This window comes from Diadema antillarum, unplaced genomic scaffold (genome assembly GCF_040938485.1).
Source record: "Diadema antillarum isolate AM-2024a unplaced genomic scaffold, OU_Dant_1.0 seq00001730_RagTag, whole genome shotgun sequence".
Lineage (NCBI taxonomy): Eukaryota > Metazoa > Echinodermata > Echinoidea > Diadematoida > Diadematidae > Diadema > Diadema antillarum.
In genome coordinates this window covers 563,925-708,103 of record NW_027272416.1, presented here as the reverse complement: position 1 = coordinate 708,103, position 144,179 = coordinate 563,925, and the positions used below count along the sequence as shown (strand labels likewise).

General features: G+C 37.9%; 5 protein-coding genes across 5 annotated transcripts in view; 3 read left to right on the top strand and 2 right to left on the bottom strand.

Moving 5' to 3' along the window:
- The first annotated feature begins 12,965 nt into the window (after window positions 1-12,965).
- Window positions 12,966-22,998, top strand: LOC139711925 (uncharacterized). Its single transcript, XM_071623770.1, has 4 exons — window positions 12,966-13,390; window positions 13,611-13,879; window positions 14,186-14,314; window positions 22,723-22,998. Exons 1-4 carry the CDS (start codon window positions 13,129-13,131, stop codon window positions 22,996-22,998), a joined length of 936 nt encoding a protein of 311 aa, XP_071479871.1. The 5' UTR covers window positions 12,966-13,128.
- A 31,078-nt stretch (window positions 22,999-54,076) lies between these two features.
- LOC139711921 (uncharacterized) lies at window positions 54,077-59,316 on the top strand. The gene is made up of 4 exons (XM_071623767.1): window positions 54,077-54,359; window positions 54,956-55,767; window positions 56,552-56,804; window positions 57,773-59,316. Exons 1-4 carry the CDS (start codon window positions 54,083-54,085, stop codon window positions 59,314-59,316), a joined length of 2,886 nt encoding a protein of 961 aa, XP_071479868.1. The 5' UTR covers window positions 54,077-54,082.
- A 14,569-nt stretch (window positions 59,317-73,885) lies between these two features.
- Window positions 73,886-128,460, bottom strand: LOC139711924 (ubiquitin-associated and SH3 domain-containing protein B-like). The gene is made up of 12 exons (XM_071623769.1): window positions 128,342-128,460; window positions 103,149-103,202; window positions 89,561-89,747; window positions 86,882-87,080; window positions 85,789-85,958; window positions 83,678-83,886; window positions 83,092-83,263; window positions 80,445-80,589; window positions 79,313-79,435; window positions 78,391-78,483; window positions 77,716-77,964; window positions 73,886-75,829 (listed from the first exon to the last, which is right to left on the bottom strand). The coding sequence occupies exons 1-12, from the start codon at window positions 128,452-128,454 to the stop codon at window positions 75,591-75,593; spliced, it is 1,953 nt and encodes a 650-aa protein (XP_071479870.1). The 5' UTR covers window positions 128,455-128,460; the 3' UTR covers window positions 73,886-75,590.
- A 4,401-nt stretch (window positions 128,461-132,861) lies between these two features.
- Window positions 132,862-133,949, top strand: LOC139711913 (histone H2A-like). The gene has a single exon (XM_071623758.1). It carries the CDS (start codon window positions 133,177-133,179, stop codon window positions 133,588-133,590), a length of 414 nt encoding a protein of 137 aa, XP_071479859.1. The 5' UTR covers window positions 132,862-133,176; the 3' UTR covers window positions 133,591-133,949.
- An 8,141-nt stretch (window positions 133,950-142,090) lies between these two features.
- Window positions 142,091-144,179, bottom strand: part of LOC139711928 (serine/threonine-protein kinase Chk1-like) — a 15,778-nt gene continuing 13,689 nt past the window's right edge. The window contains exons 12-13 of the mRNA XM_071623774.1: window positions 143,834-143,935; window positions 142,091-142,771 (exon numbers count right to left, since the gene is read on the bottom strand). Coding sequence (XP_071479875.1) covers window positions 142,691-142,771; window positions 143,834-143,935 — 183 coding nt within the window. The 3' untranslated portion in view covers window positions 142,091-142,690. The remainder of the gene's footprint in view (window positions 142,772-143,833; window positions 143,936-144,179) is intronic.

Genomic DNA, 144,179 nt, shown 5'->3' with positions numbered 1-144,179 from the left:
CCCCTCTCTTTCTAGAGTTGCTGCTTTAATCAAACCAGAAGAGCATTGAGTAAATACATCAGTGAGTGTATAAGCATACTTTCAAGATTATTTATGGCAGATGCAGGGGTGACCCCCTTGGGGCTAGTGCCAAATAGAGACAAATTTTCACTCTTTCATCTAAAAAAAAAAAAAAAAAAAAAAAAAACTGTTAGATTTGTTATCAAACTTGGCTGGTAGAATATTGGTAAAATGGAAACCATCCCCCGGCCACAGGATGCCCAAAGGCACCTCAAATCTGATCTAGGTGCGGCCGCCTTTGGGCTGGGACCAAATAATTGGAGGCCACTTTTGATTTTTGATCCTCCTTTTGAAAACACATGGTCAAATTTACAACAAACTTAGTACAGAACTGTACGTGCATTTATCGCTATATAAATTAGTGTCATGCATATATGGACATCATGCCTTCCTGGGCCCTGGAGGTCCCTAAAGCTTCCAGATATGGCCCTATAGGTTCCCAAAGTCTTTCAATTTCCTTTCTCCCAAGTAATAGTCTGTAAACATGCAAGGAAGGGGAACTTGAGATACTCGGATGAGGGCTGGACTCCTGGGTCTATGGATATAAGCTACTCTTAATTTAAATAGATATATGTATAAATATATGCAATTCTTTAGCAAAATATAGGTAATTATTCCTGAGTGGAACGTATTCGACATCAGTGATTCTCAGCAGTAAAATTAAGACCACAGACACCAACACTGGGTACCTTTTACAGATAGAGATATAAGCCTGTAGAGGCATTGTGGCGGTCATTTTGCATTTAATTAAATACAAATATATGCAGAAAATGTATAATGGAAGCTTGAAAGTTACTGCTTATATGATAATTGTATTAATTGACCTAAAAAACAAAACAAAACAAAGGTTTAAACACCAGAATCTATTTTCTGCGGGTTTTATGTCCGGATATACACTTATAGCGACTTATTCCTGAGTGTACTATACTGATATACGAAGATAAGGGCTTGCACAGGCAATATTTTTATGTAATTATATGCAAATATATGCAAAAACTATATGAAGGGATGTTCGGAAGTTGCTAAAGATAACATAGGTTTAGACACCGGAATTTACTTTCTGTGGGTTATATATCCCGAGATATAGGCATAAATAGGTTGTATGGCGGCCATTTTGAATCTATGCAAATTAGACACTGATCCACCACTCGAATTTTAGAGAACTTTTAATATGTTATTTTAATAGCTCATCCGGGTCAAATGCAAGTGGAATCGTTTCTGTTGCAATTAGTTGTGGGTTAAATTGTGGGTTAACCCACTTTTTGTCGTATTTTGACTGGACTATTAATGACTCATTTACATGTGCTGGTTTTGTTTCTTCCTAATCTATTTAGAGTCCGCCGAGTCTACGCGGAATTGGCTTGAGTATGAAACTGTAGGAAAAAAACATGTGCAAACCTTAATATGGATTCGAATAATGAATTTTCTTGTTCTTCGGCCGAGTGTCGTCGGGTCATGAATATTTTGGCAAGTAGTGGGTAAGATAAATGACAGGAAAAAATCCAGTTTCGGTGAAGTAACATAGCAAAAACAAAACCAAAAAACAGCACGCGAGTATATTAACCCTTTGTGTGCTTTGAGTACTGTTTGCACAGAAAAGTCCATTATTTGACGTTTAACACACATTTGAATGATCTGACCATCCCATTTTTTTCCTCCATCATCATTATTGTGGTATTCATTTTCATGGACATGTTTGTGTAATACTTACTTTTTCTACTGCACCTTGAGCACATTGGTCATGTGGAATTGGCGCATTATAAATTCCCTGTATTATCATCATTATAATACGACCACCGGTGAAGTTTCTCGGATTAAGCTTTAGCAGCAAATTCGTTGGCGGTGGTAAAAAATCTTCTGGTAGTGATTTGTTTCCATTGGGTGTCTTTCTGTTAACTATTCAAATGTTTCCTCCCCCTAAAAAAAAAGAATGAATGTATACCCACTCCCATCCTCAAGGGAGTAAGTAGAGCCCACTAATGTCAAAATCGACTACTAATTCATATGTGAGATTCTTCACTTTGTCTCCCTCTACAAATTAAATTTGTGTGAAGTGAAGTGAAATGAAGAAAATCACACCTGAACCTTCACCCCTCTGAATTATATCTTTCTTTCATAGACTACTAAGATCATAACACGTCAACCACAAATGTCATAATGACCACGTAATGTCATAGAGAGGTAGAGGGAAGGAAGAAGAGAAGGAGACGAAGCAGAGTGAGGAATTGCTAATGATGAATTCGGAGAGCCTGAAGGCAAGGCCCAAAATGCAATCTGTAGCATGTTAACAAGAATGTTTGATGGGACAAAAACATACTACGATATTACATAAGACATTACAAGTTCATTTATTACTTCATTTCGATTACGGAAAAAGTAATTATGATAATATCAAACACACACAATTTTATTTCATTCCGCACAGTTTTATCAATTATAGCTACGCTCAACAGTTGTATGTTTGATCTTGATAATCATACGTTTTAAATAAGTTCTTATTATTTTTACATTATATGAAAGATACATATTGGGGGATACAAGATTAAATGTCAAGCATAGAGTCAAAGATAAATTGCTAAAGCTTTTGAAAATGTAGCTATTTTTGTTGAAAATTGTCATGATGCCTTACATTACTAAAACTGGACCTTAAAATTCACAGCAAGGTCAATCATGAAACTTTTCAAAATTCCCAAATTATTGCACTCTGCAAAGACTTAGTCCGCATTAAAATGTACGTAGTTCAAGGAATGCACCTCTCTACAAATTTGCGGTATGCCATCAAACATGTGACTGCAATTTCTTGCTAATCTTGTGAAACTGTTGTCTGGTATTTTCAAGATATACTGTATATCTTTTGACAGAATAATGCAAATTGACGGAGGCATACCTGTCGCCATAGCGACATTTCTAGTCTATAAAATAAGTACACTTTTAGATTGACAGATTTCCAAATGTTTTCATCTGAAGTGTGCACTAAGTCTGTCACTTCAGTTTAAAAAAAGTCCACAGATCGTGATATGTCAATCCTGAATATGCAAAAGCTCCGTCGTGTGGGAGGGGACTACCCTTCCAAACCGTTCCACTTCCCCCGACAACTTCCATGTATCATGTAGTAGCCCTACACATTGATTCACTCGAGGAACAAGATATGAGGTAATACGATTTAGCCATTTAGGGGTTATCATAACAACCACTTATGTCATAACACGTCGACAACAGATGTCATAACGACCACAATGTCATAACACGTCGACGATAAATGTCATAATGAACGCTGATATCGTAACACCACGACGACAAATTTCAAAATAGGATTAACCACAAATATCATAACACGTTGACGACAAATGCCAAAATTTCCTGTTTTTACTGCAAATGTGATGGCAAGTCGACGACAAATATCAAGTCGGATTAACCACAAACGTCATGAAACGTCGACCAAACATGTCAAAATTTAGAAATCTACTGCACATGTCATAACGCGTCATATGGGCGGATTCAAGAATTCCGTAAAAGGGAGGCGCCTTTACAAAATCAAGGGCTGCTGCGACAACCCCCTCCCCCTATTTTCTTCTCTCTTTTTTTTTTCGCAATATCCCTGTATACACTTGTACAATGTATTTGTTTCCTTTATGTTTCGGTCATTGTTGTACCCATGGCCCTCATCTCGAGTCTGTAGCTCGAATTTAATTGGGACCAACGCTCAACGAGCTTGCTTTAAGTAGGTTCCTTCGTATTTCTTTAGAATTCATTCTCATATTCTAAGCTTCATTGATCGACCACTATGTTTTATGTGTGTACAATATTCGATGTATGTCTCCTAGCTGGATATTATCATCTATAGGCCCTATTTCATTTAGTAATATTATGCCTCCTCGCTGGATATCATGTATTATATAATTTGGTTACATTTGATTTTTTTTTTTTTTGGTGAGAAATATGACAATAAAATTGAAATTGAAAATGTAAACTGAAAATATGAGGAGGTATTACTATTTTTTTCACATTAAACCATAACTGTAGACGGACTAGTCTGGAAACATTTTCATCATAACTATTGTTCACATTTAGTATATTTAATCAAACAGGCTAAAGATTTTACATTGGTTGTTTCTTTCCCTAACTCACATTTTATAACTATTTTGACGCAGTAATACCGGGGTTTTTCTTTCATCTGCAAATGGAAAATGTTACCTTTAATGACTCATTTACGTGTGCTGGTTTTGTTTCTTTCTAATCGATATAGGAACTGCCGAGTCTGGAATTTGAAGTGAGTATGAAACGGTAGGGAAAAACATGTGCAAACCTTAATGTGAATTTGAATTATAGATATAAATGTTTTGGGAAGTATAGTAGGTAAGATAAATGACGGAAAAAAAAATGCGGTTTCGATAAAGTAAAATAGCAAAAAACAAAAACAAAAAACACGAGTATATGTGACCCTGCTCCACAAAACAAACAAAAAGTCGCCAGACATGAATTTTTAGTTAAGACCGTATTCTGAAAGAGCAGACTTTACGCTTTAAAAATAACTCAAATCAAATGGACCCTTCTAACCTATCTAAATATTGGAAAGAAAGCAAAAACTCAGGAAAAGTGTGAAATGAGAAAAGAGGCACTGAAGTACAGTGTCTATTCAAGCGCTTAATCTTGACCAAACCGTGCTGGCTGTGCGATGAATGGGACAAAAAGCAGGAAGTAAACCACCCGAGTAACAACAATGAAGGGATTATCAGATTAAGCTGAAATTAGGCATGCCTCATCAACACATTCTGTCCATGATTAATACTATCTTTCAAAGCAGTAGCACTATCTTTTCAAAAGTTATTAGAGTTGAAAATGAAGAGTGTGTACAAGGTTTTTCAGAAATGAAAAAGGGACTCTAAAGACACACCTAATCAAACTATTCTACCAAAAATGTTCGAGATAAACTGCTAAAAAACACACTTTCCCGCCCGTTTTATGATCCCAAATTTTAGCATAATGTAAAGGAAGAATAACAGAAAATATAAACAGGTCAAGATCGGCTAGATTGACCCATTTCACTTTTCAGTCCTCACGCAAAATCAGTGTGTGCGACTTTTTGTTCGTTTTGTGATGCACGGTCACATATTGTGTGTGCTTTAAGTGTCGATTTGCACAGAAAAAAAAAAACATTCTATGCCGTTTAACACACATTTGAATGCTCTGACCATCCCATACGACCATACCCACTCCCATCCTCAAGGGAGTAGGTAGAGCCCACTAATGTAAAAATCGACTACTAATTCAGATGTGAGATTCTTCATTTTCTCTCCCTCTACAAATCACATTTGTATGAAGTGAAGTGAAGAAACTCACACCTGAACCTTCACCCCTCTGAATAATAACTTTCTTTCATAGACTACTAAGATCATAACACGTCAACCACAAATGTCACGTAATGCCATAGAGAGGTAGAGGGAAGGAGGAAGAGAGGGAGACGAAGCAGAGTGAGGAATTGCTCATGATGAATTCTTAGAGACTGACGGCAAGGCCCAAAATGCATTCTCCAGCATGTTAACAAGAATGTTTGATGGGACAATAACATACGACGATATTACATAAGACATTACAAATTTAATTATTACTTCATTTCGATTACAGAAAAAGTAATTATGATAATGTCATACACACACAATTTCATTCCGCACAGTTTTATCAATTAGCTACCTTCAACAGTTTTATATTTGATCTTGATAATCATGAGTCTTTCATTCCGTAATGTATACATAAGTGCCAATTATTTTTATATTAGGCATACGAATTTGACACACACACACACACACACACACACACACACACATGAATGATGCGTTCGTTTTGGTAAGACTTTGTATAAAATTTGTGAAGAGCATACTTTGATTACATTGAAGCTTGGTCCACGTGTCTAATGTATATTTCATAATAGTACCAAGAGAATATGCAACATAGAAAAAAAAGAGAAAAGAAATTACTTGCTAATCATTACATGAAACAGGATCTAATAAATGCAACTCGGACCATCTGCAAATTACGTACGAAAATAAAGAAGCAAACAAGGAAACAAGTACTGTCATAATGGAACCCCCGCCATTTCCTGAGTCATCGAGGAAATGATGGTGATTCTGATATCTCAGTCAGGATACATCTATGGGCATACACAGGGATGATCACGGGCATCGATAATGGGGGAGGGGGGGGGGGGGCTTTCCCAGATTTTACCAAAATTGTGCACCAGATCTCTAAATTTCAGATCTGAAAAGGCAAAATCTCCCTCGTGTGAGAGTGGCCAATTCTTACTCTTTCCATAGAAACAAAAGCCGAACATCTCACCAAAAGTGTGCACCATTCTCTAAATTTCAGGATTGAAAATGCAAAATCTCCTTTGTGTGGGAGCTGGCTTTCCCCCTGCCACACCCTTTCACAGAACATTTTCCTGAATACGAATATTTCTTACATTTTTGACAGAATCAAAACTGGAATATATCACAAAAATGTGTCCACGTAGATCTCTGAAGTACAGACCTGAAATTGCAAAGTATCCCTCATCATTGCCCATGTTGCACAAGCTCCCTCGTAAGCCGGGGCGCGTCGATCCTGGAGAACGGGGTGGGGGGGGGGGGGGGTAGGAGCAGAGCGAAAAACACATCATTTAGTTCCCAAATAATTCCCAAAATGAGAAAATTTCTCCTGCCTTTTTTTTAATAGAAAACTGTCCAAATATTTCTTTCAAAGTCTGCACCAGATTGCTGAATTTCAATTTTGAAAATGCAAAATGTCTCTCTCGTGGATACCCTCCCCCGTTCGCTCCATTTTCTATAGACTTAATACACTTTTAGACTGACAGATTTACAAATGTTTTCATCTGAAGTGTGCACCAATTCTGTCACTTCAGTTTAAAAAAAGTCCACAGATCGTTATTTGTCTATATGGAATATGTAAAAGCTCCGTCGTGTGGGAGGGGACTACCCGTCCAAACCGTCCCACTTCCCCTGACAACTTCCATGTATCATGTCGTAGGCACGGTAGGCCTACCTTATACGGTTCTCTCACCTTGGTGTTTGACCAGGGCAGTGGGAAGAGACTACCCTGGTTTGACTGAACTGCATGTGCTGTGTGGTGCCATGCTTTGCAGTACATCTATACACGAATTAACTGATAACGAATGTTCCCGGTTAATTTCCTGCATTCACATCAGAAGCAAAGGAATTAATCCCCGACTTTCGTTACAATATGACAAGGGAAAAGAGATAAGATGGGCACATCGTTTTAAAACAGAAGAATCAACACCACCATGGCCAGGGCATTTGTTGGCACTTAGACTCATAACAACAGATATAATATCTCCTTCACTAATTGGTTTAAAAAACATAGATTGAGAAAAATTGTCTTTCACAAAACATGAGAAATCTTTATCTGAAGAAGAATGCGGCAAATCATTCATTAACTTAGTTCCAATACTAGGCCTACTGAAATAATCATTGAATGTATCAGCAATACTTTTCTTATCACCATTATGTTTTATATAATCACAATCATTTTCTTACAATTCTTATTCAACAAATATTATCAATTACTCTCCATGTACCTTTTGAATCACTCTTCACTTTATCAAACACTCTATGGTATGATAATCACGTTTTGCTGTAACGGAAGGGAGAAACGTGTTGCTTCAGATAATGATAGCAACAGATTGTTAGTGTTTTTGGCGGATTGTAGTCTTTTCACTTCAATGTTTTGCGAAGTAGCAGCAAAGATGGATGAGAGAGGAAAAATCTACATTCGAGAAGGAAAAACAACATCAAAACATGCGCGCTTCAAATGCCAATATCCGCAGAAAACCCCGTGCTTTAGCGTTGCGCACACTTTCATACGTGCCTTTATGGGTTAATCTGGTAATGTCTTTAGCTTTTTGTTTCTTTCTGCCTTTAGAAGGCTGGACACCAGAAAATGAAATCTGTACTCAAGAAATTTGCTAGCACTTTAGTGCGTAGCGTGAAAAGAGTTACTTTTTAAGACATTAGTGCAACTACCCATGCATTAGGGCCTATGTGTTGAACGAGCGATATACAATTAAAAGTGAATGCATGCATAAAATGTATTGGTATATTAGACATGATCATGATAATGCTTATTGTCATCTTAAACAAGTACAGGAATAGCCCGTGTTTTTATGCCTCCGCCACGAAGTGGTGCCGGAGGCATTAAGTTTTCGGGTTGTCCATCCGTCCGTCCTTCCGTCCTTCCGTCCGTCCGTCCGTCCTTCCGTCCGTCCTTCCGTCCGTCCGTAATGAATTTTGTGGACAAGGTAACTATCAAAACCTTTTAAGGTATCCTAATGAAACTTGGCATGTATGTGTATTAGGGGGTGAAGTTATGCCTGTCAACTTTTGGGTGCAAATGCTCAAGGTCAAAGGTCAAAAGGTCAAGGTCAAATACATAGAATTTCACTATTTCCATCATATCTATGCAATGCCTGAAGATATTTTCTTGAAACTTAGTGTATACATGTATTACCGAATTAAAATTCTCTGGTGAAATTTTGGGTCATGAGGTCAAAGGTCAAAAGGTCAAGTAGAAATATTAAATCTTCACCTTTTTTCTCTGTACCTTGGAAATTGTTCAAGGTCTCTTCATGGAACATAGATATATAACATGTACTGACTGGCAGTGATTATCTAGAGAATTTAGGGTTCATGGGGTCAAAGGTCAGGGGTCAAAGGTCAAGAGCAACACTTCAAAATTTTACTAAATATTTCCCTCATGTTTATGCAATGCCAGCAGGATTATTTTGTTTTATGCCTCCGCCACGAAGTGGTGCCGGAGGCATTATGTTTTCGGGTTGTCCGTCCGTCCGTACGCACGTCCGTACGTCCGTACGTCCGTCCGCTTTCGTTTACGCGATAACTTGAGTAATATTGACTTGAATTCTACCAAACTTGGTCCAAGTATAAAGTATGATGGGGCAATTAGGTGATTAGATTTTGGGTGAAATCTGCCAAAGGTCAAAGGTCAAGGTCAAATCATGAAATTGTATCCGTTTACGCGATAACTCAAGACTGGATAGAGCAAATTTCACCAAACTTTGTCGGAGGATGATGTATGATGGGACAATTACTTGATAAGTTTTTTAGTAAAATCGGACTGAGGTCAAAGGTCAAAGATCAGGGTCAAAAATCAAGGTCAAATCCTGAAATTTATCTGTTTACGTGATAACTCAAAACTGGATGAAGCAGCTTTCACGAAACTTGGTCCAAGGATGATGTATGATGGAACAATTAGTTGAGTAGATTTTAGTGACATTGGCAAGAGGTCAAAGGTTAAAAGGTCGAGGTCAAATGCTAAAAATGTTGCTATTACTCCAATATCTATGCAATGCCCTAAGGTATTTTCTTGAAACTTGGTGTAGACATGTACTACTGCGTAAAGATTCTCCAGAGAGAGTTTCATGTCATAAGGTCAAAGGTCGAAAGGTCAAAGGTTAGGTGAAAATGTTGTAACATCACTTTTCTCACAAATGGTTCAATGTATCTTCATGGAACTTGGTACATACGCATGTACTGACTGGCAGAGATTTTCTTGGGAATTTAGGAGTCATAGGTCAACAGTCATGGGGTCAAAGGTCAAGGTCAACTCCTCAATATTTTACTATTTCCCTCATACACTAGTATATGAAATGCTTGCATTATTAGTTTTCAAAATTAATAAATACATGCATTACCTAATGGAGATTCTCCAGGAAATTTCCAGCCAGAATGTCAAAGGTCAAAGGTTAAGGGTCAAAGGCCAGGTTTCAATGCCCCCCTCAAAAAAAAATCTATTTTGTACTGTAATTACACTCTCTCTTCATACCTTATAAAAGGGTCCATCAGAATTAAAGTAAAAATTCTCAGTTCCCCAAATATGTGTAACTGCACTCTTCGACAATCATAGCAAACCCACTTCAAGGAAAATGAACATTCGAGTCATTTCTGACAAACCTGTCATATCAATATTTTGCCAGTTATGTGAAACTGTCATGGATCACCCATTGTGAAGACATTGTACTATACGCCTATTGGGAGAATCATGCATTATATAGCGGAGGCATCAGTCGCCATAGCGATATTTCTAGTTAGTATTTTGTATGTTTGCTGGAACTGTTGTCTTTTTCTTCCATCTCATTAACTTAATACCTCATTCAAGGTAAACCTGTGCTGCCTCTCCCCCTCCAAAAAAAGTAGATGTGTGTGTGTGTGTGTGTGTGTGTGTATGTGTGTGTGTGTGATAGACAAAGCAATGTAGCTAAGTACAAATACCAGTATACTATAATAGGCGTGTAAATCATTACTATTGTTATCATTAACTTGATTACAGCCATGACGCACATAAAAAAGAACACTTTCAAGAAAAGCAGTGTCAAACAGTGACACTTCAAATCGAAGAAAACGAAATATAGCCTTTAAAAAAGAATGGAAGAGATATGATAGAGCTTCGGACGTAACATTTCGACATTAATAAGCCTAAAAAGAAAAAATACGCAAAGTTTGGAGAGTATTTGCGACGTTGAGTTTGACTCTTTGTTTAACATCACATACAGGCATGTAATTTTAATCGTACATGGTGAATGTAAAAATAGTTTCTTTACGCATAAAATAGAGAAAACAGTGCAATTACATTAAAGGATACAGTACTATAGGGGCCTACTTGCCTACTTTTTGACGCGTTGTAGTTGTGTCACCTTAATGTTTTCCAAAAAAAAAAGTAGCAAAAATAAAAGAAAACAAAATTAACAAATTAAGAACAAAAAAGAAAGGAGCTTACAAGAATCTTCGGATCTATTCATCCTCATTTATGCAGGATTTCCCATTCAACTTCCGACTTTCTGCAACCATTTTGTCATTTTAATTTATCAATCACTTCCAAAATGCATTCGCCATGAAAAAAAAAAGAATAAAATCAGCGTTTAAATGCGTATTTGGAAGTTCAAAATCAACAACTCAGCAATCAAATTGCAACCTGCCCCAGTCAATAAGACACTACGAGTAGCAACAGTAATCGCCGATAGTCATTCAAATTTGCCCACGTATTTAAACACGTTTAAATAACTGCGCTCAACTTAAGATTGTAATATTCATATCAGAGAGAAAGTCAAAAATGAGAGGGGATTGGTAAACTCTAGCTTAGGTCAATACTTGACCGTTGTGATGTCATGCTCATTTGGCAAATAACATGAGACAATTTTTTTTTTCTTTTCTTTTTCTCTAAAGTCGGGACAAATTTTGAAAATCTGAACTTTGTTACGTAAGTGGTGTTTAGATTTCCTCCTGCTACACCCTTTCACAGAACATTTTAAATCCTAATATGCCTTGTGGTTCTAATCATCGACTAAACATTAAGTTTGCTACCTTTCGAGTGTGTTCACACGAGGTTTAACTACAAGCTAGTCATCGAGAGTTAAGTTTTCAATCTAAGCTTAAAGTGTAGAAACAGCGTGTCGTAAATATTGCTAAGTTCAAGGCCGGCGGAACCGTGGGGCCGTGGGGGTTCGGGCCCCCACACTTTTTGTGCACCATACAAAGAAATGCATAAGGTGTCATCACTTTGGGCCCCCATACGTCTTCTTTTAACCCGGAAGTACGTAAATGGCACTAAATAGGAATAGATAGAGATCTGGCAGTGTGAGCGCGGTAAGGTTATGTTTTTCCACTGAAGACCTTTTTTTTAATTTTTTTAAAAAAGAAATAAAAAGAAAAACAATAAAATGGAACCCGGAAGTGGCACCCGAAATATACAATAGGTCACCCCCCCCCCTTTTACAGAATTCCTGGATCCGCCCCTGTCTTGTCAGCTGAAAAAAAAAAATCGGAAATGAAATGGGGAGATCCGAGCTGAGGACTTTTTTTTTTTGTTGTTGCTTATTAGCTCATGACAACCGGAAGTAGGCCCCCACGCTTTTAAAGACGTTCCGCCGGCCCTGAAGTTGTTTTAAGGTTCATGTTGTTGATATCTGCGCGCATCTCAGTGTCAACGTGCAGAGCATTTTTCCCCTCCAAAAGGCTCAACATCCCCCCAAAAGAAATGGGAATATTTTTGGGTACAAGTAGGTCATTAGGAGTATCCTAGGACTACACCTAGTCTAGACCTGTAGATCTATCTTGACTAGTAAGAGGTCTACAAATCTGATGAAAAACGATGTCTAAATTTTATCACCTTAGGAGTTCTATAACCTGATAAGAGCAATATGGGACCTAGTTCAGTAGCTTACATAAAAACTGTGAATTTTTGTTATCTCCTTCACATCATTCGATGCGTAAAATTGATGGAATTCTGTGATGTTTTCTATCTCATGGGCGCACATTTATCTGTATTATACCCCCAACCACACATAGTGTCTATAGGGGTATCGTATAGGAATCACTCTGAGGTCGGGTGGCCGGGCGGTCGGTCAGTCCGTTGCAAAATCTTGTGGATCGACTTACTCTCTCATTTTCTTTTGAGCAACTAACCCCAAATTTGGCATGTGTGACCACTTTCGAATTAAGATGTGCAAGACTCCTTTTCTTTGTTAGTATTGCATAATGCTAAAATATTAAAGCAAATTTAAGAAATCGCTCTGGACACTGTTATCCCACTCGCCAGAGTGATACCTATTGCCTTCCCGGTATTCGGCCTATTTTTTTGCAAAGAAAACAATTATGTTTACTTGACCCAGATATTGGATGACCTCCCTCAAGACATCAATTCTTCTTTATCCCAATTCACTTTCAACCGCTAATTAAAACAGCTATTACTTAGTGGAAAGTGGATAGGCTTTTAGCATTTTTCATATATTATATATAATATACTACCAGTATTTTGTCTTTGTCCGCAGCACCAAATTATTCAATGCTCAAAGTTTCGATCTTTTACGCAAATTCGAATTGGTACGTAAGATATGAAGTACACGTGTAGTTATGACAAGATTCTTTTGCTCAATTCTTTGCTGTTATTATTTATCTAATCCTCAACATTTCCTTTTAACGGACAAAGGACAGGGCTAATCCAAGGGTAATTGGAACATTCACCGAAGCAGGTGGTGAACTATTCATGGAAGAATACGGGGTGAGGATGCTGATACCAGCAGGTGCCATTGAGACAGGGAGCCAACTCATCTCGCTGGAGCTTCTTTCTACAACTCCTCGGATCAATCTATCCATAGATGAAATGGTAGTCTGTTGGGCATTCCGATGCGAGCCGTCCCATCTGGAGTTCAAGAAATCAATCACAATTGAAATGCCGCACTGCGCTGAGATGACCATACCAGACGACGTTCACACTGCTTTCTACTCCTGGTCAGAGTATCAAGATGGTAAGACCCTCTTTTCGGTATTCACTTCCACGAATCATTATTGAACTTTTATACTACATTTCATCCATGTAATGACGTTGTATTTTGGAATTGTCATTCCATCAGAAAGTGAGATTTTAATTCTTAGTATGAGAAACTTATCATAATAATAGGAATATAAATGTTTAGGTAGTCGCATAGGTGTTGTTGATCAGACGTGACATCGGTTACTGCTGCCTAGGTCACCCGTACGGCATGACAAGGATTGAGGGACACCAGGAAGACGGAGACAAAGATGTGCCGACATGCATCGTTCGCAAAGGATATCTGGAACTTCGCATCAATCACTTCTCGTGGAATCTGCTGTCGCTGATATGGAACAGTATTCCGTCTTGGCGCGCCATAAGGAAAAGAGTTCTCATCACGCCGTACATGCCCAGAACAATGCCACAGTCTCGAGTCCTGCATTTGAGAATCCACGTGTACGATGACGTTGAGGGTCACGACAAGGTAAAATTTCCATTACCTGATGAAAAAAAAAAAATGTAGGCATAACACTGTTAAGGAAATCATGTTATTGTTAAGATGTATTCATTGTTTTCCTGCAGGTAAAAAAAAAGAGAAAGTCTATACTCAATTTAGTAAGTTACAAACACGATAGCTTGTCTTCGTGACGATGTGAACGGAATGAAAGAGACATGTAGTAACGTTTTATAGCAGCAGAAAACAATATACTCTATAATGTTACATTAAGGCATTGAGGCTTTCTATGAATGCACTACATTATAGCGTTCTTCCTCCGCTTTCACTCCACAGAAAATCCTGTCTGAAGAACGTGATTCGGGATACAATATCGTGCATCCCAGCACGGATCTCAACCTTGATCCAGGAATTGACGTAGCTGTGAGATGCGAGGACCGTACTTCACAAAGCGTCCATGATAAAGTATAGAATGATATATGCATTTTACCTTTATTTTGTATTTAGTTTGTTTATTTATTTTAGGTTGTTTTGCGGTACAGCTTTCGAGCAAATATAAGTCCTAGTTCAATTCAATTGAGCTTTTATTTCCATCTATAACAGAAAATTAGTACAAATACAAAGTAGGCCTTCACGTGACCTAAAGGAAAATTGGCTGAAATATATTTTGTTGAAATTAAAAAAAACTCTCAATTGCAACTTGCCATCATTTTGTTGCATAGGAAAGCATGTCACACTGTCTGACATAAACATATTCATGGACGTATAGAATACAGTAAAATAGTGTATGAATAAGAATACAAATTCTGTTTAGACTTAGGAAAAATAGGAGATCAAACGGAGATCAAACAGACTGTAAGGACGAGGTTCCAATGACTAGTAAAAGTGGAGAATGGAGTTACCGAACTTTCTATCTTCTTCCTCAATTTAGTGCCTCAATTTAGTGCCTCTATAGTATACGCGAACCTGAAATAGTGGAAAGTATACAGATCAGAGGAGGAAAGCATTTCCAGTTGGAAAAGAAAATCTCTGTTATCCAGATGAAGCAAAATGACCAAGTAAAGTGTCTGACGGAACCAGAGTGTCTACACAGATCTCCTACGCATCAGACCGTATGTAGTCCCATGCGTAAGGAAGTGAGGACACGCAAACTCTCGTCAGCACTGACAAAATGAGGTAACATTGGTATTGGTATTACACTCATCTCCGTGAATGCGATGTTTTAGATTGATAAACCTACACTCATGGAATGTGTCGGTGTGCAGTATTTGTGAGGTGCCTTCTGTCTTTTACTGAAACAGAACAGATGTCATGACATTCATTCGTAACTATTGCCTTGACATGTGATCGGCAACAGACGAATATGACTATAAGCTTATAAACTAAACTACATTATCTATAGCCATGCGTGCGTGATACAAATTGAGCTCCCACGAACCTTGCAATTTGCACTTCTTTCGAAATTGTGTTGAATTTGGAATATTTTTGTGTCTCTGCCATAGTCGTGAAACGAACTGGTGACTAATTTTCAAAATGTCGGCCAAAGCGAAAGCTACCGCGGAAGCAGCAGCCATTCAAGCGGTTGAGGACTACCTCAAAAGTGGAGATTTTCTAGATACCATCGAGAGCGCAGTTGAAAGGGCTTTTGACAAACATATCGCGAAGTTCACTCTGCGAATAAATGAGCTTGAGAAAGCCAATACCACCATAATGGAACGATTAGAACACATCGATGGGAAATCATTGGAGCTTGAGTCGTCTCAGAATGCCAAGGCAGCTGAGATAAAGAGGCTAACCGGCATTGTCGATGCCCAGGCAACGTCTATCAATAATCTGACACTCGCCATGAACGAAGCCGAACAATACTCGCGGCGCAATTGTCTGAAGTTTTATGGTGTGAAAGAGAGTGACGGCGAGAACACCGATCAGGTCATCTGCAAATTAGCCTCCGAACGCCTTGGGATCCCCCTAACAATGGCCGATCTTGACCGATCGCATCGCATCGCTCCAAGGAACAACACGACGGACTCATGCGCGGGATCAGCCAACTCAAATGTCAGGAAGCCTCGCGCAATCATTGCCAAGTTCTGCTCATACCGCATGCGCAGTGCGGTGCTTCGCGCTCGGAGGAAGCTGAAAGGGACTGGCATGGGCATAGATGAGGCTCTGACGAGCACCAATCAGGAACTCTTGCGGGCCGCAAAGGGTCATCACAAGGTGAAGGAAGCGTGGTCCACTGACGGAAGAATCCTTGTTCTGTTACCTGCCACGAATGGAAAAACGATCAGAAGAACAATACACAGCAAAAAAGACTTGGACAAACTTTGACGTCACTAGAAACCATGCATATCACTACTGACGCATTCCAAAATTGTATACGTTATAACTTTACTTTTCTTTCCTCTCTTTTCTCATTAATTTTCCTCCTTGATACTTTTTGATCATAGGCAGGAAATATATATTTGTATTTTTTTTTTCATCTTCACTTTTCCTTCCAGTGCATTACTGTTTTGTCATTTTCTTTGTTTCACAATTGTCCTGTTATTCATTTTCGTTTTGTGTTTTCACTCTTTAGAAATGTCAAACGACTTTGCGATAAAAGAAGACCGACGTATTAAACAAAATGAAAATATGAAGATGTACAATGTAACTGATACAATCTTATGCTCAAATCTGAACGATGAAAGTAATCATTTGACTTGTTTACCTTTTGGAAAAATTGGAGACTCAGAATTCAAGTCTTTATTTTCGCCGATAAAAAAATCCAAGCATGAATTATTGAATTTTCTAAATTTAGATTCTGATCAGTACCAAGATGAAGATGAAAATTTTAATCCCATCATCCCAATTGAATATTATTTGACTTCTGAATTTAATGAAGCCGTAGCAAAATACTCAATGGCTAAAAACTTCAGTATGATCCATTTCAATGCAAGGAGCATGTCTCAGAACTTTGATAGGATTCATACTTACCTTTCATGCATTAAGATTAAGTTTTCAGTGATAGGTATATCTGAAACTTGGATAAATTCAGCAACACATGCTCCTTTTACTCTTGAAGGATACAAATTCATCCATGTTGACCGACCAACCGGTCGTGGAGGTGGAGTTGGCCTCTTCATCCGAGAAGGGTTGAACTTTACACTCTACGAGCCTACGGAGTATTGTGAAGGAGTTGATCATTTATTCATAAAAATTAATTGTAAATTATTTCGCAATATTATAGTCGGAGTGATATATCGTCAACCAAACTATTCAGTTTCTGCATTCACTCCTTATTTTGAAAAGATAATAAGTGAAATCAATATAAAACATAATTGTGTATATTTGATGGGAGATTATAACATTGACTTGATTAAAAAAGATGTAAGGTCACCCATATTGGAGTTTTTGAACACAATCATTTCTTCTGGATTTCACCCATTGATAGATAGACCAACTCGTATCAGTGCTACGTCAGCCACAATTATTGACAATGTATTTACAAATGATAACACCGCCCCCAACCTGTCAGGCATCCTGATGACAGATATTTCTGATCACTTACCAATATTTCATATTTCATTATATCCAGAGGAGAAACATAATAGAAAGAAATTAAAAACAACTAGAGAGGGGCCGTCAAAGGCGGCAGACCCACGCCTAAGTACAAAGTCGGGGTAAACATAATGTGCATTCGGTCATCTACCAGAATTCGGCCACTTAATTGCCAGTGTGCTTTATCACCAGCCAGTGAGTTCTACCAAAGATCGTACACTGAAGTGTACGATCTTTGGTTCTACAGTCACATCACACGCAAATCACATCATTACACATACGGTATTAACACTCATTCACGTACAGGAAAGTCCTTAAGTCTCCTCCAAAAATCCATCGAAAATCCCAAATTCCACCGTCAAAAGTGCAGAATCGGAACTTTTCCAAGCGCGCGCGAATTAAGTCCAGTTTTAAGAGTATTGTCTACACGACGGGTCGCGGAAAAAGCGCTAAAAATCGAGAAATACGCCGTTTTCTTACGGGATATTTTGATTATAGCAAGCCGAGAGTGTGATGATATCAAAGGTCGTATGAGTGTACGATCTTTGATGGTATCCACAAAAGCAAAAAAGAAAAACAAAATTTACGTACCCCCTAGGCAATTACCCCTATGATTAGTGTCTACGGGAATTATTCAATGCAAGGGTTGAATGCAAATGTCTACTGCACCAGTATTCGGCCACCAACGAGCGCCGCAACGTCCCCGGTGCAATTTTGCACCAACAGTGTAGAGCGCGATGCATTTTCAGCGGCCTTGCACACGCATTGACATTGAGCACGCATATCGTGCAGTGTGACTGCGACCGAGCAAAATGCTCCTCTAACGAAAAAAACAATCAATGTTAATTTGAAAAATCATCAAATATCAAAGGTCGTATGAGTGTACGATCTTTGATGGTATCCACAAAAGCAAAAAAGAAAAACAAAATTTACGTACCCCCTAGGCAATTACCCCTATGATTAGTGTCTACGGGAATTATTCAATGCAAGGGTTGAATGCAAATGTCTACTGCACCAGTATTCGGCTACCAACGAGCGCCGCAACGTCCCCGGTGCAATTTTGCACCAACAGTGTAGAGCACGATGCATTTTCAGCGGCCTTGCACACGCATTGACATTGAGCACGCATATCGTGCAGTGTGACTGCGACCGAGCAAAATGCTCCTCTAACGAAAAAACAGTCAATGTTAATTTGAAAAATCATCAAAATACGGGCCAGTTTGTGATGACGGAGAACGAACTTTCATAAATCTAGAAGGACATAGTCCCTCAAATAGGCCTAAACGTAAATTTCGGAATTCTTACGAACATTTGAGCAGCGAAGTCGGATCGTTGGGGAGTTTATGTGTTCGTATGGTAGCGGAAAATCGCAAAGTGAGAAACGGGAAATTTTCGGAATGGTCACTATACCATGGGGTCAAAACTTCAAGGTCACACAGAATTTGCAAGGGTCAACCGATTATCACCAAAATCTAATCGATTCTTTCCTGTCATTATCCAAACATTCCCTGAACATTTCGTGCAAATCCGTTTACCCGTTCTCTTGTTATCTTGTACACAAACAAACAAACAAACAAACAAACAAACAAACATACAAACAAACAAACAAACAAACAAACAAACAAAAAAACAAACAAACAAACAAACAAACAAACAAACAAACATACGGAACCCTTTACATAACCCCCTGCCGATTTTCATCGGCGTGGGTAATAAGAAAAATTACCAAAGACAACTTAGCTACCCTTACCGCCGACCTAGCACTCACGGATTGGTCAAGAGTGTATGAAGATAATGATCCGGAGAGGGCGTATAACGTGTTTTGCGATATATTTATGAATCTTTATGATATGCATTTACCCCAAAGAGAAATTAAGGACAAAAGGAATCAAGAAATTAGAAAACCATGGGTCACACGTGAACTTTTAAAACATATTAAAAAGAAAAATAAATATAAGATTTATGTTAATTTTCTCTCAGAATTTAATAATAGAAGGTATAAAAAGATACGGAATAAAACTACTCTTTGTTTACGCAAAGCAAAGAAAGATTATTATTTGAAGAAGTGTGATTTGATTAAAAGTAATACAAAAGAGACATGGAAATTCATCAATGCTGTTTTTTTGGGGAAAAAAAAGATTGACACCAATGACCAACAAACGTTTTCGTATGACGGGACTGATATTGATGATGCCAGTGAAATTGCTGAACATTTTAATGAGTACTTCAGCAATATTGGATCAAATATATCCGCTGGTTATACAACTGATACAAATAATGACGAATTTCTTACCTATATGAATGAACCTGTCACTAATACTTTGTTTTTTAAACCAGTTATAGTAGATGAAATTTTAGATATTGGAAAGGTATTGAAATCTCGAAAAAGTTGTGGTTTTGATGATATTGATTCAATTGTGGTCAAACATGTTTTGCCTTTTATTGTTGAACCTTTTTTGTATATATGTAACTCTTCGTTAAGTACTGGTATTGTACCATCTAAAATGAAAGTATCAAAAGTTATACCTGTTTTTAAAAAAGATGATCCCAAAATATTTACAAATTACCGTCCGATATCTATTCTGCCTTGTTTTTCAAAAATATTAGAAAAAATAGTTTTTACTCGTTTTTATGGTTTTCTGCTCCAGCATGATTTATTATATGAAAGTCAATATGGATTTCGGCAAAACCTGTCTACAGATATGGCAGTCATAGAAATACAGGACAGAATAATTCAAGAAATTAATGGTGGTAAAAATGTTTTAGCAGTATTTATGGATCTCTCTAAAGCCTTCGACTGTCTTTCTCACAAAATTTTATTACAAAAATTACAATATTATGGTGTTAGAGGTGTGTGTTTTAATTGGTTTAGATCTTATTTATATGGAAGAAAACAATTTACTGTGTATGATTCTTTTAGCTCGTCTCTTAAGAATATCGAAACGGGTGTGCCACAAGGATCCATTCTTGGACCTTTACTGTTTTTAATTTATATAAATGACATTGTAAGCTCTTGCCATGAATCTCATTTCATTTTATATGCAGACGACACCTCACTTCTTGCCTCACATAATGATATTAACGTTTTGACTGAATCTGTAAATAAAAGTCTTTTTCAAGTACATAACTGGTTCAAGTGCAATATGCTTACTTTAAATGTAAGTAAAACACAATGTGTATTTTTCAAACGCGGAAATGTGCAATGTTATACTGACGATATAATTTTGAAAATTAGTGAAACTCGTTTGAAATTTTATGAATCTGTAAATTTTTTAGGTATTGTACTGAATAGTAAGTTGAGTTGGAATGATCATATTGATTTTGTATGTACAAAAATTTCTCGTTTTATTGGCATCTTAAATCGACTGAAATATGATGTGCCAGGTTACATTTTGTTCACTCTTTATAATGCTTATATTTTATCCGTTTTATATTACTGTAATTCTATCTGGGGAAATACGTATTCTTGCCAAACACAAAGACTTCTCTTACTTCAAAAGAAAGCAATTCGAATTTGTACAAAATCAGATTATAGAGCTCCAACATCTAAACTTTTTAAATTATTATACACCCTTAAATTGCAAGATGTGAATAAAATACAAATATGTTCTTTTATGCAACGTTATCATGCAAAAACTCTTTCGCCTTATATACAAAATATGTTTTCTTTGAACTCTGATGTACATATTCATTATACGAGATCCTCAACTCATTTTCATCGAGGCGTTTTTTAACTGACAAATGTAAATACTCGTTACGTCATACTGGTCCTGTTCTTTGGAACACGCTAGATTTGAGCAAACTTAATGTGCAATTTAATAATACTTTTAAAAGACAGTATAAGAAGATGTTGATTAGTAAGTATTGATTTTTGGATATGGATAATTAGTCTTCTTTTTATTTGTATGTTGTAGAAAGTATATACATTGCTGTTATTGATTTTAGGTACATATCATAATAGCATTCGTGTTAGTTTTTATAATGATTATATTACGGGGTATGTGCAACATAACAAGCCTATTCTGGCTTTCTACGCGCATACCATTTTCTGGTTAACCACATACACAGTGTCAATGAGCATTTGTTTTTATTGTACCTATATTCTATCTGTTTTCGTTATTTTTTTTTCATAATACTTTCCTGTTTTGTCAATGTTTTCATTGTGTTTGTTTGTATTTCTGCACCCTTGCACAATGTGCTCATATTTATACGTATTTTTTTTATCATTACTGTATATTGAATCGGAAATAAAGATTGAATTGATTGAATTGATAAAACTGAATTGAGCTCAGGAGTTTCAGTAGTAACCATATAAACTTACAAAGCTCGGTTACAAAACACCCCCCGCCCCCCCCCCCCCCCCCCAAAAAAAAAAAAAACAAGCACACACATACACACATATACACACACAACATCAACATCAGCAACAAAGAAAGAAACAGACAAACAAAGCATCAACAACAACAAAGAAAGAAACAGACAAACAAACAAAGCAACAACCAAACACTGCAAGTAGGGGAAAACCGTAGAAATGCTGGCATGATCAAAATGGTTTGAATTGCTAGTAATCGTTCCCTCATAGGAACGGTTATACTGCTTGATTCTTTCAAATTAATGATTCCCGGGTCGAATGAACAACTCGAAGCATAAACAGATAGAAACGGAAATCTATTTGATGTAGAAATTTCACCATTCCTCCGTAACTCACTGATCATTCGTGATATTCGCTTAATCTCTATGTCTAAAATTTCATTAATAATCACCTCTTTTAGAAATTCGTTGCAATATTATTATTTTGTTTTTCGGGGAAGGTGCAACGAATTTCACAATCATGAAAATAACATAAATTTGAAAGCTCCAAACAATATGCAAGGCAAACGAAGGGTGCCTGACAAACTGTAACCGTATCATGCAATAAGACCTTTTATTACCACTGTGTTTTGTAGCTGTCCACCTGTCTGTTCCAGAGGACACATGCATTTGTATAAATATGGTCATTATAGTCGCATAGTGTTGATGATCGGTTATATTTTGCTTTGATCCTATTTTTGCCCCGATGCTTATATCGATGACTTTTACAAAGTTCTTGTTAATCAATCATTCTTTATTTCGCAGTATTTTATACAATGCAACATCGTTTGTCCCATGACAATACTATACCGTGTGTCAATTCTCATATATTACAATGTAATCGCATTTTGCACTTTATTGTAGAACCCACTCAAATAGAATTTTTGACTGATAAAGCAAAATCTGAGAATATCTTCAAACAAATAATTCCTCAGCAATTCCTGCAAAGAACATTATGCCTTTTGCCTTCTTCTCCTTGCATGCAGGCTATACCGTCTGTAGGGATATTCCATACTTGCAGGTGTACTGTCTCATTTGAGCTGGATTTCAAGAATCAAGAGGCAAACCAGAAATTCCTCACATTGTCCATCGGCCAGGAAAACATGACTAAAACCATGGAGATCATAACATTTAATGGTATGCATGTAGATATTGTATGCCTCTCCATTTGTTTCCTTCAAGTGTTGTCGCTTTCTGTGCCTGTGTGTGCGTGTGCCTGCGTGTGTGTGTTTGTGTGTGTATGTGTACGCATATATTTTTAAGGGAAGATTCTGAAAGAGAAGACTTTTAGTTTAAAATCATGCATAACTCAATACAAAGGGACTCTCCTGATCTTAATACTGTAAAGAAAGTACACATTCTTTAAAAACAAAGAAATGAAAAGGGGTCCATGAGACATAGATTATTCCTAATCACACAATCATATAAAATAATGTATATATATATATATATATATATATATATATATATGATTTATTCATAAACATTCTAAAAAAAATCACGTTTCCATGAGGTAATGATCCCCAAATGTATACTTTTTGAAAAAACAATTACTGCTCTTTCAGAAAAAATAATAAAATGAGAATAGACCAAATCAATCCATTTCTCCTTTGTTGAGTCGTCATATCAGGGTGTGCGACTTTATTTTGGTTCTGGATGCAATTGTATGCACATAATTTTGTAATTATGGTATTATGTGACCGTACATTACAAAACCAACAAAAAGTGTGATTTTGTGTTAGTACTGAAAAAAGTTGGAATGGGTCAGCCAATGTTGAGTTTTTCATTTTTTTTATGAAAGAGCAAGTCGTCTTTTACATTATACTAAAGTTTTGGATCATAGATCCAACCGGAAATTTGGCTTTTAGCAGTTTTCTCTCGAACATTACTAATTTGGTAAAATAGTGCGATTATCCGTTTCTCATAGATTCGTCTTTCATTTCCTGCCCGTACTCCTCACTTATAACTCCAAGAACTTCATGGAAAATGATGCTGCTGCTTTCAAAGTTTGTATTTATCATCTGCAAAATGCGTTAATAAAGCATGCTCAATTTCAGCATAGTAAATCTCTTCATTGTCATTGCTCTGGTGGTTAACATACTGTTTGTTTGTTTTTTTCCACTCATCGCACAGCTAGCGCGGCGTGGTAAAAATTAAGCGCTTGAAATGACCCTGTACTTCAGAGCCTCTTTTCTCAGTCAATTGTCAGTTTACACTTTCCAGAGTGTAGGCTTTCTTTCCAATATTAGGACGGGTTAGGAAAGTTCATTTGCATTGAGTTATACATCATGCTAAAGCTTAAAGTCTGCCCTTTCGGAATCTGCTCTTAACTAAAATTCCATGTCTGGCGACTTTTTGTTTGTTTGTTTTGTAGGGCTTTCCACGGTTAAGTTTGTAGGAGAACCGGTCTAGCAATCTGCAGATCTCGGTTTTGTATCCCATTTCCTTTGATCATTTTCATTGATGTTTTGACGGAGATATGCTATAAACATTGCCTTGGTGTTTGATCAGTATCTAAGTAACGATGACAAAAACTAAGAAGAACGGTTTAGGGAGTTGGGGGCTTGAAATTTCTTCCTAAAAGAAGAGGCTAGAAAAAACATACAAATGAATTTGCACATGATGACAAGATGAATGTGTACAAAGCAGAAGGGTTGTAGTAGCATTACTGCTCTTACTAAAAAAAAAAAGAATCGTTTTAGTTGACGAAGCCAATGATGGAAAACGCAAAGGGTGTAAATGAATATTTCATTAGTTCATATTACATTGTACATTTTTATGGCAGATGTATAAATTGACAGAGGATGTTATACAATGACGCATATGATTTCTATGTTTCCTTACCCTAGAACCCTACCGGGAGAGCAATGAGTGAGTGCAAATTGAAGTTAACAATTTATAGATAAATTCCAATTTTACATTTTGTGTTGCACAAATATAAGATTTTTTTTTTTGTAATACTGTTAACACTTTGAGTGCAGATAGTTTTGGATAATTTTCTTTCAGAAAGAGTTTCACGTTTTGAATTCCTCGGAGTCTTTGTAGATGATAAACTTCCTTTGAAGCTCCATATCGGTTATGTTTCCAAAACAATCTCGCGTAAATTAAGCGTTAAGATGACATTGTATATCCCTCGAATATCATTACTAATGTTATGTTCGTCATTGATATTGCCTTACCTTAAGTATGGTGTCTTCGGGCAACACTTACAAGAACCTACGATGCCTACCGGATAGAGTGTCAATTTTGCAAAAGAAAGCTCTCTGGCGGATGTCTGGGTAATCTGATTTTCTCCCGTACGCTCCCATACAAATCCGTTATTTTCCTCTAGTAAGGTGTTAAACATTTGAGATTTGTTATTCACTTTAGAGCAATTTATGTACATGTTACACACTTTCTCCATTTTTGGATCTGTGTTCTTCAAACAAAATATCCTTGAATATCCCACTCAACATTCCGCTGAATTTCATTTACCTCTTTTACGAACGATTCTTGCTAAGAACATACTTACTTATGTATGTTTGTCAAACTTACTGGAATTCTTTGAAATTGTGATACATATTATAGGGCTGTGTATTGTTGCAATATGTAATTACTGTGAGGCTCCACAATATTATTGTAAAATCTTCTCAGCTTGCTTTGTTTTGCTTATGAACCCTTATTCTCTGTTTCCAAATTAAACAAAATAACCATGTTCTCGTCGAAAAATGAAATGAAATTTGAAATGAATCGATCTGATTTTTGGGGAGAATACTTGTATATTGCATGAAGTATACTTCGACTCCCTAATTGTTCTTTGATACTATTTGCAGAGTGAAAATGCGTGCGAAAGGAGGATATATCGTCAATTATGTAAATATGATTATTATCATTATTTCGAAAGGTCAAGCAGTTTGAGGGATGATTTACTATTGAAAATCGCCAAGGAAATCTCAGCCACCAAGTTTGTCCACTTGGGAATTCGCATGGGTTGTACAGCAAATGAGCTGGATCAAATTCTTGACAGTCGTCACCACAATTACCTAACTGCTACCATGGAAGTCATGAATAGATGGAAGGAGACAAAGGGTCGGAACGCAAACCTCGAGTCTCTGAGAAGCATTTTGGATCAGGCGGGGTTGTCAGACCTAGCGCTGAGGCATCTTAGCAACCCTCAGCCAGTTGGAGCTGAGGCGGCGGCCGACCCTGGCATGGGGAATCCATAGCGTAAAAGTTCTCGAACGCTTGCGTCCATTATGCTCTCACGATAAATTGCAGCAGTGATTATTGTCTGCCTCATCATGTTTATATAATTGTAAGCACAAGTCAAAACTGTTAATGAGTTGGATTCATTGTGTTTTTGTGCTTTCATATCGCAAGAAAATGAGTACATTCCTGAGTTCGTGTGGAAAGTTAGAAAAAAAATGTCGTGTTTACCTTCACATACTGTACCTTGTTTGTGCTTTTAAAAAAGCACTGATCTTTAAGTAATCCACTTTCTCTCTCTCTCTCTCTCTCTCTCTCTCTCTTTGTGCACTAAGCTTTTCAGTTGAATTTCTTCTGTAACCATACATTTTACGGGCTATCTTTCAATCCTCATATCAATATGCTTGTGTGTTGCTGATACATAGTGTAAGGTACATATTAACATTTATGCGTATTTTATTGGGATGCATCTTTAATGTCATTGTAATCATTAGAGTTTTATTGACGATTATCAAGTTGAAATAGCGTTTGTGGTAACAATCCTGTGAACAACAAATACAAACGTATTCACAGTATAAAATCATGGTTAGATTCCTCTTTCGCTTTCGTAGTTTTGACGTAATTATTTTTGTTTGCTGGGTAATATTCCTACTCGAAATTAAGTTGGAATGTGATTTTTATGATTATGCTTTAAACAGTTTTTTAACTTAGGTTTGTAACATATTCAACATTCTTCTTTTGACAATAGTTTAATGGGACATACGTGATATCGATTACTTTGCTTATTTGACACAATTTTCCTGTAAAGTTTCATTTTGTTTGGATGTTGTCATTCATTGTCGACATTTGTTCTCCAAAGTTGTGGGGTTACGTCTCTAGTTTTGTTTTCAATATAATGTTTTGAAAAATGAATTTTAAAATCTCTACATTATACCCTAAATATATGCATGTCACAGTTGATATTATCGTCAACTGTTTTTAGTTGCTTTTGCTTCTTGTATCAACGCATTTTTTTTTGAGTAGGTGTCTTCGCTGACACCTTTGTGATTTCATTGCAGTATACAATTGGTATAGTTGATAATAAACGTTATAGAATATACACGCATTCTCTGTTTGTATCTCAGCTGCGTAATGTATAATCAGAGTAATTCTGTATTAAATACACCATTGCGTTTGTAGAGATTTTTTTTTACGACTATACAAGAATAATTTGCTTATAGTAGGAGAGTAAAACTATCATGTTATTTCTAACTCATTATCAGAATATTGTTATTACAATCAGTCTGACAATGTACCAACCGAGTTATTTCATTGCTTTCGTTTCTTTTATTATATCGCACTCATTTGTTGTTGATTTTCTGCCAGCAGATTTCAACCCAGAAAACTGTGTGCTTTCTCATGTTGTTGATAATTCACATGAAAGATTTTGCTCGCATTCTTTCCTTTTTATCTTTTCTGTATCTAAAACAAAAAAGTTACCATGGTAAGCTTATAGCAAAAGCAGTCATCATATTGACAATGACCATGTTGTTGTCCCCGCCGAACGAGTTCGAGCAGGGGACTTTGAAACGGGCTCCGTACGTGTGTGTGTCCGTGTGTGTGTGCGTGTGTGTGTCCGTGTGTGCGTCCGTGTGTGATCAAAATGTTCAATTTGCTACTTCTCTGTCATTTATGAGCCAATTTTGATTCTGTTTGCTTTATATGATAGCACTACATGGGAGCTTTGAAACTTCTGCACAGAATTTCAGTTGTGACCTTTGACCTTGACCTTTGACCTATATTGTACATTTTGCTACGAAATGCTATTCCTTCGCCATTTCTAACCCGATTTCGATTCCGTTTGCTTTATGTGATGGCACTAGGTGAGGGCTTCAAAACTTCTACACAGAATGTTGACCTTTGACTTCTTTGACCTTTGACCTTGATTTTTGACCTATATTGTACATTTTGCTACAAAATGCTACTCCTTCGCCATTTTTAACCCGATTTCGATTCCGTTTGCTTTATGTGATGGCACGAGGTGAGGGCTTCAAAACTTCTACACAGAATTTTGACATTTGACCTTGATTTTTGACCTATATTGTTCATTGGCTACAAAATGCTACTCCTTCGCCATTTCTAACCCGATTGCGATTCCGTTTGCTTTATGTGACGGCACTAGGTGAGGGCTTCAAAACTTCTACACAGAATTTTGACCTTTGACTTCTTTGACCTTTGACCTTGATTTTTGACCTATATTGTACATTTTGCTACAAAATGCTACTTCCGGAGGGGACATATATTACGCACCGCGTAATTTCTACTTTTCCTTGTTAACATTTTTGCTGAATTAAAATAATACTACGTAATTTATTTCTTTTCCACTTTCAAAGTGTTATTGTTACCCTATGACTTGCTTCCTTCCTTACTTTCGGGATTTTTTTCGGGGTGGGGGGTTACTGCACTTTTTTCTGTGTGGGTTTTTTTTTGTTTCTTTGTTTGTTTGTTTTTATCTTTGTGTTTTCATGTTGTTCATGATATGCGCCGTAAAATTTACGTGCATGCGCTATTCTTCAGCTCTTTTGTATTTTGTTATACTTAAAGTGTATTTTAGTATCAATATTATGTTGATATGAAATATATACGTTGTAAGCTATATGACAAGGATATGAAAGCATTTGATTTCTCTTCCATTTTCGAAATGTTGTTATTACCACCTAGCATGTTTCCTCATTGTTTTTTCTTCAACTATAAGCAGATTTTAACCAAGATTTCTTTGTACTTACATGACGTTGATAATGTATATCGATGACTGCGTGCATTCTGTACTTTTATACTTTTTTGTATCTAAAAATTAAAAATGATAGCAAGCTTGGATTAAATACGATCATCATATTCACTTAGAGTATGTTGTGAACATTGCCTGCGTAAGAATGATACAAACGCGTTTAATATTTCTTACACTTTTAGAACAATCATTATATTTCCGATTTTCCTGGAAGCAGATTTTGATCCGGATGATGTTGATATTGTACATTGAAAATATAATACGTCACGTCCATTCTCTACCTTCAATCGTTTCTGTATCTTATCGTTATCAAAAAAAAGTTGTATCACTCTCTTAATTTCTAGGATTTATTTTTAAGTCCTAAGGATTTATTGCTTTAAGTCCTAGCGGACTGTAAATACAGACAAAACCTTAGGACTTAAAAGTAAGTCTTAGCTAGGATTTAAAAATTTAAGTCTATGTTCGACTTAAATTTCAAGTCTATAGGATTTATTTTTTAAGTCTTATTAGATTACATTTAAATCTTTCTTAGACTTGTTTTTAGAATAAATCCAGCTTGGATTTAAACGACGAAAGACTTATTTTAAGCCTTCCTTGGATTTATTTCAAATAAATCCATCATGGATTTAAACTCAGACTACTGAAAATGACAGCCAATTGATGCACTTTCTTCACATGTAAAGGTCTATTTATTTTAACAAAATCAAACTGATGCATTTTTCACAAACATTGATAAGTTACAAAATATACAGATGATTGTCATACACATGTAGGCTCCAGAAAAAAATGAAATACGACATGATGAAAACAGAGCATATTTTGCAATAGTCTCAGATGGTCACATCTTCACATTCATGTTACTGATGCTTCTTTCACTGTGTTCTGTAAACAAGTTACTAGACGACTGGAACCTTCATTGCCAAATAGATTACTTTTTTTTCACTTTTTTTTTAAAATCTTGCAAGATGACTCCATACGACTCGATTCACTTTCATTTTATGTATTTCTTTCCCTGGTGAGCATCGTTAAGTCGTAAGATGGAAACTATGAACAAATATAAGATTATATATGAATTCTAATAACTTAAATTTTAGAAATGATGCTGTGTAATAAACAATACAGCCTCCATTAAGTTGACATTTAGATTTACACGCTTTGTACGTCCCATGCATGCAATTTAAAGAATTATTTGATTTTTTGGAATGATGCATAGTATAAATTTAATCAAGAGGGAAGTAAAGGCCAAAATTAGTGTAATCAAATTAGAAAAGAGAAGAAATTTCCCTACACAGAATGGTGTAAAGACTATGAAAATCAGCTACGAAATAAGGAAGATATGCCTCTTTTCAATTTCACACATTTCCAGAAAACAGATCTTGTCCAGGCTTTATGAACGTCCAAATGAGAGAATTGATGATGTCATTCCTTCAAAATATTTTTACACTTTTCACCTGCATGTATTTGCATATTCATAAGGACTAGTCAAGAAATGTTTTCTGAAAACGTGTTACATTTCCTTATTTCTTACCAGACTTCCCTAATTTTTCCACTATTCCGTAGGGAAAATTTACAATTGAATCCAAACTGTATTACATACAACAGTAGGGAGCAAGATCTATGTAAACTCTGAAGTAAATTCACCTTAAAACATTAAGAAGCTCAAATAACAATTAACATTCTAAACTTACTTCTAAAATTCCTTGAATATCGATTGTCTGAAATGGATTTACATAAGTACATTTCCATACTGCATTTTGGTAGACAAAATGTTTGACAAAAGAATATACAAATTCCTGCTTAATCTATTGATATTTAAGAATCCATCTCAACTGATGACAGGGAACCATCTCAAGAGACTGTTCAAGTGAGATGGACCACTAGTTTCTTAATTACTTTGATGTCATATCTTGTAACAAAGCACTATGTTGAAGAGATGCAATCTGAATTTTTCACTAGAATTATCACTCATTGTGATTAATATACCCCCACCCAAGGGAATTAGCTCAACCAGGATTATTTTTTCTTACTTTTTAATAAAGAAAAAAATTACCATGGCAATGCACTGTTCCACCTCTCAAATCAAGTGCTCAAAAACTGAGTGAGCAAGATAAATAAACTGACAATTTCTATGGTTTTTACTAAAAATTGTGTAACCATGGCAACACAATGTTGGACATTAAGAAAAAAATGAAGTTTGCACAACTATAGGCCCTATATCATAGCCGTCATATGTGCCAAATTTCAAGCTAAATGCTAAAAGGGTGAGGGGTTTAGTTGAATTCACATTAGTGTATCATTTTCATGCAAAATATACTGTTACCATGGCAACACATTTTCCACAGTGACAAAAGATTTTTTGCACATCTAGGTAATGTAGAGGTAACATGTGCCAAATTTGAAGCCAAAATGCTCTAAACAGACAGGAGAATCGAAATGTTTGTATGATTTTCATTGAAAATGCACCGTTACCATGGCAACACATTGTTTAACAATGATGAAATATGAAGTTTGCATATTTCTGAACTACAATGGTTGCATGTGCCAAATTTCAAGCCAAATGCTCAAAGACTGAGGGAGTTACCTGAATCCAAAATATTTTTGTATGATTTTCATTCAAACTATGTTGTTACCATGGCAACACAATGATCAACAATGACGAAAGGTTAAGTTTGCACATGTACGTACCATAGTGGTCAGGTGTGCCAAATTTCAAGCTAAATGCTCAAAGACTGAGGTTGTTACATGAATCCACAATATCTTTGTATGCATTTTAGTGAAAAGATGCTGTTACCATGGCAACGCATTGTTCACCATTGATGAAAGATTAAGTTTGCACATCTATATGCTAAAGTTGTTGCATGTGCCAAATGTCAAGCCAATTACTCAAAGAGTGAGGGAGTTAACTGAATCCACAATATTTTTGTATGATTTTCATTCAAAATATGCCGTTACCATGGCAACACATTGATCGACACTTACGAAAGAATACGTTTACACATCTATATACCACAGTGGTCTTTTGTGCCAAATTTCTAGCTAAATGCTCGAAGACTATTCTAAGTTAGCTGAATCCACAATATTTTTTGGTTTAAAAAAAGCTGTTACCATGGCAACGCATTGCTCACCACATTGTTTCCATATCTGTATACCATAGTGGTCATGTGTGCCAAATTTCAAGTCAAATGCTCTAAATTTGTTTAAGGTGCCCATCTGCGCTGAATCTATCCTTCCTCGTGGGTTCAAGCACATACTTTGGCTGGAAAACCAAAGTTTATTTCTTTATAAATAGAGAGTTTCATATTAAAGTGTTTAGCCACAACGTCATAATGAAAATAGCAACAAATCAGCGCTCAATAAATGTGATGGACAATGGCTCAACAACACTGTGGGAGTGATGAAAATTAGGTAATCGTTGAATAGTTACAAAAGTGTTCAGGGGAACTTAAACTTTCTTCTTTCAATTTAAATCAATGCGGATCTGGCATTACTTTTTTTTTCATCATCAACCAGACATAATATACAGAAAACAAGCCAAAGATGAACAATAAATAAATTGAAACTGGACATGTATAAAAACTTGAAATATTGTTTAAATGTTCACGTAGCAATGCAAATGCAAAAGTGAGGCACACACATACATGATAGCACCTCTAAAGGAAACACTGCGCCATTAACTTTCCTTATTGTGTTATTTTCATTTAAAAATGCACACAAAAAAAAAATTACAAGGAAACTTTACTACAACCAGGGCATGACAGACATGCTTCTTGTGTGCATGGATTTGTAGCTCAATATAAATGGAAAAGTGAGGCACACATAACATAACTCAATATCCATGAGTCAAACATTATGCATGATAGTATCTTCAAAGGAAACATTGCAGCATTTTACCTGTGTTACTTTGATTTAAGAATTCACCGAAAATTAAGAAAACTTTGCTGCACATCAGGGCAAGTCAGATATGCTTCTTGTGTGTATGGGTTTGTGGCACAATGTCGGAAAATCTTACTAGTATCATACACTGACGTGTTCTTGAAGTTCGTGGCTAATGCCCAGAACGAAGCCCTCACTTGGGATTGTAGCAGTACATGAATATGCCGCCACAAAATCAAAGAATGCTTCAAGCACCCAAGCATATTTGACGATGAAGACACAGTGGGCTTTAAAGAGTCTGTCAAATTCTTGCTTCCGGTCATCTCCAGCCTGGACTTAGTATGGTCTTGTCCAGGATGAAAAAATACTGGATGTACGTCTAGTCACTCCCTTATCTGACTAAGCAGGGCTGGCTGAAGGTGGCATCTTTAGCATCACTGAACTTCGCGCTTCTCGCTCGTGATGTATACGTTTCGCGCGGATCAACTTGGCGTTTCCCGTTTGCTAGGGCTTTTAGGTGGGAGAATCTCCAGATCAGAAGATGCTTGGGGCTGGGGTTGGAGTCTCTGCATCAGCAATGCCATGAACATTGGTTCCTACCTGAAAAGAGATTAAACATGTATAGCACTACTGATATTTCGAACTAAATTTCACTTGAATCGTTTGAGCAAATGACAAAGGCTACGATTATTATCAAATAAACTTTGCATCACATAGAGGGAAGTTAAGTTCTCAGTGAGAGGGCACTCTGGAGGGAAAAAATATTAAAATATAATTTTACATATTGATCTTAAATACAATGAACTAATAACATATTCATCACATAACTATTAGTTTGTGATGTACAAGTAAATATTTCTGATATATTTCGGAACATATTATTTTAAAACATTTTGTCTCTTCTGGTAAACCTCAAAGCCTTGAAAAAAATTCCCAGAAATCAGATTACTTTTTGCCATCATCGGGGTGGGGCCTACTTGATATTTACATGTTCCAGACTCATAAGATATTTGATGTACATATTATTACAAATCAATAGAAGTCAGCATGCATTTTTAATCCGTAATTTAATGAATTTAAAAGAAAACTGTCAAAACACGGTAGATACCCCTACACAATACTCATTGCTGAATGTTCTAAAGTTTGTTTGAGAAGAATCGCTTCAAAAACACTGATATATCAGAGAAGAAAACTTTGCATTTCTCACGACAACATGAGAAATTCAGATTTTTAAATTCCACCTGTTACTGAGTACATGCAGATTCTACACGAGTCTTGCTTTGTAAGATACGAAGCTCAAATATTCTTCTCTAAACATGAGCTGGTACTTAAAAGCCCAATGAAACATGCATATGTATTGATAATTCTCAAAATTGGAAGCTCAATGATTTGATCATAAACTGATTTCAAGTCTATAAACATTAAGCATATACTGTACTTACAGGCACATAGTCATTCTGCACCAGGTACTGCTGGGCATCCCTCGGGAGCATGAGAGGTCCTCTCCCTTTCTTCTACATGGGGATGTTGGGTCTGTGAAGCATCGCTGCAAGTAGTGACATTCCACAAAATTCCTATAGAATGGAACACAATACAATTTTTTTTTTCAACTTTACGTATTTCACCCATTCTCTTTAACATATTAGATATGATGTATTGTATCAGCTCTGACAATCCCTAACATTCAGTTTTCGACTTATTATCAATATCAGTCTATGAAGAGCAAACTCGTACACATTCACTTTCCTGAAAAGTGTAATAGCAATGAAGCATAAACAAATGAGTAAGTTTTACTCTTACACTTTGGACAGAAATTGTTCCAGTAATTATAATCAATGCCACAAGATCTATGAGGATTGGCGGAAGGACTTACTGTCTCCATCCATGTCTTCACATCTTCTTACGATGTCTTGCAACTAAGGGTGGTTTCGCTTGGCAAGTGCAAGATTCTATTGACGTAAAATGGCCCCCATCTGTTCACCATTTCCTGCACTTTTCTCGGTACAACTGGGCAAAGTCCGCATTGATCTGAAAATAAACACAAAAACTGTGAAATATCAGTGATAAGGAAGTGGAAAATGAAAAACAGAAACGCTTGACAAAAAAAAAGGAAGAAAACAAATATGCTTCGGGGGTATAAACGGTCGCCATAGCCACATTTCTAGATTTTTATGTAATTAATTATTTCTTATTGGTCTCGAGGGTTGTATTTCATGCTGGAGGAAAAAATGAGACTGATATCTCTGATTTTTGTTTCAGATGTTATCGTTAAAATCAATTTTTAGAAATACCAGGGATGTCTTGCATATCTAAACACCAAGAAGGGATAGTCCTGACAGAGTACTCCTTGGAGTACAAATTATACAAATAACAGGTAATTTGCATTCCCTTTATCTTAAAAAATATTAAAAGTAAAAAATAAAAAAAGGCCTCATATATTGTAAAACTTCACTACATTCTCTCATTGGTGTATGTGATGCTTAATGCATACATCTCAGCCAGAAGTGTAGATCTGTAGAATTTTTAAGTCTAGATCCTTCTACTCAAACACAGATCACCACATTGATTACGCTACAAAGAGAAAAACTGGAGTAGAATACCTTTATCCAGGTGCGAAATCTTGTTCCATTGCACGAGTTTAATCCCATACATTATTTGTTTCATACAACGCCTTCAACAATAAACACTAATAAACAGACTTACTAGTTCAAGAAAGAGTCTTGAATTCAGTGCAGAAATGGCAACCATAAGGCCTAGGTGTCCAGGCCTACTACTGAGTGGTAGTAATAATAATAGAAGTATTTTCATGGAATGCAAATCAGTAGCACATTCACATTACATACACATGTACACAGCCGAGTGCAAGTAGCATTGAAGTTGATTATTCCAGTAAAATGAGTGACATGATGCACGCTTGATAGTAAGAGTGTTGAGTGCACACGCCAAAGGTAATTGTTTATTGTGACATCAGACTCAGTAGACCTAGTCATGCAATGGAACAGAAACTGTTTATTAATTGTAGACCCCCTATTTTAATATGGGAGTCAATGGAAATTGGTGATGTCAGCCAATATGGCCCATGCGATAGAAGTTTTTACAGTTCAGAGCTTGACGCCACTGCACTGGCATTGCAGCATTGGCGCCCTAAACCCTGGGGCGCTCATCACACAGGGGGCTTCGTGTTTGGGCTGGTCGCAGTTCTATTGTAGCGCCCATAGGGTCTACGTACTATTGGTGGCCTAAACAAAAACCCATCTAACAGCATATGCCCTACATTTTATCACAGCATAGTGGTGCATGATAAGGCCTAGAACTGTGCCTTTCTATGTAGAAATTGATAAATTAAACCTTACAAGAGTGTAGGAAGGGGTGAACTGACACTAACTTGTTACTGTTACTCAGTGTTAACTGTTAGACGACAGTTAGGTCTACGCTACAGTAGCCTGTTATGCCCATAGCTTTACCTTTCAGTCAAGACACCAACATCGTAAATCATTAGGTAGAATGGGCGCTTTATAAGAGTCCCTGTATTATTACACTTGTACTTGCAGTTTCACCGAAATAGAGCCCCCACGGAATAGCCTACATGTAACTTGTTACAATGTTTGGATAGACACATTAGCCATGAACAGCTAACGTTAGCACTGGCGCTTCAGGGATGGACAGCGCTGTATAATACAGTGGCAAGGCTCAAACTCGCCAAAAAAAAAAAATGTAGGGCGGTTAGTGCACATCTTAACATCTTTTATCTTTGGTTACTGAGTCCCAGAGTTATCAAACACATTCTTAAGCATTCATACAGTAATATGCTCACCTTTAAGCAACTTGGTCAAGCTTCCGTCAGATCATACCCTCAAAAAACTCCGGCCTGCATGACTTCTGCCTTCAAGACCAACTCAACTGTTCGAGTCAATAGCGTTTGTTTGCAAATGGTCGATGGTAGGTACAAGTACTATAGTACATACAATGTACATATTGTGCACTGAATGTGTGTGTATTACTACGCTATCTAGCATCGCATGAAGCAAAGTTACGGCCAGCGCCAATTCCGGTTTTAGGCGGTTCAAGATAGCGCATGACGTCATTTACAAGTCATCTGATTGGCTGAAAGTTTAAGTCCTTGTTAGATTTAGATTGCGAACAGCTTCGACACTCAACTTTTAATCGAAGCCACCTAAAATAAGTCTTAAAGACTTAAAATATTTTAAGTCGTAAGAAAGATTTAAAATTTAAGTCCTAGAAATTAAGAGAGCAAATAAGATCAACACGTTCGCATAGAGTATGGTTAAAGCATTATTTCGCTACATAAAAATAAAATGAATATATCATCCGATTTTTCTTTCAATTTCAAATTGCAATTTCTTAAAGAGCCGTTTGTATCATTGCCTTTTTACCTTGTATCACCGCACCATGTTTTTAATATTCTGAATACAGATCTCAACCCCCAAAATTCTGTGATATCGTGCTGTTGATAATCAGATAATGTACGTTGAATACTTTGCGTTTATTCTTTGCTTCAGTCTTTCCTGTTTCTAAAAATAGATATTACAATAAGTTAATGTTAAATACGTCCACCATATTGACGAATAATATTTTAATAGTATAGTTTAGTGTGATATAGTATAGTAAACTTTTAGTGATTGAGAGTAATGTGAATGCATCGTATTTATGTTCCTTTTTCGTTCATATTGTCGTTATTATACCCAGTAACTTCGTCGGCGTTTTCACGAACCGACGCTATTTCGATTTTGGTCAAAATTTTCAAAATCGAGATATTGGTACCAAATGAAAGTGCTTTCAAAACTCTACCAAATCCCAAAATTTTAGATCACAAAATTAATTATTCTTAATTTTATCAAAGAAAGAAAAAAACGACGGTACTCGAAATATCGAGAAATTGAGAAAAAGGGGTTTCACGAACCGACGCAGTAAAGATACGCCGGTTCGTGAAACCCGAATTGCTAGGGTGAAGAGCAATGCGGGTTTTACGAACCGTCGCAGTTGCATTGTTTTGAGCTTTGTTCAACTTACTGGCCTAGAATTAGGTTTTGGCCCTAATCCAGATCTCAGAGTGAGAACCAAACCATCTGAAAGATGAATGACGACCTAAGCCAGCCCACTGTCCACGAGTGAAGTGAATGGTAAGCTATAATCCTATTAAAATCATGCTCAAAATAACAGTTTCAGTTGGACTACCATAACCATTAATTGCGGTAGAGTGTAGTCCCATGTATTCAATCGCGTGATGCTTATGAAGCCTAGTCTGTAAACGCCATCCAATTTCAAATTAGATCCCAAATCATATTATTTATAGTTTCTTTTCAACTTATGTCGTTACTTCTGAGACTACTGAGTACTGTAGACGTAGTCGTAACGTCTGTGTGCAAGACATGCAAGATGTCAAAGTCTCGAAGACACTCATGGCTATGCCTTGACTTGAGTTGAAAATGAAATCATGAGATTGACAAAGTAGGCCTACTAAACTAAAAAACAAGTAAAAAGTCTAAAAGTAAAACTCAAAGGAAGAGTAAAGAATAAAGTAAGACATGTTAGACTTTAACTTTCAAGTTTAACTATTAAGTCTAAGTTAAGACTTTACTTGTAATGCCAGTTACTAAAACTAAGATCAGCTGAAGTCTAAGACCAAGTCAAATTAACACAGAGTCTATCTAGCTCTAGATCTACATCTAGACTAGTGGTAATAGTAGGTAGAGTCCACCCATTTTTTCCCCAATTTTTACTGGTCCATTCCTGAAAAAGTTACTGGTCAGTGTCCAACAGTAATTTTTCCTGGTCAGGGACCGTCGGACCAGTGCCAGTGTGCAGCGTTGGTGTAGATGTCATCTATGACAGTATGTGGTCTAGTGATACTACATAAACACTACGAGTAGTACTCTACAGGTTAGGTGGCTTTCCTGTACAGTGCAGTGTTATAGTATACTTGTGAATTCAGCCCTAGTACCGTACTGTGTGTAGATATGTGACATTATGTCTCGTGTAGATGTCATCTATGACAGTATGTGGTCTAGTGATACTACATAAACACTACGACACCACGAGTCGTACTCTACAGGTTAGGTGGCTTTCCTGTACAGTGCAGTGTTATAGTATACTTGTGAATTCAGCCCTAGTACCGTACTGTGTGTAGATATGTGACATTATGTCTGACGTTAGTTCGAGTGGAGTACCTTTGAAGCACAGCGGTGGGGCTTTTTTTCCCTAAAACTTGTGAATGCGGCCCAACCAAATGGCGTTTACATATTCACGCGTGATTGATACCCGGGTAGTGATACAGTAGCGCTGTCGATTTCCACAGCATCCATACATAATCTTTTGTCCTTTCTTCTTTCCTTTTTTCCCTTTGTTCTTTCACCCTTTTTATTCTTGGAATCGAAGGACTTCTAAGAAATGTCCCTCGACTGATTTAACCAGGACTCTTGAGTCCTGGTAAACCTAACCTAACCGAGTAACCGTTAACATTTGTTAGGCCTAACATAACAGTAACACTGACTTAGCCCTGTATTGACTTTGTCTTTGGCCGACTTACTGAGATGGCGAGTCTAACTCTTTAACGTTAGTCTAAACGTAGTCGTTAGATCTGTCAGTGTCAGTGTCACCGGTTATTGTATATGGTGCCATCTCTAACGTACGTTAACAAGTTGATGTTAGTTATCTATGTCAACTTACTGAGTCAGTAATAGTGGTACTGTCATCCTGTTGGATATCGCCGCAATATCATCCGTGACGTGTTAATTTCGTGTCACAAAGACAAAAGTTGCCAAGATCTAATAGTATTAGACAGGGCCGGCGCAGCCGTGGGGGCCGTGGGGGCTCGGGCCCCCACACTTTTTGTGCACCATACAAAGGAATACATAAGGTGTCATCACTTTGTTAGCTCATGAAACCCGGAAGTGGGCCCCCACACTTTTGAAAACACTGCGCCGTTCCTGTTAGATGTCTAGATCTAGATGTAGTCTAGATCTATAATATAAATTTTGTGAACCACTGGTAACTTAAAAGTGAAAGGTCTAGACTTCACTTAGTCTATAATTAGACCAGACATTCATGAGGCAAAGGCCTATTTAGTAGATCTATTCTTATTCTATTTTAGCGTCAATTCCTACTAACTCGCCACGTGTTATTCCTAAGGCCAAGGACTTCCGGGTTAGTGATTTTTTTTTTCATAAATACCAAACAGCAGACGTGTTTCATTTGCATTCTTGTGCAGACTTCATGAAAATATGTGCAGTATCAAAGAAATATGATGCACATGACAATGCCAGTGTTTTATAGGTGAATGGTTAATACCTTTAAAAGCTGAATGATAATGTAGAGTCTAGGTCTAATTAAGATGTTACAGTCTCTGATAAGAAACAGGTTTGATTGTCATAGACTGTTTCCCAAATGCAGGTACATGTAGTAATATTCAGCTATTTCAATGCAATGCCTTGTTTACAAATACATGTAGATTTATATTCATGTGAATGATAATTCAATTTCTACATGAGACATACCAAGTGCTAAACATAATATCTTGCATCAGTAAAATGTGTAAATGAAGAGACAATTTGAATATGCATCAAATACGAACAGCAGCATTTTTTGACATTCTTTGATCCTGCATAGGCCTACCATTTTGTTTTATGTTTAATATAAATAGAGCAAAATAATTTCAACTTCAGTTTTGTTGGCTGATTTTTTTTTTCTTCTCAAAATTAAAGTTGTATCTTGTGCCATGATGTTTGATTTTAATCAAAAGTTCTTAATTTCTTTCTTTTCTTTCAGATGACTGGTGCCATGTAGTAGCGAAGAACTGGACTGTCTCAGAAAAGAAAAGGAAAAGTACAGGGTCGTGTACATCACCAACGGATGTGAATACAATGGTAATGTAGAGTCTAGGTCTAATTAAGATGTTAAAGTCTCTGATAATAAACAAGTTTGATTGTCGTAGACTCTTTCCCAAATGCAATTAGTAATATTCAGCTTTTTCAAAGCAATGCCTTGTTTACAAGGACATGCAGATTTATTCATGTGAATAATAATTTAAATTCTACATGAGACTTACTAAGTGCTAGACATAAGATCTTGCATCATTAAAATATGTAAAAGGCGAGACAATTTGAATATGCATCAAAAACAGCAGTATTTTTTTGACATTCTTTGATCCTGTATACCGTTTTGTTTTATGTTTAATATAAATAGAGTAAAATAATTTCAACTACAGTTTAGTTGGCTGATTTCTTTTTCTCAAAATGAAAGTTGTATCTTGTATCATGATGTTTGATTTTAATCGAAAGTTCTTAATTTCTGTCTTTTCTTTCAGATGACTGATGCCATGCAGTAGCGAAGAGCTGGACTGTTTCAGAGAAGAAGAAAAAAGTACAGCATCGTGCTGATCATCAAGGAATGTGAATACAATGGCTTAGGAAAGAAGACAATCTACAGATAGGATAGAAGGGAGAAATTGGGATGAAGGGCGACAACATAAGGACGGTATATCTACAGTGAAATGTGATTGTAAAGTGGAAACATGAAAGGAGATCCTAAGATTGAAGGTGAAAACAATGCATTCCATTCTGTGATGTCGTAATTACAATTTTGCTACACTTTAATAACACTACAGAGAGACATTTATATCAAGGAAAGCTTCATGTGGATATGGAATGTTAGATTTTTTTAAGTGTTCATTGGTATGTATTTCATGATAATAAATCTTGAAGGTTTGTGTGGTAATCATAACCTTGTGATAAATCTTGATAGATTTCTAAGTGCACATTGGCAATATTTAGATGATGCTGTAATCAGATTAAGTTCTATTCTCCTTTATTCTTTTATTTATTATTTTGTTGTCTTCAACCCACTTTGAATGTGTCACGTATGATTCTTATAAACATGGGAACATGCACTCCATGTAAATGATAGGACTTATAACAAATTGACATAATTATTCAACCATCACTAGACAGTTCTGTTATAAGATGTTCTTTAACCAACTAAAATTGTAAATTATGATACGTGTATGTTCCCATGCAAACTCACAACAAAATACAGAAATTTGATTTCTTTTAATAATAATTCATTATGTCTCTAAATTTACAATTAAAGAAAGTGATTGCAATAAGGATGTCAAACATCGTATATTAAAATAATAGATTATTCATTTGTCTCCATCCGTAGTAACGCACGCAACTGCAGTGTGCAGTTTGTAGGCTGCTGTGAAAAAAAAAAAAAAAATCACAGGCAGCCCAAGCAGGATTCGAACCCACGACCTCTGGATTACTAGACCAGCGTCATAACCACTAGACCACCGGAGTGCCCTGGCGCTACCTTTACACATGAATAATTAAGTATAGAAGGGCTTTGGGGCGCTTCGAAGTTTACTGCTCTTATTAAATATGAACATGTCATTTGCAACTCAACTAAAGATGATTAAACACACTGAAATTCTTACTTTAAATGATATTCATAATCTGTTTTTTTTTTCTTTAATAGCTTGGGATGTACACTTTATACACTGTATCGGTCTACATTTCGCCTACAGTATGGAATTCTTTACTTCGAGACGTTTTTAACAAACAAAAAATTAAGAGTCCTTTAAAGGTACTGTAAAACAGTGGTGTTTGTTTGTTTGTTTTTTTGGTGGGGGGGGGGGGAGGGGAGTCAAATTAGCCTTGGCCCCTCTCCGCCGTCTTTTTTTTTTTTCCTTTAGCTGCATTTTTTTTAGTCATCACATGAAAATTCGTCTGCATCCACCCCGTAGTTTTGCTGATGACCTTTCTTTTTAATTATTTTAGCCACACACAATTTTGGCTGAATTTTCCCACCCCTTTTGTGAATTTGCTAGTACATGTACTAAAACACATTCTCAGAATGTGTTTATAGTACTGGTGGATTAAGGATTCACAGGGAGGGGGGGGGGTCGGCCAAAATTTCTCTTTTCTCATATGTAACAAGCCTTCGGGGCGAAAGGCTGATATTATGGGCTTTCTACACACATTTTTAGATGCTAATTAAGGTTAACATGAGCATGATCATTTATGTTGTGATTAATTTATTTCCTTATATATGTATGACTTCTATTAGAGACTTAATTGGCTTGGCACTCCTTACATCGACCTATTTTAGACACCTATTTCCCTCTCTCGTGCTTTTTCTCTACTGTCCTGTGAATAGTGTAACTACATGTACATGCAGTACCTCTTCTCTTTTGTATGATACACATCAAGTTTTTATCTGAGCATATGGGTGTTGCAGCACTCTCAAGCTTCATGCATATGCAGCAACATCTTTGTGTGGTCATATACATACATGTAGTTATGCTTGATATATTAATTTGAGAATGTTATTCTTTCTCTTGTATATGTTCCGTCCGCACTCTATAGATGTAAATGTACGATGTAAGATTTGGTGTGCATGTTCGAACTGTGTTCCTCTTTTTGTGAACACACAAGAACTGATATAATAATGAACTTGAATTACACATATTCTTGAATCTTGATTCCATCTCCATTTGCCATTAGATATGTATTGATTTATGGAGCTCTTCCACAATTGTTATCCTTCCCATTGTCATTACTCATCTCTGAATAATTCAAATTTGATATTTTATTGAGGACCTATGTTTTTTCGATTACATAATGTACCTCTTCAATATATTGCTGCAAAAGGCATAATAAAACATGACCATTATTATATATTTAAAATGAAGCTTGAAATTCTGATAGTGTTGATATTCATGTATTTTTAGGAGTTTATCAGTTTCGAAGAGTGCATGCAGGATGAGTTTATGTTTTTATATGATCAGGTGCAGCTATCATAGAATCTGTTGAGCAGGAAAGAGAAAGATGGAAAATGAGGAATTATGAGTGAATTCGCATGCGAGCCAAATGACAATAATGACACTGATAAAAATTGTGACAAAGTAAATGTCACAAATATGTGGAATAATAAGAAATAAAGAAATTAATATATTATTTCAGAGAAAGAAATAACAGAGTGCATGCATGAGTATGAAAGATGAGTAAATACAAGTAATTATTACTGACTGGCACGTCTTTTTCCCAAGATTTAGCGGTATCCTTCATCTTAGAACAAACATTCATAATTATTATGAAAGAAGTGAACTGAATTTGAATTAAAAATAATGTGAAAAAATGAAAAAGTAAGTTAATTAAGTAAAAAAAAAACAGTAAAAAGTAAAAAAATATGAAACACAGTATACCGAATACATGTATTACCAAATGATAGATGTCCAAATGCAAAAGTGTTAAATAATGATATATCCACAAAAAAAGGGGGGGCAAAGAAATCTTTGGAACGATCAACCACAGCTATAATAACAATACATGCGTGTACTAAATGAAGATGAAAACAATGACAACAGGCTCTTTTTAGAACAATTAAGAGAAACTGGCTTGTATTATCATCTTAATTATCACTAAATGTATTGTAATCATCACAACAATCATTACATGACAATTAATTTCAATTAATAAGGTTATTGTTGATAAGCAGGTATAGCCCTAATAGTATTTGTATGTAAACACATACGAAAATGAAATAGCGACGGTTCGTAAATACACGCGTATTGCACGTTACCTATTGTACAGGCCCTACAGCGCGGGTCTCACGAACCGGCGTAATACAACTTACGTCGGTTCGTGAGACCCGCGCTTAAGTACATAACCTATGGTGCGCGCAAGAAACGATGGATTTACGAACCGACGCAGTGAGTTTGAAGACAGAAATATCGTAAATTTTTTTGAATTCACACTAAAATTACACTATGGATAGGAAGAACAACTTCCACTCTCATCACCCTGTCAAAATTTTCACACACAAGACAGGAAAAGTCATTGAAAACGTTGTCTAAAACTTGTGAGATCTTTAAACGCGATTTTCTCAGAACTGCATTTTCGCTCAAAAACGAAATAGCGTCAGTTCGTGAAAACGCCGACGACTTGTTTGCTTTAATGGTTTCCGTGTTTCGTCGTTCTTGTTTGTTTTTTTTATTACAGCACCTTTTTTTATCAAAGCTGGTTTCAAAAAGGATATCTATGTGTTTTCATATTGTTGATAGTATACGATGTAAGACTTTATAAGGTGGATTCTCTATTCTGCATCTCTTCTGTATATGTGATGATAGTAAGTTTGTATTTGATACCATCATGTTCACGTCGAGTGCGTTAAGACATTGCTATAATATTAAAGCCGCATGTTATTTCTCTTCCACGTTGAAAACGCTGTTATTTACTACTGACTTTTTTTTTTTTACCTTATTGCGTTCGGTTTGTTTGTTTGTCTCCCTCTATCCCCGCTAATCCCAATGAACTATATAATATAACCATTCCTGCATACTATAGTGATAATATCTCATCAATATTTATATAACCCCTAAATAGAATGTTTTATCATGAATATCACATTCTTTACAATATAATTCAAATCAGATTTTAAAGCGTTATATCTATATACATAGCCCATTAAGATAACACAAACGTGTATGTGTGATTTGATATGATTTGATATAGCATAAGAAATATATGTCAGTGCTTTTAAGCAGTAATTGCATAAAATTTGAAACGCGTTTCGAGTATAAAGCCCTGATTTGATTTCGCTGCCACTTTCAAATGTTCATGGAATACTAAAATTTAAGCACATTTGGACGGCATATCCAGTTTTCAACCGGATTAGTTAACAGCTGCGACGCATGACGCTCATTCTGAAGTTTTTCAGAATCAAGAAGTGGATTGCGATATGGGGTAGCTATCCGCACATGTAGTTGGTAATATTTTTACTGCCGAACGTATTTGGAGTTATATTCATTCATTTCATTTGAGTTGACATTTTTATATTTTTGTTTAATCCTCTCTGATTATTAAGACTGGTGACGGATTGTTACTAATCTCTCTTCACTTGTTTGGTTATAAACTGTTAACTGATGGTTATACAATTTCATCAATTTGTAAATTTGTCATTTTGTGGTTTTTGTATGATCACAAAAAACAAAAACAAATAACACGACAAAACAAAACAAACAAAAACTACAGGTTTTCACATTTTGGCAATTTGGCTAAGCCTGAGACAGTGCATGATAGTACTATACTGTGTGAGTCTGTATACACTGATGGCGTTTTTCTTTGCACATCACATTATTCACTTGGTAGCCCAAGTCGGGGGAAGCTAGCCCTCTATCACTCGCCTCCGCCACTGCACACACGCACATGTACAGTGTAGGTCTACATATAAACCCACAAACATTACACATACTGACGAACTCAAATACAATGGTAATCTTTAATGTGTTATGTCACTTCAATTTAGATCAATGGTTTATTCATTTCCATCAACAAAATACATGTATAATAAATACCAAGCGATTCATGTTTCTTTTCAACTTTCATCCAATTGGGAAGAACAAATCATTGCACAAAATATAAAATATATGCCCTAACGGTATTAAAAAGAAAAAAAAAAGAACCGTGCACACTTTGTCATTGTAAAAAAAAAAAAGAAGGAGAAGAAAAAGACATAAAGATGGAAAAGAGCGTTCCACTAAGAAGCGGAGCTTGTAGGACGTGGAACACTCAAAAGAAAAGAAACAGCAACACCAATATATCAATATTATGTATTTATGTTAAATTCACCTGTGTACCATTGTACATTATTTTGATTATTGATATTATGATGCTGATGATACAAGCATTTATAGCATAATTACTATCGGGTGCACGTCACGAAACCGACACCCGCGAGTCATACAGCCCACGAGTCATATACAGCTCACAATAAGCTAATTCATACCCCACTAGTTAAACAGCCCACGAGTTCGATACCACTACGCAGAAAAGGCTCACGAAACTAACACTACGCAAACAGATCTATCGTGATAATAGACTGACAGTACGCTTAAAAGGTTCACAAGACTGACACTAGACAAAGGGGGTCAAGACCGACAGGATAAACAGCGCCACCTAAAAGAACAATTAATTGCATATTATGTGTCCAGATAGTAGCATTTTAAAGGACATGTTCACATTTGACATGTCTGGTTGAATGAATGCCTATATATGTATTGATATATATTACATATACAATAGAACACATTAGTGAGAGTTTGAGGAAAATCAGACAATCCGTTCAAAAGTTATGAATTTTTTAAAGTATCTGCGAGTCACTACTGGATGAGAAGACTACTAGAGTGTATGATGGCCCACATGTACAACGATATAAAGAAAGAATAAAGAAAATTCAACATATTTTCACTTTTCTCGCATAACAAAAGAACACTCCACTTCTCTCTTTCAGAAGGCTGCAGTTTACCCTTAACACATATATACGTCAGTAACAAGTCGAAGAAATGTGTACTTTATTCAAAAAGTAAAGTTTTGTTAAATTCTCTTTATTTTCCTTATATCATAGTACGCATGTGACATCATACACTCTAGTCTGCTAGTAGTCTTCTCATCCAGCAGTGACTACGCAGATACTTTAGAAATTCCTGACTTATTTGGAACGGATTGTCAGATTTTCCCCCAAACTTTCACTATTGATGTGTTCTACTAATATTGTTGCATTCACTCAATCCACATGCGACTGTGTGAAGCTGGACTTGTCCTTTAAGGAAAATATGAGAGATGGAAAAGGAGAGTTGCTAGGGCCATATCCCGTCAGTTGCCCTTCCTCACCTCCTGAAATGTTCAAGATCTTTAATTGTGTTCGTGTTCGTGAGTATTTGTGAAAAAGAGAGAGAAAGAAAAGTGAAATGAACTTACATCCTGTCCATCTTCTAGGTAGAAATTTGGAAAGCCTATATCAAAGAAAAAGCACGATGGCATTACCAAAGATCTATATAAAATAGCGAGTGTGAGTGTTTTTGGGGAAAAAAGAGATATAAAGAAAAGGTACAAGAACTTACATTCTGTCCATTTTCTAGCTAGAAATAGGAAAAGCCTGTTAAAAACAGCGCGATGGCATTTCATCAAAGATGTAAGAGTAATCCATGCGCCGTATGGTTCTTGTCCTCTTGCATTTGTATTTTTGAGGGGGAGGTCCCATGAAGAATACAATAAAAAACAAAACAAAACAAAATAAAACCGGTAACAATGTCGCTCCTCGTAGCCCCGTGACAGCACTGCCCTCTAATAAGAGCCACTTATTGCAGAGAAGTAACCTATTGATGTTGTTGATATGAAGATGGCGCTGTTCAATATAGTTACAAGAAAAACATTCTCTCGAATAGCGTGACGAAATTGCACGCGCCAGAACAGTTACGGTAATACGAGTATTATTTTCCCCTTTATAAATGGAACACCCTGTTCCAGATGGTGATTTTGGGAACCAAAAAGGGTGAAATTTGGTGATATTTAGAGTTGTTTGGTGACAAAATTTTAGCCTGGTAACCAAATCAAAATTTTGTGATTTTTGGTACGTTTTTGGTGATTTTGAGACCAATGAAAAATAATCACACTAACTGAAAAAAAAAATGCATTTTGCCCAAAGTTTTCCCCGTATTTCCTGCAGAAACATAACACCGCTTGTACATGTGCACCCTTTTTGTCACTCAACACACACAAACACTCATAAAAATCCATACACATCGTATAGACTAACATTGTGTGTGTGTGTGACTATGGCGTGCCGTAATATTGCACCGAAACTTGCGCAGCTTTTGAGGAAGGTTTATTGACATCATTTTGTCCTGAAATTGAAGATTTACCTACACTTGTCTGAATTTGGTGATTTTTTTTTATGGCTTTTGGTGATTTTTCACATGCCTTTTGGTGATTTTGCTCTGTTGGGACCTGGCAACACTGCCTGTAGGCCCTTATTGATGACATTGTGTAGATGACGCTGATCATCCTATCGGTCTCGTGAGCAAATATCCCCCAAAAAAGACTTTCAGAAAACGTCTTGACAAAATAGCCAAAAATGTTTGACCTTTCAGAAAACGTCCCAAAATTGTATTAGCTGGAATGGGGTCATAGGGCCTATGTTATGCAGTCACCGCCAAAGTAAGTGATGAACAGCCTGGGTACAGGATAGTTAATTCCGTCTGTTTCTTTGATTCCTGATGTGAGAGGAAGGATCGGACGGTTGCTTTATGGTATAATAGTTCAAGACCCTATTCCACGATTCAGAGAGAAACTTTACTCGGCCAGTCATCTGGGTTGGTATATTAGGCATTTTGTAAATGGGGACTCGGAGGCCTAGGGGAAGAGATTGCCTTCAAACACTGTTATTAAAAGTTGTTTCAGAATGTAAGGGGAATTCAAGACCATAACATTTAAGAGTTTGTTGAAAAGAAATAGTTTAATACGTTCGGCACACCCTGATGGAGTTTTGATCAATGTCGGATTAGGCCTGTGTAAGGAAGTGACAATTTTCATAACAGTTCTTTGATATTTTGTTGATAAGAGTAGGGCCTAATGTTCACGGTAGGCTTATTAGTGAATGAACTTATGATGTCATTTCTTACAATTTTGATTCCATATGTCATCACTATTACCTCCCGCTAAGAAAAACAAAATGCAAAAATTCAATTTTTCTGGTCTAAAAGTTTGAAACATAGGCCCTAATGTTACTCTTGGTAAGATAACTTCAACATAAAAACGAAAGGTCAGTCGGAGGCCAGGACTTGAGACTAGGGCATGTACCTTGCGTTTGATTGAAAAAAAAGAGAGAAAAACAATAAAATAGAAATGACTGCAAATTTAATGATTTTATGTAGGCCCACATACTGTACGGTAAATTTTTAATAGAAGACATCATTAATTCATTCTGTTGCTGATTACACTATCCAAGAACTGTTTCTTGACAATTACAGTAGCAAACTTCACAATATCATAACTGATCCGATTTTGATCAATTACATGCCTGCAAGATTTTACTCTTTCATTATAGACTGGCGGTATTTAACTTTTATTCGTCCCAGATTTTTAAAGATCCACAACCTCTGACTTTGATAATGTCATAATATGTGGAATAGAATTCTAACACTAACATTAACAATAAACAAGCAGATTGCTCATTGTGCTGGATTCTGGGTACATCCCCCCGCCGGTTGGTCTTCGGACTGTATATTTTCATTGCGATGGTAAATTACACAGCAGGGCATGTTTCAATGCGAGGCCAGGATATAACTTAAGCGGGGTTCCCACTATCGTGCGATCCATTACGAACGCCACGATTGGACATTCGTAACTGATCGTGGAAAATTTGTTGAACTCGTCTGAAATTTCACGTTTGGATACGAGGTTATGCGAGTCAATACGTGTTGGTACGCTTGGATGCGATATGGTCACGATTGGTCTATTTCAAGGGATACGATCTGTCACGATCTGGTCTGCCGTTCAAATACGATCCGACAGGATTGTCCTGATTGAGTTCACGATTGGTACCGATCTAATATGACCATTACGATCAGGATCCCCGATCTGGTACGTGCAGCAACGTACTGATACGTTCCAATACGAATACCGCGAACCAATACGGGCTGCTGAGATAAGATACGATATCTTTTACGATCGGGATCAGAAGTGACCCCCATTTAAGGCGTGATTGGACCCGAATGGGAATATTATAGTCCGGCTGACGATGGATTTCATTGTTTCCCTTAAGTTATGCAGAGTGATTAGGCCTATTAATTTTATCCACAACCATTGATGATGGCAAGGCTTGACAGGTTGACGATGATGACAACGTAACCTTTGCAGTATTGCTAATGACGATTATATTGTTATCAGAGAGGCCGGCCATAACCTCAGATATTCCCTCGTCTAATATTAAACGAAACAAAAATAATAGATTATTAAATCGACATGCTCACCCTCCCCCCTCACAAAAAAGAAGAAGAATGAAATGACGAACCCAAATACATAAGAACAGATGATTACCCCTCTTCCCCAGAAAAAAAAAAAAAACCAGCAAGACAAAATTACCTTACATGAAGAAAATAATTATATGATGAAATGGAAGCTGAGAAAGAGGATGGGATCATTTTGAATGTTATGTAATGTAGTATTATGTGTTATATACGCTCGATATAAGGAAGTTGGCCGAATGGATAGTATTGCTTATGTGTTCGATTTCATATTCGCAAAGTGTTATGTATCATATGCCTTTTTATTTCAAAATGTCGTTATCTCATGGGTTATCAAAATTTTGGTTTATTCGGCTTGATTTAGTGTTTCACTTAACAATGTTTAACATAACTGATACACACACATAACAGAAAAGTGACTCTCTAATCAAAATGATGTCACTTTCTAACAAAAAAAGGAGGTTTTACGCAAAATTATTTCGCGGGGGTATATTGCTACACTTATTGAATAACTAACTGTGAAAAATAATAAGAGTGATCTTCATTGTCATAATCATACGGGTGATCTCACATCCACGACAATGGTCACTTTTACATTTGCAGTAATAATGAGAGTTGAAAATAACCATTTTCCTCTAAAAGTATGCTCTACCAAACATACAAAAAAAAAAGACATTGAACAATGTTGAAAAGTGTCAAAATAGATGCAAAGGGGTCAAACGATGGCTGATGAAACAACAACTCTTAATTACTATGTACAATACACAAACAGCAGGATACTGCACCCCCCCCCCAAAAAAAAATACTCTGTAATATATACATGTACTTTTAAAAATGAACCATTTGCCTTTGATATGTACCCATTCAAGCACGATACGTGCAGACATACAATTGCCATTTTATTTTTGCTCATTTTTTGTTTTCGTTACAAAAGTTATCCTATATCCTATTTTGTGTGTCTGTATAATGGTAATAACAACTCATTAATGAAAACATCATTAACATAATGTATGAAAACATCAAAAAATCTGTAATTCAACTTTCATTTTATGAAATCATTAAGAAAATGATTTTGATAATGTACCTTAAAAATTATGACAATTAAACCCCACACCGTCATACAATTTACCGTTTGGAAATAATAATCTAAAGATGCAGGCTACCACCTATCAGAATACAAAATGAATTAATTTTTGAGTAAAATAAGGGCAAATGGGCAAAAAATAATAATAATAATAAGCGGAAGTGAAGTGAAAAAGTCGATCCCGATCAACACGATTAAGAAGCACGATTAGAAGAGATTTGCTGCGTTTGGATACGATCCTAGACGATCTGATGCGATGATCACGATCAAAAACTAATCGTGTTAATCGTAGAAAATTTTTGAACCGTCCAAAATTTTCCTACGATTAATGCGATTGCCACGATTGACCTTAAGATCTGATACAATCTGATAAGACCATCACGCTTGCTGCACGATTAAGACCACGATTTCAATCGTGGCGCCAATCGTGATAGTATTAGTGGGAACCCCGCTTTAACAGAGGAGCGCGGAGCTAGAGCGGGGCTGAGCTGGTGGAGGAAAGCAGCGAAGTCAGTGTAGCTGCGCTTTGCCTTTGCAGGTTAATTGGTATGAGGTAAGAATCTGACGAAATATTTTTTGGAAGCAAAGAATTTCACAAAATACTGGTTTACCCATTCATTTTTGGAGAGTGATATTAGATAAACACAAGATCTAGAATAGTTTCTGAAACTAGTCGAGAGGAAATGCAAAGAAATTGTGTCACTATTATATTACTACTGTGGGTCTTCTCGGTCCCATGCCTTACTTCCTGTGTTTGTTTCATCAATGTCTGGACTCTGCAGAGGATTGTAGGGCCTAACTAACGTTACATCAAAATATCCATAAAAATTACAATTCTAGTTAGCTGTAGGACCTAGATGGGGTTTCGTAGACCGATAAATCTGCTTCTCGTTCGATGACCTCTTGTTATTAAACTGCTAACTAGTCCCAGGCCCAGGGTTTCTAGCACTGCGCACTGCACTGGAAAAGTTTAAATTTACATTAAATTACAATTGTCGAATTGAGTGCTCGAGATCCGGAGTTAAAGAGGCCTCCGAACGGAATTGTTAGTAAAAGAGGCAGAGTTATCGGTCTGATCAAAATCAAATAGACCTATAAATTCATAGAAGCTATTGCACTATGTCTAGGTCTAGGTCCAGCTTGTGTCACCCCTAATGTTAATGGGATTTACACATCTTCATTGTAAAGCACTATTTTACAATTACAAGCTGTAACATGCATGTCAACAAAATGGGTGGAAATTTATGAAATGCATGCAATCTAGCCGTATAGACTACCAAAGAGTGCCATTATGGCATGCAAACTAGATTCTATAAGAATTGTAGAGGATCGAGATAATGAATCCAAATAAAGTGAACTAACAAGCTGAAAACTAGTTGGACCGTAGTAATAAATTTATTCGTTTTGTGCAAAATTTTAATGTTTGAAAAAATCAGGGGGACCAGAGCATCTCAGCCAATCAAAACCAAGGATTTTGCTGAAATTGGTCAGCGCCGACAGTTGTCGGCGAAGCGTTGATGAAACACCCCCCAGGTCATCTTGCTTGGTGGTTGCAAATTTTCTGGATGAAGTTTACGACAAGGGTAACTGTCCCACCATACAAAACTGTGATGCAGTGTCAAGAGGCCTTTGGTATCTCTTCCAGTTTAAAAAAAAAAGAAAAGAAAAATTATTCAATTTCTGTTGTCCGTTTAACCACAATACTACTACCCTTGAAAAGGGCCTTAACCTGCTGCAAACTGGGTCCGCTCTACTAGCACGAACATTGTTAAAGTCTAATCTCTCTACAAATTCAGAATTTAAAAGCTAAAAAATTAGGGACAGAGGAGGTGTTCATCTCTGGCATCTTGGGTGGAAGTTTGGGAAAGAAAACACAGTGAGAAGGAGTTTAGACTGGCAGACTGATTGGAATGTGGAAATATATATTTTGGAGGTGGTTTTGGCGAGTGGTACCGGTATTCAATTTATTCAACACTTCAGGTGTCACACTCTGATGGCACGTACATGTACAATTATACAGCTTCTAGGCAATCTCTGCATGAAATTCAAAGAAGATGTGTTTGCATATAATATATGTACACTTGTAGAACTCTACATTCAGATATGATTAGTATGTGCATTGTACCACACGGTAGATCTAAACACCAGTGCGATCTTATGTTATGGCAGTCGAAAAAACAAACAAACTTTGTAGCAATGTAATAGTGTTCAAAAACCCCACAAGAGAGCAGTAAAGGTGATCTTTATCTCTAGAGGAAGATGGTCATTAATACAGACAGGTTCATGAACATGCTTTACTGGTTTGTTAGCATGTTGAAGACAGACTGATATTGCTACAAGACACATTTCCCATTAACCCCTTCCCGAGTATAAACAGGACTGTCTTCAACGGGTTACGTAAGTCAAGTGTAAAGTAAACTGTCCATATTTCAACCATAACACCATCCAAAATTTGACTGCCAGCTACCATGTAAAACCTTGTGCTTTTGTGCATTGTCGAATTTTGGCACAAGGAGGTCGCACCTTAATGCTGGTTCTTTACCAGTACATGTAATGGTCTTGACTTTATACACAGTCAGTTGCAGGTTTGACAGCAGCAGTAGACGATACTTGGTGATGGATCCAAGCTTCAGAGACAACCGCTGCCCCGGCTACTACAGCCAGGAGCATAACCCTCCTCCTCAACGTGGGCACCACACGCAATTCCAGTCTGCACCTCGGCCACAACATCCACACCACGTGCCGCACTACCCACAACAAGTTCCCTTCCACCCCAACCTGCTGCCAGCAGCCCAGCAAGCCCCCTTTATGATTGAGCATGGAGAAGTGAGGGGTCAGGGTGACTTTGCCACTGGCCACTCTGCCCAGTCCACTCTGAGGTCAATCTTTCCAGGTCAGCTTCCCTATTTTAAAGCATCTTATTTTGAAATGCACATCTTACCTAAGCAGAGCAAAGATGCTTTTCATGTCTCTCTTTATATGATATGAATATCAATTTATTGATATGTACACGTGTATGGTATGTGCATGATATGATTTCTTTATAATACAATTTTCTTCAGAGCCATATCTGATTAACTTGAATCTCTGTTTGTGAAGCCGTTGAAGACGAGCTACTTTTGCTACAGTGCTCATTTCGCATAGACTCCTGCCCGTGTATACTCTGAAACTCTTCTTCAACGGATTAATGTTTTTGACATTCTCTTTTCAAGTTCTCACTTTTTATGCAAACTCTGATAACGAGTGTTTGCGCGTTTAATAAGAAAACAACAACAACAAAATGAAAAATTTGTAGTTTGTTTCTTACCTGATAATGCTTTGTGCTCTGATTTCATAGAAGGTGCAACTCTGACCTGCCTTGTATTAACCCTATGTTTCTTGTATAATATCATAGGAGAGTGGTTGGTATTCAGTTAAAAGATTTCATTAAAAAATGGAGGAGATTACTGCTTAGTTGATCATTCTTAACTTTCTGTTCCATACATGTAGGTCCAACTCCAGTGCTGCCCACTCCCAACCTGTCTCTGCCACCTCGTGGTGATGAACCACTAAACTTTTCTCCCGGCGTTCAACAGCTCACTTTACTCCAGCAGACAACTCTGACCTGTTTTCCTCCTGTCACCAACGGCAATCGGGGTCAAAGTCAGCTCAGGGATCCCGGGGACCGGGTCCTGGAACCTACTACAAATCATCCTCAGGCAACAGAGCGCGAGCATCAGGACACAGAGTCCCCCTCACTCAGGAGACCTTTCTTGGACAGTCAATCCACAGCTACTCGTTCAGTTGTGTCACTTCCCCAGACTCAAGGAAGCATGGTCAATCAGGCCATAGCTCCAGCAGCGGACACTTCGCCTACGAGTGAGAGACGAAACTCCCCACAAAGCTCCACAGCACAAGCCCCTGTAAGACATGGGGATGCCTTAAGGCCCGATGATTCTTCTGCATCCGAGCAGAATGCTGTGGTTATCCCAGATTCTTTGGCTTCTTCCCATTACACCACTTTACCTGCCTATCAAAGCAGCACACCTCCTCTCGCACAGAAGAGAGCCTTGACCGTTTTACAGCAGGTCTCCATGCCTCGTCGCAGTGTCCTCGTTGGGCAGACCCAGTCTGAGAAGGCAGGACACGAACACTTCCCTCTCCTGCCAGACTGTCTGTCCTTCATATATTGTGGAGAGGAGAAGGAAAATATCTCCGGTGTGAAAGCTAAGAAGCAGATTGAGAAAGGAGTTTTGTTCGGTCCCTATGAGGGCGACCTCCTGGATGAAGAGAATGGTTCCACTAAGGAGTCTACATGGGAGGTAAGGTCAAATGTCAAAAGGGTACAGCTGGGAATTTTCACTGATTTCTACTGTGTAATGGACAGTGCATTGAAGCTGGCGTTCGCTATTTTGAGACTCTCATACCTAGAAGTGAGTGTGCTAGCCCCACTCACTATAGTTTATGTGGTGTAGACCATGGTATAGAAGGGCATGCAGCGACTTCGTTATGAACCCCACAGCGAGTTATGCCGAATGCATGGGTTGGGTGGAGATTACTGTGGTGGGAATTTGAGTTTCAGAAATGGCCGCCGGTGGATTCTACACTTACCTGCCAAACTCAAAAGCCTTTTTGCATGTACTGTGAACAGTGTCTGGTATTTTCTTGAAATTAAAAGAAAAGAAAGGAATCAAGTCAGAACATTGAAGCGATGTTATCAAGACTAAATTATACAGTTATATCATCTTGAGGAAAGAGAATTGATTTAAACAGTGGAATGTGGTCTTGCAAATTTGTTAGTTCAACATTTCACTTTCTTCATATTTACGTAGTGCAACTAAAATATTGATATTTGAGACATGGTGGTAGCCCAGAACAAAAAACAAACAAACAAACAAACAAACAAAAAATGGAGGACAAGAGGACATACAAATCAGTTCTTGTTTTTAACACAAGTTAACAATGCGTTGCAACACAAGACTTTTGCCCTATAACAGTAGCAGGGTTCCATCAGAAAAAGATTTTGTTGTGCTTTTACTATGCACACCAAATTTGCCATTGACACAAGTTTAGTGGTTTTCTATTTTCTTTTACACCATGCTATAGCTTTGCCTGACGGGGAAAGTATTCCTATATGTAGATGGAAAAGGGAAGAACCACTCCAGCGCCTTGGCCCACATCCGATGTGCCCGGAATATGGAGGAGCAGAACCTAGAAGCTGTCCAGGTCCTCGGAGATATTTACTTCCGGGTCACAAAGGTCATTGAGCCGGGTATGGAACTCATGGTTTTCTACAGTGAGGAGTACAGCGACCTTGTCGGGTTCAAGACCGAGCTGAATGATCTTCACTGCAGTGAAGGTATGACCAAAGTCCCTTTGAACTTTGCATGCTTTTAAAGGAGAGCTCTTTCTTTGTGCTGTACGATTGCAGATACGGGAAGAGTTCCTGCTACTTTAATAATTTGTTCATTGGGGAAAAAACAACCCCCCCCCCCCCCCCCCCCCGCACACACACACACACACACACTTGAGTAGTAGGGGTTAGGACTTCTGTGCAGTCTGAGACCGAAAGAGTATTTTGCTGTGTGAAAAAATCTAAGCAAAGAAATAACAGTAAAAATAATCTGCTATCCCATGAAACATGGTGTGATATCAGTGCATTGTCAAACATTGTTTGAAAATATACTGTTATGCACCTGTTCATGTGTTTGGCCTTTTTTCATGAACATGTGAATATATGGATGATGAAGGAAGTCCATGTCTGCTGCAGGCTGGAAGGTGACTGGTGAGGCATGGGACAGGCAGGCATGATTGCCGCAGGTGCACATTAAAATTGGTTGGTTGCGTTTGGTTGTTGTAGACCAGTTTTCATGATAAAAATTATACAATGCAAGAGCATTAAGATGAATTATTTTCCTACGTGTTGACTGCAGTGCTGTGTGCTAGGTTAGGGTTTCGTGAAAAAGCGGTAGGGAGCAATAATGGATTATATCACTGTTGGGGCAACAAAACCTTGCTTATCAAAAACATTAGATGTTTAGGAGAACAATTACAACAACAACAAAAGAAGCATGGCAGCCAAGGCACAAAAACAAATGCGATTGCCTTTCCTTTGACATGCTGTTTTGGCCTTCATTATGGGGTTGAGGAAGGTTGCACATGAACAAAATGTCACTCTACTGATTGTCTATTAAAATGAGTTTTCGCAAATGTGATTTTCACCAAGTTTGAGAGACTTTTATCACCCAATTGACAATATATGGTAGCCATGTCAACAAAAATGCTGACATTGTTTTTTTCTCTGACACTTCATTTTTTTTTTTTCAGGAAAGGACAATTTTTGCTGTGATCAGTGTGAGGAGGAGCTCCCTACAGCCAAGCGTATGATGAGGCACATCAAATTTGATCACGAACCAGAAAGGGTCAAGGAACTTTGTCCCGTTGTGACATGGAGACTCAAGGGAAAGGAGAAATTTCTGAAAAGGGCTCTCGAAAGTGAAGTTGCCAAAGATGGCGGGAGCAAGGCAGATACCACAAAGACAACGCAGAATGATGTTCCACCAGTCCCGACAGAGCCGAAGCGCTTTGCGTGCAGAGTGTGTGGAAAAAGGTTTGACTTAGAGGGTCGTCTCAAGGCCCATTCGATGTTCCACGAGTTCGCCAAGGAGTACACGTGTTCGATTTGTGGTGAGAAACAGCGCAACACCTTCATGCTGACACGGCACATAGCCACACACGGAGAGAGAGGGCACAAGTGCCCCAAGTGCGACAAGTCATATAAGACGCAGGGAGCCCTCTATCGCCATGAGAGGGACATTCATGGGATTCCCGTCAGGCGAAATCATGCCTGCCGCTTTTGTTCCGTTTGCTTTGTGAAAAAGCGAGAGTGCGTGGAGCATGAAATGACTCACAAAGAATTTATGAGTAATTACAAAGGCAAGGAGAAAGCAAAACCAAGAGAAAAGAGAGTATCAAAACGAGTACTAGAACGACGTGAAGATAGGGGAGGTGGGAAAACAGGATTAGCGGAAGAGCAACTTGACCTAACTGTAAACCACACTGAGCTCACTGCAGACCATATTGAGCTTATTGAAAACCACAATGAGATGAGCCATACATTGCCTGAAGCACAATGTGGACAATCTCTTCGGACGAAGAAGAAAGGAGTGCCAGACGAGCCAAAAGATATGCTGGGAAAAACTGCAGATTACTACACAAAGCCCAGGCCTTACAAGTGCCGCTACTGTCCCAAGAGATATATGGAGAGCTCCACAGCACTGGAGCATGAGAAGGAAATCCACAAAGGGATAGGAACGTTCATGTGCGATCACTGTCCACGGGTCTTTGTGAGCGAAGCAAAGTTCCTGGAACATGCCAAGAACCACGAGCAAAATCGCATGTATCGCTGCTCCCTGTGCCCACGAACGTTCGCTTCGGAGAACGCCCTCAACAACCACCAGGGGGAGCACACGGGTCTGAAACCGTTTAAGTGTGAGCTCTGCGGCCGGGGCTTCCGCCTCAAGAATGGCGTCTACGAGCACAAGCGACGCATGCACAGGACCCGCGAGATGCGCTTCTTTTGCGCCCACTGCAACAAGGGCTTCACGAACCGGGCCGGGTTGACCGCGCACGAGCGGCGCCACCGCGGCATCCGCCCATTTGTGTGCCTGGTCTGTGGAAAGGGATTCACTGTCAAGTACTCTCTGCAGAACCACATGCGTTCCATGCACGAGGACAAGAAGCCGTTCTCCTGCAACATTTGCGGCAAGTCCTTTTCCCTCAACCAGACCTACACCACCCACATGTTTCGGCACAAGGTGCTAGATGCGGACCTTCCCACACAGACTGATGCACAACAACCACAGTACTGACAACTAGGAAAAACTAAGAACTCATGTAGGTCCCATGTAGGGGACCTAGGATGGTATTCTGAAATCCTTCGTAGGAAGAAATTTCTTTCTTAGTTAGAATTTTTTCCTAAGTGGTATTCTGAAAATCTTCCTAAGTTTCTTGGTAAGTGTCTTCCTAACTTTTTTTCCTTTACTTAGGAAGAAACTGGGGAAGATATGCAGTTGAGGATGCGGTATACAAATTTCTGACTTAGGAAGAAGTAGTGTTGGTGTTCTAGAATGCACTTAGAAAAGATTTCTAGGAAGATTAATAGGAAAGTCGCACCCCTTTCCAAAGTATGTTGTTAAGATATAGCAAGCTTCAAAACATTGTGATAGACACTTGTCATTCACTGCGCATACATGTACTTTGATGTGTGAAATGGGCATGAGAAATGGGACATGCCGCGTATATAAATTTCGGAATACCAATTCTCTCTTTCCGAGGCACTTCCTAACTTTATGACTTAGGAAGAAACTTAGGAAGAAACTTAGGAAGGTTTTCAGAATACCACCCCAAGAGCCATCCATCCAGGACATCTTGCCCATGTATATGTATTAAAGTGCAGTATCATATGTGACCCTGCATCATGCAACCAACTAAAGGTTTAGGCATGGATATTTGATTAAGGGTAGTTTTTGAAAGAGCAGACTCTTAAGCTTACAACTCTGAGCTTTGAAATTATATAAAACTCTAAGTACAAATTGACTTTCCATGCCTTTGTAAATAATGGAAAGAAAGTACACACTCTGTAAAATGTTTATGGAGAAAAGAGGTTTTGAAGTAAGTTTATAATCTATCCATGTGCTTCATCTCAGTAAGCTGTGCTCAGTGCAATAAATAGAACAACAACAACAGGATGTAAAACTCTTTAGTATTCACAATGAAGGTATTGAGTATCACATTAAGCTGACATTTGATTACTACATTCTATGAAGCATTAATGCTAGCTTACAATTTATTTCATTGATTTTCAGATCACATTTGTGATATGGGGAAAAAACAACAACGACAAATTTATCTCTAAAGGTGACTGGAATGTCTGAAACTTTATCTTCAGAGAGAATGGGAAGTACAATGTACCAAGGAATGCTTTCATTTTTCATGCCTGCATGGTTTGAGTGAGCTACTTGTATGATTCAACAGATACTATTATTACCATGGTTGGGTAGACGTTACATCCGGTAGTCAGAGTGACAACAAATGGCTTGCCTGTATGAACCATGTGCAAAGCATTAGTGTGAATGCAGTGTAGTACAAATCTACGGTTGTACGTGGTGATACAGAGCCACAGACCACACATACAATATGGCATTGATAAATTTGGACCACCTTGGACTGTCGGCATTCGAAATCCTTGATCTACCATTCTTTTCCATGATTTGTCACTAGAATTTTGTGTGGCCATTAGAAATATCAAGCTGGTCCATCTCTGACAGTTTTATGGAATTTCAAAGCCAAGTGCTGAAGAAAAGTACAGTGCGCTCCTGTTTGAAAGAACACGGTAATAACAAAATTCTGGAGACAATGAAGTAAAAACTTGGGTCCCAGCATTGTCATAATGTTATAATGAAATTTCTGTATTTAAGGAAAGAAAGCTAGTTGTCCCAAGGACTTTGTTATAACGGGAGTCGACTGGAGATGATTTAGTCTCAAAAGTGCTCAGATGGATCGATTGCATGAGCTTGTTATCACTCCAACCACCTCTCTCAGTGAACCTGCAAAATTGTCCAATTTCGCTCCAAAATGTACACGTATGCCTAAGAAATGTGTGGAATAACGCTGTAATGACAAGGGTAACGACGAAAATGCAAAATATTGACAAAAACTGTTTGCATCTCAGAACTTGCCTGATTGGGGTCAGGCTAACTCAGACTCGGGACAACTCGGCCTCACCTTGATTGCGGGGCCTAGTTGTCCCTCTGTATTGTACAGTGTTGTACTATGGGAGCGCTTCGCGTTCTGGCTGGTCGCAGTTACGGGCCAGGAACCTCTTTGGCGCGCCTGCAAAATGAACGTGGGCCTATGTGTAGAATATGCCGATCACGAACTGCGTATAAATTGCCTGAAATAGGGCCAAGTTTGCCCTGAGACCGAGTTAACCTGGATCCTTCTGGAACTAAAGTTGGTATATCGACTTATATTTTTGATCTCAAATTGCTCCAAAACAACTCATCATCCTGGCAAATCAGGTCAGCCAGGTAAGGTTCTTGGTAGACTCTTTCGATATATTGCAAGTAAATGTGGAAAGGTGCAAGACCGGTTATAAAACCCTTACCAAAACTATGCTTTCACTTTAATGTGTTTCTTTGGAGAGATGCACATTGAACAAATGTATTCATTAAGTTACATATCTAATGTCAACTGTTTTTCTAACATTAAGACCGCAAAATCCTTCCAGAACATTGGCTAGTTTTCCATGTAGCGATATATATGGTAGGTATCATCACTAGGGCGACAAGACCTCATATCTACAAAATGTTCAATGTTTGGGAGAGCACAAGAAACATGGCAGCCAAAGTACTGTATCGTTGGGATAGCCTTTCCTCTGGTGTCCTGTGGTGATTTGATTTTTGTGGTTCGATTTTTGTGGTTAACAAATCCTGCTCGAGTACGTGCGCCCATGGTTTTTTTTTTATCATGGCTACTACTAAAACACTGATCAATGCAGTGCTTATTTACGTTGATGTAGGGCAATTTGTCAATCAGTTGCAATGAACACATTTTGATCGAAGAATTTCATTAATTTGAATAATAAAAGCAGTACCCGCTGCATGCTATAAGGATTAGAACCAACACCTGCTGTCGGGCGGAAGCTCGGTGGTCTAGTTGAGATGACGCCTGTCCGGAGATCAGGAGGTCATAGGCTCGAATTCTGCTTAGAGTGCGTACGCCCATTATTTTTATGCCTCCGCCATGAAGTGGTACCGGAGGCATTATGTTTTTGGGTTGTCCGTCCGTCCGTACGTCCGTACGTCCGTACGTCCGTACGTCCGTACGTCTGTACGTACGTCCGTCCGTACGTCCGTCCGCTTTCGTTTACGCGATAACTTGAGTAGTATTTACTGGAATTTTACCAAACTTGGTCCAAGTATGAAGTATGATAGGGCAATTATTTGATTAGATTTTGAGTGAAATCGGCTAAAGGTCAAAGGTCAAGGTCAAATCATGAAATTGTATCTGTTTATGCGATAACTCAAGTCTGGATAGAGCAAATTTCACCAAACTTTGTTGCAGGATGATGTATGATGGGACAATTACTTGATTAGTTTTTCAGTGAAATCGGACAGAGGTCAAAGGTCAAAGATCAAGGTCAAATCCTAATATTTATCTGTTTACGTGATAACTCAAAACTGGATGAAGTACCTTTCACCATACTTAATCCAAGGATGATGGATGATGGGACAATTAGTTGAGTAGATTTTAGTGACATTGGCAAGAGGTCGAAGGTCAAAAGGTCAAGGTCAAATGCTACAAATGCTGCAATTTCCCCCATATCTATGCATTGCCCAAAGGTATCTTCTTGAAACTTGGTGTGGACATGTACTACTGCGTAAAGATTCTCCAGAGAGTTTCATGTCATAAGGTCAAAGGTCAAAAGGTCAAAGTTAGGTGAAAATGTCGCAATATCACTTTTCTCGCAAATGGTTCAATGTATCTTCATGGAACTTGGTACATACGCATGTACTGACTGGCAGGGATTATCTAGGGAATTTAGGGGTCATGGGTCAATAGTCAGGGGGTCAAAGGTCAAGGTCGTCTCCTCAAAATTTTACTATTTCCCCCATATACTAGTATATGCAATGCTTGCATTATTAGTTTCAAAACTTAATACACGCATTACCTAATGGAGATTCTCTGGGAAATTTCCAGCCAGAAAGTCAAAGGTCAATGGTTAAGGATCAAAGGCCAGGTTTCAATGGCCCCCCTCAAAAAAAAAAATCCATTTTGTACCGTCATTACACTCTTTCTTCATACCTTGGAAATTACTCAATGCATAAACTTATAAAAAGGTCTGTCAGAATTCAAGTAAAAATTCTCAATTCCCCAAATATGTGTACCTGCACTCTTAGAAAATTAAAGCAAACCCAGTTCAAGACATTTCTGACAAACCTGTCATTTCAATATTTTGCCAGTTATGTGAAACTGTCATGGATCATACATTGTGAAGACATTGTACTATACGCCTTTTGGGAGAGTCATGCATTATGGCGGAGGCATCAGTCGCCATAGCGACATTTCTAGTTGTTTATGCCTCCGCCACGAAGTGGTGCCGGAGGCATTATGTTTTCGGGTTGTCCGTCCGTCCGTACGTCCGTCCGCATTTGTTTACGCGATAACTTGAGAAATATTGACTGGAATTTTACCAAACTTGGTCCAAGTATAAAGTATGATGGGGCAATTACTTGATTAGATTTTGGGTGAAATCGGCCAAAGGGTAAAGGTCAAGGTCAAATCATGAAATTGTATCCGTTTACGCGATAACTCAAGACTGGATTGAGCAAATTTCACCAAACTTTGTCGGAGGATGATGTATGATGGGACAATGACATGATTAGTTTTTTAGTGAAATCGGACAGAGGTCAAAGGTCAGAGATCAAGGTCAAATCCTAAAATTTATCTGTTTACTTGATAACTCAAAACTGGATGAAGCAGCTTTCACCAAACTTGGTCCAAGGATGATGTATGATTGGGCAATTAGTTGAGGAGATTTTAGTGACATTTGCAAGAGGTCAAAGGTCAAAAGGTCAAGGTCAAATGCTAAAAATGTTGCTATTTCCCCCATATCTATGCAATGCCCGAAGGTATTTTATTGAAACTTAGTGTAGACATGTACTACTGCGTAAAGATTCTCCAGAGAGAGTTTCAAGTCATAAGGTCAAAGGTCAAAATGTCAAAGGTTTGGTGAAAATGTTGCAATTTCACTCTTCTCGCAAATGGTTCAATGTATCTTCATGGAACTTGGTACATATGCATGTACTGACTGGCAGGGATTATCTAGGGAATTTAGGGGTCATGGGTCAATAGTCAGGGGTCAAAGGTCAAGGTCAACTCCTCAAAATTTTACTGTTTCCCTCATATACTAGTATATGTAATGCTTGCATTATTAGTTTTAAAACTTAATATACATGTATTACCTAATGGAGATTCTCTGGATATTTCCAGCCAGAAGGTCAAAGGTCAAAGGTTAAGGGTCAAAGGTCAGGTTTAAATATTTTAAAAAAAATCTATTTTGTAAATTGTAATTACACTCTTTCTTCATACCTTGAAAATTACTTAATGCATAAACTTATAACAGGGTCGGTCAGAAGTCAAGTAAAAATCCTCAATTCCCCAAATATGTGTACCTGCACTCTTAGACAATTATAGCAAACCCAGTTTGAGGAAAGTGAACATTCAAGACATTTCTGACAAACCTGTCATTTCAGTATTTTGCCAGTTATGTGAAACTGTCATCACACATTGTGAAGACATTGTACATTTTGTACTATACAACTATTGGGAGAATCATGCATTATGGCGGAGGCATCAGTCGCCATAGCGACATTTCTAGTTTTATCATGGCTACTACTAAAACACTGATCAGTTCAGTGCTTATTTACATCAATGTAGGGCAATTTGTCAGTCAGTTGCAAAGACAGCTAAGGATTTGGACAGGACATCATTTAACTGAATATCTGACCATTAGTCAAAAAAAAAATTATTTCACCAAAATATCAGATGCAAGGTCATGTTACCTCAGCGATGACATGTAATTCTCTGTAATTCTTTGCATTAGCGAAGATCTAGAAAGTTACAAGTGTAAAAAAAAGAAAAGAAAAAAAAGAAATGTCACCATGACGACTGGTATGCCTTCTCCAGATTGCATTATTACCCCACAGGTCTTGACAGTGTGACACAACAGTTTTATATGATTGCTAAGAAAAACATAAGATCACATGTTTGAAAGTTTGATAGCAAAACTCCACACGTGTTTAGTGTTTATACATTCCTTGAACCAGATTCCATTTGGATGGCTGAATTGCTTCAGATAGCAAGTATTCAAGAATTTGAGCATTTAGTATACTAAATCTTTGACCCTTCTCCTTTGACCCCATGGCCCACATCTTCAAGTAATCAGTCACTGGTAAGTAAATTTCAAAATACAATGGGGAAAGATTGTAATATTTTAACGTTATCATTTAATTTTGACCCTATGAACCAAATTTCCGTACAGGATCATCGTGCATACTCATAATTGATGCAAATAATGTATTTTTATTACCTAGTTTTCTTATTAAAACATAATTTTCATGAGCTGAGTAATTTTTGAGGTATGGAGAAAAAGTTTACTCTCAGTATTGAAAGCAGATTTTTTTTTTTTACCTGACTTTTCACCCCAAGACCCACAAAATTCTCAAGAGAATTATTGTCAAGCACTACATACATTATGCATGTACAAAATTTTATGAAGATAATGAGCTATTTTCCAAGATACGGGGAAAAAAGGGTCAAAATTTAACTTGACCTTTGACCCTTGACCCCCTGATCCAAAAGTTTCCCATCTTTACTGTGTACCGGTAATACATGTATATACATGTACTGTACAGTGTATAATGCTGAGTTTCATGAAAATACCTACATATACAATGTACATGTACGTATGTACATTACAGTTCAACAGAGATATGTGGGAAATAGTCCAATTTTAAGAATTTGACTTTAACCTGTGACATTGAGTGTGTGCGCCCAAAAGTTGACAGGCACCTTTTCGTCTATCCATACATAAATATACCAAGTTTCATTAGGATACATGTACCTCAAAATCTATTACACTATAATCGAACAAACCAGAAATATAATGCCTCATGATGGCATTGTGGCGGAGGCATAAACATGGCAGTTTACATTGTGTAGTCATCTTTGAGCAAACGTTGTTGTAGCAATATACAATTTGTTGGTACAATACATTGTAGATGTAAGATGACTTGTTCTCTGTTATTGTAGGTTGTCCCTTGTAGAGGATTAGAAAATTGCACAAGTGTATTTATAAGCAAAAAAAAAAAAAAATGGCTGCATGTAGTGATTGCAAGTCTCTTTTTAGATAAAAATGTCGCACACTGTTCAGTAGAGTGTAGTTCATTTGTATCTATTTAAATGTAGCCATGCCAAAAAAAAAAAGAAAGAAAGAAAAGGAAAGAGAGAGCATGTACAGGTTGTATGATACACCTTGTTGAAATTAATACACTTTGTGCCCATCAGAACTGTGATAGCATTTCAATGTGGCTTCCAGAGTGTTATTTTTGTATGTGTTTCACACTTCAGGAGTGAAGTGTATCAAGCTGTTGCAAGTATACTGTACATCGATTTAAGATGAAAGAAAAATGAGAAGAGAAATGAGAGAGATTGTGTGTGTGTGTGTGTGTGTGTGTGTGTGTATAGGAGCATATTCTCGAATGACATGCAAATTATCAAACTCGTACACGTAGGTACATAAAACAATACTCGTACTGCATACTTTACAAAATGTGAGACCTCCTTTATTCTTGGCACAACATCCTAGTATTTCCTAAACATCTGCAAACCAGCAACATTATTTCAACAAACAAAAAACAATAATAACTAGAGAAGCACTCTGAGAGCGCAGACCTCCGCCAAGCATGCAAATCATTTTACCTGTGTTACGTCATAAACCCTCAGCTGCATGGCACGCCTCGCCCCAGCAGAAACTAGAGCACGCACTTTAGTGCGCGCTGGCAAGCCTCAAATATGTGCAGCCTGAACTCCCAAGTTCATTGACCCTACCTGCCAAAATATCAAAAATCCTTCATGATTCCCCCAAAATTCTCGCATCACTACCAAAAGTTAATCGTTTGTTACTAGTGTCATTCTCAACCTTTCCTGCAAGTTTCATCCCAATCCGTTACCTACTTTGAGTTATTTTGCACACAGACAAACTAACTAACTAACGAACAAACACATAAACCAACGGTAACGAAAACATAACCTCCTCCCTTGGCGGAGGTAATAATATACTAGATAAGCATTGAAATTGTTACTCTTGTGTGTATCACACACCTTTATTTTTAGGTTTGCCACAACATAGATGGAAAAGGTACAATTTGTATGTTACAGGTGATATGACAAATGATATACATGTACAGAATTTAGGAGTATTTCAGTACAAAAATTATACATCTTTGTAATACACTGTAATAGACACTTCACAGTAGCATTGAAAAAGAAGTAGAAAGGTGATTTAAAAAAAATCCACACATTGATTTTACACTTATAGCTTTGATCCCATCTGGTTCCTAAATAGTCGATATGCAAATGTGTGTGATGTGAACAAGATATCAAGCTCATTGCTGAAGAAATATTTTCCTCCTAGGAAGCACTGTCAAAGGCAAAATAAAATGTTGTAAACACAAATTACTTTCATGAAAAAAAAAATACAATCACAGATGTAACTTCAATTTCTACATGATGCGGCAGACTCACAGCACCAAGTCAGTTTCTCTAGATTTCTTTGCAACAGAGACGTAACTTCAACTTGTGAACGTGATTCAGCAGACTCACAGCACAAAGTCAGTTTCTATGAACTTCTTTGCAACACAGAAGAGACTCCAACTCTCCCGCTTTCGACGGGAGATTTCCCGCCGAAAGCCCATTTTTGCAGAATCTCCTGCTTGATATTTAATTTCTCCCGCTTGAAATGATTTCTTACTCAATTTCATTATATGTTGAAAAATAAGCCTTAGATAGCGCGAGAGAGCATCTAGAATCCTAGACCGCAAGGGACTTTGCGCTCGTGATGTGCACGAAGCGCACATCAAGTTGGAGTCTCCCGTTTGCTTAGGGTTTCAGGCGGGAGAATCTCCAGATCAGAAGGTGCTTGGGGTTGGAGTCTCTGACATGGATATAACTTCAATTTGTACATGACTCAGTAGAATCACAGCACAGAGTCAGTTTCTACTTAATTTGCAAAACATGCACAGAGAAGATGGTGAGAAATGCCTTTCTCTGTGATATTCCTGTAAAGTTAAAAGCATCTTTAATACCACTGGCCTCGGCAAATCTTCCTATGCATAGAATAAAGTCATCAGCAAATGTTCTAAAAGGGTCATGATTAGTCAGAGAGACAGAGATTGAGCTGAGATAAAGGCTTTTAGGGATGAAACTGTATTCTAGCAAAAACTGCTGTCAAAAAATCTTGAACTGCATAGTGGAAATAAAGCCCTGGATAACCTTATTCTTTCATGCCAAAACTTAAAAACTTTGAAAAACAAACAAACAAACAAACAAAAACAAGAAATAGCAATGCATGACAGCAACAGGTTGCAGACGGGACAAGAAAGGAAAAAAAAAAAAGATAAGAGCAACATTATAATAAATATATTGTGCTGTAATAAAGAATGATACATGGTCAGAATCCATCCTTTATCAGTAGAAAGATGAACACAACAAAAAACACCTCTAACCTAAACAGTGCTGCTACCTGTAAGGGATACAGCGCCCCCTTGTGTTCAAAACCAACCATGTGAAACAAGCACTTGCTGATCTAATGTTCTCGTGCGGGTTCCTCTGCTTGGTCAAAGACCAAGGTTTGTCAAATTCATCAGAAATTTGCAACAGACAGATATAACCTTGCATAAGACACCACATCAATTCATTTATACCCTGCATACCCTGCGTGCATAATTAATACAGTGTACATGCGTGTACATGCATGTACAATGTATACATTATGTGGTAAATAAAATCAGTTTTGACTGTGCATAGGACATGTGAGTGTGGTAATAGTGAAGGAGCAGTTGAAGTCATAACGATATCACTTTGTGATCTACATACCACATTCTAGAGTGCTACACTTTGCACTTTCTATAAAAAAAAAAAAAAACAATAAATCTGCCCAATGGGATGATTTCCCATGACAAAAAAAAAAAGTTTAAATTACCTCTGCACAACATTTGGGGAGAAATAAAGAAGAAATAGTAAAGATACAATGCATGATCCAAGAGGATACTCGGTTCATCTCAAAATTGCATAAAATTGCATGAACTGTAGGGGCCTACCCCGTTTATTTAGAGGGTCTGCGTGCCAGCAAATATGTTGATACACAAGTAGGCACAGTCAAGGAGCCATTTAAGAGGTTCAAATGTATCATACAGCTTTGGAACAGTTAAATCTTCTGATGCAAACAGACTTGTGAAATAGCTCAATAAACAGACACAAAAATATGAGATAGACGACATACATGTAAGTCAAAGTAAATCTGCTGGAAATAAAAATTGTCTTTCTTTTTTTTTTACTCCATCTCATCAATCATTTCTGTACACTGAACTTGTATGTCTAGATGCTGCAAGCACCGCAAAATATATAATTTGACACACGGTGGAATGATGAGTAAGGATAATGATAATAAGACGAAGGAGAGGAGGAGTAAAATCTTTCTAGCGCACGCGACAATTAAAAAGTGGTTGCTATTAGTTCAAGTCTGATTACATTATATAGAATCAAAACTTTGATTCATGAGGTACACTCTGGGAAAACGTATTGCCATGCTAGTAGGTCTGCAAATTGGATAATCATTCAAGATCATCACCGTAGTAACTGCCTGCAGCTGAAGCTTTACCTTATCAAGTCCTGAGGTGATTTTGCCGCATACATGCAAATCATCACCTTGCTTCTTAAATCAACAACTCTGAATCACTTAATGCATATCCTATCTTGGAGAAAGATTTTATGAAACTGCATTAAACGCATCAAATTTACACACACACAAAAAAAAATGCCCATTTGAGACAGGAACAGTAACTGTAATCTTCTAAAGAACGTGGCCAAATTTGTAATTCAAATACAAATTCAATGATTTTATAGAACCATAGAAATGTCATTTCCAGATCTTAATGAGTTAAACTTGCTGGGGAAAAAGGTTCTACATATACATTGTACAGTCTACTCCAGTCATAACGAACATGGTTATAACGAAATTCCGGTTACAACGAAGAAAAAATTCAGGCCACAAAATGTTTATTTGTTGATTTGTTCGGTTATAATAAAATTTTGATATAGCAAAAGAAAACCGTCGGTCCAAAGGACTTCGTATTAACGGGAGTCCACTGTACATGGTACCATGCACTTTGACATCAACACAACTGTTGTAAAGAGAAATATTCAGAGTGGTAAATAAACCTTATGAGCACTGATTCTTGATGGGTGGTTAAAAAAAAATAAAGGCACTGTGAGACAAGCTATTAAGAGCATGGTCCTAATTGCTGTCATAGTTTCTAATATTGTGTAAAAATGATGATTAGAAGAAAGTACAGCGTACGTGCACAGAACTATGGATAAAATCCTTTAAAAGAGTCAAAATCTGTGAGTACTGAGATTTCATTGTAAATGAGACATTCCACATCAACATTAATAACAGAATGAACTGTGACAGGAACAGTTTTATAGTGCAAGTGATATTTGTTCATAGATGATGTGAGATTGACAAGTTTATCATTTTCAAAGCTTATGTATTCTTGAGTTGTGTTTTTTTTTTCTTTGTCATCTTTTTCAACAGCATTATACATCTCACTAAACAAAGTTCAACAAATTTTCCAAATCAAGCAACCAAAGATGTTAAATTATCACTCTAAACGTCTTATCAAGCACCTGTTATGAGGTATACCATAGTACCTGGGGTGGGGCCACAAGGTGGTGGAGGGGGTTACAGTGACACCCCTATGTATTCCTGGACTTACTCTCACTCCTTGGAGGGATAGTATAGTATTGGTTGAAGTGAGGATTCTTCTTTCCAGAACACGGCTGCGCACGAATTGAACACGTGCACGCACGCGGGTAGTCTCGATGTCGAGACTTACGAAATAAAATTGTTTGCAAGATACAGGTAATTAGAAACCATTCTCTGAAATGTTAGGGAGCATACAATTCTAACAGGTATTCAAAGTTTAGTTGATGAAAATTGGTATCAAAATGGCTAAGATATCCAAAAATAAAGTAAAACAACATGATCCTAATAAAAGAAGGGTCTCATCTTTTATCAGGATTGTTTTGTTTGAACATCTCGGCCATTTCAAAACCAATATTTATCAATTAAACTTTGAATTCCTCTTAGATTATATGCTTTTTCATGTCATAACAGGTTTCTCATTATCTAAAAAAAAGATTATGATCAAAAGAAGTTGGAAGTCCCATTTCACACCAACCGAAGCTGCACCATCCCTCTAAAGCTTTATACTCCAAAAGTGGCTTAAATGGTGAACACAGTGGTCATATTGAATAATTTCTACAGAAGATTTCCTTCGACACTGACCAAGAGCTGCATCATAATCGCTATTTCATGAAATGGACACTGCTAGCCCTAGTTTACGACACAACATCACACAAAATCCATCATATAGTCCCGTAATATCATGTAAAATTTGTACACAGTTTTGACTAGTGGTCAAAAGTCGCTTTAATACAAGATGCATGCATTTTTCTGGAGTCTACCTGTAAATTAAGGAAAGTCAACCTCTTTGAAACCTGCACTACACAGACTTGCATCAAACTGACAAACTGTTTTGACACATAATTAGCCATTTGTGGTCTTAACCAACTGAAGATAATTCCCGAGTATACTCGGGCAGGTCTCTAAGTGAAATGCCTGTTGATGAAAAACAAGCCAGTCCTCAACAAGTTAATAGGGAGTTTTAGATTTTCGCAACGGGGACGTTCAGAGGAAAAAAAAAAAAATGTCCTGAGCATGCGCAGAGACTCCAACTCTCCCGCCAAAAGCCCATTTTTCGCAAAATCTCCTGTTCTCCTGCTTGAGATTTAATTTCTCGCGCTTGAAATGATTTTTCACTTAGTGTCATTGTATGTAGAAAAATATGCCTTAGATAGCACAAGATAACATCTAGAACCCTAGAGTTTGACCCCGGCAGCAAGGAATTTCGCGCTTCGCGCACATCAAGTTGGAGTCTCCCCTTTGCTAGGGGTTTCAGGCAGGAGAATCTCCAGATCAGAAGGTGCTTAGGGTTGGAGTCTCTGCTTGCGCAAAATCGCGTATCAAAAGTCGATTTATTTATAGCTCGCATTGTCTGAGTTGCCACTACGCGTTCTGGGCTATTTTTATGTCTGCTCAATTCATGATATAGGGAGCTACTTCATGCACCGATCATGAGGGGGCGCAATTTCATTTTTTGTTGGTTGCGTCCTAGCGTAATCTAAAGCTACTTTTCAGCACGACGCAAGGAGAGGGGAGAACACCCAGCTCAAGCGTCGCCAGCCCTCAAACGTCCGCGCCGCAAATGTAAAGCTCCCTAATAATAAACTCACAACCACTTAAACTACATCATTGCAACAACAGCGTCTTGCATATTCTAGAGAGAGGAGGTCAGGGGAGGGGGGATGAAATTGATTAGTGTGCAAGAATGTCAGATCAGGTTAGACAAAAGAAACAAAACCCAAAACAGTAAAAGACAAAGTCAAATACCACCTTTGTACAGACAAATGTTTCAATGCATGCTTTTCACACAGTTTTATCTTTTCTTATTGTTCTGCTAGATGTATCTCTACAACTAACTAACAATGAAATCATTAGATACTCCTCATTCCCACAACTCACCTGACTGGAAAGACACACTTCTATAAACAAAACTTTGCATAAAATTAGAGATGGAATAAATTCTGCCACGGACATAGACATAGAATAATATTCCATTTTGAAAGAATATAAGCTCAGCCTACTTTATTACAAAAAAAAAAGATGGATCTACAATGTAAACCTTTGCATACAAGCTATAGCATGCCTAAGGCACCATTATCTTGATATTCATTAATTTTCAACAAAATACACAACATAATTTAATTCTTAACACTTGAGTTGAAATATACATCTATGTAATAAAATAAACAGAGTTGACACTTTATGGCATAATATTTACATCTCACATGGAATTTGTCAACGATCAATTTGCCTCAAAACAGCATCATGCAGCCAAATTTCTCTGACAGAATTTGTGACCAGAAATCAACAGCCACCATAATCCAGTCATCATCATTACAAAACTGCATAGAAGTTCAATCTCAGCACCCTAATTCATCTTTCTTTCCCTTTCTCTTTCTTTCCATACCACAAAACCCTGCAAAGAAATGTCAAACAACTGCTACTTTTCACAGAAATCACAATTTTGCTTTTCTTAGACTTCAAAGTATATAACCCAATGGCGTCATATAATAATTCAATTATTATCAAATGAATGTGGATTATGCAGTCAATGCTAAAGTGCGCCCTCTTGAGTCAGACAATGTCCAAGTCATTTCAGCTAAAACCAATCGCCATGGAGTATCATGTACAGTTCTGCTGTGCTTGCAGTCACCATTTGAAATCAAGTTCTACATTTCACCTATCTTGCTAGGAATAGGACGAGGAAGAATTTACAAATGTTAGTTATGCCTGCACAGAAATCGTAATCATCTGTGTTTTGGTGTTAGAAATTACCTCATCCATACGCCCCCAAATTATTAGCTGCTTATCAGATAATCTCATTGATGGCAAGTCTTTTACATCAAAGCAGAGATATAGCAAAAATTGGCGACATACACAATAAATGCCTTGTCATCTGCAACACAATCAAAATAATCAAAAAAATATGACATACAATTTAATAAATGGGACTGAAGAACATTCTATCAAGTAATAATCGGTCCTATGGCTGAAATGTGAAGTGACATGTACACTTATTCACAATTTCAATTCCTGCCTACATCCATGAGCTTATTTGGCAAGAAGAAAAAAAATCTTGTATTTTCTTGCCTCTTCCTATTAAAATAAAAAAGAAGGGGTCAAACTCCTATAATGCCCACTGAATTTGATTGGAAAGACCGAGTATTAAGTGCCTGATGAGGGTACTTGAAATGATTTGTTTTCAAACAAAACAGAAAAACTTAGCAAGACATTGTCTGCCTGGAGTCGAAACGCAGAAGTGTCAGATTTCCATCATCAACTCATAATGAAGTTCTTTGCCAGTCTCTACATACTGTAGCTGCGGTTAAAACAGCTCCTGCATCAGCACACAGTAGCAAAATTTTATGTGGGATACGACATTAACTCTCGAAACAGACCATCATGTTGGCAATAGCTCAGTAAAGTTTATTTGCCACAGGATATCACCTCTGCAAAAGTCATATTTTTGAGGGCATATGCTTGCTTGTCTGTCACTGATATATACTTGAAAAGTTCACAACAGATTTTGATGAAATTTTCAGGATAGGCTGAATGTAGTATTTTATTTTAAGGACAGGTTAAATTGTTTCAGTGGTGATCCATATCACGATCAAGATCTAGGATTCTTTGTTTTGTTTTGTTTTTGTTTTGTTCTGTTCTTTCAGAATGTACACTCAATTCCACGACATTAGTAACCTCATTGCACCCTCAAACTGCACCTAGTTTTTATTTACGTTGTAGATCCAACTTCCATCGCAACATGATACATTTGAAGTGCTGCTACTCAGGCATTACTCAGGCATACATGTATTTTTCTATTGTACACTTGCTGTGTCAAATATACTGCCACCAGATTACCTACATATCTGATTGTCAAATCAAATAGCACATTTGTCAAAATCCCATCTACACATCCCTTCAGGTTATGAAGACTTGGTCTAAATGGATCTGAAGGATGCTAGACTAAGACCTGAGGTAAAAATGTTTTTAATACAAAAAAAAAAAAAGACCAGCTAGTAGTTTACTGTATACCATACACTTTTGCAGCAGTTGATTTACTTCGCGTGACATTAGAGAAAATAACATGATTCTCACTCATATTATACAATAAATGCAAACAAAGGGAAACTGACCAAAAATGAATATAGTTTATTACTGAAAAATTGAGCAAAGGAAATGGAATCCCATTTTCGTAGCTCAATTTTTCATATCATACACATGACATATTATTTAACAGCCAATAATCAGAAATATCTGCAACATAACGTTCAGGAGACATGGGACTAAATATAAGGTATATCCTGAAAGATTCACATTTCTATAAATTTTACAACTTTTCAATATTTATAAATATCATTGATATCATTTACACTCTTTTAATCGTGGTTGTTAACACACAGAAGGATAAGCTTTGGTAATTATGGATCTATCTACAGGTGGCACATGTACAAAGTTCCCAATCTCGTAGAGAAAAATCTTATAAAAGACTCTGTTACTATGATGTAAATAAATAAACTCTATATCTCTGTGTATGAAAGTGGTCGCAGTGCACGCTCACGACTGCATGATGCGCCAGTCGAAGCGTCCATTCGGCGCGTGCGTCAGCGTGGGGATGACAGGCGACACTAAGTCCCAGATACCGAATTCCGCGTACTCTTCCAGCATGATGATTCCGCAGTAAGGCACCTTCTGTACGATGCGGGAGAATTCCATGGCGGGCCGGGCCGAGAGTCCCTGCAGGCAGCGCGAGTTGCTGTCCAGCGTGCTGGCATGACCAACAAGCAAGATATCGCCTGCAGGGAAAGAGATATATTGAATTATAATAATAATATAATAATAATAATATACACTGTAATAATGATACGATAATTAATAAGCAGTGCTTATACAGCGCATGACACACAGTACATGCATCTCTATGTGCTTTAAAAAAAAAAAAAAAAAAAAAAATTATACAAAGACATACAATTCCAATAACAATAATGGTACCGAGCTGCACATTTGCTAATATACTGTAAAACAAAACCAAACCCTCCCCCCCCCAAAAAAAAAGACTTGAGTCTATTAATGATTAAATTGTGATTTGTCTTGAATTCTGGAGTAAATCATTCCATAGGGTAGAAGCGTTATAAGCAAATGTTCATTCTCCATATAATGTGGTTCTTCTGTTCAGAATAGTAAAAAATCTTTGTTTTTTGAATGAAGGTTTTTCTCTAGTATGTAGATTTGAAGTAGCTCTCTCAAATAATATTGAGCAAACATATAGAAACATTCAAATATCTAGATATAATGAAATTTCATTTCAATTTGTCTTTATTGTCCATTATTCAGGAAATTCTTTTTGTTTCAGGTCGTTGTACATAAATACATAAAACACTGAACAGGAGCACCATCACAATCCACAGGAATTTCATCTTATTCAAAGTACAATTTGACATGAAGCATACGACGAACTGCAACAAAATCCAAACATCCACCAACAACTTAACACTTAATTATACACTTCTCATAACATAATGCAACATCTCATAGCTTATCGCAGTTCATCAAACAGATCAAATTATAAAACAATCTATGGGGAAAAAAGATAATGTTGATGAAAAACAGGATACACAAAACAGTCACCACCATCATTCTTGTATATAACTGAAAAGAATTTACTCTTTTATACTCTTCTATAACAAATGGGGTTGAAAATGGTGCATGTACAACTGCACCAGGGATAACCACAGCTTTCACTACAATATACCAGGCAAGTATATGATTGCAACAACAACAAAAAAAAACATATAAATAAGGAAAGAGAGAGGGAGAGAAGGCACAGAAGAGCAGACATAAAGCGAGACAAACAGACAGATTAATGGACAGATAAAAAGAAATACATTTACATAAAGAGAGAAAGACAAGGCACAAAGGAACAGACACAAAGAGAAACAAACAGAAAGTAAAGCTGTCACATTTTTGTCTGTCCATTTAACGTTTGTTCACCACTAAGTTTAGAAACGGTATAAAACAGTGTGTTCAATAGAATTCTAAAGTTGTTATGATAATTATCTTTATCAATCGATATTAGGCCATTCAGTGGAAAAATAAATTTTCAATGAACATATATTCCTCGATCTTTACTACGTAAGTACATACACTGTAGATGTCCGTCCAGCATTATGTTCAATCATACGAAAATTCTAATTTTGCAATAAATTCTAACAAATGGCATGTTTGAAGCGATATTAGGGAAAAGTTATCTCTCATAAAGTGTTCTCAAGTGTTTTTGCTTCTGTTTCTGTTTTTTGTTTGTTTGTTTGTTTTGTTTTGTTTTGTGTTTTTTTTTAACAGAAAATAGGCCAACATCCCCGAAATGTACCCTTTTATCTTGGAAATACACTGAATATTTACTTCGATGTTACATAATTTCTTCATAATCGTGTTTGTTGTAGTGGAAATGCACTGCATTATTTATCATTATCATTATAATTAAAGGACATTATAAGTGCTTTACAAAAATGCTGCACCTACTATCATTATTATAATTGCTGTTATTATCATTATTATCATCATTATTATTATCATTATCATCATCATTATTACTATTATTATTGTGATCATTATTATCATTATTATTATTACATTGTATCATCATCATATCTATTATTATTATTAATATCAGCAAGTCACTTACCATCATCGGAGCATTCCTTGAGGACTTCGCGGATGAAGTTCTCGCTCCTCTTGTAGTACGCCTGGCAGTTCTCCTTCTGGTTCAGGTCAGCCGCCGTCAGCTTCTCCTTGTAGCTCAGGTCGATGTTGAGGCCAAAGGTCGCGAGTTCAGCCGGTGCCAGCCACTTGGGTAGACCTCCCTTGCACCAGGCCAGCCACTCGAAGAGCGCTGTATCGATGCAAATTTTCACCGCATCGGGCGCCTCCAGTCCTGGATGTGGTTATTATGGAGAAGGTGTGAAATTATCTTTCTTGTAAGGACTTCTTGCAATTGCGGCAATTAGTTTTTATTTTTTTTTTTAAATGCATGCCAGAACTAGTTGAAATATCCTTTCCTTTCCAGTTGTTTTCATAACTAATTCATTTCAGAAGAAATCCTTACACAATTTATATCTACTCTTTGTCTTTCTGATTCTTTACATTTTCTTTGGCATGTAATTTTTCCTTTCATTTCCTCCTTTCTTTCTCTCTGTTTTCTTCTCTTGTCAAGGAAATGCATTATAAGTTCCTTGAGAAAACATTTGTTCCCATTGGCATGGTGACAAGAGAAAAAAATGCAGAAGATTCCATCTCGTGCATCTTCTGCATTTTTTTCCCCTTGTCACCATGTCGACGGGAAAGATGTAATCTGACGTACCTTGTAAAACTGCATGGGCTGTCTGCGAGCAGCGGAGAGCAGGCGAGGCGTAGCAGTACGAGATCTTGACACCGGCCGCCTTCAGGGCTTCTCCTGGAAACAAGATCAACTCATCATTAGAGGAGGGATGAAGCGAGGTGGGGTCTTTCTCCTGACGGGTGGTCTAGCGCCCTCAATGGGATTTCCAATGCCATGCACACACTTTGCAGTTTAATGGGAAATATTCCTACACATATATGTATTAAATATGCTAAGTCCTTGAACGTAAGAAAATTTGTGAAACACTCAGTAAAAGAACAAGAAAAATCTCTGCAGTCCTGTTCAACATTTTGTTATGTCATAGCAGTGGAAAAGTAAACAGACAATACTACGGGAATTTGTCGAAAATTCATTGTTTACAAAATCTGCAGAAGCACTTGACCACGCATGGAGAATAACATTTGCTGTAACACATCTTTAACTACAGGTGTACTTTTTACTCTGCACTAAGTTTAAAGATTTCCTTTTCTATAGCAAATCAATGTCCGAACGTATACATGTATTTTAATTGCCAAAAATGATATTTTTCAAAAACTTATGAAACACCACAAAAGCAAGCATTTGTATTGAGCTCTGTATGACCTTTAACCCTAATCAGCCCAGGATTTTTTTTTTTTGGCTATGCCAAAACTGGAGGGGGGCTTTGTAAAAGTACGCAAGGACGTTGCAAGTTTGGTCTCAAAAGTTGTGTGAGACTTAAACAAAGAAAATCAAGAAGCCTCATGAAAAGGCCTTCTTGCGTTCCAGAATTTTTGCGCAAAACGTTAAAGCGGAGCGGATTCTGCCCCATCCCCTCACCAATTTAGGGTTGATATAATCACATGACCTTCCACAGGTCAGGCTTGTTGTTGTTGTTTCTGTTTTTGCTTTCCCTCTCTCTCACCTGTCATCCTGGCCTGGTACTGTCCCATTTCTGTGATGGGGGAGTCCTTCTTGAAGTCTTGTGCCCCTCCAGGCCTCTGGGGTACCCTCTTGGGCATGTTCAGGTTCTTCCGTTGGTATTTGCCTGGGACATACCAAGATGATCAAGAGAGATGAATTACAGTAGGCCCTTGATTATCCTGCCATCGATTTTCCTGATTCTCTGTTATCTAGGGCTGGCTGACATCTTTTTTACTGTTTTCATATATTCTTACTGCCAAATCTCACTCAGCACAAACACACGTTCAACCATTATTGTGCAAATGCACGACGGGACATATTTCAATCATCGTAGGGCAGCAAACTGTAACTTTGAAGTCAGTTCGTGAGACAATGTGTCCATGACTGGTGCTGCGCTCACTGGCACTGAGTGCACAGCAGTGGTTACAGTATTCTGAAACAATGCAGCGGCAGTATTCAAAGAGTCGTAATATTGATCTCATTGTCAGTCAATATCAATCAAACAAACAATACATGAAGAGACACGAAGGGATATTTTACTTATATTTTGTTTTATTTCTGTATCATGTGAGGTATGAAACATGACATTCCCATGCAGATAATCATAATGTTAGTAAATTGGTCATAACATGTATATACCCCTAGCATGATATGCTAGAAGTGCAGAATTTGAGCATGTCTCTCTTATCCCGCCATATTAATTATCTGAAGGACTGCTGGTCCTGACATGGCCATATTCGGGCATATAATCAAGGTCCTACTGTACACGTCTGTTCCTTCAAATATGTCTGTATCTGCACACAAGAGTACTCTCATATCCAAGTATATTGATGCTCAGATATGACAATGGATCATGTGAGGAGAAAGAAAAAAGAAAAGAAAATGGTGTTGTCTGCGATCACAGTAACATGAATTTTCATTCACATAAATGACTGAATGGTGGATGATGACTGACACCAATTGATCAAATCAATAAAGAAACCAACTGATCAAATCAAATCAAAATCAACTCAAATCAAATTTTAAATTCTCACCCTGACAATGATTGAAACCAATCAATCAAATCAATAAAGAATTTAATCAATTGATCAAATCAAATCAAAATCAACTCCAATCAAATTTCAAATTCTCACCCTGCTGATCAAAGCAGTGAATAAGCCATTGCTCTCCGAATGTGACATCCACACGCTCCGCGTGCCTAATGATGAACAGTCGCCGCGGCTGTTTCTTTGTGATACCTGGCGGCTCGCTGGTGCTCATTTTCTTAAGCTTGAGAAGCTGTGCATGCAAAAAGGAAACGGATCATAAAAGCTCCCAAGTCTCTTCTTTCAAGATGCAAACGCATGCCTCATCTGCATCATGATATTTTATATGGAGATTCCTCATTCCACAAAAATATTTTCACTTTCACTTGAACCACAATGTGAGAGTAATAAAATGCATTTGGTTTCATTGAGTAAATTTGGCTGTCAGAAAACACAACAAGACATTAAAGGGTGTGTACAGTTCTGGTTGAGGTGAAGATTTAGCTTTTAACGTTTTGCCAGATATCCAGAAACCACTCTATGAGATGTCAAAGAGTATGCAGTTCTAGGGGGTATCAAAAGTTTATTCGATGAAAATTGGTTTTGAAATGGCCGAGATATCCAAAAACAAGGTGAAACAAAGAGATCCTAATAAAGTTGTGGCATGTCGCCTTTTATCAATAGCACTTTTTTTTTATATCTCTGCCATTTGAAAACTTCAGCAAATAAATGTTGAATCCTTCTTAAAATTACATGCTCTTTCATATTTCATAAGAGCCTTTTCATTATCTCACTTAGGAATGTTCAAAACATGAATCCCTACCTCAACCAGTACTGTACAGTCCCTTTAAGGTATCATGTTTTAAACAACACGTCTTTGTGGTTTGGTCCTGTCTATTTTAGTTCTGTATCTGACTCTTACATTCTCTCATTATAAATGCCAGCGTGGCAGAAGTGTGGTATTACACTTTTTTTGGGAACTATTCCAAGAGATCACTAGAATTGTAGTCTCATTTATAACCTGAATGTCTTGACATCATCATGTTGCACCATGTCAAGTTTTCCTTAATTCATGAATACATCTTTATATAACTGCATCTTTAATCTGTTACATGCAACCAAGAGCCAATGGAACTGTCCTATATCAAACATTCTTTTTTTTTCCTTATTTTGACAACTTCAACCTCTTGTAACTCTAAATGTAATCATTCTGGTATAGATTCAAATCATTCACAAGTGGTTGGAATCAACATTCAGTATTCAGTCAAATCAAGTAATACTGTTATAACAAACAACTTTCTTTCTCTCTCTCCTCTCTTTTTTACATGTTGGTTTAATTTTGATAAGATCTTATCCATCTTAATTTTCTGGTGTCCCTTTTTTCGTTTGAGTCAACTTGAAAATGAAATGTACTGGAACCAGAAAACTAAGAGCATATTCAGGCAGCGGTCTACTTGACACTAAGACACATTCAATCAAGACTCGGCCTGTTATTATGATCATCATTTTCTCTTCATGTAACACAACCTGTTCAGGTATGCTGCCATTCTTCCCTTGCCCGTTTCAGTATAAGGAAGTCATGTGCATACAACTGGCGTCTTCATGGTATTACAAACCAAATGACCGAATTGCAGTTCTCTGTATCATACCTACTATTCATCTTTTTTTTCTTTCTTTTCTTTTCTTTTGGTATTAGCTGAGCAATTCCCAATGTTTAGTTTAGGAAGACAATTGAGGCACTTGTAGGCTACCCATGACTTCCGTTCAGCACCCAATTGCCCCCTTATTGTTATTCTTTGCCTCAGTCCCACAGCCAGCTGCTGGCGTTTGGGCATTGAAATTGTGTAACCCGACACGCTGCCATTACCAGAGCCCCGATGTTAACGCTCTCAATGCTGCGGTTCCTTATCTAAACAAGCTCTGTTTTGCTTGGAAGTTGCCCAAGAAGAACTCATCCGGAGGGCGGAAACTCAAATCTAAATATAACGAGCAATTTTGAGAGGAAACATACTTCCAGACTTGACATTGAGAACAAAGAAAAAAAGGGAAGACTAGAGAGTAGTACCGGTACAAAATAGACTAGGAATGCTGATCTAAACCAAGAAGGGAAGCCTTGAAGGAGACCTTGGCAAGTGAAGTGGGTTACCCTAAACATTTCATGCACAGAACTACTCTGTAGGGATACGACATGCCTCCAGATTCTTGACTATCACTTTATACAGCAAGAAAAAAAAAAATCTATTCATTCCTATTCTGCAGCGGGTAGAAGACAATCAGGATTTGGATCTAGATTTGCCTCACTATTTGTGCCAAAATAAAAAAACAACAACAAAAACCTCCCAGAAGTATGACAGGAAAAAAAAATATAATACATTAAACTGTTCAACTATTCAACAGAGTTCCCCCAAAGGCCTTGAAACACCCCCCCCCCCACAAAAAAAAAAAAAAAATCAATTTCAGGTCTCACATTTGCATGTAGCATTTCAGAGGAACATTAAATGTCCTTTCATTTGTCATCTCATCTCAAACAAAGTTATGAAAAACACATACTATTAAAAACAACAACCTAGACTCTTTTTTCAATGACATTCTTTAAGTCAAGAATGCTTCACAACAAGAAAAGGAAAAAGAAAAAGCACTGCAGAAGATAAGAATGATTTCGTTGTGAGACAAGCATCTGCATTTGCAATACGCACCTTGTTTAATTGAAACATAACATCAGGTATTCATAGCAGCCATTATCGCTTAAACTCACATTCTCGTAACTGTGAACTTGGGGGTTCTGAAGGAGGCCCTCTGCTGACCTGTAGTTGCCAGACTGTTCCAGGTCCGAGCCAATGGGGATGGGGGGACTTGGAACCTTTCGGTCTAAACTGCCACGGGACACATTGTTACTTGTGGTTCTTGGTCTTGTTACTGGAAGGACTCTGTTTAAGGAGTAGAAATAATGTGCACAAGATTCAATAAATTGGACTATCAACACACCTGCCAATTTGGAGCAAGGCAAATATGTAAGTGCCTCTCAGCTAGCTGTTTCAGATGCATTATGGGATTGCTCAGTGGCACAGTTGGATCTGGTCTAGGCTGCATCTTGCTCACCAGGCCAGCACAAAAACAACGTACATGTATGTACAGTGTATATTCAAGAGTGATGCACACACATATCGCAAAACTAACAATTACACGCCCTTGCACTATTCAGAGCTATGGGTTTTTCGCTATCATGCACACATTGCAACTGCCATATGTACAAAACATATCCAATGGCTACTACTAAAACATTGATCAATTCGGTGCTTATTAACGTCAATGTAGGACAATTTGTCAATCAGTTGCAATACCTGTGGATGGTCCATGTGTCAGACTCGGGTGCCTTCTCGGTGTAGTTGCCGGGGAACATTCCCGAGCAGCCAGTCATGAAGGACACGCCCTTGAACCAACCATCGCTGTTCTTGTCCAGCTCCGAGCCTTCCATGAAGATGTAGTCGTCAGGAATGAGCTCAAGTTCATCCGGCACACGGGGCGTGTGGCCATACAGCACTCTCAGAACCTTTAAGAGGCAAGGGGGAAGAAAACATGTGGGAGTCTTATCACATACAGGAGTGAAAGTAAAGAAGAACAGTATATTGTAAAACAGGAATGTTTGCACGCATTTCAATTTCGCGAATTTCGCTAAAGCCAAGATTCGTGAAATTTAAACGCATGCAAAAGTTCTTGTCTACACTACATGTACATGCATTGAATGTTTGAGGCAATTCGCAAAAATTTCATGCCGCCAAACAGGCCATCAGTCCCAATTCACGACAATTTCATGCTGCGAAAATCTTGTTTTCAGAGTACTTCTATTTCTTTTTTATCCTACAGTTTACCATGTGGTGCACTATTGTATTCATACTGACTGACTGGCATGGTGCATTTTCTTAAAATGTCAGCTAGTATATATTTTATTTTTGGGTGGACCACTACAACAGGGTATGCACCCTGCTCCATGCATTGAATGAATAAAGCAGGGTCCTTTATCCCTTGGAAAGGACATTAATGGAAGTTCCTTGTGTGAGGGAATAAAGACTCATGCATGTTAAAAGTTTCACTTCATTCATTTACTGTAATAAGCAGGGTGCTCACACAGTGAAGTGGTCTTCCCACATGCCTACACCAATAAATGGGCAAATAATGCAGGTCCCTTGTGGCTTGCCCTTGGTGACTAGCAATAATCAGTAAGTGATGTCCAGCCCAATGTGCTACAGAAAGAAAAAGAAGAATTCCATTGCAGTGGACTTTCCAACAAGCTGTTGGTCCCATGGTAACATGCATATTTATGTAAGCGTAAATTAATCCAGACAAAAAGGCACAGAAAAAAACTAGATATGTCGCTACGGCGACTGATATGCCTCTGCCATAATGCATGGTTCTCCTAATAGGTCTATAGTACAATGTCTTGACAATGTGTGATGACAGTTTCACACAATTGGCAAAATATTGAAATGACGGTTTGACACAAATGTGCTGAATGTTCACTTTCCTAGAACTAGGTTCAATTGGATGAATGATTAAAATGTCAGAGTGCAGGTATTTGGGGAACTGATGATTTTTACTTGACTTTTGACCCTTTTATAAGTTTATGCATTGAGTAATTTTCAAGGTATTGAGAAAAAGTATAATTTCAGTATCAAATGGGAAAATAGCATTATCTAAACCTGGCCTTTGACCTCACAGTTCCAAAGAGAATCACTGTTAGGTTGAACATGCATAAATATGTAAGTTTCATGATGATACCTTGAGTTACTTTTGAGATATGGAGGAAAAAGTGCAATTCAGCACTTTCACTTGACCTTTGACCTTTTGACCTCTGACCTTTTGGCAAGAAACTTCCCACAGAATATATATTGGGTAATACATGTATACAACAAGTTAAAAAAAAAAAAAAAACCTTCAGGCATTGCATAAATATAAGGAAAGTAGTGATATTTTGAGGAGTTGACCTTGACCTTTGAACCATGACCCCCAACTTCCCTAGATAATCACTGCCCATTGGAACAAGCATATACACTGTATATTAAGTTCCATGAAGATACCTTGAACCATTTGCGAGATATGGAGAAAAACATGAATTTTCAACCTTTTTTTTCACAAAGTAATCTGTGACCTTTGACCTTTGACCCTGTGACCCTAAAATCCAAATAAAGTATTATCCCCCCAGGATATACCCTCATACCAAGTTTGATGTAAAACCACCACACGGTTCTTGAGATATCGACAAAACAAAACGGGACGTACGTACGTACGGACGGACGGACGGACGGACGACCCGAAAACATAATGCCTCCGGCCACTTCGTTGGCGGAGGCATAAAAACCCCTGTATAATATGAGGAATGTTAGGCATCAGCCATCTAGTCTCAACTTTGAGGAATGGATGCGTTTCCATGACGCTGCTTCCACCTATCTCTCACCTCTGACGACGATGAGCGTGGGTCCCTGGAGTAGAGGCGGAACTCCCAGCGTGCCGCCGACTTGATGTCGATCTCCTTGGAGAGGTTGATCAGCGTCTCCGTGTGCGCCTGGTTGAACTGGTAGGCCAGGGTCAGGTGTAGCTGCTTCTTGTGCGGATCGACTTTGACACCTTGTCATGTATGGTGGCAGTGAAGAAAAAAAAAATATGATAGAATCTGTGGTGTATAGTAGTAGCAAGGGACTAACAAGAAAAGTGATGAAACTTTAAAGTATGTGAAGTCAATTAGGAAGAAAAGGTTTTGGCAATCTATCATCTACTACACTTTGTAGAACACAAGATAGTGACTGCTTTCTTCTTTAGTGTAGTGATATGTACATGTACAGAATGGGAGGTACTATTTAAAGTAAAATAATTCTGCCGCCTACTTTTTTTTTTCTTAGAATAAAGAGCAGCCAATACTTACTAGCAAAGAAGAAATATTATGTTAAATAGAATGCGCATTTGAGTTGTAGTGATGAAGACAGTTTTTGATAAGAAGACCTACAGCATATCATTTGCATGAGATATATGTAACAGTCAATTAGAATCATTTATCTGGAAAGACAAGGAAACTCCAGAAGTCAACAGGACTTTGAAAATGGTACTAATATAAGGAATATATCCCAGAATGTCACATCCATTGCTAATTGCCCTAAAGGAGCAACTGTCAGTGACATTTGTCTTCTGGGGAAAGTAGTGCAATGGATTGTCATAGAGGAGTTGTTAATGGGAGAGGTTGTAATGGAAATAGTTGTCATATTAGTAGCTGTCTAAGGGATGTTTCCCCGTGACAGTTGACCTGCACATACGTAGGTGTCACAGCCCATAGAGTACAAGTGCAAAAGTGTTATAGAGATACACATGTACAATCTGATTTACTAGTAATCAAAATATATAAGGGATTAGCACAGGTGAATTACAACTGTTTTTGTGTATTCTAGATGTACACAAATTTGATTTTAAAGTAATTGGTACACTGTAAGGGATGAGCCATTGTAGGGACAATGGTCAAAATACCCTCTCATGGAAGACACACCACCCTGTAGGCCTACCTGTCCTGCTCAAGGCCTCCTTGCTGAAGTCTGCCATCACCTTCCTCAGGTAGTCGGCATGGTCGTCCTCGATGAAGAGCCCGATGAAATTACTGGAGGAGTAGAAGTCCAGGGTCAGCACCTCGGGCGCCTTGGACTGCCATCTGTCAATGACCATCTGGAATGTATCGGTCAGCGTCTGGCACTGACTGTCTGGACACTAGGGGGAAGCAGATGCCAGAGGGCACGTGGAGGAAAAAGACTTTTAACTCTTTATGTGTCATTGTGGAAACCCCCTGTGTGCCACATTATTCTGAGCCACCAATGTTGTCATGCTTTGGGAAAACATTCTGTTTTTCAAATGCATGTAACTTTTATAGATTTCTGTTCAGCTGGGCCCCGTTGCTAGAAACTTTGCGTTTAAACGCAACTTGCAACTGATTGTCACTGGCCAATCAAAATCATTATTGCATGCATGTCTTCTTAATAGGGCAGACCCTGAGCCAATCAGAACGGTTGTTTCAAAATTAGCAATTATTTGCAATTGATTGCAACTTTCTTGCAACGGGGCCCTGGACACATAGTGAGCAAAGTTTTAGAGAAAATGCCAAGCTTTGTTCTGATGTAAATTGTATGACAAATCTGTTACTGTTTTGATTTGAAATGACCATGTTCTAATGTACATTATTGTAAAAAGGCATGACTTTTGCACACAAAAGAGTGACAGAAAAATTTACACACAAATTCTGTAGGGAACACCGCTTGCTAGTCAATCACCACATAAAACGCAAGCTATATGTGAGAGGAAAAAAAATTGCAAGAAACGCTTTCATTGTCCTCTGGCATTTGGCGAATTAGCGATCAGTTTGGGCGGGTTTGTGCGTTTAAGCAGAATATGCGAAGTGGCACGCCGTCGACCAAGTCGGGCGTGCGAACATGGCACATAAAGAGTAAAATGTCGCCGAGGACAGTACTTGAAACCTGTCAGAAGGAAATATAAATGTTGAGTGAGGAAGAACCTCAACCTGTTATATAGCACATCCTGGATCATAAACAATTAGGATAGATTAATCTCACACCTTCGTTTATTACTTTTCCTGCCAAGATAAAGCTAAACTTCATTTGCATTTCCATCAATCATAACAGGTTATGTCCTACTGTCCCTGTTCTTTCAAATCAATCAAAACAGGTATGTTCTTCTGCCACCGTACTCCACTGTACTTTACAAGCAATGCATCATCCAAATTAAAAGAGCAATACCACAATGCAAATGTTTCATAGCCATTTAAACACAGTCAATGAAATCAAACAAGAAATAAGAGAAAGTCTGAGTAAAATTGAACAGGTAACATGAAAGGTAACATGATTTCAGTGTAACTCAGTCATGTCATCCTGATTTTTATGAATAGCCTGAATTCAAGGTTGATAAAATGGCAGAAGTTTAATTGAAATAAACCCAAGATATTAAAAAAGTTAGGGAATCTCACATTTCAATTTTTCATTAAATAGTCATATTGAACATATCAAAGAAGCCAAGGCGACTTCATTACTAGGATATACCCTCCCATTATTCTGTGCCATAAAATTTAATAAATAATTTTATAATTTCATTTTATGTTTTTGCTTGATGCTTTTGTAACTACATAATCCTTTCCCATTAAAAGTCACCATAGCAATGTTACACATTACATTATTTTACAGAAATACAACTCATCAAAAGATTTTCATTTGGGATAAAAATTTCACTAATTCTAAAATTTCACATGTAATTCATGAATGGAAATAAACTTCAAGAAAGATTTGTGGGCACTAATGTGGGCACTAACTTTTTTTTTCTTTCACAAGCCACATTCATTAGAATGGGATATTTTGATATCAACTTTATACATCATGCACTCGATGAGCATGATATTTTTCCACATTTGGGAGACTTAGTAGTGGGTGGCTGAATTCACAATTGATATCCACAGTAAAAGAACAAGGGAAAATATAAACCCTGCTTGGCAATCTCCTTGTTTTTATTCAATTAGAAAGTATTTTTGTATTTTTGTCACAGAAGGCAACACTTCTACAAGTCATCAGTTCTGTGAATATCATTCCACTTGTGAAATTTGCCGAAACAATGACATTGCAAACTTAACAACACACACATAATCTGAGGGGACCGGTTCTTTTCCGGTTTGCAGTAAAATTGTTACACGGGTATCTTACTGAGCTGGAGACTAGTCGGCGACCTGGTGGCAACTTGAGTCTCCCTAGAATCAAGCCAAGTCTCCCGGGAGTAATGAGAATTGAACAAGTTTGATTTTATTCAGGGATTTTTTCCAGTCTTCAGCTAGTCTCCGAGACTTCTCCGCAACATCTCATTAGTTGCAGCCAACTCGCAGAGACTAATTTTGTCGTCGTGGTCTCCATTGATGTCTCCACTACCTTGCGAGACTCAGTGGCGACCTACTGGAAATGCCATGGCGATGTCTCTGTGACTTCCAGGTGAATGAATTATCATTTTATTTGGCGAGAGCGCAAACCATATTTTTTTCTTTTTGTCTCTTGAGTTGTACCAATTGTGGTGACAGATCAGTTGTGGCAACGTCTCCGCCAGTGAGATATACTTTATTTAAACCATGAAAGACAGCTACCCATCCCCGAATGTAATTGTAACTGGTCCAAGATTACCGTTACCATGAGGCAATAACTTACTGAGATGAAGGAGCAGAGAGTGACATGGGGGAGGAGGCTATGGGCGCCATTCCGGCCACAGATGGAGAGAGATTTGTTCCAGTATTCATCCAGCTGCTCCCCAAGGGGTCCCACTGCACAGGCGTAGACGATGTACTCCCGCGGGATGGATTCGTCAAGAGTTGGGTCGTCGACATGATTCAGTAACCTGACAATGACAGGGGTTGAAAGAATGGATTAGATTATCTCCTCCAGTGGGATGCACCAATGGTCAGATTCAGGTTCAGAATTCACCAATCCATACCACCATGGGGGAATCAAGCTCAAAATTTCATTAAATTTTTATCGTTTACTTGCAATTCTGAATTTTACTGCATATTCTATATAATTGCAAAAGACTCTGGAACCAGTCTTACAGTATTTAAGTAAATCTGCACAAAATGAATAAAAGAAAAGTCACAGAATTTAGCAAATCTGAGAGAAAATCATGAAATCTGTGTTGCCAATTTAGGGATCAGTTGCACTGGGAGCGATTTACAGGCTCTTTATGATTCTCCCACTGGAATAAAAGCTAGGTTATGATGAAAGTGGGGGTCAAAATGAAAATAACTTTTTTTTATTCTGCCATGTGAAAAACATATCCACCAGTGAATACTGAAGATTAAGATAAAATAAGAAAGATATAACACAAAACCACAGAAAGGTAAATTCATTACGTGAGAAACGATAGATTCACAGTAGGTAAGCTACAGAAATTGTGTAGAGATGATAGCAAATACTTCCAAAAGATATCAAAAAATTTGCATCACTTATGGAATACTGTATGAAGGAAATTTTGCTCCTTTGAACCACTAAATAACAATGCACGGATATAAAAACATGCAAAAATGACATCATGCAAAAATATGATTTCTAGGCAAAAAAAAAAAAAAAAAAAAGCCATGCTATGCTGGATTATGCACAACTAATATCTACTGTACATTGTACATTGTACATGTTGGTCTACCGGGCTAGCAATCCAGAGGTCTCGGGTTCGAATCCCAATGGAATCCCATTTTCTTTGCTCATTTTTCCACTAATAGAATATCTCTACGGGAATATTTCAGCTCATACAATGATAAAGAAGGGATAGTAATGAAGTGCTAGATGTTGTGTTATATATATTTCATAATCTAAATAGTTGAACTGTCTACAGAAAGATTTAAGAAATTAGACAGGAGCTACTGTTACAGGGTTAACAGCTGTATGAAATTTATGCTCCAGGAAGGGGGCAGGCGAAAAACCGGAGAAAACAGACACCAGGGATTTGGCTCCCTTGGTGAGGATTCATTTCTACCAAGGGTCATCTGTACGGTCAGACAGTCGTCCCAAGATGGATGAAGTGAGGTGACGCATGGTCATCAATGCAGTTTAATGGCCATAAATGCATACAAGGTGATGTAAAAAGCCGACAGATTTTATGAATTCGGTCCAAAATATGATTCAACTTCCTGGAGGAAGAAAAAGCCATTTTTGTGGATGATGATGACTGACTACAGTACGCGCAATAGAAAACGCCCGACGAAAGTGCGTCCAAATTTCGTCCCAACGCTTTTTTCGTTGTTGATTTCGTCGGGGACGTTTTCAACGCTTTTTGCGTCCAGACTTCATGGACGGATTTTGGACGAATTCAACGAATTCAACGAAATCCCCGAACGCTTTTCCGAAGCTGTGGACGCATTCAACGCTTTCAGCGCTTTCAACGCTTTCAACCCTTTACACGCGATCACACACACACAGGAAAGTTAGCTCTAATCGCGAATTGCTAGCTCTTCTTTCGTCGAAGTTCTCTAGGTTTCCCGTCCATTTCTCTCATTTTCTCTCTTTTGCTTTCGTATCATTGTATCCCTTTCTTTTCAGAGTACAATCATACTTTAGAGAGTATTTTTTCTCATTTTTATTAAGTGATTACCGTGTTTGCCACAATTTGGGGTGAGTTTTTGTTCGAGTGTTTGTTGAGTTTTTCGATTGAACGATGTGTCGATTATCTTCGTGTGTGCGAGAATATCGTACCCACTCGTTTGTTTCCGTGTAAGTATTTTTACCGTAAAGTGTCTTCATCGTTCGTCTTCACGCATCGGGTTTTCACCCTAGTTTTCCTCATCGTAGTTTTCCACATCCATTTTTTTTTCCGGTGCAAGATACTCTGTGTATTTTCTGCTACGGTAAAATGCCATCGTCGATATTTTTTGTGTATTCATCGTAGTTTTCCACCTCCATTTCATTTTTGTGTGCAAGATGTGTAGCTAGGTCTGCGATGTCTGAATCGTTTACAGATGTGTTTTGTGAGAGTATTAACCACGATGATTTTGAGGATTTTGAGGGTTTCGCGGTGGATGAGATCGACTGGAATGATAGTGATAATGATAATGAATCTACACTATCTAGTGGTGTTGATATAAGAGCTCTTATGATGATGCAATTTATTTCGTGTGACCGACCATCATGACGTTGGCGATGACGAGTACGAAACGAGTAGCCTATACATGTACAATGTAGGCCTGTAATGATCTAAGACGAGAGTGACACTGACGACATGGCCTGGCCCTGGGGGCTGTTTTAGTGTTGCCTGCTGAGTAGGTGTTCCATTCTATCCTTTCAGTTATCTTTCTATCACTTTCTTCTTTTGACCCTGGATGAAAAAAAAAAACCCTATCTTGCCATGTAAAGACAGAACACATACCATCATGAAATATCATGACATTACTAAAGTAATAAAAGAAATAAGTAAGCGATGAAAATTCTTGTTTGTAAAATCATAAATCAAAGGTGATTTCATATGAACAAGCTCTTTGAAACGTATTTAATTTGCCTATTGATACTTGCTTTGCAAGTATACATTTTCTCTCCCATGGACTTTGTGTCCCCCCTTTTTTTATGTGCTTTAATGATTATTCTAATTTGTTTTGTCAATATCATCATTATTGCTGTATTAATATTACCATACTTTGATATGGTTAATTGCATTTGTTGATTGACTCTAACTTTCATTTTGTTGCCTCCTCTTGGTACTTGTACAGATCCTTTCTAGGGCTTGCTGTTTGCTCACCCCCCCCCCCCCCTTTGCTGTTGCTATTTCACTCTTTACCTTTCTTTGTCTCTCTGTTGTTCCTTATCTTGTTTGATGTTGCCTCCATATTCATCCTTTTCCTTCAATGGTTGCCCCCTGGCCCTCACGACCATTACTAACCTTCCCCTGCCTTTTGTCTGTCCATCCTCCTGCTCTAATCCCCCTCCCTTTACCTGTTGGGCTCCTTGCCCATGACATCCTACCCTCTCCTTTTGTTTTCTTTGTTCCTTGTCCCTTGCCTGTTCCTGACTGTTCTTGTTGTGTGAAGTCGCTTTACATGTGTGTGGTTGCTTTTTCTGCCTATTTGCCATTTTGCTTCTGACGAAGATTCTGCTATGATCGAAAACTTAGGTCCCTTTTGACTCTATCCTAAAAACATTCATGTACACTCCCAAAACTTGCTGGGCTAGTAATGAAAACTTCCATTATCTAGCAGGGGAGAGGGAATGCTTTCATTTTCTCAAGAGAGCTTTTGTGTGAGAGAATGCAAAACTTGATTGAGTGTTGCCAAGTTGTTTTCAAACTTCTTCATTTTATTTGATCTTAAGCATAATCACTTTCGTAAGTACATGTACAGTATTACGATTTCTTCTCCCCTGACTGTAATCGGAAAGTTTGCCATAAGGACGATCGCTAATGTGTTTGGATGTGCCGATATGCGAAACACGTGGTTCAAAAGAATGCACCATGTGCTACTTACAGTTGTACTGCCTTAAAGGTTACTGCAAGTTGAATGGATCGAATGCGCCATAGGCTTAGTTACGGTAAACAGTTTACGTTCGATGCGAATAATTATTACGTCTTTCAGGATCGAGGAATAATACACACAAAACATGCAAACAAACAAATCCACGAACGAGTGTTGATAACCAAAATTCATATGAAAAGTAATAGGCAGTTTTGATGAGCGTGAAATTTTATTGTCATGATTTTGCCGTTTAATCGGGTGGTGGCTGCATCACATAGGACATCTCAGTGAATTTGTCTAGGCATATGAGACTTTTCATATAAATCTGTGATTGCATTTTTGAGTGATTAATCAATTCCTTTTTACAGTTCGGGAACCAGAACATCAGAACATCTTTGCAATGATTCCTTTAACTCAACTCACCCGCGAGTTCTTCGATCGATATACTACACCAAATGCGCGCATTCTTTCGTCTGGCACCTGGGGTCTGGCACGCACCTGGTTTTGTGGAAATTTCCACAAAGGGAGAGGGTGGGGTTTTTCCAATCCCAAGAGACCGCATTCATACACAAGAAGACAATCTCGTCGCTTCTATCATTTTCCGTCACTCGTGTTTTCCCCTTATTCTTTGCTAATAATGAACATTTCGATTGAACTTAACGATGGTTGTTCACACGTGGTTCCTTTTGTTGTGAGGTGTAGGTATTTTCTTTTTTTATCATTCTTGGGAGGGGAAAGAAGAGTAAAAGAGGGAAAACTTATTTAAATAAACGAAGGGCACGTACGCTCAGCATCCACAGCAAGCCGTCTTTTACATCAGCATCGTTGATTATCATCACTTGCACTATCATCAGGCATCACTCGGATAATTTTGTCCTTTTTTTTATAAACATTTAGAAACACGATCACCATCACTCGAGATAAACACGTAGCAGTGGCAGATCCAGAGGGGGCGCATGAGGCGCACGCCCCCTTTATTTATCGTGGAAAAAAAAAAATAGAAGTGAAACCCGGAAGTGGCACCAGAAATATTAGTTGCGCCCCTCCCCCCTCCTGTACAGAATTCCTGGATCCGCCCATGCCTGTACGAAAATAAATGTCAACAGACAAAGTATCAACAACCTCCCTGACAACCACATAAACATTACCACAGAGCACACCGAAGCGGCTGGCATCAAACACCCTTCGAAATACTGCAGCAAAGCGCGAAATCGCCGTTACGAAAATGCATGTATATATACACAGTGCGAGGCAATTGAAAGATTACCTTTAAATATTTCAGAATATGAAAGGAACAAATAAAGTGATATGAAACGAAAGAAATCGTACACCAAACGAAAGGTATAACGACCTCCAATAGGCCCTTAGCCGCAGCATATCAATAAACATGACGTATAAGCACACAGAATATGCGTGTTTCGGATTCCTCCCTTCTATATTTCTTTCCTGAACTATTCCCAATGCCCGAATAAAATAATGACTAGTTTGTTACACTGATTTCTTCTTCTGAGGTAAGGAAGTTCGTTCGTCCGAAAACAAAAGGATTGACACTCCGAAGGTTTGCTAATCGGGCAATGCCCCCCCCCCCCAAAAAAAAAAAACAAAAACAAAAAACAAAAACAAAAACAAAAAACCAGCCCACAAAATGCTCGTTAATCAAAACATTGGTTAATAATGTTAAAGACGATAATAATAATAATAATAAAAATAATGATAATAATAATAATAATAATAATAATGATAATAATGATAATAATAATATAACAATAGACAGAAATAAAACAATATATGGCCCCCTATAGCAATTACCCGCAGCATGATTACATTTTCGAATCAACAAACATGGATAGGCACAAGGAATATGCGTGTTTCGGATTCGAAATAACGCCGTAACCATCGGAATAGCGCACCCGTTTTCTTTTTTTCGGAATAATGAACACCACGGAAATGAATAAATGATTTCAAACTAAGAATCCATCGTAATTCTTGCCTTAAAGATTTTCCTCCCTTCTATATTTTATTCCTGAACTATTTCCAATGCCCGAATAAAATAATGACTAGTTTGTTACTCTGAAACATGGTGTTGTGAGTTAAGGAAGTTCGTTTATCCGAAAACGAAAGGATTGACACTCCGAAGGTTTGCTATACCCATCGAACAATGGGGGAAACAAAATAATAGTAATACATTTTATTTTCACACTAGGTACGAACATCTACAAGGTGTAAGGAATTTGCGTGTTACGGAACATTTTATCACTTTCGCATCAGCGAACTTTACGTGCATTGGGTACTACAAAAATGCCTCCCCCCCCAAAAAAAAAAAAAAAAATGTATATATAATTACACCAACGCTTGAGCATAACAACAAACAAGCAATCAAACAAACAAATAAACAACTTAAGATTTAATCTCATAGCTGCTTTGAATATTTCACGTTCCGTCTGCATGACTGTATATATACTTCTTTTCAGAATTATCTCTCGCTTCCCGCTTCACAACTAGGAAATAAACGATGTCAAACTACAGGTATATAAGAATTAAACTTATTGTCTTACTCTGAATATAAAATTCATTATTTCAAAAGTTCGTTTATCCTTGAATACAACAGGCTCGATACTACAGTACTCCGAAGGTTTGCTAATCCGACAATAACGCACCTATCCAATCACAAACATTCGTGCATTTTCGAATTATGAATCATAATTTGACTATCACATTTACGAACATCTATTTTTCGTGTATATATCGATAGGGAAGTCGCGTGTATCTGAATGTTTCATTTTCGTCCTAATGAACCTTATGGGTGCATGGGTACAACGAACATGAACCTCAAACCCCCCCCCCCCCAAAAAAAAAAAAAATAAAATAAAAAAAGAAAGAAAGAAAGAGCCAAGTCAAACTAAGAATCAGTCTGAATTAGTCGCTTTGAAAATTCCACGTACCGTCTGAATTATCTCTCTGTCCAATAAAGAAATAAACGATATCAAACTAAGAATTAAACTTATTGTCTTGTTTTGAATATTACTTTTTTTTTTTTTTTTTTGCTTTTCTGGGGCCCGTTGCATAAAACTTACCATTGAATTTCAATAGTAACTACCGTCAGCATCAATGATTATAAAATTTACCGCTGATTTAAGACTTACCGCATAGAAAGGAGCGGTAAGTCCAGCGGTAAGGGTTTTATGCAACAGGGCCCTGATTCAATAAAAAAACGGGCAATGTAACGCGCAATTGCTGAAGAAAGAAAATATATTTAATGACCAAATAACGGCGAACAAATCCTTCTAATTTCTTTTTTCCTCTTTTTGGGGGTTAATTTTCTTTCTATACTCAAATGGATTTTACGTACACGCAATTTTAGTGAAACCATTTTCTTTTTGGTCGGCATTCTACGATAAGGTTCCTGTGGGTTCCTGTGGGTTCACCCTCGCCAAAATTGCGTGATTTCTCTTAAATACTATGAACCCGAATGATCTCTGATTGGTAATTTAGTCTATTTCATGATCAACAGTTGTTTATTTTCTGCTTGTAAAAAAACAAAAAACAACACGTGAACAATTAGTAGGCCTTATACTGGGTCTTGTCATGTATCGTACATCTCTGTTTCGCTCTGGGGGGCGTTTCATCAACGAGTTCGTCGGAGTTTTCACCGACGAATTTGCTATCAGCCAATCAGACCAAGGATTTCATTAGCTTTTAACAGTTGTCAGTGTAAATCCTTGCGTCTGATTGGCTGATAGCAAATTCGTCGGTGAAAGCCTCCGACGAACTCGTTGATGAAACGCCCCCCAGCCGAGCGAGCCATGCCATGGCAATTGCGACGCACATACGGCGCACTCGCCTTTCCCACACGTGCACATTCCCTGGTTACATGCAGCCCGCATACCAACATGATGTATCAGGTGACTTACAAATGCAGTGAATAATCTGCTAACGGTGCCGTACTTACAGCTAGGGTAAGGGAAACTAAAACTTTTACAAATTGCTTCAATGAAAACGGCATCGATGTATGTATACATGTTACCATTCTTAATAGTATTATGTGAATCAGGTGAATTCCACGCCTGTCTACTGTTCTCATTCCCGACCGCTGTGCTACTACTAGTACTTGTTGAGTCTAATCTTGCAGTGATTCTTGCCGGCTAGCGGCTGTGGATGTGGCCACTACACACACACGTGTGTACTGTATTCCATGTGCGCCTTGGATCACGGACGCTTTTAACGAAATTTGGACGAAACTGCCGAGCTCCGAACACGCATTTTCCGAACGAGCAACGCATTTGCCGAACGAAATTGAGCGGGCGGTCGTGCGTGAAATGCGTCCACAAAGCGTCAGAATCGTTGCTACTGGATCGATAACGAAATTTCGTCCAAATTTCGTCCAAATTTCGTTGCTACTCGATCGATAACGAACTTTCGTTGGAAAACGAAATTGACGGAGGCGTTTCTTATTGCGCGTACTGTATGTATTCCCTGGGAGTAACTCACCCTCACACTGAGCCATCTCTATATGACCAAACTTACAAAGCAACTGGCAATTGTATACAAGTTGAGCATGATGACATATATCCATAGATAGAGTTTGAAAATGTTGTGACCAAATTAAATACAATGATTAACATTTTTTTTTAAATCTTCTAGGATACTATTGGAGACATTTTTTCAAATTTATATACAAAAAGTCTCACCTGTACAAAAAAACAACAACAACAACTTATGTATAGAACTATCATGATTTGAATGAGGATAGAATTGTATGATATATCAACTGGCTGACTAAGCTAACCTCTTGCAAACAAAAAAAATATCATCATAGATTTGGCATCCCACAAAATATTGCTGTTATAAAACTGTATAATTGCATGACTGGCTAAAAGCTGAGAATTGCTTAAAATATTGTAAATCAAAGACTCAAGAGTACAATCCCACATTTCAGTGCATGGTTTGCGACCACTCAGCATACAGGCCACATCAAGCCAAACATGTTCATCTTCAAATGATAATTCGGTCACAACCACTTCTCACCCTACCACGTTCATTTTTTGCATCAAAAAGAGTGAATTATATTCTGTATTAATATAATATTATATGATCCCCTTTATTCATACTTATTTCTTTTTTCTTTTTCTTTCTTTCTTTCTTTTTTTTTTTTTTTTGGGGGGGGGGGGGGAGAGAAAATGGCCTATCCAAAGCAACTCACAGGCTGTAAAGGGATGGCATTGTTGTTGTGGCTGAGATTGGGCTTCAGGTTTCCAACTTTTTTATTGTGAGATAATGAGAAACCTCTTCTAAATTGTGAAAGAGCATATTACAGTTCTACAAGAGGAATTCAAAGTTTATTTGATGAAAATCGGGTTTGAAATGGCTGAGATATCCAAAACATAGCAATCTGAATAAAGGTGGGACTTACCTTTTATTAGGATCACTTTGTTTTACCTTTAATACTTGTGGATATAATATCTCAGCCATTTCAAAACCGATTTGTACTTTTAATACTAGTGGATATCTCAGCCATTTCAAAACTAATTTTCATCATATAAACTTTGGAATGCCTTTAATATGTGTTTTTTAATAATTCATAAAGTGATTTCTGATTATCTCACAAAAAGTTAAAAGCTGAATCCCCATATATCAACTACAACTATACCAGCCCTTTCAGGCCTAAGTAGAATTTTGAGAATTTCAGTAAAAGGAAAATCACTGCCTATGGTCATATTTCCTACACATAGGGCCTACATTATATGATGCAACAAGAGCCACTACCATGAGGGCTGGTTAGATTTGAATGAGTTGGTCAATTAGGGCCTAAATATTTGAAACTGGCTTATTGGCTGGTTAAAGGGATGGTATAGTATTGGGGCAGAAGAGGATTGGGCTTTTAACTTTTTGTGAGATACCAAGAAAACACTTGTGAAATAGTGCAGAGCATACCATTCTAAGAGGAATTCAGAGCTTATTTGACGGAAAGCAGTTTTGAAATGGCTGAGACATCCAAAAACAAAGTAAAAAAAAAAAATGATCATAATAAAAGGTGGGTCTCACTTTTTATTAGGATCACTCTGTTTTGGATATCTCAACCAGTTCAAAACCAACTTTCATCAAATAAATGTTGAATTCCTGTTGGAATTATGACATACTCTTTCACATTTCGTATTTAAGGTTTCTCATTATCTCACCAAAAGTTGTTTTAGAAACATGAAGTTAGGTCTCAACAAAAACTATATGATCCCTTTAATCTCATATCATCAAACCAGATACAATGAACTAACAGTCTACACAACCCAATACCAATATCTACTTTGTTTCCTCATCTTGTTCTTTCTTGGTCTTCGGTAGACTCTTGATGTTTTGATTCTTCCTGTCAACATCATCAAGCACAAAAGTCTGCACAATCAACTGTGCAGAAGTGATCTGTACTTGCTATCAAAACTATACTTTTAATGTGAGGGGACATAATTGCCTGTAGACATGTCAGTTCTATTACATATCATAGGTACCCTGAAAGGTTGTGAGATACTGCTGACTCACCCCTTAAACAGCTTTGTAAGCAGGCCATAAAATTCTGACCTTCCTCAATCAGGGCAATATCATTTTTCATTTCTCGTTACCTGGGGGAGGACTAGACTTATTTCAAGGCTGTTTCACTTTTAAGCCAGCATGGGAGATGACTTGGTGAAAGTTTACATTATACACTTACATTCATTGCCAATGAACGAACACAGGAATGAATGACCATTTATGTACAGAGTTTCAGAGTTATTTTAGTGATAGTTTCTTTCATACATATATAGACTAAATTAAGAATAAAAACTGCAGAATCAAATGGATATTCAGTTATTTATCAAATGATTTTTTTTTTTGAGTTGGCATTGACACACTGAAAGCAAATTTAGGTTATGAAGATATGAAAAGAGATCTTTAGATAGAGATTCTTATCCATTTGGTAAAATTGTTCACCTCAATATAAATGAAAATTAAAATGAATTAGAAAAGCACTCTGTGAGCACAGAACTTGGTTGGCCAAGCAGTTCATTTCCATCATTATACACACATGCTGAAAATCGCTGAATTTCCCAATATAGAAGACTTTTATTACATCATCAGGTTCCAGGTATGCGGTGCCTCGCCGAGCACAGAGCGTATGCAAACCTCAAATACGCACAGCTGGAACTCCCAAGTTCATTGATCCTAACTGCCTGAAGATTTTTCTTTTTTTTAATCCTTCAAAAATCTGTAGAAATTCCTAGATCACTACCAAAATTTAATCATCTGTTCCTTGTGTCATTATCAACTTTTCCTGGAAGTTTCATTCAAATCTGTTCTCAAGTTTGGGGTCATTTTTATTGCAAACAGACAAACAAACAAACCAACGCTGATGAAAACATAACCTCCTGCCTTGGCGGAGATGAAAATAATAGTACCAAGTCCATGATGCAGGGGCAGGAGATTTTAGGCAGTAAGATATCTTTCTAATGTCATATTTTGAGGGGATTTATGGACAAATATTTCAGACCTGAAAGGCCACAGCTGTGTTCAAGAGTCTCCATTTCTGGCAGGAGAGCGGCAAAATCATTTAAAAAGAAACCTTGGCTCTAAAAGGGACCCATTCCTGAAGCACGAACTGCCCTGAATTGTGACCCCCGTCATATATCTTTAGCCATTATTGTAAACTAGTCTGGACTTCACTTAAAAGGGTGAGCGGGTAATCGTCCCTGTGAGCAGTACTTCCTGAGTGCACATAATCCCCCTCAAAGGGGAATTCCTGGCCAGACAAAAGTTGTCTGGAAGGAAAAGGTAAATAATGACTCCCCCCCCCCCCCCCCTCCCCCCCCCCCAAAAAAAAAAAGTGTAAACTTGATTAAGATTGGATGAAAATCAAGAAAGTTATGAAATTGTGAAATTTTGCTAATTTCTGCAAAGCAGTTCTTGAACAGTTAATATCAGTGTGTTGTATTTGTCATATTGTACTCTTTCTTTCCACAGTAATGTTTTACTGACCTGGAATTCCTAAGAGTTCAGTTAGAGTGGGGAATGATAGACTCTCTCTAAGTCTCTCTATTGAGTATGTAACTGAGTGAAGACCCTTTTTTTCCCTTTTTTCTCCTCCTCCTCCTCCTCCTTGATGAAGAAAAAATTTATGATACAGACTTGAACAGAGACTATACATTTTATTATTTTGCATAATATTAGCATAAGAGGAAATACTCAAATGACCAACAACACATCCAAACAACATCTGGAGTATATGCGGATACTGCTAACACAACAGCACAGGTACTGTGTGCCAGTCTGTAAACATGCATGAACTTGAGGCTGAAATGAAAGTGAGCTCTGCCAGTTTGGTATAAAATCTATCTTTTCCCAAGAAAAGGGGGAACTGAAAAACAAAACTTAAAATGCCTTATACCATACCACAAAATGGTGATATGGATCCAATTCTTATGATTGGCTAAGAACGATCATGTGACCAATTTTTCATTTTACCTACATCGTAACATGTCCAGTGGGCAGAAGATTTTTGCTACTGGAACGTGCCTGTACCTACACTGTATTTACAGTCTAGCTCCTATTTTTGTTCTGTTATTTAATTTCATATTCTGCCACTTACAATAGTTATAGAATCATACAGCCTCCAACAATTGTCTTTCTTGCTATTGCTGTCTTCTTTTTCACAGTGTTATAGAAACCATGAAGAAAATCAGAGACATATCTGTGTGGGGCTTCATTTTGGGCAAAAAGGGAAAAAGTTGATATGAAAAAAAGAATGCAATCAGCAAGAGAAGCATATCTATTGAAATGATTTTGATTTATGATGATGATTTCTCACCCATAGAATGCATTTTCCTTTGAATTGGCATTTGAATTAAAAGGATTGGAAACATTTGATATTTTACAGATACAAAAAAAAAATGTATCAAGAGGGAAAACTAACAAAACATAATAAAATCAAAGGGAATGAGAAGAAAAGGTTAGTACTACTAGACAATATTCAGAAAGGAAGTTATTTAGTGGGCTACTAAGGAAAATAGGATGAAAACAAAAGAGCAAAGATAGGAAGGAAAAAAGATATCATATAAAGTAAAATATAATATTTTAATCATGATATTAGTACAAGAATACTTAAAAACACAAGAAAAAAAGCCAAATTGTGAATACAGAAGGGAGAAAGAAAAACAGAAGAAACAAAAGACAAATCGAGCTGATGAGGAAAGAAATAAGTTTTATATGGGCCTTCAGAATGGGATATGACTGACTCAAAGAGTCATTTAGAGAAATGAAAGATAGAATTTAGAAAAGAATAAATGAATGAATGAAGTGAATGAATTTATAAATAAATAAATAAATACATAAATAAATGAATGAATGAATGGATGAATGAATGAATGGAGAAATGAATGAATGAATGAATGAATGAATGAATGAATGAATGAATGAATGAATGAAGAATTAATGAATGAATGAATGAATGAAGACATTAATGAATGAACGAATGAATTAATGAATGAATGAATGAATTAATTAATTAATTAATGACTAAATGAATGAATGAATGAATAAATAAATAAATGAATGAATGCAGTTATGAATAACAAAGACCCCTCCCCCCCCCCCAAAAAAAAAAAAAAAACAAAACAAATAAAGAATAAGATTCCGAAAGAAAATGTGTAACACAGAACCTCAGTGAATATCAGGATAAAGGTATCATGCATGGGATGTACAGAAGATGGGACAGAGAAAAAGTAGGATGAAGTAAAAGAGAGAAATACAACATGTATGATACGATGAATGAAATTTTAAAGTTTTAAACTCACCAATCAGATGCAAGCTGAATGTCCTGGTGACCAGTCGCTGCTTGGGCTTTCTCTCTATCAGGGACAAGACAAGTATAAAAGCAACAGGGTTAAAGGTCAAAGATCGATGATGATGATGATTTCCTTTTCTCTCTCTCCCTTAATTTATTTTGTGATATGACACTGCAAACCTAGAGAAAGTTCTCACTGATAATTTCTAGATTGGCATGGTATGTCACTCAGTCAGATTTCTGTACCATCGCATGAATGTCCTGGAAACTATGCAGTTTTATTTTAAAAGAATGTAGTAAGGTCTGACTCTCCCCTTGTGAATAGGGACTTTTCGATTTCTGCAGTCACCTACAGTTGCTGTCTGCAGTGACTGTCTTGTACCCAGCACTAGGTATGCGCTGAGTAGCGAGCAACAGATTTTTAGACGAGCTAACCCACTTTTCACAGAGGCTGGTGATACAAATTCCATTCACCATTTACTTTCAAGTTTTGAAGTTTTTGTTCTGACAGACAACCACATGAGATCAAAAAGGCTTTCACTACAGTCAACACCTTGTGTCAGCTGAGCAACAACAATTCTCTCACCCAATGCACTGGCTGCTTTAAGGGATGCAATTGAAGACAATACTTTTTTATGAAGCGGGATATGGAGCAGGATTGCCTACTTATGGCAAATAAAATGCACATAGAGTACAGCAATAAATGAGGCTCAGGACTACGGGGCCAGCTTGTGCATCAGTCCTAGATACTTTGTGGGTGTGAATAGGGTGGCAAGCTTGGACACACTTGCATGAACACAAAAAGAACCTTTCATACATGAAACTTCACACATCTTGGCTCAAAATGCCATCAACGTTAGCACAATGGTCACACAACACACAACTTGACAAGGATTATATTTATCATCTGGAAGAATTTTGTCTGCTTTTTCCTTCCTTTCTCACCCTCTGTATGCATACACTGTATTCTTAAAGTGCATCATCAAAATTGAGTTGATATAGTATCCTAATAATATTGAAGAATTTGTCACATGAACCTAACATGAGAAAAGGAACAAATTAGAAGATTTGCCCTCCATCAAGGTCTACCAGGAAGGATGGGCTATGAAGCTCAGTAAGTTGTAGGTCTGGAATGAAGACTACAGATATGAAACCTGGACACTCCACATTAGCATCATTTTCAGTGGATACAAATAGATTACCTGCTAGTACCCTTTGTTCACTTTCTGTGGGATATGACAGTAACCAATCCATCAACCAAAGCAGATAGCAGTTGTGTTTCTTTTTCTCGTGACAAACCATCAATGACATCAAATAATTCCCCTATAGTACAAAAAAAAAAAAAAAAAAATAAAAAAATAACATGAAGGGGAAAACTTTCCGAACTGATAATAACAAATAAAAAGATATCAATGCTATTTAAAAGAAAGCATTGGAATAAGGAAAGCACTTTTCTTTAACTGAAGAAACTGAGCAAATTTACAAATTTTTAATTGTGGTGACTGCCCAGGTTTATTACCGTCTGTTTCATGATGACAAAAAAGACAGAATGATGATGTTACTGAAATGTCCAGTTTCACAAACTATTCTGAGGGTGTGTTTATCTAACAATTTTCTGAGGCAAAATCATGATCCTCAACGCGTTTTAGCCATTTTCAGGCAATAGATAAACGCAACCATGTTTTCAATCATGTTTAGAAATATAATGTTGATTTGAGATGCCATTCAAAGGGCATTTTGAAAGGTGTTTGAGACCATGATCACTTTTCTGAGATTACTTTATAGATAAACGCATTTTAATAGTTCATAGCTCCGACCAGCCAAGGTCAACTTCCATGCAGTATACACCCGCTTGTTACAACACGGACCTCAGCTGAACTCTGCTTCCCGCGCACCCCTGGATCCGCCATGAACAAACTTGAACTACCAACATTGGATGTTAACTCATAGTATGAACTCAGCTATAAATGTCACTTCTAGTTCTAGAGAAGAAGATTTTTAAACACTCCTCATTTTTTTTTTTTTTTTTTTTTTTTTTGGGGGGGGGGGGGGGGGGGGCATTTGAATAAATTGAGATCCTATCGCCCCAGGGATACTACCTGCTATATCCATCATGGGGTTTTTAAGGAGATGAAAATTTAAAAAGTTTACGCACAGCGGACAACGAACAACGGATGCCAGACGAAGTGTGATTGCAATAATTCACCTTCAAGAGCCTTCAGCTCAGGTGAGTTAAAAAATCAACAACTCAAAACAGAAAGGGGATAGATTGCTCAATGAGCAGGACGAATCTATCATGAAATCTTTGAAGGCTTCCGTGGTGGTAGAACGTTGGGTGGTAGAAGGCTTCACGGTGCACCACGTATTCTTTCTGGAGCATGTGAGTGGCCCTGAATAGGCCCTACCCAATCCCGACGTTTCGGCAAGCATGTTCTCGCCGTTCTTCCCTTGAGAACGGCGAGAACATGCTTGCGGAAATGTCGGGATTGGGTATATAGGCCCTTTTCAGGGCCACTCACATACTCCAGAAAGAATATGTGGTGCAGCGTGAAGTCTTCTACTACTCAACGAATCTATCATATCAGTGAACCTGAGAAGGGAGAAAAGCAAGGACATGTGACTCCCGTGGCTTGCAACCAATGCTGTGCGAAACGAGCTCAATGTTGCTTAATTTTCTCCTCCACAAACTCTCGGAATCGATGGCAAAGGCTTCACTTCCTCAATTCATCCTGTTAAAGCCAGAATGGATAGTCAAGCTTTCACTCACCCTAAACAAGCTTGAATGATTTTGATGTGCTACATTCATCACAGACTACAGAGTTTTTACTGCACGGTATGTAGGGCCTATAGACAGTGCTACCTGCTCAAAACGCAGCTCTGATCAGGTGTTGTACACACAGACACCAACATGCACGATGCAATTTTTGTGTAGTTGTTACCTCCAACATGATTATAAATATATGGGACTAGTGCATTACACAGTTGTCCTTAGAACACGGAAGAATATGCCTTGAGCAGTCTTTATACTACACATCTCATGCATTCTCAATTGTTATTAAAGCTGCAAGGATTTTTGAATGTTCACTGAACACCTTTTTTATTTCATTTGTTTGTTTCTTCCCACAAAGCAGGTTCAATGTTGCACAAGTTCACTTGAAGTTAAAGTAGCAGTTGCAAGAAACAAACAAACAAACAAAACAAAACAAAACAGGCTTCATGCATGTTGTAATCTTATACCTCAACTCACAATTGACGTCATACAATATCTACAAATGGGGAAAGATTGTCTGCTTGCCATTGCTTGGGGAAGGGAGTTACTTTATTCCTTAGTGATTCTGAGCGAAAATTCACCCACCTCACTATTATAAAGGGAAAGCAAGTTCTGAGCATTAATAACCCATGAGGACTGGCTGACTTTGCTACATTAAGTACCACGTGTAACACTCATCTCCCCTAGGTACAAAATTGTACAGTACCTGCCCGAGTATAATCGGGACTAGTCTTCAAGAGGTTAAATTTGATAAAATTTCATGACTTGTCATTGCTTGTCCAATCTTCAACTACATATTCTCTGAGTTTCACTCAACACTTCAGTTTACTTTTACAGGGAGAATTGATAATTTCCTTTGGCAGCCATGAATTGAACAATCCACGCAGGAAGAGACTTCATACAATGTATGAACACTTAATTAATCTTCTTTGTGAAGACAATTTTTGCACTTCCTGCCACGATGCACTCCGAGGATTGGCGTTTTCCCAAGGCATGTGCCGATCGGGCATGGACCCCATCAGACAACAGCCGTTCATAGCATGATCAATTTACACTCATTGTCACATGACATGGTCCCCACGACATGACGACTCCCATCATTCACCACTTACAATGCTATTATGTATTACTCACAAGCCAGTGATGAGAGGGTTGATCAGACACAGTCGAGCTACGAAACATGGGCGCCAGAATCACTTTAACTCTTGCTATATTCATGTAGGTTAACATAGCTGCTTTCACGAACTGGGCGGGCCACACGACTTCACGTTTTAAACTCTATGAGAAAATTGATACATCAATTGTCTCATAGCCAATAGGCTTTACAAACCAACAATATTCGCTGCAATTATACACTGTATGTAAGAAAATGTTTTTAAAAAATTGATCTTTGCTCATGACAATACAGGCAATACGCCACATGCAAAGTTTGTACTAGTTTAATAATCAAACAAACAAAAAAAAAACACAATAGGAAACACCTTTTGAGTTTTCTTCTGACAAAAAAAAAATTATATAAATGTTTTTTTTTTTTTTTATTCACAGATTTTGCTTTATTACATAAGCATGCATGAAGTGTACTCATTTATTAAAAAGTTATTCAGCCTAAATGTATAACTCTGTATTTCTTCAACCTGAATATATGTTTACTTACACAAATTGGATAAAGCAAATCATACAGTGTATGGTACCATTATGGTACATGTACATTGTATTAATTTGCTGTTTGTAGTTCATACAAACTAGCAACAGCTTGCCGGACAATAATCATAAAATTGAATCTGTGGTCATGACATACAACTGATAACTGCAAATTGTTTCTATCTAGATGTAGATTACTTTTTATAGGCCTTAGGTATTCATTGAAATTCAAAAGAACTTGAAATACAAAACTCCTAAATTTGTAAAGATCTTCCTGCTGACCAAGATACAGCTGTATAGACCGATTCGGGTTCGTTGAGGGCAGCAAACAGTTTGTGGCACTGGGCGCAGCCATTAGCTCATTACGCGGTGTCTCAGCCGACCCCCCCCCCCCCCCTCCTCTCCCCCGCCCCCCGGGCAACATGTTTATCGCGCACTTGTAACAAAGGTTCGCGCACTAAGCAAGCGTCCGTGCACCCAGTACGAGACGCCTATTGGCTAAAACAACCATGCATCAGTTTTTCATTCCATGCGCGGAAGGGGGTGGGGGAGAGAGGGTCGGTTGAGACACCGCAGTAATGGCGCTGCCCATGCCAAAAATACATATAGCTCGTCACAGAATCGGTCTATAGGCATAGCTCTACAGCTCTTTGACAAAAGGCACATTTTACCATAATTGCAGATGAAACATAAACCAAGCTTCAGCGCTTCAAAATAGTTTTAAATTGTGAGTTAGGGATAGAAACAACCTATGTAAAAAAAAAAAAAAAAAAATTGTAATCAGTATAATTAATGCTATGTATTGTTAAATGTACAAAATTAGAACAACACTGTATTTACAATAAATTTGTCTCGAGAAGTTCTGGCTACATGGTTTATTGAGAAAAATAGCAATACATCTGTATCTCCATATATTTTAGGCTTTATTGCCAAAATTCTATATGGTAGGATATTTTGTAATACAACTATAAACCTGCACATATTCAACTAATGTGATAGGAAACTTGAACATTTTTAAAATCACTCCTCCCAGAGGTAAACAATACCTTTGTGCTCTTCGTGATATACTGTAAGATTATTTTTGCCTTATAAATGATATGACTCATGGGTGAATTGGTACAATGTAGGTTGGTGGATCTGCATGACATGGAGCCCACACAAAAGAGACTATAAAATAAAATTTATTTCACTCTTTTATATCACAACAGTTTTTGCCCATTTGTTTGACATTACCTTTAACAGTTAAGTACAAAACTTGTACATGCATGTATGTGTATAAATACACACTCATTTCCATTGATTACAACTGTAAATATTGTGTGGTATTAGTTGCAGTTTCAATACAATGTAACCTAACAGCCATCACAAGTAACATTGAGTTTTTACAGCTTGCGAATTGTCTGTATAATGGCCTTGACATGCTAATAAGTATTGCATTTCTCATGTGACCATATCCTATAATGCAAGAATCTTCAGTCTATTGAAGGAGGCAGACTTAATCAGAAGAAGAAGAAGAAGAAGAAGAAGAACATTGTAAAATTGTAAACTATAGCAAGCAACTTGACAGCAAGTGGTGACTTCCTGGCAATCTGGAGAATAATGTTGAAATCTCCTTCAAATTTAATCTGCATTCACATTCATCCTCCTTTTTGCTGGTTTCCATAAGTGAGAATATCTAGTCTCTCTAACAATGAAAGAAAACATACATGTAGACACACCTCCCAGTGTTGATATTGTTTATGATAATATTCAAATGGTTAACACACAGTATGTCAAAAAAAAAATACAATTGGATTTAAATAACATCCAATATGATTAAACCATCTGAATGCTATACTTCAGGGTCTTAAAATATGACAACTTAGCTCTATTTTGCAGAAAACCCCATTCAATTTGGTTAAGTGGTTGCAGAGAAATGTGGATTGTTGTAAAGCATATCATGAGTCTGATTCTTCCAAGTTTAGCACTTGGATGCTCTTGGAACTGCATATTAATGTGTAAACACAACAGACATAACTTGTAGGGAAGGGATTCCTGACATGCTCTACAAAAAAATTTCTCTTTGACCTCTGAAGCAAATTGAATGGGGTTTTCTGTAAGATGTAGTTAGGCAATGAGTTACGGTTTCATACCCTGAAATTGTGTTTGGATTGATTGACTACTTTATTAAAGTTAATGTTGCGGAGAGTACCGGTGTAATTTTTTTCGGGGGACATACGGTATTATATACTGTATCCCTACATACAGTTCATCTTTCCCATCATCGTCACTCAGTCTGTGTGTATAGGTTTGTTTGTGTTTCCAGGTTAGCATGCCTGTACAGTGACGGGAAGATTGTTAATGGCCCATTAACGATCGCCCTGTCACTGTACAGGCATACTAACCTGGAAAAATTTAACTGCACATTACTTGAATACATATAATGAGACCATTCTGAAGCAAATAATTTTCACACCAACAATAGAAAACTTGTAATGTACATGTACTCTTAAAGGGGCTGTACAGTACTGGTTGAGGTGGGGATTCATATTTTTTACATTCCTAAGTGAGATAAAGAGAAACTTCTTATGAAATATGAAAAACATGTAATTTTAGGAAGGATTTAACGTTTATTTGATGAAAATTGGTTTTCAAATGGCTGAGATATCCAAAAAAGTGTTAATTTTAACAAAAGACAACAGGCCACAACTTTAGTAGGATCTCTTTGTTTCACCTTGTTTTTGGATATCTCGGCCACCTAATAACCGATTTTCATCAAGTAAACTTTTGATACCCCTTAGAATTGCATGCTCTTTGACATCTCATAAAGTGGTTTCTGAATATCTCGCAAAATGTTAAAAGCTAAATCCTCACCTTGACCAGAACTGTACACACCCTTTAAATGAATCCAACAAGGATTGGAACAAACATCCCCCAGCATTCCACTGATTCCACCTGATCAGTTTAATACTAGCCATCCCCTTTAAGAACATAATTATTTTTTTTTTTTTTTTGCTTGGTACAGTAGAATAGAATGTATTCTTAATAATTGTTTTACTTGATTTAATATTAACTGGTATTAAAGCAATCTTGCTTCAAAAGTCTGTATTTCTTTTGTGTAAAGACACAGGGGACATGTACCATGTATTGAGAAAGTCCACTGAAGCCAATTGACATGGTGTGTATTCATGAGCAACTTGTATGTGTAGTCCCCCCCCCCCCAATAAATTTCTAAGTACACCTAATGTGTTTTGTGCAACACTGTGTAAATGGGCATGATTCAGATTCGAGCTGATTAAAAAGGAAATGAGCAATCCAGAGAAATGCGAGCATGATGTCATCTTCACGATGTAGATCCATACAAGATTCCACATCCAGAATGAGCAGACATCACATTTGACACACCCATAGATCTAGTCTCGTTTCCATGCAATTTATGTCAAACAAAAATGATGCATGTACAAACTTTAGACTCCTATTATTATGTTAATTAATATATACTGCAACATTGATTTGAAAAATGTCATAATCAACTTATAGCCCTGCTTCAAATATTTCCAATCTTACTCATGTTTTAGTGGGTAACCTGAACAAAAATCAATTTTGAGGAAACAGAACCAAAGCAATAAAACAGTCTGCCTATGATATCAGGGCTCGACACTAACGGTGGCCCGGTGGCCCGGGGCCACCAAAAACGCGCGTCGGGCCACCAAAATTTCAGAAATGAAGATTTTGGTGGCCCAATCGGGCCACCAAAAAGTCGGATAATTGCCTTTACTTTTGTAGATGGACAGCGGTAACAATCGGCTCCGTAAGATACTAAAATTTAATGTCAGATGTTTGCTTTTTATTTTGGAAATGAATAACGGTAATATTCGACTCCATGTGATATTAAAATAAGTGTCGGATGTTTGATTTTGCGTTCGGAAATGAATAAGGATAACATTCGGTTCCAGAAGATGATGAAATAAATGTGGAATGTTAGCTTTGACGTTCGGAAATGAATACTAATAACATTCAACTCCGTACGATGAGAAAATAAATGCCGGATGTTTGCTTTTTATTTTGGAAATAAATAACGGTAATATTCGGCTCCGTATGATACTAAAAGAAGTGTCGGATGTTTGGTTTTGCGTTCGGAAATGAATAAGGATAGCATTCGGCTCCAGAAGATGATGAAATAAATGTGGAATGTTAGCTTTGACGTTCGGAAATGAATACTAATAATATTCAACTCCGTACGATGAGAAAATAAATGCCGGGTGTTTGATTTTACGTTGGAAAGTAAATAACAACAACATTCAGCTCCAGAAGATGCTAAAGTAAGTGTCGAATGATCCCTTTGACGTTCGGAAATTAATAAACATGATATTCAACTCCATATAGATAGTAAAATAAATACCGGATGTTCACGTTCAGGTGAATAATAAGAATAATGTCTCATGTTTGCTTTTATGTTCGAATGTATATAGCAACAACATTCAGCTCCGGAAGATGCTAAAATAGATGTCGGATATTAATTTTGCTCTGACGTTCGGAAATGAACAACAATAATATTCAACTCCATATAGATAGTAAAATAAATACCGGATGTTGACGTTCAGGTTTGAAGTAAATAGCAATAACAGCTCAGCTGCGGAAGATGCTAAAATAAATGTTGAATGATCCCTTGCCCCTTTGACCTTCGGAAATGAATAACAATGATATTCAAACCCGAATGATGATTAAACAAGGAAAAGTAGAAATTACGCGGTGCGTAACATATGTCCCCGCCGGAAGTAGCATTTTGTAACAAAATGTGCAATATAGGTAAAAAATCAAGGTCAAAGGTCAAAGAAGTCAAAGGTCAAAATTCTGTGTAGAAGTTTTGAAGCCCTCACCTAGTGCCATCACATAAAGCAAATGGAATCGAAATTGGGTTAGAAATGGCGAAGGAGTAGCATTTTGTAGCCAATGTACAATATAGGTCAAAAATCAAGGTCAAAGGTCAAAGAAGACAAAGGTCAAAATTCTGTGTAGAAGTTTTGAAGCCCTCACCTAGTGCTATCACATAAAGCAAACGGAATCGAAATCGGGTTAGAAATGGCGAAGGAGTAGCATTCTGTAGCAAAATGCACAATATAGGTCAAAAATCAAGGTCAAAGGTCAAAGAAGTCAAAGGTCAAAATTCTGTGTAGAAGTTTTGAAGCCCTCAACTAGTGCAATCATATAAAGCAAACGGAATCGAAATCGGGTTAAAAATGGCGAAGGAGTAGCATTTCGTAGCAAAATGTACAATATAGGTCAAAAATCAAGGTCAAAGGTCAAAGAAGTCAAAGGTCAAAATTCTGTGTAGAAGTTTTGAAGCCCTCACCTAGTGCCATCACATAAAGCAAACGGAATCGAAATCGGGTTATAAATGGCGAAGGAGTAGCATTTTGTAGCAAAATGTACAATATAGGTCAAAAAATCAAGGTCAAAGGTCAAAGAAGTCAAAGGTCAAAATTCTGTGTAGAAGTTTTGAAGCCCTCACCTAGTGCCATCACATAAAGCAAACGGAATCGAAATCGGGTTAGAAATGGCGAAGGAGTAGCATTTTGTAGCAAAATGTACAATATAGGTCAAAGGTCAAGGTCAAAGGTCACGACTGAAATTCTGTGTAGAAGTTTCAAAGCTCCCATGTAGTGCTATCATATAAAGCAAACAGAATCAAAATTGGCTCATAAATGACAGAGAAGTAGCAAATTGAAGATTTTGATCACACACGGACGCACACACGGACACACGGACGGACGGACGGACGGACGGACGGACGGACACACGGACGGACGGACGGACGGACACACGGACACACACACGTACGGAGCCCGTTTCATAGTCCCCTGCTCGAACTCGTTCGGCGGGGACAATAAATGTCGGATGTTTGCTTTTACTTTCGAAAGTACATAGCAATAACATTCGGCTAAGGAAGATGCTAAAATAAATGTCAGATGATTGCTTTTACGTTCGGAAGTGAATAGCAGTAATATTCTGCTCCATACGATGCTAAAATGAATGTCGGATATTTGCTATTACATTTCGAAAAGAATAACAGTAACTTTCAGCTGCGTTTGATGGTAAAATATTTAATGCCTGATGTCTGCCTTGACGTTCAAAAATGAAAAACAGTACAATTCGGCTCCGTACAATGCTAAATTGTCAGATAAATTATTCATTTCACTTTCGGAAGTGGACAGCAGTAACATTCGGCTCCGTACGATAATAAAACAAATGTTGGATGTTTGCTTTTTTAATTTTAAAATGAATAACGGTAATATTCTGCTCCGTACGATGCTAAAATAAATAACAGATTATAGCTTTTACATTTGGAAATGATTAACGGTATCAATCGGCTCAGTTAGATGCTAAAATAAATTGGGGATGTTTGCTTTCACGTTCAGAAATGAATAAGGATAACATTTAGCTCCGTGAGATGCAAAAATGAATGTCAGTTCTTTGCTTTTACATTTGAAAAAAAAATAATTAATAGGAACATTCGGCTCCGTACGGTGTTAAAATACTAGTAAATGTTGGATAATTGCTTTTACAATCAGAAATGAATAACGGTAACTTCCAGCTCTTTATAATGCCAAAACAGATGTCGGATGTTCACAAATGTCTGCAAATGCTCCCACTCTATCGTTTCAAACGTAAGTTTCGACCACCTAAATAGGCATCAACTTTTATAATAATCTATAAGCCTATTTGCTAAATCTTAGAACTCAGAATAACGGTAAGATGATTAAATTTTCTCTTCATTTATTTTAGACATGGGTACATGTATCACTTCAGTAATACTTAATATTTCATTTTCTATGTTCAGTAGGACCGATTTAGTATTTCTTATATTTTTCTTGATTTTTTTTTCGGGCCACCAGATTTTACTTTCGGGCCACCAAAAAATAAAAATTAATGATTTTGGTGGCCCGATCGGGCCACCAAAAATAAAAGTTAGTGTCGAGCCCTGGATATAATTCTGATACAAATAGAAAATGTAAAATCTTGTTTTCAAAATTGGTACAGTTTCAGACTTTAATACTTAAAAGAACTGGTTTGTATGTTCATGATATTCTACCACCTCTCACGCTTTACAAAGTAAAGTTTCAAAGGTGAGACACTAGTTTCAATCAGGTTTCTCCCACACATTTCTCAAATCATAGGCCTACATCACAAAATAGCCTTTTTTCCATTTTTTTTTTTTTTTTTTTTTTTTGGGGGGGGGGGGGGGGTCTTTTGTTTATCATTTTTTCTTAAGCCCTACTGGTTCTTCATTTTGACATGATTGTCTCATTGACACCGAAAAAGATGAATGATAGAAAAATAAGATTTTTAGACTTGAATGCATCGTCAGCATACTGCGGGTGCTTGTGATACATGTCACATTTGCCAAGAACGAGGCCATAGCCCAGTAAATGCAGAATCCCAAATTGTCAAAACTCCCTACCATGGAAGGGGGTTGGCAGCCCTGATATATTTTGTATACCATCTATAGGCTGTAATTCGAGAAAAGGGCCCCTAGGGCATAAAGTACCAAAATTGAGTTTTTTACCTCCACATCGTAGAATGAATTCTGAGGTATGAAGCATATCCAGGCAAGGGTTAGAGCAAGGAGGTACTAGTACCTCCATGGTTAGGGTAAGGGCTTAGAGATTGGGTTAGGGTTAGCATTAGGTTCAGGATTAGGAATAGCATTTAGGGTTTGGGCAAGGGTCTGGGGTAACTGCCCACAGGGTAATTGCCCTAGACCCATAACTATGTAGTTTTGCAAAATGTTTTCTGAATTCCACTCCTAAGTGCCTCAATTATGAAATTTAAAAACATGTTTTGCCCAAATACTGCACCTTTAGGTGCTTATCCTTAAATTATGCATTTGCGCGCAGCTATACTACAGCAAGTTGAAATTTTTTGCGCGTATTGGTTTGTAAAACTTCCGTGCCATTTTATGGCATTTATGCGCGACAGCGCTAAGGGCCATTTCTTGTGTCATTGTCAATATGTATGCACACCTGTAGCAAACAAGACTGACAAACAAACTGACGGACAGCAAATTTACAACCTACATGTAATTGACAGACAGACGGATAGACAGCAGAGATTAATTCAACTTATTATTATTATTATTATTATCATTCAAGTACACTTACATGCGTGAACAAAACTGTGATCCACAAACAGTCACCTCCATGACAAACTAGTGATCCCTGCGCTGGCCAAACCTGAACACCTCCCATTGGCCGATCAAAGGAGGCTTGCCCGTTTGCTAAACGTCCTCAAAGTTGAATGTTATTGGGGTACGAAATCAGTAGAGCAACCTTGGCTAATTTAAGCGCAGCAGCACCGGATCACTAGGGATGTGCCTATCTAAGATCTATCTATCTATCTATATATGTGGGGGCAATTTTGGGGCTGGAATGTTTGTAAATTAATGGCATTTACAGCCACTTTTCTCCCAGTTTCCTTCCTCTCCTCCTTCCTAGACTATCTCTCCCCGCCTGACCCCATTCGTAATTTGGGAAAGAAATAAAAGTAGAGGTCAAAGAACTCTTCCCAAACAAACCTCCATTTAATAGTAGGCACACACACAAACGGCAGACCTGCAGTCTAGATATAATACGAAATATACCTTATCTCTCCATTCAAGCTACGATACGTGATTGCACTGTACAATGCGGAGGAAACCTTACAGTGAAACTTCCCGTGTGCGGTAATAAAGTCAAGTACAATTTCCCAATGCAATGGAATAGTCTACAGATTGAGAGTGTAGTAAAACTGAGCACTGCATACAGTGTATTCACAGCGTAATACACTTTAATAAAAACTTTACACTGTGTATTAGCTGCCTTGTAACCAGTAGAATACATACATTGTACCATACGTCAGAGCATGAATTTCTCACTCTTGGATGTGGATTACAAAAATTTTTCCTTGTTGATCAATGATGTCTACCATCCATTGAGGATATATCATGTTTGATGCATAATTCGCATTTTATAGCCATATTTTCTCTTGAAATGGGACTATGCTCAAACATTGCTTCGATGCTCAACTATGATTTAATCAAACACAAAACTGTATCACAAATCCAGAAAAAGTGTCATGTTCACACCACATGGCATATGGTGTAATCAATTCTTCTATCAATGCAAAAGTTTCTACCATCCTTCTCACAGCTCCAGCCTCTGTGCCGACTGGTCAAATATTATGCCAGTTCTCTCTTCATACAGCGTTCTTTATTGTTTATTTATTGCTCAAAACAGATCAGCAACTATTAAAAGGAAATACTGTAAAAGTGGTTTCTTTCGCGGTGGTTTTATTTTCACGCTTTTCACACTTTGAGGTTGAACCGCGAATTTAACATCACGCGAAAATGTTTTGAACTCGTCGATTGTTACAACGTTATCATTACCGACCGCAAATTTAAACACACGCGAAAAAGTTGGCACCGATGGAAACCGCGAAAGTTTCTGTACGCGAAAGAAACCACTTTTAAAGTATGCTTGATGGCAGTGTTTATTCTCAGTTTTCTCTCTTCATTAGGCGCGGTCAGACTGGCAAAAGATCGAGAAGTTTATAGACCGATTCGGGTTCGTTGAGGGCAGCAGACAATTTGTGGCACTGGGCGCAGCCATGAGCTCATTTTGAGGTGTCTTTTAGCCGACCCCCCTCCTCTCCCCCACCCCCCGGGCAACATGTTTATCGCGCACTTGTAACAAAGGTTCGCGCACTAAGCAAGCGTTCGTGCACTCAGTACGAGACACCTATTGGCTAAAACAACCATGCATCAGTTTTTCATTCCGCGCGCTGAAGGGGATGGGGGAGAGGGGAGGGGGGGTCGGCTAAGACACCGCAGTAATGGCGCTGCCCATGCCAAAAATACACATACATGTAGCGCGTCACAGAATCGGTCTATAAGGTCACGATCTTTAAGATCTCGAAGTTTTGCCAGTGTGACCGCAAATTTCTCGCGAAACTTCCCGCGAAACTTCTCGATCTGTTTGCGGGCGGTGTCTCCGAAGCACGAGGCCATTGTCATGTCTAGCCGTGCACTGTTACATCACAATCACCAGCCATCGGATGGCGCGCTCTTTCTTGCATGCGTACCAATGGCCCAAACTTCGCAATCTTTAACTTCTGTGGGTCAGTTTGACCTTTGGGATACAAGGTGGCCATTTTTGATGCAGACAAAGTAGAGAGCTCTCCTCACTCTGAAATTCAATATTGCAGCATCGCTGAATGTTTCCTCGGTTGTGTGAATGAACAATGATTCCAACTGCAACTGCAATACCGTGTTTGTAATTCAGCATTCTATTTCTCGATAGGTGTGAAAATGGCCTTAGAGATTTAGACAAATCCCCAAATGTCCTCTTGCTGGGTATTGGCTCCCACTGCTGGTTTGATTAGTCTGGCAAAACGACCATCTGCTTGCTCCTGTTGAAATCATTATAGCATTATAGCCTTTGACATTATGAAAACTACATATACCAGTTGTTATAGAGGGACACAAACATAAAAAAAAAAGAATAAAAAGGGCCAGAGGTGATTGATTCATTCCAAGTTTAACCCGTTGAGAACAAGTTCTGAGTATACTCGGGCAAGCGTCTATGGGAAATGCGTGATGTAGCAAAATCAAACTGTCCTCAACAGGTAAAGGACGAGTAAACAAGAAAGCAGAACAACAGCACAGCTAAAGCTACATAGGAGCAATGTTCTCCAGTCAATTCTAACAGTTTTACAGTTGCAGATGATTATTACTTTAATTTGAGAATCTAACATCCAGTGCTCATTTATTTGAAAACCAAGGCATTTCTTTTTGATATTTTGATGAGTAATACAATGTAACTCATACACTAGTATACTCCCCCTCACCCAAAACATTTGATACAGTGATACCAACACAAACTTTCCTCATGATTACAAAACACAGCTGTCAGACCACTTTGCCACTTCCGAAGGCAGGGTCTGGTGTTAAAAAGCTCTGAAACTAAAAGCTTGGGCGTAAGTGGTTTTGCTTATGCAACTGGGGCTGCATCTGAAAAGCTATTACCTCCATAATGGGAATGCACGCAGCGGGACCAGGCCGTGATAGGCAATTAATGATATCTCGAATTCCTCGCCACTTCCCCATTTCCTTCCTACACCGCAGCTTGTGGAATGAGCCCAGTGTGCCTGATTACTAATCCACACACAGTTTTATGAGTTAAAAATGACATGTTGGTTCACTGCTACCGTACTTTGGGGCTACCAACATACATGTGTACAGTATCTGAAGATGTAAAAACTCTGTATATCATTTATGTGTATGTATTTTTCTGATTATTAACAAACTCATTTTGTTTTGTTTTGCTAGTTGTGGTGGTAGATAAGAAGCATTTGTTTGTTCCTCATTCAAGTATACAAGTGAAGAGTGAAACACAAAGTATTTATTTTGAAATGCAAACCAAGAAAAAAAAAATTTGTTATGTAAAATCTATGCACATTAGGGTCATTCACAGAATTATGACACTGTGGGTAAAAGTTGCTCAGTAAATGTGCACAAAGTCATCCATTATAATGGCAAGAAGAGACTGCTCAATAGACTGCAATTTTTGTGATGGTCACAAGAAGTTTGCTGTCAGATTTGTATCAGGGATATGTAATACAGAAATTCAAGGTACTCAAATTATAATGATTTTTTGTTAATTAACTAAGTTACTAACAATGACGTACGGTTCATACAATAGTTATGCTTACATGCAGTTGCTATTAAGAAAACTTGAAGTTAAGATCAAAAACTTAACAACCAATGAATACATGTACAATGTAGCTCCACTCATGAATTCACGGTGCGGGCTCACACACGCACCTTACAAGTGAATCCCACTCAATGATTATACTGGAAGTGCAGAGTCTTTGCTACAGGTTGTATGACCTTATGCCCATACAAAATAGCGCAACTGGAGGTTGAGCTGGAAGAAGCGAAGTGTACGATAACTCAAAGTTTTTTGATTATTGTGTCCATACGGAGCGAAACTGCAAATGGGGACCCCCTGAGGCCCGTGGATAGAGCATAAACCCTAATAAGATGTCTTGTGGTTCTAATCATTTATTAGATTTTAAGACTGTTAACTTTTAAGTGGATCCACACACAGCTACACTGTACTTAAAGGACAAGTTCACCTTCATCAACATAAGGATTGAGAGAATGTAGCAATATTAGTAGAACACATCAGTGAAAGTTTGAGGAAAATCAGACAATCCGTTCGAAAGTTATGAATTTTTGAAGTTTTTGTGCAGTAACCGCTGGATGAGAAGACTACTGCAGTGTATGAATAACTTAGATGTCACATGCGTACAACAAAGGAAAATATAAAGAGAATTTCACAAAATTCCATCTTTTGAAAAAAATACACATTCCCCTGACTCGTTACCGACAAATGTTATGGGTAATATTATTCCCCCTGCCTTTAGAAAGAGGCAAGTCAAGAGCTCCTTTATTATGCGAGAAAAGTGGAAATATGTTGAATTTTCTTTTACATTTTCTTTATACTGTTGTACGCATATGACTCACAAGCTGTAGTAGTCTCCTCATCCAGCGGTTCCAACACAAAAATTTAAAAAATTCATAACTTTTGCATCGATTGTCCAATTTTCGTCAAACTTTCACTGATGTGTTCTACTATTATTGTTGCATTCTCTCAATCCTTATGTTTATGAAGGTGAACTTGTCCTTTAAGTAATCATCAAGAGTTCTGTAGTGTTCGACCTAAACTACCTAAACTTAAAGGACAAGTTCACCTTCATAAACATAAGGATTGAGAGAATGTAGCAATATTAGTAAAACACATCAGTGAAAGTATGAGGAAAATCGGACAATCCGTTCAAAAGTTATGATTTTTTAAAGTTTTTGTGCAGTAACCGCTGGATGAGGAGACTACTGCAGTGTACGATGTCACATGCGTACAACAATATAACGAAAATATAAAGAGAATTTCACAAAATTCCATCTTTTGAAAAAAGCACACATTCCCCTGACTCGTTACCGACAAATGTTATGGGTAATATTATTCCCCCTGCCTTTAGAAAGAGGCAAGTTAAGTGCTCTTTTATTATGCGAAAAAAGTGGAAATATGTTGAATTTTCTTTTACATTTCCTTTATACTGTTGTACGCATATGACTCACAAACTGTAGTAGTCTCCTCATCCAGCGGTTCCAACACAAAAATTTAAAAAATTCATAACTTTTGCATCGATTGTCCAATTTTCCTCAAACTTTCACTGATGTGTTCTACTAATATTGTTGCATTTTCTCAATCCTTATGTTTATGAAGGTGAACTTGTCCTTTAAAAACAGTGTGTGAACGTACTGTAGCTAACGTCTCTGGGTGCATTTAAGATCATGTGACCTTGCACTGTGTCCATAGCATCCTGACTACAATTCAATTTGCTTTAAACTGTGATGGCACTGTACCTATTTGTAAGGGTACATTGAATGAAATATAGTTATTGCCATACAGTTTGTATGGCAAGCCTTTGAATAGGAAAATCAGGATGGGGGAGAAAGAAGCATTTTTTTCAAAAAACTAGAAATGTCGCTATGGCGACTGGTATGCCTCCGCCATAATGCATGATTCTCCTAGGTCTAGATAGTACATGTGGACAATGTACTATCTGGCCTTTGACCCTTAAATTCATAAGATACCGGTAATCACTGTCAGGCAGAACATGCATACACGCCTTGTATGTAGTACGTTTCAAGATAACTTGAGCCACTTCTGAGATATGGAAGAAAAACTTAGTTCAGCACTTTCATTTGATCTTTGACCTTTTGACCTTTGAGGCAAAAACAAAAGAAAAAAAATTTCCAGAGAATCTCTACTAGGTTATACATGCATACACCAAGTGTAAAAAAAAATAATAATAATCCTGCTGGCACTGCATAAACATGAGGGAAATAGTAAAATTTTGAAGTGTTGCCCTTGACCTTTGACCCCATGAACCCTAAATTCTCTAGATAATCACTGCCAGTCAGTACATGTATGTTCCATGAAGATACCTTGAACAATTTCCAAGGTACAGAGAAAAAAGGTGAAGTTCCGGTTTTAATATTTTCACATGTAGTTGACCTTTTGACCTTTGACTTCATGACCCAAGCTTTCACCAGAGAATCTTAATAGGGCAATACATGTATATACTAAGTTTCAAGAAAATATCTTCAGGCATTGCATAGATATGGTGAAAATAGTGAAATTTTATGTATTTGACCTTGACCTTTGACCTTGAGCATGTGCACCCAAAAGTTGATAGGCACAACTTCACTCCCTAATACACATACATGCCAAATTTCATTGGGATACCTCAAAAGGTTTTGATAGTTACCCTGTCCACAAAATTCATTACGGACAGACGGAAGGACGGACTGACGGACGGACGGACAACCCGAAAACATAATGCCTCCGGCACCACTTCGTGGTGGAGGCATAAAAATGTACGGCCTATGTGGTGTGAGATTTTTATATCAGTTTATGGTTTATTGGCAAATAAATGCTCCTACCTGTACATCAGTTTCTATCTCAAGGCTACACACACAAACACACACACACACACACACACACACAAGGTTACCAATATTTAGACAAGGCACCTTCGATGATCTGCCACTCAAAAGCAGAGTACTAGCAGAGGTATTAAAAACAAAAGAAAAAATCACTTCAACAGATCAGCTGAAATCTCTGAAAACAGGCCCCTAGTCAATAAGATAAAAACAAACTGTAACATTTATACCAGGTTCAATTTTATCTTTGCATTCTTTTGATTTTTCACCAAGACTTTCACTCTACTAAAAGAGGAAATTAAGAGTTTTAGGTTTCATGATAACACCGCAGGATGAGCACAGGAAACATGTACAGTTGTATTGGTCCATCACTTCCCAGAATGCACTGCCAAGTGCTCTTTGAACGAACATCAAGTTCTAAAGATACAAGCTGTACCTCACCCAACACTTGCTAGACATGGGAGTCGACAGAAAGTCACTGACCACAAGCAGAAAGAAAATCCGTCTACATTCTTCTTCTCTGCCCCCCCCCCCCAAAAAAAAAAAAAATTGACAATAATAAAATATAAAAGGAGTTGTCAATATCTTGTAAATTTGGTTCCAGAAATCCGCCTACATTCAACAGTACCGGGTATTAAAGTGCTCAATCCTACTTTTGTAAAAAATGAGAATGTCAGGCTGTAGTTGGAAACAGCTAAATGATGGAATGGTAGCAAACTATTAGAATACAAGTCTTGAAAAGAGACTAGTGTGTAACTTTGACCGACTGTTTTTAGTCAATTGTAATGGAAAAGGCAGTTCCCCCACCCCCCCCCCCCCACCCCAAATCTATTGGTGGCAATTTCATGTAGAGCACCTGGGGGTGGGGGGGGGGGGGGGGGGGATGGAGGGGGAGTACCACATAAACACCCGGTAGCAAAATATTTTTATATCCTCTCCAGGGGGGAAAAAAAGGCTCCTCAATGATGTGCACACATTAAAAACAAAATTGAATTTGAAATAGATAGGACAAGGCCCGACAACAAAACAGGCATCGGATTTGATCAAGACAATCTTCATCTTATCATAAATTTTCAACGGGTCGGTACAGATGCTGAGGAGAGCACCATCGGTACTCATCAGAGAGCACCGAATCTTCTCTGAAATGACTTTTAGATACACGCTATCAATCACCTGGCTCCATCAATTAACAGTCACAGTGTCTGATGCTGTACACTGTAACACATGATCACACGTGGTGGCATGTACAATGTGTATGTATAGGTGTAGGCGTCACGTCAACACTTGTGTAGCAGTAATGGGGAATGCACAACAAGCATCATGCTCATATTTGGTTGTTGGTTTAAATGTAAACAGTGCTCAGAGTGCTTTAACCCTTTCTGTATCAACGAGTCAAACATGCTCATATTTCACACTATAGGCTACAGCTGTACTACACAACGTATGTGTACATGTAGGGATAGGAAATTGATGTAGCATGCAGTGGGTTAAGTAGAATATCAGCTCAGTCAGGTTGATGTATTCTCCAAGAGTCATCACTGGATGAGGAAACATGCCAGCATGACTTCGGATCACACATACTTGTACATTTTAGATCCCAAGCATTTCATAACAAGTACTATGATGACTACTGTAAAACATATTCGCGGCATGAATTTTTCGCGAATTGGAGCCGACGGCCTTTTTTGCGGCATGAAATTTTCGCGAACTGCCACTGGCATTCAATGCGTATAGTGTAGACAAGAACTTTCGCGTGCATTTTAATTTTGCGAATCTTGGCGCTCGTGAAATTCGCGAAATTAAAATGCACGCGAAAATTCCTCGTTTTACAATACAGGGGTGTAGAGATGTAATCCATCATCATTCATGATTTCCTGTTGAGATTCAATGACTGCACAAAACTAAGACCGTTTTCACACCAATCGAGACACATTATCGCAATGCTGAATTACAATTACAATTCGAAATATGTAGTTTGTGCACATGTCCTAGGAAGGTTTTGCGAATTCTGTAGTTTTTAAACTCAGGGCAAGGAGAAGCTACATTTGTACGGTGTGGCTTCTTTCTGAGTCTCCATCTATCACTCTTAACCCATTGAGGACGAGTCCGGAGTATCTCGGGCAGGTGTCTATAAATAGGATGTTGTAGCAAAATCAAACCATCCTCAATGGGTTTAAGTAAGTAGCATGTACAGTACTTTGACTGCAGTACAAGCATTTCAGGAGTGCAGAAACAGAAACAGTTGAAAGGTCACCATGAGCTCCGCCCCAAAAAACGTGTTTTGGAGGTCAATCCCCCCACACGACTGCTTCCTACTTGTACCATAATTCTGAAACACCTCTGGACCATTATTTAAATCACAACTGGAATTTTACGATTCAAATCACCCTCCACAATTCCAGCTTGCATACCGTACATACACTGCATGTGTGCCACGGTTAAAATGTGTATAACTTGATTCATGATTCTAGTGGTGCGTCATTGAAATACAGACTGTGTTTCAAATTATGCACTCTCAGTATGAGTGAAAACGAAAAGTACAGGTATGCCTTTAAAGAGGAAATCCACCCAAAAAATGATAAACTCCAAAAGAAAGAGAGAATTATTCCCTTCAGAATGATACAAAAATGACAAAAATCAGAAAGAAACTTAACTTTTCTTTCTTTTTTTAAAATCACTTCTTGACCAGTCCTTAAATGAGCAAGTTGACGATGTCATGCTCTCACATCTTTTATTCATTTCATAATATACACTGTACAGAAATAACAAAAAATCTCATATTTTAGCTACAGGTATAAACATAAGACTTGCCTTAAAACCACCCAAAATTAAAAAGAAAAAATATGTTAACTTGGTATGGGAACATGCTTACTTGTATTACTTGTATCACTTTATAGCCAAATATAACTAATTTTTTTCTGACTTAACACATACCACATAAAAGAAAAAAAAATTGTGAGGGTATGACATCATCAACACACTCATTTGAATATTGATAAGAATTTTGTAATCACCTACCATTTTACAGCAAATTCATGACTTGATACTGATTCTATAAGCAGTCATTAGAACTGCCTGTGGTGTACCTGCAAGTGCCCACATTACTTTATATGTGGATGCATGTGGGAAACCTACAAGTAGGTATCAGTTGTATAAAGGTATAAAGGGGTTAAGAGACATACCCTGGTACATATTTGTATGGGGTTTAATCATGATATATTGTGTCATGCAGTTTGTGTTGAGCCCTATTACCAATGGGTCCATCTGGTATGCCATTACTGGTTTCAGTATCGAATCGAGATATTGCGGGCTGTCTGTCAACTGTCGCAACGTCACGATTCCTTGTATGAAGCATCTCTTGACTGACAGACTGAAAACAACTGCCTTCTGAAATTCTTGTGAATTTTTTTTTTTTTTTAAAGGGTGGTATTCAGTGGTTGTAAAAATGCTGAAGGCTAAAACACCATCTGATATCATAGAGAGTATAGAATCACTTTTAATGTGTGCGTGCATGTTTCTTTTTCCCTACCCGGTACTCTAAACTTTATGTAAAGAGCTACACACTTTATGCCTTTGGCAAAACCCTGTCCATTAAATTTACAATACTTTTTGATTAGCAGGAGGCATATGTGGAACTGTTTGACCTTGAAACAATAATAAATGTCCATCTTTTTCTTTGCTCCAACATTTTATTATTGCAAAACTAGACACATGACTATGATGTTGATACAGGCACAGCATATGTGCCAAAAGGCATCAAAGTACCGGTACACAAATCTTCACAGTGTACTTTCTGTACGACACTCAAGGCAACGTGCGTGAAATATAGACCCAATATAAAAAAAAAAATCAAGCACTTTACGATAGGTTCATTCTCTCTTAAAGTAAAACTTGTGATCCAAGGAATGCGAAGAAGACAGGATGCCTAACTAAACTATTGTAAATTGCTCTGTCTGTCTTTAGAAAAACTCCTATGTGTACATGTAGATTTAAGGATATAAAAGAGGGCAAAGGTGAAAAAAAAGGTGGCTTCAAAACTTTTTGCTTGCTCGCTTCGGGCAAGTATTTTTTCTCATTGTTCCAAAACACCTGCCTGACTTTACTTAAATTTTCACTTGCTCTGGGTAATTGGGCAAGTGCTTATAGTACCACCTTGTACGGGCAAAGGGTTGTTGCAAACAGGTGGTCACTATACAAAGTAGAAGGATCGATAGTACCACATTAAAAACTTCTGTCTAGTCATGACTGTTTACAGATCTACATGTAGGGCCTACATGTACCTGTACATTAATTTATTTACACTAGTTAGCACAAAATGTTTCGGGTGATGTTCGCTACTCTGAAGGTTCGCTTAAAATTGAAAAATGACAAGAAGATGCACACGAACGAATCTTCAAAATTCCAAATAATAGTTAGTTTTCAAATTAGCAAACCTTCTGTATAATGAACTTTTTTTTCATTATGAGATTAATGAATTTTCAGAATAATGAACCTTACTTCATCCCCCCCCCCTCCAATTACTGGTTAGTGATAAGGCAGGTTAGAGTAACGATTAGGGTTAGGGTTAGGGTTTGGTTAAGGGTTAGAGTTTGGGTTACGGTTTGGTTTAGGGTTGAGTTTATGGTTAGGATTAGGTTCAGGATTAGGGTTATGGGGTCAGGGGAATGGTCTGGGTTAATTGCCCTAGAACCAAACAGTATTGGTTTTGAAACCACATGAAAAGTATTTCGACTTCACAATCACAATTCCAAGTTTCTTTAACCCGTTGAGGACGAGTTCCGAGTATACTCGGGCAAGGGTCTATTGGATATGTGTGTGTTGCACGGCAAAATCAGCCTGTCCTCAATGGGTTAAAAAGCATTGCTTATCATGGAATTTAGTCGAATAATCAGGACATGCTATTAAAAAAATGATGATCTCAATTCATCTACGCATACATGGTGTCATTGTTCATGCACATCGTAAACCCATCTCCATCCCCCAGCTCTCTATTGATCCCTCTCTCTCTCTCTCCCTCTCTCCCTCCCTCCCTGTATTTCTTTTTCCTGTGACTTTTATGGTATGTGGCATACACATGGGAAACAGCTTACCTGTTACATGTGCTACAAAGATAGACCAATGACAATGGTCTATGTTAACATCAGCAATGTTACCTGTATGTTTTGTAAAATTATCTAAAACATTCGGTTTTATCATCTCATATCATAACATTTAACAATATTGCACTTGTAGGGGTTTTCAATATTTTTGTATCATATTGTCTACAATATTGTACACACTCTTATTCTCACTGGTAAACTTTTATTCAGATCAAGTGGTGGATACAGAGACTCCAACCCTCCCGTTTTCGAAGGGAGATCTCCCGCCGAAAGCCCATTTTCGCAAAATCTCCCGTTCTCCCGTTTGAGATTTGATTTCTCCCGCCCTGGCTCTGTGTCTCCCGGTGGAAAGGATTTCTTACTTATTGCTAATGTTGAAAAAATAAGCCTTAGATAGCACCAGAGAACATCTAAAACCCTAGGAACTTCGCGCTTCGCACACATCAACTTGGAGTCTCCCGTTTGTAAGGGGTTTCAGGCGGGAGAATCTCCAGATCAGAAGGTGCTTGGGGTTGGAGTCTCTGTGGATACCCGTTTTTATGAGTCTCTTTTGGAAGCTTTTCTTTTCATACTGGCTAGGTGTCTGCATTATTAATTCACCCAGTTTAAAAGGCCATCCTAACCCAAGTACTAGTATTTTAATCACCATTAATCAATCTATGCTTGACTGCCTGCACCATTATCACAATTGTTGTGCAATAGTTCTATATGATTATGAATATTGAGCCACCTGCTGAGTGCTAGCTGCTGCAGCATGCAGTCATGTAAACTCAATACTCATGAACAACAAAAGATGAAGGATTTGTTGTGTTTACATTTTGGATTTTTTTTCTAAATGATGCTGCAAAGCACAGGAATTTCGGGCTATTGCATGGTGGTAAGATGAGACAAGGAATATGATAATTTTCAGGATTGTGCGTGTTGCTAGCTACACCAAACCTCACTTGTCTACGTCCTCAGTTTGGTTTCGTTTCGCGGGGTTACTCGATTCGGCACTTCCGGGTTGACTTAGCCCGATGAATACGGGACGCGGCTCCCTGCGGAACACCCAAAATCATAACATACCTCTCGTGGGCGTCATAATGCCTATTCCAGCAACCACCGTGTAATCAACGTCCCTGAAAACGTTATCCCCCATCCATAAAAACCCATATTTCTGTACTCACACACGATGTTTAGGAAAACCCATGGACATCAGCAGCTCCAGGGGAGTTACACTCTGCCTCACGCTGGCCTTCCGCATGGTTCGACGATGGACGTTCGAAGCTTGAACTGACATTTTGCCCCGGGTTCAGCAGCAGCTTATCGTAAACTTTGTGTTCCGATTGACAGTCTCGAGGATTACTACTTTCTGTATTCTTCCAAAAGATGGCGCTCTTCAGAAAATTCTGCAGCGTTGTCTTTGTCAACAATCAATGTAAGAATGACCCAAGTCCTTCATTTTTACATTCATATAAGATTTAACTCATTTATGTCAGGCACTTCCGGGGGTAATTAGGATTTATGATTTATACACAAGATGAGTCCATGCATAAGCTACAATTTCCCATGTCAAACTGAATTTGGCTAAAAATTGGACTTGTGCGGGGGTCGTTCTTATATTCAGGTCTTCAATATTTCTCATGTCAAACTTGCCCAAATTGGACTTGGGTCGTTCTTACCATCAGGTCTTCAATTTCTTTGTTATGTGCCATCATCTCTAGACCTTAATTCTGTGTATGCAACGATCTTTTCCAACGTTAGAATAATGTTATAAAATAGCATGCTTCAACAGTATCCTCTTTTAGTAGGGCCTCGAGACCTTAAACACAACTGAGATATTTTTCGGAAAATTTTGTTGAGGATAATGATTTATTCTCCACGCGACAGCTCATTCAATGGGCGGCTAAAAGAACTGCTAGAAACGGCCGGGGCGGGTGGGAGGCTGGGGTGTCTTTGTCCCCTCCCCCCCCCCCCCCCTTCCCCCATTTTGATATCAGGTAGGTGTAGTACTCAACGGTTCTTTCTCGTTTCATTCCTCGGCTATATCAATGATAAGTCCGCCTTTATTTACATGTGGATTGAGTGAATGTACATAGGCAATAATTATAATTAGTAGAACACATCAGTGAAAGTTTGACGAAAATCCCAATCCGTTCAAAAGTTATATATTTTTGAAGTTTCTGCGCAGTTACTGCTGGATGAGAAGACTAACTACAGTTACAGAACGATATAAGGAAATAAAAAGAGTATTTCACAAAAGTCTTTTTTTTTGGAAAAAAACAACAACATACATTTCGACTTTACCTGCTTTCTAAAAGAGGCGAGTCAAGTTTCTCTTTGATTATGCAAGAGAAGTTAAAATATGGTATATTTTCTTTATAATAAATAGCGCCTATACACATGTGACATCACAAGTTGTAGTAGTCTTCTTATCCAGTGATGGCGGCAATGCGGAAACTTCAAAAAGTAATAACATGTGAATGCATTGTCCGATTTTCCTCAAATTTTAACTGATGTATTTTACTAGCATTGCTGCATTCTTTTAATTCACATGACATTGAGGCGAACTTGTCCTGTAAACAATAGGCCCTATAGCCTACAGTGACTTCAAGGACCACGCTCTTACAGCAGAAAAGAGCAGCAACCTATCCCCCCCCCCCCCTTGGGCCTCCCCGCTCAGCAGTTCGCTCTAGATAGTCTTTCAATGCATGATGTGTAAGCATCAAATAGGTTCTATTTGTAAAACCTCTTTGGTAAGCATCAATATAATTATCATTATGTGAGTTGATGCAGTGTAAAAATGGCACTTCATCAACAGCAAATATTGACAAGCGCAATGGCGCGCATCATAAAAAATATAAAGTTTTTAAAAGCACCTGGGGGGCGTTTCATCAACGAGTTCGTCGGAGTTTTCACCGACGAATTTGCTATCAGCCAATCAGACCAAGAATTTCATTAGCTTTTAACAGTTGTCAGTGTAAATCCTTGCGTCTGATTGGCTGATAGCAAATTCGTCGGTGAAAACCCCCGACGAACTCGTTGATGAAACGCCCCCCTGATATTCATTTCACATCGATTTGCGCATAGGATATCAGGAATAAGGCCTATTTCTTTTTCAAAATTTTGAATTTCATCCTAAGAAGCTCCACAAAATTCGAGTCTTCATTCGCAAACTATACGATGAAATACAGCTTCAAGGGCGGATCCAGGAATTCCATAAAGCGGAGGCGCCTTAACAAACCCCCTAGTTTGTTTTTATTTCTTTTGTTTTAACCACAAAAAATAAAAATAAAGAGGGGGGGGGGTGGGGGAGGCGCCTGGTGCGCCCCCGCCTGGATCCGCCACTTGCAATTCGGTGAAATGTAACAGGGCCGGCGCAGCGTTTTCAAAAGTGTGGGGGTCCACTTCCGGGTTTCATGAGCTAACAAGAAAAAAAAAAACTGAAAAAAAAAGCTCATCTCTCCCCGTCCACTTCCGGGTTTCTTCAGCTGACAAGCAGAGAAAAGAAAAAAAAAAAAAAAGGTCCTCAGCTCACAAGCAGAGAAAAGACAAAAAAAAAGGTCCTAAGTTCATTCTCTCCCCTTTCAGGGTGTTTTCACCTGACAAGCAAAAAAAAAAAAAAAAAAAAAAAAATGGTCTTCAGAGAAAAAAAAAAACCATAACCTTACCGCCGCCATACTTCAAGATCTCTATCTACTTCTATTTTAGTGCCACTTACGTACTTCCGGGTTAAAAAAAGTGTGGGGGCCCAAAATGATGGTCAACACCTTATGTATTCCTTTGTATGGTGCACAAAAAAGGGGGGGGGGGGGCGCGAGCCCCCACGGCCCCCACGGCTGCGCCGGCCATGTATGTAAAACTTTTCCTTCATCTCAAAATTTCGTCTTGGAGCTACAGGGCGGCGCCGAATATTGGATTATGTTTAGTTCAAAAGCATATAGAGAAATAATACATTATGCTTCATTTTGCATGGCTGCGGATTTTTAGAACTATACGCAGAGTTGACACTCCATATAGATCATCAGTCCTCCCTGTGGATAAGTTGACTCTCCATTGATTGCATTGCGATAAAATCTTATCTGAACTACTGTACTAGTCGCAGCTGCTCCAAAGAGGGAATTCCCCCATTACCGGTCAACCTAGACACGTACTAAAAATAGTTCACTTAGCGCGCGTAGACTGGAACAGCGTCGCGTGTCCCAACTGACCTCAGTACAGTATTCGAAAGTGCGTGGTCCCATCCCTGTACTTAACGGTTTGTCAAATTTTGGCAAACGTAAGACAAAATATTCAACGACTTCAATCGCGTTTATGATGTGATCCGTTACAAGAAAAGTAACCATGCCCAGTTGTAGAACCTATCGTGTGTCATTTGTAATCACCATTTCATTTGGTCCAGTGTGACTCGCGCCGAACTCTAACATATAAAGGGCCCTATCTTTGTTGATCCTTTTCATTTTATATTCATTCAGTATAGCAGGTATATGGTATACGGAGGACAATAACGATAACGATTAAAATATTATGGTAATAAGGGTGTGAGAGTACTTGCAGAAAAAAAAGTCTGAAAAAATCTGAAACTTATCGAAAAAAAAGTCTGAAATGCCTTAAACTATAAATATTTCCGTGTATCTGAACTGCAGAAAGAAAAAAAAAAACGGAAAATGGGGGTTTGGGGAAGAGCAAAAGAGTCTGAAATCAGATTATAATCTGAGCCTTCACAGCTCTGGTAAAATTGTAACAAATCCTAGCCATAACATTTAAAATATGGTCGATTTTTTTTTTTTTCCAGGAGTCACTCCATGCATGCGTTTCTGGTAATTTATCGTGGTGAAAACACTTTTCTCATTCTGCTCAGCTAGCTGAATAATAAAATTAAGGGTTGCATCAGATTTGTCGAGATCAATTAATTAGAACTTAAAGGTCAGAGAAAATTTAACATAAGTCTCTGAATAGGCCTACACAATTCTGATTGGCTCATTCCTGACTAATTTGAAGAGTTTGTTTGCAAAAACCGATAAGTCCATATTTGCCAAATAGAGATATTTGCGATTAAAGGTCAAGAAAAATAAAGAGAATAATAAGACAATTTTTGCTTCTTTAGACCATAACTTCAAAAATGTACCTTTATATGTAGTGACCAATATATCATTTAAGAGGTATTATTTTGTGCTTTATGACAGAGACCGTACTTCAAAAATGGACTTATCGGTTTTTGCGAACAAACTCTTCATTTGTTTTTCTGACTGGACTTTGGAAATACTATTAAAGTGTGAATCCCCACATGCGTTTATAAATTTCATGGAAATTATTTTGTTGATCTACAGAAACTCACTTATCTCACTACCCTCATGCTACCTCAGCAAGCAATACAAAACCCAGCCGGCTTTTTGATGATTGATTGCATCATCATTGTACATCGTATTGTGATCTTTTTTTATTGACAGGGTCCACTGATTTGTTTAGAGAATTTAATTTTTCCTACAAACAAAAGATCAGTGACAGGGCCCGAGATCAGAGTCGCAGAGCTCTATGATACTTTCGTATACACTTTTTGGTAGCTACGGCTGCTTCCCCAGATTTGTGATTTTCGCCCTCTATTGGTCTGATGTAGAACAGAGATTGACATTTTGTGCTGCGTGCATTTGTACACAACAGATCAGAGTGGGTCAGGTCAGGATCATGCAGTCAGTTTCAATGTACAACAAGGTGGTTCGCCTAGATGACAGGTCACTACAATGCCGCCATATCCTAACTGTACTGGCATGACACCGTGGAATTAATCCGGACGTAAAGGGAAACAGGCCGCCTTTTTTCAAAGCGTCCGGAGCGGGTACAATTTGTGGCGGCGGGCAGGCCGCCATCTGTTGCACGTCATTCCACCTCGCTCTCTCATTGGTTGTGCCGTGGAACCGCGGCTGACATTCGAGCGTATAAATACCTTGACGAAAGCAATCTGACTTCAGTTACAACTTGTGCATCCTCGCTTGTTTTAAACGACTTCTCAATTCACATCACAATGTCTGGACGTGGCGGAAAAGGCGGCAAAGCCAAGGCCAAAGCCAAGAGCCGTTCCATGCGAGCTGGCCTGCAGTTCCCCGTTGGTCGTGTTCACCGCTTCCTTCGCAAGGGAAACTATGCCCAGCGTGTTGGTGCTGGAGCCCCCGTCTACCTAGCCGCTGTGCTGGAATACCTTGCCGCTGAAATTCTCGAGTTGGCTGGCAACGCTGCTCGCGACAACAAGAAGACGAGGATCATCCCCCGTCACCTTCAGCTGGCTGTCCGCAACGACGAGGAGTTGAACAAGCTTCTCAGCGGAGTAACCATCGCCCAGGGTGGTGTGCTGCCAAACATCCAGGCCGTGCTCCTGCCCAAGAAGACCGCTGCTGCGAAGAAAGCTGGTGGAAAGAGCAGCCAGAGCCAGGAGTACTGAGCTTCATGTCTCGCTCTACTGACTGGGCTCGCTGTCAAAAGCTTGAGCAATATCTCGGCTGCTCGGCCCTTTTCAGGGCCACCATATGCCCAAGAAAGAATTCTGAGATTACTTCACGGATAACTTCAACTTGAAGTTCAAATGACATGCGTACAAATCTTGTCAATGCTAACATTAATTTGTGATGTTGCAGAATGTAAATTTCACTAATGGTAGATTGTGATCAGGGTCCAGGGAGTTCCTATACGTGTCTACGTTACTCTCCATTTGAGTTTTGTTTACTTAACTTTGTCATCTCATAGAACTCTGTTAGTGTTAGTCTGTAACAATTGTCTCTAACGTGAATAGAAAAAGACGAAATCCAGAGTAGAGTCTAGTTCTAAGAATCTAACGTTAGCATGTAGATTTCTACTAACTACTATGTTACTCGTTACAGTAGGTAGGAGGATTCATATGTAACTAACGGTAACATTACAAACAAAATTGTAAAATTAACAGGTTAGGGCCTAACGTTAGACTGAAACTTGTGAAAAGTGAAACTTCTTACATGTCAAGCTGAACGACTGACCTGCCAATGAATGAATGATGTCTCTGGTGACTTCTCGTATAATTGAGGCTCATAATCAATACCTTAAAGGGATAGTACAGTATTGGTGGAGATGAGAATTGGGCTTTTAACTTTTTGCGAGATACCAAGAAAACACTTATGATATAGTAGACTCTAGATCTATAGAGCATACCATTTTAAGAGGAATTCAAAGTTTATTTGATGAAAATCGGGTTTGGAATGACTGAAACATCCAAAAACAAAGTAAAACAAAGCGATCGTAATAAAGTGTGGGTCCCACACTTTATTAGATTTAAATTAAAATTTTCATCAAATAAATGTTGAATTCCTCATAGAATTACATGCTCTTTCATATTTCAAAAGAGGTTTCTCATTATCTCATCAAAAAATATTAGAAACCCGAAATTAGGTTTCAACCAAAACTATACGATCCCTTTAAACTGTAGTCCCATGACTTGCCCGAGTCTACTTGTTAGACATTTAGGCCTAGTGCAAGTCGGGATTCAGGAAGCCTTTTCTATACTAACCAGTTAAGTTAGACCCAGCAATAGTTCAAGGAAGGTTCCAAATTGGGTAACCAACAAGAAGCAACATCAACAACATAGATCTACAGATCTACTGCTGGCGTACTGCAAATTGTGTCGGGTGTAGTTCATGGCAGCAAATGGGGAAGGCTAAAAAAGATGGAACAGGGGCATCTAACAATTTAAGGGGGGGGGGGCATGCGCCCCCATTTTTTCTTTTTATTTCTTTTGTTTTGACGAAACGAAAGGGGGTGTTTGGTGTGGCCCCCCAACGCCCCAGATCCGCCACTGTGGAAGGAGCAAAAAAGAGCTGCTAACACAGTGCTAACGTAACAAAACATGTTGCCCAACCAAGACCCTATACAAAATGTACTATTATAGACGCAGTGCGTGACTTCTCTTCAGTGACAGGGCTGTGTAGATTCTTTGTTAGTTATAAATACAAAACATAATGTAACGGTAACAGTAGATCTCAAATCCGATTTTGGGTCTACTAGAATCTTCTCTAGAATTTCCAGACATCTAGTGTAGTACACTGTAGTAGTACATGTACCGTACGTTTTAACAGGTTTGAGTTTTACTTTTATCTATATGAGTCGGGCTCCATGAAAGAAGCGAGTGTAGTACACCTGTAACATTAGGCCTAATGAGGCCACATGACTACCGATCATTATTTTGCCGAGAACTGGTGTGATGACGTTTTTGTTCGTTTAAAAATTGTACAGGTTGTAAACTTAACCTTTCTTAATGACTGAACTATTGTCTTGAAAAAACAAAACAAAACAAAAACAAAAACAAAACAAACAGCAGGCCCCCATCACCTTTTAGCCCCCTTTCTTGACTCATGTTCTGTCTGTCCTCCATTTGCCCATTCCCATGTTCAAACCCCCCCCCCCCCCCCCCCCCCCCCCCCGCCTCCCCCATGACTCGTGTGGAGATTCTGTCACAACAAAGTTCCCTACAAGTTCAGGTTCCAAAATTAGTCAAATCTGTGGTGCATACATTCCCTTTGTGAACTTGATACTCGAGTGAGACAGCATTTTATTTCAACAAACCCAAGCACACAGACATATAGATATATACACACACGAAAACAATGTACAAACACAAACACACACACACACACACACACATACACAAACTGCTAGCCCCTATTACAGATGGGGTTGCCCGCACTACCCTCAGCCCCAACTAGAGCCTACTTTCACAAGAACTTGCTACACTGTATCTTATCCATAGGAGAGCCTTGGAGGACTAGTTAGGCTCTATTTAAGATTTCACTTTTATTTTTACAATTCTAAAATATTAGACAACCTAAAGTAGACTACATACAGCTGTATTTTAGAAATTCCTATTTTAAATGACTGCTTTCACCAGTTTCCAAGCTGCTTCTGATGCAAAATTTACCAGAATTCTTTGAAGTCAATAAAAAATAAACAAAATAGGGTCCTACAACGTTGTATGTTTAACATGTACCAGCGCATCAAAATCCCAACTTCCACAATTCTTCGACCGAACAAGATATTAAAGATGGAAAAAACAACAACTTGTAAGTGTTGAAATGTAAAACACACAGACAAAATCAACAAACATTGCAAAGTTTTAGAAATGATGTGGGATAAAAGAAACAAAACTACATGCACATACTTTTGTTTCAAAAAGATACACTTTATATACAAGTTTATTCTTTCCCGATATGCATTACTTATTTTAGGAGCAAACATGATTTGTCTGCAAAAACCAGTAAACATCAATTGGTAGGTAATACTGAACATTTTCTCCCTTCACACTGTCATGTGAAACTTCGGAATCACACAATTATAACAAAAGAACAAACTTCTTTAGGTGGAATAATTTCGCTTTGTCTACTTTTGCCATTTTAGGATATGTGATGCATTATGGTATAGAGAAGGCACATTTAGCTACTAGTATTGGATGGTCGTGGAACATTGCCCAGAGAAACATTTCAGCTGTTAACACAATCATTGCTACCACAGACATCAGCACACAAGGCAATGTAGTGCATGAATAATAGAGCTAACAAAAACTGTTCAAAGGAGTTTGTTTCACTATACACACTGGGAAATGTGAGGTGTCATGGATTATGAAAGGCACTTTCAGCTGTTGGATGTACATGTAGCAATTATGTAAACAGCCATTTGAACTTACACAATTACAACATACACTACTTACATAGCACATTGTACAATAATATAACAAACAAAATCTCAAGAAGATAAACATTGCTTTGTGTTTTTCTCTCGTTTTGGGAAATACAAATTTTCATGGTTTACAAAAGGCATGCTTAGCTACTGGTTACACATAGGAATAATGTACACAATAACATTACAGTGAATTAACACAATACAAGATATTAATGAGTACAAGGAATAGTGATCTCAGAAACTTAGAAGACACTTTGTGCAAGAATACATTCATAAAACATGTATGAACTACTGTAAAAGTGGAAATTTTCGCGGTGTTGAAATTTTCACGCATTTCGCGCAACCAGAAACCAGCGCGAAAATTAAAGCACGCGAATATTTTTGCTTGCCGTATGTTCGTGTACTTGGTGTCTTGAATCCGCGGAATTAAAAACACGCGAAACTCTTCTCACCCGGCAAAGCGCGAAAAATTAGTCACGCGAAAATATCCACTTTTACAGTACAGTGTAGATTGCTTTGCCTGTTTTAGTAACGTCTGGAAATGCGAGATTATGGTTTCAAAAAGGCATTAACTGTCATTAAACATATATCTAACAATGGAACAGTGTACACATTCACACTTAGACAAATAAAACAAAAAAATTACTGAATTTGTCAACACACAAGATAATACTGTAAAACATGATAAATTCGCGGCATGAAATTTTCGCGAATTGGAGCCGACAGCCTTTTTCATGGCATGAAATTTTCGCGAATTGCCACTGGCATTCAATCGTATCCGGGCAATTACCCCGAGAGGGCAATTACCCCCCGGCTAAATACTGGTTAGTGGTAAGCTTAGAGTAACGATTAGGGTTAGGGTTAGGGTTAGGGTTAGGAGTTTGAGTTAGGGATAGGATTAGGTTCAGGATTAGGATTAGGATTAGGGCCAGGGGAAGGGTGCGGGGTAATTGCCCAGGGGGTAATTGCTCTAGACCCCATTCAATGCATGTAGTGTAGACAAAAGCTTTCGCATGCATTTTAATTTTGCGAATTGTGGCGCTCGCTAAATTCGCGAAATTAAAATGCACGCGAAAATTCCTCGTTTTACAGTACTTTAAAGTTCCAAAACAGTTTCAAATAATACATCAAACAAAACTCCATGTGAACATAGATTTCTTTGCCTTATTGCCTCTTTTTAAACTGAAGAGAAGCATGTTGGAATATGAAAAACATTTTAGCCTATGGCATAAGGAAGGTGAGAAGTACACTGTAACATTTTAATTGATGCAGTAACAACATATGGACAATAACAAGCAGTACCATCCCAGACATAGTACAACAACCACGAAGACAAAGAACGCAAAATTTGGCACAAAATCGATGCAAATTTGAATGCATGAATAACTTGTAAACAGACAACAGATATATCCATGCCCATAATCAGTACTGTAACATTGCTGGAGTCCCCATGGAACACATGTCTGTTTGTTTTCCGATTATTATTTTATTGCATTAACATTGACCAACCTTTCTTTCATAAAACAGTGAAAAGTGGTTACAATCATGATGAGTACAATCATCATAAATGGGCAAATATGTAGTATTCTAGAGGAAAAGGCCAACCCCACTAAACTTTTAGCATCTGAACAGCCCATGGTCATGCCCCCATCAAGTTTTTTTTGAAACACCCCCAACATCATATGTGCGGGAATGTATTGTCTTCCTTTGCCTAGTTTGTATCATTCTTTTACATGTAGTATCCTGCTCTGCCATTTTATGGCCATCAAAACAAATTAAATGTGTCTAAAGCTGAGCAAAATACACTTTATAGTGAAATTCACTGCCTAAAGTTGTAAAGTGAGGTGAAGGATAAAACTGCAGAAAACCTGTGGGAGTAGAAAGGTTAACAGTTTCTATTAAAAGAATTTGTCCAAGGTGCCATACCAGGTTTTTCAATTGTCTGCTTGTTTTCCTCCCTCCCAATCCCTCTTCACTGCCACACTAATCATTTGGATACACATTTGAGTGATGTAGCACTACAGTAACATTGTTAGTTTGCAACAGCTGCCTCTATGTGTTTTGTTTTTGTTTTTGTTCTTGTTCTTGTTTTTTTTTTTCTCCAGATTTTTCCCCCAGTAATTCAGTAGTTCATGCATGAAACTATAGTCTGGAAAGGGGGTGTAAATGAAGCATTGAAGTACATGTACACGACTCCATCTCTGGCTCAGACTTATCCACACTACCTAGTGACATACTGAATGCACCATATATTTAGCGGAGTCTGATTTTTCACAAATTTGGACTTACCAACAATTTTGTAAGTGGTCAGACTCATGATTGTGGAGTCCAGTACTGAATAGAGAAATGTAAGCATGCACGTCACATTTATGTTCGGATCAGAGTCAATATTTTCAGGTATCTTTAAAAATGTGAATGGCACCTGTCTCGCGAGATCACGAAAATAAAAACCTCGCAAAATATTTGGAGTACATGTATACAGTATAATTATACTATAGGTGGAAGACGGGAGTTTTGTTTAATTGTCACATGTACAACTGTACATGTGTGTGTGTGTGTGTGTGTGTGTTGTGAGTACAGTATAACAGAATGTGTACAGTGCTTAACTTAGTCTCATTCAAGGCAGAAGCTGAAGGTTGTAAGAGGGTTCAAAGATTAAAGGTCAAGCCTGGCAAGCAATGATTGTCTTTAATCAATGACACACCCTGTTTTGTGTCTACAAAATGTGTAACACTATCAGGATAAGCCTTACAATTCATCAACTAAAGACCAGGAATGCGGTTTGAGGCAGTTGGAAGGCTGCCTCAAAACAGATATAGTTGAGATTCCCCATTACGAATTTATTGTGTATAGCTTTTTCACTGATCTATAATGTAAATACACATATAGTCAAAGAATCTCAACGGGAGTTGAACACTATCAGTGAGCGTTTGCTTCAACAAGCATGATTTACCAATGGCCAAGTCGGCTGCATTACTAGTTGTAGCTTTACCTCCGCCAAGGGAGAAGATTATGTTTTCTTCGCCGTTTGTTTGTTTGTCCATGTGCAAAATAACTCAAAAAGTAGATAACGGATTTGTGTAAAACTTACATGAAAGGATCTTGCAAATGACACAAGGAACAGATGATTTAATTTTGGCAGTGATCCGATAACTTTTGTGGATTTTACGAAGAATTTTCAATATTTTGCCAGGAAGGGTCTACAAACTGTATGTACTTCAGAGTTCAAGCTGCGCATTTTTGAGGTTTGCATATGTGCACTAAAGTGCGTGCTCTAGTTTCTGCTAGGGCGAAGCGCATCGCACAGCTGGAGGTTGATGACATGACAAAAGGCTTCTGCATTGGGAAATCGGGCGACTTTCAGCATGCATATTGTATGGGTGGAGATCACTGATCTCTACTATGGAAGAACAAGATCAGTAGTGGAAATGAGTTGCTTGGTGGAGGTCTGCACTCTCAGAGTGCTTCTGTAGTTTTGTAATGTACCCTGGAGGGGAGCAAATGAAGATTGATTTTATCAGGCCATCCATGTCTCCCCAAGTTACCAGGTTTTTAAATGTTCCAGCACAGTCTCCTTCTTCATGTCTTAACCCGTTCCACAAGGGAACACAGCCAGCACTACGTTTTCAAAAGTGGGGGGGGGGGGGGGGGGGGGGGGGGGGGCAATTTATATTTCTGGTGCCACTTCCAAGTTTCTTCAGTTGACAAAAAAAAAGGCCTCCCCCGCGCAGGTTTTATCGGCTGACCACAAAAGAATCGCTCTGGTACAACATACAATCGGCAAAATCTTAACCACATTCTTTTTTCTTTTTTTTTTTTTTTTTTTTTGGGTGCCACATCTGAGGTCAAAAAAGTGGGGGGACCCGAAGTGGTTACACCCTATGTATTCCTATATATTGTGCAAAAAAAGGGGGGCACCCCCTTCCCCCTTCCCAGTTCCACCGGCCCTGGGGAACTTGGTGACCTGTGTATTAAGTCTATGAGCATTTCAGAATTCAGTATGGAACGGGTTAAGTGTGGCACACAACAATGACTCTTTTTTTCATAAGTCATGTATAGAGAACAAACTTGCGTCGGGTGCCCGTGCATTGGCCGTTAACGCAATACAAATTGTATTGCATTAGCAGCCAATGCACGGGCACCCAACTACATAACTATTGGTAGTCAGCCTTGCCTAGGTCTAATCCAACTGGATCACAGAAATTGAATCACTGAATTTTGACTTAGACAATAGAATTAACACATGTTTACATCCATCCAGGGTAAGATTTTTCTTTGACTAAAACAGTGTTTCGACTTTGGCGAGGTTGACTGTACAGTGCATAGCTTCATGTGTATTAAAGCAACAGTTCATTGCCTTTTAAGTGTATGTACATTGTAAGATACTAATTGTGCAGCTGGAAGTAAAGCTTGTAATATCGCAGTCTGGTGAAACTATTGAAACAAGTGAAGTCAAGCGTTCATTGCTTCGGAATATTGTGGCATGTCACACACTGCGGACAAGAATTTGCCACAAGACAAGGTCTTGTAGCCCTAGTGGCGTTACATCCATCCAGGGTATGATTTTTTGGGGGGCTTAAGATAATATCTTTACTTGGGCAAGGTTGACTGTACAATGCATAGCTTCATGTGTATAAAAGCAACAGTTTTTGCCTTTTAATTGTATGTACATTGTAAGATACTAATTGTGCAGCTGGAAATAAAGCTTGTAATATCGCAATTTGGTGAAACTATCGATACAAGTGAAGTCAAGCGTTCATTGCTTTGGAATATTGTGGCATGTCACACACTGCAGACAAGAATTTGCCATCGTCATGCTGCATTTCTGTTCACTTTTGTTCATGGGGAATTTCTACCCTTATTGGCATTGTAATCCCGCAGCTAGAAACACAACGAAAGAAAAGCAAATATTTATGTATATTGTGTCCTGTTTTGTCTGGAAATAAATATGAGCATTACTATTAGTATTCAGAAACTGCCTGTCTGTCATTTTACTCGCATTTCTGTCTCTTGTCCACCCAGTCCATTTTGGAGCACATTGACTGGATGAATGGATGCAGGGTGGTAATCTTACTCAAATTTTTGCCATATGATTAGATAGATCTAGAAAGACATGGAGGAGGATTCTATAAGTGACTTCATTCCATCATGCACAAAACAACAAGCAATGAAAGTTCAAAGGTCATCTGAAACTTTGGATTAAAAAAAGAAAATGCTTTATATCATTATTTTGACAGGCCAGGTTTCCTTCAAGTAATACTGGGTGACGCACGCATAAACAGTGAAAATTTCTCCCCTCTCGAAGATCAATATGACATTTATTTTTTTCCCCAACTTCCATGATAAGCAGAGAAAAATGTTTTGCCCCAGTGAAGCCTTTGATCTGGTCATTTTTTGAGGAAAGTATGAGATAGGAATCACGCAAAACTCTTGACAAGAAAAAGCGGCGGGATGATTCAGACGACAAAGTTTTACTCCAACGTCGCCTTTTCTGGAGAAGTGGCAAAAGTCAGGTGGAAACATTGGAATACTCTATTAAAACTATTGTCATTCATGCTGTCAGAAATAGTACTCTTACACACAGACCCAAAAAGAAGAAGAAGAAGAAGAAGAAAAAAAAATATCCGTGTATAGGCAAGTGGTCAGTGGGTAGGAAAGCACTGTCTCAGGCTTCATCTTAATGCATGTAGTACATACGTATAAATATGTAAAACTGGAAGACAAAGGCACTCGATCAATAAGGCACAAGGTGAGTTCTTGGAGGGGTCAAGCAAGCAAATGACCGGTATGGGGTGCACGAGTCAGTTTACGAGGCAAACTCGGGACAAGGATCATGTCGCGTGTTACGGGGGACCCTTGATGATGATCTTCGACATTTTCTCCTTGATCTTCACGAAGCACTTCTTGAATTCAAGTCCATCACCCTAGAGAAGCAGAAAGATAAACAAACCAGACAAATAATATAAAGATTAAAAGTCTAGTGAAGAGAAAGCATTTTTCCCCTATACATTGCACAATGAAGTCGTAGAGCAAAATACTATGTGTGTAGACACTGACCAACATTCATGCAGTAGTTGATATTGTAGTGGTAACTTTCAGGCAAAGTACAATTTGACATTCCTTAAACAGAATCATGTGTTACTGTATCTACACTCGCAGCACTTCCACATGCATTTTCCTTTCTTACAAAATTCTGAAATATACGTAGACTGACGATAATTGAAATGCATCTATGCATTGTCCTTTGAAATTTAATATCACTGTAAAACACTACAGAGAATTATTATACCTTCACCACACAGAGTTTGAAGGGGTTTTGCACACCTCAAGATGGTTCCTTAGACACTCAAATTTGCATTGTACATATTTGTATTCTATTCCAGGCAAAATAGTAGAACACATACATCTATGAAAGTTTTGGGAAAATTGGACAATCGATTCGAAAGCGACTAAATTTCTTATTTTCGTTGCCGTCATTGCTGAATAAGGAGACCACTATGTAGTTCATAACATCATAATGGACAACAATCATACTATAAAGAAAATTCAAAATATTTCACTTTTCTAGCATAATGAAAGAGCACTTGACTTACCTCTTTCAGAAAACTGGGGGAATACTATTATCCCTAACATGATTAAAATGTCAGTAACAAGTCAATGGAATGTGTAATTTTAATGAAAAATTAAATTTTGTAGATTTCTCCTTATATTTCTTTGTACTGCTGTCCATAAGGACTTCATGAACCGTCAAAGTCTCCTTATCGAGCAATGATGGCACCAAACCTTTAAAAATCATAACTTTTGAATTGATTGTCCGATTTTGCTCAAACGGTTACTGATGTGTTTAACTGATACTGCTGCTTTGACTCAATCCAATTTTACATTTGGGTTTTGGTTTCTTTTAAAATTGTCAGGAAGCGTCTTGTAGAGTGACAGAGACCTGGAAGCTCTGTGGGTCGATAGAAAGAAGAGAGGGAGACTCTTACCTTCGACAGCCGGAAGTCCACTAGAATGCGACCGTCCATCTCCAAGAGGCTGGCCTTCATGGTCAGTTGGTGGTTGCGACGGTCAAGGGTTGAGATGGTGATCTAAAGGTTAAGGGTCAAAATTTCTCACAGTATCATTCTAACAACAAAGAATATGACACTCTTTTATGAGTATTAACCCCTTAATGACAAATAGCTAAACAGCAAATTATGCTTTTAAAAGATTTATTTCTGCTCTGATATGCTACTTTTCTATTGTACAAGGTTGTATCCATTTTTTTTTTTTTTTTTTTTTGTCCAAAAGTGGTTGCGATTAGTAGCATGTGTATGCTGAGGGTTTGCTGAT

Coding starts and splice junctions, on each gene's coding strand:
- LOC139711925 (XM_071623770.1), top strand. CDS start 13,129: ATGGAAGAATACGGGGTGAGGATGCTGATACCAGCAGGTGCCATTGAG. Junction 13,391..13,610: donor CTGGTCAGAGTATCAAGATG/GTAAGACCCTCT, acceptor ACTGCTGCCTAG/GTCACCCGTACGGCATGACA. Junction 14,315..22,722: donor CACAAAGCGTCCATGATAAA/GTATAGAATGAT, acceptor CCTTGCATGCAG/GCTATACCGTCTGTAGGGAT.
- LOC139711921 (XM_071623767.1), top strand. CDS start 54,083: ATGGATCCAAGCTTCAGAGACAACCGCTGCCCCGGCTACTACAGCCAG. Junction 55,768..56,551: donor CTAAGGAGTCTACATGGGAG/GTAAGGTCAAAT, acceptor ACCATGCTATAG/CTTTGCCTGACGGGGAAAGT. Junction 56,805..57,772: donor TGATCTTCACTGCAGTGAAG/GTATGACCAAAG, acceptor TTTTTTTTTCAG/GAAAGGACAATTTTTGCTGT.
- LOC139711924 (XM_071623769.1), bottom strand. CDS start 128,454: ATGTCAGTTCAAGCTTCGAACGTCCATCGTCGAACCATGCGGAAGGCC. Junction 87,081..89,560: donor CTCTCTGCTCCTTCATCTCA/GTAAGTTATTGC, acceptor GCTTCCCCCTAG/TGTCCAGACAGTCAGTGCCA. Junction 79,436..80,444: donor TCACTGCTTTGATCAGCAGG/GTGAGAATTTGA, acceptor GGTATGTCCCAG/GCAAATACCAACGGAAGAAC.
- LOC139711913 (XM_071623758.1), top strand. CDS start 133,177: ATGTCTGGACGTGGCGGAAAAGGCGGCAAAGCCAAGGCCAAAGCCAAG.